Here is a 144179-nt window from a genome sequence, read left to right as displayed (position 1 = left end):
TATACAATATGAATAAATTGGTTACACATGTTTTCTTATACAATTATGGTACAAAAGATATTTTAAATACTTTCTAAAAATGTTATTTGTCTTCATAGAAATTTACATAGAAAACACAGAGGGTCATTGCTAAAAAGGCTGGCTGTTCATGGAGTTCAGGAAAGTTGACTGGAAGGGAAAAGTATGCGAGGAACAGGTGCAGAAGCAACAGGAATGACCTGGCCTTGAGAGGATTGTCAAGAAAATTCAATCCAAGAACTTGGGAGAGCTTTATAAGGAGTGGATCTGAGCCGGCGTCAGTGCATCAACAGCTGCCACATGCATGTGTCTTCAGGAAAGGGGCTACAACTGTCAACTTCCTAATAAGACCAGAGACAATGTCAGATAAGGAATAACATGGGATAAATAGAAAAAGAACTGGACTTTTGCTCAGTAGTCCAAAGTTTTCAGACAAAAGTAAATTTGGCATTTCATTTGGAAATCAAGGACCTAGAGCCTGGAGAAAGAGCAGAGAGGCACAGAATCCAAGATGTTTGAAGCCCAGTGTGAAGTTTCCAGTCTGTGATGATTTGGGGTGCCATGTCATGGTATTGTCAAGAGGAAGATGAGAAATACCCAACCCAAGAATGCAGATGAGCTGAAGGCCAATGTCAAAGCAACCTGGGCTTCAATAACACCTCAGCAGAGCCACAAGCTGATCGCCTCCATGCCACACCACACTGATGCAGTAATGCACTGTAACGGGTGTATAGAAACACACTTTTCAGAAGCTGGGCATTTTTATTGTAAATCTTTTTGTTTTTTGATTTATTTTAGGAAATATTCTAATAAATTGAGGAACTGGATTTCAAATTTTTATGAGTTATAAGCCAAAGTCATGAAAATTAAAACAAACAAACAAAAAAAGCCCAGAAATATTTTACTCTACATGCAATGAATACAGAATATATGAAAGAACTTTTTCATGATATTCTAATTTTTATTTTTTTTGAGATGCACTAGTATTGCTTAATTTTTAGTACTAAACTTGTGAGTCTTATACCATTTGCCAGGGTGAGCTGCATAACCCCAATCACCCCCCACTTTATACAGCTTTGCTCACTATGTAATGTTGTTTCTGGTCTGGAGAACATCACTCAAATATCAGCAGAGCAAACAGCTAGGGAGCTTGCGGAGAGTAGACACTGGTTCACTCCTGAGTAGTGCTAAAGCTTCACCAGGGAAAACCACAGAGTTTGTCAACAAGAGCAACAAGTATAGATTTGGAACATCTTCAGAAATCCTTGCATTTGGTGTTCCTGCTGATAAGATCAGCAGGAACACCAAATGCCAAGTCAAGAATTTTTATTTTTTTGCCTTGTGATTGACAACAGCAGCTACCTGTGGGTATCATGATTTATCGTCATGTACGCGAGCAGCTCATGGCAGAAAAACCTGAGCTGTTAAAGCCTACGTCCAACACAAAGCTTTAGTCACCGGGGAGCATTACAGAACTGCGGTGGCTGCGGTAGTCAGTGAGAGTGAAGAAATGAAAAACACTTAGGTGGAGTTATGGAAAGGTTGAAGGGGAAAAAATCAATTCACAGCCCATATCAATGCATTTTGTCACTGCAGTGGGATTCATTAACCTGGTCTAATAAGAACTAATAAAGTTGCTTTGCCATTGTTTGGTATTGATTTCTTTTCTCGTCCTCTAGATGACTGTAACACCAGCCTTTATAAAGGCGGGTAAGGCCCCATGTTTTTTCATGTCTGTCACAGCCTTAGCAGCCTTCATTGGTTTTTCATGGTGAGTTATTCAATGTGATGTGTAAGCCTTTTATTAAGGCACCTCTGAGCTTGTGGAGATCTCATCTCAATTGACCTGTGGTAAGCTGAAGTTATTAAAACAGCCGCTCGTCACCTTCTTCTCACCAGCCTTGTCCCTTCATTCCCCAGCCTCCCTCTGAGCTGCACACCTACTTGATCACTTTCTTTCTGCTTTGACAGCTCCCTCCCACTCACTCTCATTCTTCATTATTACTCTTCTCTAAGTCTATCTCTCAACCCTCTTTCTCTCCTTTTTCCCACAGCCCAGACTCTCCCCAGAGTGTTCTCTAACTCTGTAACCCGCTTTCAACTCATTCCCTAACCACGGTCTTGTCAATTTACCTGTCCTTTGTTGCCTGAACTTGTCATTGGCTTGTAACAAGGGATAGTTTCCCTGGGTCTCGTGACGGCAAAAGTGAACACTTGTCATATTACTTTTGTGACAGAGTGGCTCCTTCTGCCTCAGAAGTGTCTAGACACACTTGTCTTTGTTCTGTTTCCCATGGTGTCCCTGTCCAACTCCAAAGCCTGCACCTGAATCCACAAAAATACATGTGTGTGTACACAAAGAGAAGTGGCATGTTTCTGGTTCCAGGTGAGCATCAACATAGCATTAGGAAGTGTTTAATTAATTATATTGGAGCTGCATCATTACTGGATTTAGGGAATGGTGGTTTACTATGAAATGATAGGAATTAAACTTAGGTTGCTTTTGGTGAGACATGCCACAGGCCTTTTTGACTTGCTTTGCATAGATGAAAAAAAGAAAAAACTTTTCTTGGAGGTTTAACCATTCAGGAAAAAGAAAATCTAATAGATTCCATTGAGGAATAATACTGCAACCTATCATGGATTATAAAGGGTTACAAAGCACTAAAGCTAATAGGTACATTAAGTACGAGCAGTGCTATTAAATGGGTCCAAAAATAGAAGCAAGAAATTGCATTGCCAAAATTATAAATGCTTCTCCGTCTGTAAGCAGATATGTGAAGGAAACATGGTGTAGTACCGTTTTAGAGACTACAGACGACTACTCTCACCAACTGTATTGTTCTGCTTAAGAGTGAGCTCTAGTGGCAATATGCTGAAGCACAAAAAGGCAACAATGAAGTGCCATGTTGTACATTCCCAGTTATAGGCATGGAAAAGCTTTAGAGACCACTGCAACGAAGCCTTGACAAAATGAGTCATCAGTTTCCTGATTTAAGATTAAAACATTTTAAAAAAACAAAATACAAATCAAAGCTTTGGCATAGCTTGGTTATTTTCATAATGGAAAACCTGGTATGTCAAATACATGGATTAAATGTGGATACAAGGATTACACTGTATGCCTTTAATAAGTTATTAAGATAAGTTATTAAGATAGCTACTAGTGTTTCACCAGAGGAAAATTCACTGCCTTCCACAACACCAAAACAAATATTTAATTTCGCATATGACTACAACATAAAAACACCAAGCAACCACAAAACACTGGCTCAAAATGACTTGAAGAGGTATTCTGGTAAAGGAAGCGGAGCTTTAATAGCTCTCACAAAGTGCTTAGGAGATCACAATCTCAAGCAAAACAAAACAATCTTCAGTGCAGTAGCCTAGAGATTTCACTAATGAGGAGGGATAGGGAGATAAACTGTTGACTTATTTTAGAGTTGCAGCTAAAAGCCCTTTAAACTGCTCTTAGTTGGAAAAGATTATAGATTCAATCACTAAGTGTGACATAAATTCTGTGAATTATGCCCCATTGTCTTTTTCAGAGAGGCTCAAAAGCAATATTGTCCCAACAATGTAATTAGAAGTTTAGTTTTATTTGTTTTAGTTCTGAGTTTTAGTAAACATTTTTAATAATTATTCTGGGAGCCAAATGCTTATTTTGGCTCTCTGTTGCTCTTTGGCTGTGAAAGTACGCAGTTCTGTTTCAGGTAACTGACTGAAAGCAATTCAGCAATAAATCTCCTGCCGATACGATGCCGCGCGCACCTTGATTAAAAAGCAAAGCTATCACACTGCAGCTTGTTCACCTTCAGAGGATGGTCCTTGCCCACATACAAATCACTGTAGCTGCTCCACTTTCTCGCTCCCTCTGTGTCTCTGACAGCACTGCCTCTACAAAAAAAAAAAAAAAAAAAACACTGTTTATTATTCATGTTTATCATCACACCATGTCTACTGTTTGCTACCAGTTTCATAGATGGACTGGCAGCAATTTAGAGTTGCTACATGAAATACAGTTTTACCGTCAACACTGAAACAGATCCCACTTAGTACAACACACAGCCAACCACGCTGATGCGTGCTCGCAGAAAGGCACGTGTGTGTGTGTGTGTGTGTGTGTGTGTGTGTGTGTGTGTGTGTGTGTGTGTGTGTGTGTGTGTGTGTGTGTGTGTGTGAGTGTGCGCACTTTTTCCAAGTGCGACTGCAAACACCCCCACACCAAACATTCAGATACGAACATGCAGACATGCACACATCAGTTCTGGGAAATGCCAGTCTGTTCACCATTTGAGTTCATGTGTTTTCTCAACACCATGGCCTCTGGCTTCTCACACACAGCTATCACTCTGCATAGCAGAAGGAAGAGAAATGAGAGTAATACTGCAGTAATCTCCTGCAACGGTGGATAATTACCTTGCAATGACTTCCTTGCTTATTAAAAACCTATTTAAGGTCTAATCCTTTTTCCTGGGTGCTGATATTACACATGAAGACAGGTGAGTACGGTTATCCTCAGTCTTAGAATTCCCACCTTAACTCCGTGTTTATGAACATGTTTGTTGTCAGCTTCAGCAGCTTTTATATTACCTTCGTTTTTGACAGACATCTGATAAAAAGAATCACAAGCCTGGCAAACCCCAAAAAACTAACTTTTCAATCAGATCCAATTGCTTGAGTAACTCAAGATTCAGGCTAGAGTCCAAACATCACCGAAAAGAGCCCTAATACCCAAAAATAAATTCAGAACAGGATACATATTTCATTCTGACACTAATTAGGAGACACCAGCACACAACCACTACAGGATATGACAAGCGCATGAGATCATTAGATCTAATTTTTCCAAACACAAACAAAAAAGGGTCTAATGACTTTGATTAATGAAGGGAGGTAAAGCTTTTGTGAGGAATAGTGATTGGACTAAAGAAATTTAACTTTAAATAAATTACAAAACCAAACCAAACACAGAAATGTGATTTCCCTAAATTAGATTACATGATCACTGAAATTATACAGCAGCTGTTAGCTAAACACTTGACTGGGTAATTGACTCACTCCACAAATGGATATACAAGCAAGTGCAACTGAATGCAGAACACTACAAGGAGTTTCAGTTTGGAGCAAGAGGTGATTACCCAGAGATCCCAGTGCGACCTAAACCTCGGTTCACTGTGCTAGCACCGGACTGAATAGGACAACCTGAATCAAGATCCCAGTGGTAATCCACCTCCTGGGACAGGGCCAAGGCCTAAAGGTACGCAACCATTCATATCAATGGGTAATAAAAAGTCACTGATTAACTGAAGATGCATGTCTTTGACTACTAAATGAAGTTGGATTATCTCAAGAGAGCATGGGAGAGCACAATCTCCACAAGTCACCGGAGTCACCGGAAAATGTTGCTAAATCTAGCAACAAAGTTGCTAAGTTGGCAGCACCGAGCTCTTGGGAATTTATCTTTAATAGCATGAAGAGGACCGTCACAAGATCACACGTGCACATTGTGACAAAAACTGGCTGTCCCGTGGTAGATTCCAAATTGCGGTGAAATAATACTGTAGTGCAGCGATCTAGCGACAGAAAACAAATCAGCCTGGTATCAGTGACAGGGCAAGGTGTGCTCCCGCAGGGAAGAGTTCCAATGGTGAACTGGTGCACTCAATAAAGCAACAAAATAGATACAAGAAATAAAATGTCTCATTCTCTTGCCAAAATACTAATGTCTGAACCCAGCATTTGACAGGCTTACACTGATTGTGTTTGGACATTAGAGGGGCTGGAAGTCTGATATACCTCTGAACAGAGCAAAGCTAGTGCTAAACTAAGCTAAATGGCTACCTTATAATAGAAAGTATTATTGCTCATCTACTCATCTAACTCTCACCAATGAAGTCTATTTCTGTAAGTATTTCCCAAAATGTCAAACATTCACAGATAAGCATTGTGGGATTGTTACTCAAAAAAAATAATATATTACACATTACCCATTACTTTTTCAAAAAAATTGTGCATTCCATTACTTTATTAAAGTAGTTTGTTACCACTGAAGAAAGTACTTTCACATAATTCCATAACAGCCTGAAATGCAACACCACATAATTACCAGTTCACATAATAATGTAAACCTCAGGCTACAATTTTTACACAAACACTGTTTGCACACAAACACAACACAAAGTTGAAAACCAGCCCAAAGAGCAATTCAAAGCAATCACCGCTGAGATCCTACTGTAAAAACACAAACAGGTAGAAACAGAGGCTACAATGCTACAACCATGACTGCTCATCACTGCTTTTGTTACCTCTTGAAGAGCTGGGGTCGACATACTCTTAGCTTTAACATCAATCTGGGTTCTTTGTCAGATTTGTGTGAGCATGCTGTCTGTGCAGATGTTTAATAAGATCACCAGTATTCCAGTATAACGTGGTTGTTTCTGTCCTTTACTATTGCGCTCTAGTTCTTTCTTTCAGTGAAAATAAAAACCCAAAATGTTGGGACGTGTGTTAAAAAAAAAAAAAATAGACAAAAAAGAATAGACAAAAGTGCAGCTTGCACAATTTCAAAAGTTGGTGACTCGATGGCAAGCAATTTAATTTTTACTGAATTCTACACCGGGTCCAAGAGAATGCTTGTTTGTTCATCTAAGACAAATCCCTATCAAAATAAATAGGTTTCTCTCTTTTTGGTCAACATCACTGCCATCAACATCAGCACAGTAATCTCAGAGAACAAACAGGAGTGATAATGATGTTGTACTTTTCAAAACAAAATATTTCTGTCAAAAACATCTCTACTGCTACAGATGCGACCCACACTAGACCAATCCTGCCTCAGCATGTAATAATGATATTGTAAAAATAACCTCGGTAAACAGGGTGACCCTGTGTGCACCGTGGTTTAATAACAATGTCAGCTCTTGCCATCTACTTAGCATTGGAAACGAAATACGCAGCTTACAGTGATAAGGCAAATTTATTGAGTTCACACAGATGCAAATGCGGGGAAAGGTGTTAATAAAGGCAGTGGTAACTCTATGAAAGGCTGTGAATGCTTGCAGTCAAAGCACGGCCATAATAATCCACACAACCTTTTCCAAAACAGGTCAGCATCATTAGACTTTTCAAATTATCCTGTGATGGAGAGTGATTTTCATTTTTGATTGCATACATTTATTTCATGGTGCAATAGGAGTTCATGTTTCACCCGGCTTGTAGTGATATCACTAGACTCACAGCTCACAATTGTACCTGCAATTACCATTCACAGCACACCAGCCCACCCAGAATAAATTGAGAGCCTGTAAATCCTGACAAGCACTGTGTCTTACCAGCGGTCCTCTGATTCTCAGGACTTATCCACCCATCATTCCTTCATCTGTCAGTTTCTTTTCTTGTCTGACTGGTTATCAAAAGGTATTATAATTGTATCTCTAATGCCTGCTGCTGGATGCTTTCATTCTAAAGAGGAGTTTGAGCCAAATATTTTCTACCACTCCACTGACAGGAAATGAGATGGTTGCATGATCAGTGTGGTCAAAGTCTATTTTATACTGATGAGCTCAAGGATGACTTTTTCCCAGATGATGAGAATGATGACGTCTGAAAATTATGTCTGCAGCAGATAAAGTGTCACTTAATAACAAATAAAGCATTTATAGCACTGCATGCAGTCATCACTGTCAAGGTTGTGCTATTTCATCTTTTCATATTAGAAACTTAACATACTTTGAAGGGATTTTTATAAAGTGTACAGCAACACCTCACCAGACACCCACATGTATTCCCACCTACACATGCTCTCAAAAGCATATGCACATAAACTTCAGTACTACCATCTTCAGTTATCTTATTGTGTTCTTGCAAATTAAGATTTAGTTCTCTACAGTTTCCACCACCAAAAGTACAGGATGTACTCCTACACTCACTGGACACTTTATTAGGTACACCTTGCTAGTACTAGGCTGGATCCCCTTTTACTTTCAGAGTTACCTTAATTCTTCATGGCATCGATTCTGCAAGGTGCTTGAAACATTCCTCAGAGGTTTTGGTCCATATTGACATGATAGCATCACAGAGTTGCTGCAGATTTCCACCACATCCCAACGGTGCTCTATTTGATTGAGATCTGGTGACTGTGGAGGCAATTTGAGTACAGTGAATTCATTGTGATGTTCAGGAAACTAGTTTGAAATGATTTGATCATTGTGACTTGATAAGTTATCCTGCTGGAAGCAGGATAACTTTCGCTGCACGAAAGGTATAGACATGGTCAGCAATAATACTGAAGGAGGCTGTGCTCAGTTGGTACCAACATGCTCAAAGTGTGGCAAGAAAATATCCCCCACACATTACACCACCACTAGCAGCCTGAACTACTGATACAAGACAGGATGGATCCGTGCTTTCAAGTTGTTTAAACCAACTTCTGATCCTACTACATTTTCCAATCTTATGTTGTGCCATATTGGTGAGCCCTTGCAAATTTTAGCATCCATTTCCTGTTCTTAGCTGACACCAGGTCATCTTGACCATGTCTACATGCATAAATGCACTGAGCTGTTGCCATCTGATTGAAAGATTAGGTATTTGTGTTAATGAGCAGTTGAATAGGTGTACCCAACAAAGTGGCCATTGAGTGTATAAACCTGTAAACAACTGTGGACTAATGGCCGATGAGTAGACAGATGAATCAGCAGGAATTACAAATGTAGATCTCTCACTGACTTCCCATCAACAAACATTCCCAGATGGAAACTGGCCTCTCGGGGAAATAAAGAGGTAATTTCTGGTTATTTCATCAACCCACTTTAAACTGCCTATATTTACATTCAATTCCCATTTCCATTACAGTGCAGGAGGAGGGCGTAGAGAGACAGATTATCACATGCTCACACATCCGCTCCTACGACCAATTTAGAATCACCGGAGAAAACCCACGCAGGCATGAGAAGAAAATGCAAACTCCACATAGTCAACAGGGGGGGTTTGAACCACGAGATTTTTTGATGTGAGGCAACAGCGTTAACCACTGCACCACCATGCCAGCAAGCTCAGACAGCCATTAAATTAATACTTACTTTGACAAATTAGGATGTCACAAAAAGAACACGTCAGTCCCAAGTCTTTTTTTTTTTTATTAATCTGTGGATTTTATTACACAAGATCACTTCAATTATTTAATCACATATTTATTTGAACCATATCATGTCAGAAAATATAGAATACCCCTTATATTTTTTCATCACCCACTTTTCATATTGTTTGTTTTGTTAGACAGGCAACAACAAGGCCTCAAATACAATCAGACACCTAAACCTATTTTGAAATCTTTAGAAAATAAAGCATAGTCTGAAGACTTCTGTCTTCCTTCTTTCCTCTCTTTCTTTTTTGATGGATTTGTACTGGTCTGCACGTCCATGTTTTCTAAACCTAACTACACCTCAAGGGGCTTGTAAATTTTCTTTAGACATCTCAGACAGCCTGCCAACTCTGCTGTGAAGTGTAGGTAGTTAGGACCTGAGCCACAAGACCTCCTCTTCACCATGAAGATCTGGAAAAAGGAAAGACTGCAGAAACATGCAAGCATGGCATTCACAGATACAGGAGAAAAAACTAAACAGGCTGACTGAAGGACGGGAACATGGCAGAGACATGACAGAGAGAGACAGAGAGAAAGGCAAGAGGAGAAGCTCGATCACCTGGAGGACAATGATCGAGATCCAAAATATCTGTAATCAGGGGAAAGAGACGGAGGTCTCAAAATATCAAATGATCTAGCACAGAGGAAAAAGGACAGTTAGGAGAAAATTGTGAGAGAAAGGAGAATTCAGAGAGCCACAACTAGCATCTGAGAGAAGCTGAGAGTAGTTGATACCAAATTAATAGGAGCATGCCTGGAAGAAAAAAAAAGTCTAGAAAATTAGAACCCTTGCATGCCAGAAAGTTTGCCAAATTTCATGTAAATGGGTTGAAATTTCAGTGTTCACAACAACCTCTTTCCATCGCTTCAAATTGACCAACACAAATCGCCTGGGGAATGTTTAAGGTTCCATAAAAACGTGTGCCTTTCAAAGTGCAACTGTTAAAAAATGCATTTCACCTGTCCCTCAACTCTTGAAAACACACAAAGACACACAGCTACACACTCATGAAAAGGTGCGAATGATAAGATGAACAGTGTTTGTACTAGCTTCCCCAAAATAACACTGAGCATGTTTCAAAAACAGCAACGCTGTCTTTAAGAGAATTTATAATCAAAAAGAGTGCCTGCTGTGTTCTGAGATGTCTATATTTCCTCTGCAGCCATGAGGCTACATAACCTATGTATTCATACACACACACACACACACACCAGGACATTTTGGTTTTTGATTAGACAGTTACACATTTGCAGGAACAAAGACAGATGCTCCCGGACCTGCCTTCAGTAAATCATATGAATTTAAATTCTATTTAGTGAGTCAATATCTTTGAACTTGTTGCCCATAATGAATTTATAATGGACATACATGTGCAAACATATTAGTGTAAGCATCCTCTTTTCTTTTCCCTCTGAACAGCTTGAAGGGTCATGACATCAAAAATTCATTGACAAGATAAAAGTTTAAATAGCTGCCAGCCGCTGCACACGCTGCAGACCCATCCACCGTGACACAACAGTTTGACATTATTCTGAGCAAATCGGTTGCAATCACAGAGGTGGTACAACAGCATTTACTCAACCCATTATCCTTTAATCTTTTAGCGTAATGATACATACAAATCCTCGCCGAACACGGTGGCAGACTAGACAGGCTTTCAATGGCCTGACAAGGAGGGAAGGAGAAACTTTTTAAGCACGGATACTCTTAATGCCATTGTTCACTGGGGGAACAACTCTGCCATGTTCTTTGACACTAACCACTGGCTCAATTAACAAAAGAAGGAAGCCACTCTTTTCCTAATGTCAGCCTAAAAACCTTCCCCAGAAACCAATTACTGGTGAGTGAGTTTGCCTAATTTGCCATGACATGTCTGGCTGCACAAAAACACAAGAAAGCCCAGACAGAGTTGTGATGAGGGATCCGGGGTTCAGGCCACCGCAAGATGAATTGTCTTTTTTTTTATTTCCCCCCATTCCCACTTCAGTCATTGCATGATGACCTTAACCTATAAGCCAACAGGGGCTGGTGCCTGATGCCGGCAGTTTTAGTATTCTGCATCCAACCCCCTCATCCATCACATTTTTAAGGTCAGCTTCTATTTCCAGTCACTCTATCAAAAGATAGCCTGTCACATTTATAAAAGGCACACACACACACACACACACACACACACACACACACACACACACACACACACACACACACACACACACACACACACACACACACAAATATGGTGAGCTGGGAAAACAGCCATCAGGCTCTGGTTTAAATGCATGCAAAAGATGCCAAGTAAATGAAGAACTATTCCTATCACATATTGAATCTAGCATCTTCTCCTTGTAGATTTTTATGCATTACTGGAAGAACTAATGCATTACTGGAAGAAATTACTGGACTCATTACTGGAAGAAATTATTTGTAAAATTTTTCATTACTTTCGAGGAATGAAGACGATACGACAAAAAGAAGGGCCCAATTCCACAACATCCGAGGAATGCGACATGAAGCTGGGATTAAACATGGGATAATTCATCCAGCCACAAAACGGAAAGACCAAGTATTTTCAAGATCAAATGGGAGAGAACTATTTTATTAAGATTATCAAACCCATATGACTGACTTGTTAAGGTGTCACTGAAAAAGAGACTTGCCAAATATGGAGAAGATATAATGAAAAGGACTATAAATTACTAGGGATATTAAATAAGGGATATGAATAATAAGGTAATTTGTACATTTATTTTTTCATTTGAATGTTGAATTAACCTTTGCATCTATTTTGTGATGCTGTTAAATAATTTTTTATTTTGGCTTCTATTTTTGACATAATATGATATTAGGTATGTTGTGTGGCCATGCCAGTGATTATGATAATAGAAGAAGGTTGTTGATGAGTAATGTGGTTGTCTGTGTGTTGTTTTTTTGTTGTTGTTGTTGTTGTTCTTGTGTGTTTGAATAAATGTTCTCTTAGTGGTAGCTCTAATGCCGTTTGACTATCAGTAGGTAAGCAAAATTTTTTCTATAAGTTTAGTCCAAATTAAGTTCTTCTAAACTACCAAAAACAAAAGCATTAAAGAAAGCACACATAAATATACATAGTATTAGAAATAAATTACCTGAAATCATTGAATTATTACTCTCGGATAGCATTCGCATCTTAGCAACATCAGAGGTGCATCTTGATTCTACATTTGAGGATGCTGAATTAATGGTACATGGGTATGGGCTCTTTAGAAAAGACGGGAATGCTCATGGCTGTGGGATTGCATGGGGGACTTGCAGAGGAAGTGAGATTGGAATATTATGGCTGCAAGTATGTTTTCCGTACTTTAGGCCAGTATTGATGGTTTGTTGTTACGGACCACAAAGTGCAAATATTGTGGATACAGTGTATGACATTGTTTAAATTAATAAATTAATTAATTATGAGATGCATTTTATGGGTGACCTGAACATCAATTGGAATTTGCAAAGAAAATAAGCTCTTAACTGTAGCAAATGCATGTGGATTAGCTCAATTAATGTTCCAACAATAATATGGCAGAAAGAAGATGTCACAAAAATCTATACTTGTACTGATTTCATCTTTACCTGTGATGCAGGATTATGCTCTAAAGGAATATCTACGCTGATAGGGTGTCATGATCATAATTTAACTGTCATGGTGAGAGAAACAAAAAGATCCCAGAATGGCATCAAATGTTTTCCTTAAGAGATGTTATAGAGAGTTCGGTCCGCATAAAATTGTGGATGGATATTAAGTATGTTGGTCAGATGTTTTATCTGAAGCAAATCCTGAAAAAGCACCAGCAAAATTTCATGTTTTATTCATACCAGTGGAGGGAAAACGTGCACCACCAAGGAAGTTTACTGACAGAAATGTCAGAACACCATGGTTGGACAGAGAACTCAAAGAACCCAAAGGAAGGCAGTAAAAGAACTTGGAAGTATGGCAGAAAGAAGTAGTCACTGGTTGTGGGCCTCCAAGTGACCACAGAGGAGTCAACAATCCGGCACACCCGGGACTGATCAACCTGTGGTGGGCCCGCCTCGGCGGAGGGCGTATTGGGTTAAAAGGCCAAAACACCCGATGATGCTGTGGATCACAACTGATGATGTGGGTTGTTTGCTTCATCCTGTGGTGACAAGAATATCAATAGAGAGTGCTGAAGCTTCAGGGATTGAAACACCAAGTCCTATGTAAGAAATCTGGTAGAACACAATCAGGCAAAATTATTAGCCAGTAAACTCGGTTTTTCCAATACACTGTAAATTAAGGAAATTTATTACTAAGATAAAAAAGAAAGAAAAAGAAATTATTTTCTGAGAATAGGATAACAAGTAATAAATATAATATAATAGGATAATAATAATTTTTTTTAAAATCCCAAAAAGTTATGGAAAACATTAAATTATTTAATGGGCAAAAGTATAAAAGATGATCATTCATAGATACTGAAGGTAATTTCTTAACTAAACCAATTTGTATTGCAAATTATTTTAATAACTGTTTTACAAATAGATATCTAATAAACAATATGGCAAGGACAGATGAAGATATATGATTAAAAATCTGATTCTGAACGATAGAAATTGCACTTATATTTTTTTTTTAACTAGATCAAAATAAAGTAGAGAATATGGCAATAACTTCTACAAAATATACCTCCAGGTAGGAATGGAATGAAGTTCATTGCCAAAAGAGATAACACAAATCTAAATCCAGATCTGAAAACTTTAAAAACAATATCTATTTGCTGTGACATCTGACCACAAGTAGAAACTGTTAATATGAATTTGGGTTATTGTGTGTGCTCTATAAATGGATGTTTAATTTAATACTATGTTATATAAATATTATGCTATGTAGTCAGTCACCAGGGTTACCCTGATGTAGGGCATGGTTTATGCTGTAAGGAGCTGGTTTGTTTCTTTGTGTGTGTGTGTTGTTTTGTTTTTGTTATGATGTTGTATGACTGTGTGTAGGTTGTTATCGTGCACTGCTGTTACAGTGTAAAGATTTGTGACCCCAGGAAGAATAGGTTCTGTGATGCTGCAGCTAATGGGGATCTTAATAAATGAAACTAAATGTAACACTTAGATGTTTTTTTGTTTTTTTTTAAAGATGACTCATTCAAATCAAAATAAAACTATTCACTGGAGTATTGTTGTTTCAACACCATCTTAACTGCTAGCTTCACACCAATTCACAAGTCAAATGGGCAACGACTGTCGGGACCTACATGTGAACCTAACAGATCACATCTGACATCAACAGCTTTCATGTGGCATCACAATGCTTAAATGGCTGCAGACATGATCATTTATCAGTCAGCAGATCAACACATAGTGGACAGGCTGATTTTGAATTCATATTGCATTGACGATAGTACCATCAGTGTAATGCATCAACCTCTGGAAATAAGACTGATAATCTGAAACATTTAGGTGTGAAAATTATGCAAATACTTTTTCAACAATTACAATTACAGCTGTAATTTAAAAAATGAAAGACCATTCTGATTACTGTGATTGCATTTTCTTAAATGAACATAACCGCAAATTTTCTTATCATACAGGCATTATTATTTTACAGGTGCGCTCAACTTCTCACCCTTAAAATTTGCTAATATATAATAAAAGCTGTATTTTTAAAAAAAAAAGAAAAAAAGCAAATCACCGAAACACAGACATATCAAAACTTTCATTTGTTGACACTGTACAAGCCTGGCGTTAACATGCACTTTCAGTGATCCAATCAAAAGTGAACAGCTCAGCGTACATCAGTTTATACCTGGCATCAAAATGCATCTGTGCATGTGTCTCGAGGGATCCGCTGTAATCAGATTTCCTTCCCCTGTTCTATAGGAAAGTGAGCATTCACAACATTTCCACCAAATACACTGCTCACACTGTTTTTAACCTGCACATGGCAGAAATACATTCATGTGAAAAAGAAAATACATCCTATTGCAAAGAGAATGTCAGTTGAGTCCTGAAGGCACGCCTTCAGTGTGGCCCAAGACACATTTGTGTATGCACTTCTACAAGAATGTGACCATATGTTGCCCAAATGACTTTGAAGTATGGTCTGCGGGGGTCACATTCCTTAATGCATGGGTGCATTCACACCTGTACTAGGAGCTGTCCACCTGAGACAGGATCAAACATATTAATGCCAGGTGGTCAAATAAACCATCTCCTGACAACATGTCCAGGTTGGTCCCTGAGGCTCAAAGCTCTTTAGTTGTTTTCTGTCAGCCTCGTCTCAGACAAGTGATCTTTGCTATAAATGTTCAGGAAAAAGGAACAACGTAAAGGACTTAGAATTAAAGAATTGCTTCATTACTGTAATGAGTTTCTTTCACATACTTTACATCCACCCGAGTTTCTGTCTTGTCTCTCCAATTCTTCACATGTAGTCATTATCAAGAAAATGTCTCCAGTTAATAAATTTGGCTGAAATAAAGAAAAAAATTACACTTGGGTGAAACTAACGACTCCACCACCACTCTCACGAACACTGAGAGTAGTCTTTGTGCCTACTAACTACAACACCAAATGCTCTAGCTGTAAACAGTGAAACACCTCGCAGTGGATGAGTATTTCATGCTCTTGCTAATGTCTTCTATCCAGCATCAATACTCCAGTGAATGTCCAAAGATTTTGGATTCAAAATTGGTCAATTTGAGAGTGCGTGGTTGTCGGTCTCTCAATGAGGCCTGTCCAGAGTGTACCACACCTTTTGCCCTGTGTCAGCTAAGATGAGCTCCAGCCCCCTAATGCACTGAGTTGGATAAAGGGGTAACAATCATGAATTTGATAACAAATAATGATGAATGTATGTTAAATTACCCAATGTTTGTATTTGATTAGGAGAGGATTAACAGTGTCAGACAGAAATATAAGATCTGTCTGACAGCACTTTATTTTCCCACATTAAGAAATTTGAAAGTCCTGTATGTCAAGGTTCAGCTCCACTTTTCACAGAATTGTGCCATATGGAACATATTTTCATTCATCTGAAGTTTCATTCATCTGTTTTCACTTTAATTACTTTAACTTTTTCACTTCTGTACTTCTGTAATTAACACTACTAATTGATGGACTTTACAGCATTATTGCTCTAAGTAGCAACCAAACTCAGACATTTACCAGGGATAAAGATAGTGTCAGAGATGTGTAATCCATAGTTACTGTGAATGGCGTCACACTTTGAAAATTTCATAAGTATAACTGGACAAAACACACTGTTGAGATGTTTTCTTGTTTAAATCAAAGCACTTTCATGCATTTGCTACAAGCAGCAGGCTTTTCTCATTAGCAACAGGCCATCATGCTTGGAGGCAGTATAATCCAGATCAGTGGGAATATACAGAAGATAAAGTGTGGCACAGTGTTAGCATACTGTATTGTAAAGCATTGTCAACTTGGTTATGTCTGTGTAATATACCTAGTTATTAAAACTGTAAGCTAAATGTGTGTGTGTTTGTGTCCGTGTGACACAACAGGCAGTATGCACAACTGCCATCCATCACCCACACACTGTCAGCAGGGGAGTTAAAGACTACTCACATATGCACATACACACACATAAACACACGGCCCCAGTGTGCTCTCCAGCCTGGCACATATTAGACACAAATACACAAACACAGTTCCCATCATTTCTCAAGAAATGTTCCTCCTCACAGTCTCAAACCTGATATATTTGTGATATATTTATCCTAGACCCTGACATCCAGATTTAATAATCAATAACAAATTATTTTAGCAGCAACTGTCCCATTGGGTGTATTATAGTAGATAAAAAGTTACATTTTGCTCAGTGAAAACCACAGATAGCTTAACTCAGAACACAGGAAAAATAATTAATTTTGTTTGTCTGGTTGTTTTTTTTTTATCTTACTTTATAATAAATCTTAGGGTTGCCACTAATCAGTATTTTCCATTCAGCCATATCATGGTCATTTTCAAAACTTTAATTAGATACACCTTGTCACCTCTTACTTGCACTAGCTGCCACGGTACTGGAAATGATTCAGCATCTTTTTATTTTTGAGGTTTTGGTTACATTTAGATTTAGCAATGTGTACTCAGAAAATGAAAACAGCCAAATAAATAAATAAGTAAATAAGTTGGCTGGCTTCCTACATGTCTCTTGGTATCTCCAAGCAGCCATTGCTACCACTTTGTGCCTCTAATTAGACTCATGAGTTGATTCTTTGTGGTTGTTGTTTTCTAGGAAGCAGACAGGCATGAAAATGTTGCGAAGCTAAAAGTTTTCTTTCACACATTCACTCAGTGACAGGACATGCTGTGCTTGGACTCATCAAATGACTTGTTGCCAGTGCCAAGCAAATGGGTAAAAGAAATACTGCCTAATTATATTGACACTCCATGTCAGGAGGGGGAGGAAGTGAAATATGCTTAATTGCGCTGAAAAACACTGAAATGTCTGAATTAGTGTTGTCAGGCAATCAGCTGTGGCTAAACTATACGATATCAATATGTAGATGTTAGATACTGAGGAAGACTGTTAGCGCTGAACACAAACGGAGCACAGCTAGTGCAAAACGATGCCAGCAGTAGACTTTTCAGGGATTTTACATGATGTCATGTTTTCAAAACTGAGACTCTATGTTACACTTACATACATGTATTTGTGATGGAGCAGAAGCAGCACCATGCTGAAGGCTGCAAGGATCATCAACAGGCTCAGGGTTGGGACTATAACGATTTATCGACGACACTCAAGGTTACCCTGTAATGTATTTACAAACCTGTCCTAAACATTCTTTGCTCTTACTGGTAGTCTCTTCAGTCACTTGCCTTGAAGTTGAGAAAAGTTTAACTCAGGACCTGCCAAGATCATCAGTGTGAGCATCTGTCTTCGGCTGCTGGGATCCCTGCCATGACAGTGGGCAGCTCCGGTAAAGTTAAAGACACTTTTGATGACAGTTTTTGATCAGGATTATGTGGGTGTTGTTAGTCATTCCTGTATTATATACAGAATATACATCTATTATGAATTACTATGAAGGTAGCAGTTTGAGGTTAAATGATCACGGTGCAGGTCAACAGCCAAGGTGTGAACCCGGCAGGGTACAATGTGTATTACAACTGGGATCTTAAATCATTGACCAAAGAAATCAACACATGTACTATGTCTCTTAAATGTATCATATGTTTTGGTGATTATCACTGTCCATACCAACGTAACAGTAATCCATGTAAACATCAAACCCAAGGGTTACAGGTTAGCTTTGTTTGTCTTTAAAATTGAACAGGTTTATGCATTTTGCAAAGAAGATAAGCAGCCGGGCAGCAGTGACCAAGCCTTACATCACCAAGTGCAATGCAAAGCATTGGATGCAGTGGTGTCAAGCACACCACCACTGGACTCTAGAGCAGTGGGGACGTGTTCTAACTAGTCATGCTTCTCCGTTTGGCAATCTGATGGACGAGCCTGGGTTTGGCAGTTGCCAGGACAACAGTACTTGTCTGACTGGATTGTGCCAAGGGTAAAGTTTGATGATGGGGTTTATGGTTCCAACATGACTGTGCAGCAGTGCATGAAGCAGGTCCATAAAGACATGAACGAACAAGTTTGGTGTGGAAGAACTTGACTGGCCTGCACAGAGTCCCGACCTTAACCCAAAAGAACACCTCTGGGATGAATTAGACTGGGAGCCAGGCCTTCTCATTCTGGAATAATTGTCAAAAATTCCCATAAACACACTCCTAAAGCTTGTGGAAAGCCTTCCCAGAAGAGTTGAAGCTCTTTCAGCGGCAAAGGGTGGGTGAACATCATATTAAACCCTGTGGAAAATTCCAAGCATTTTGTAGAAATATTGCGCATAATTTAAGTGTAAATGATTTTTTTTACATAGTGTTAATGTCACCTCCATGAATTGCCATGTACTGTAAGACCAAGGCAGATCATCATAAGAATCCCCTGGGTAGCTCCTTATCAAATTCTACTATTCCATTATGAATCAATGATGAAAATAGTTAAAATCACAAATGGTCAATTACACCAATAGAAATAATGATGATAGCAATTTGTTATGACAGATGTTCTTCAAATGTATGTTGTGATTTTCAATGACTATTTTTTCATAAAAGAACTATAAATACATCATTTTCCTGCACTAAAACACATCACTCCGTGTCCCATATGGCACCTGAAGGCAAAAGGGAGTGCGGTACAGTGCCTTTGCTGAGGATACGATCGGGCACCTCGACACCTGTCAGAACTGGCTGTCTGACTTTTAGCCTTGCCGCAGCAACAGTCTTGTTTTAAATGAGCTCATTTGTGCATACCTATCTACACGGGGGTGGACTGTCAGAGGCCATGGCAAGGTGTCAAAATGCGGTAGCTTTCCTCAGCGAGCCTCAACCTTAACCACAATCACACTCTTATTTGCACTGTTCTTAGGATCATCAGTAATTAATTTAATTTAAAGCTGTTTTAAAGTTCTGGCTGACTGCCTTTGCCATGTTATTACTCAGGAGGAGGAATTCAGTAGACATTTCCTAAGAAGAAAATTTTAAAAAGTTCATTTGTAAGAATGTAAAAAAAAAAAAAAAAATTGTGAACTACATGGTTTTCGTGCAATAACAATCAATAGTCACAAATGTCAAGCTCACACTGATTCTAGCAGTACGTTCTAGTGGAGTGATGACTGATGACAGTCTTTCATGCTTCTCTCTATATCATTGTTGGATGTCTTGGCCCTGCCCCAGGCTTATCCCCAAGCTCTTGCCTCTAGCAATTCATCTCATCGACTGAGGTGCCAAAACTCCAGACCAGGCAAGCCTGAAATAGGAACCACCAGGTACAATACAAGTTATGGGTCACAGGGATGATTGTTTCCTGGTGTTTCTTTAAAATACCTTGAAAATGCTTTTAAACCAGCTGGGGGCTGGATCAGTGTATATGGAAGGCCCGGGGTCACTTGCATCCTCCTGACTGAGGGAATACTGAAGAAAGTTTTGAATTGGTGTCATTCGTCATAAAAAAAAGTGCACTTTACTCTTCCAAAGTCTTACTCTAGGAAAAAAGTAGAAAGCAAGTGCTTACTTATAGTCATCTATATTACTGCCACAGAAATAAAATTATAATGAATGTAATTTTTAGTTTACAAATTACATACAGGTAAAGATTTTGATGTGATTAAGATCCTGACAGCCTACACAAATATTAAAAATGACTACAGCTCCCCAGGTAATGTTAGTCCTGCCTGTTCTAATAAGACTGTACCAAGCTACTTCCTGCAAGTACTGAATTACAACAGCACAGCTCTGTAATACAGTTTGGTTTGATTTGGTTTGGTTTGGTTTGGTTTGGTTTGGGTAAAGAAGAGGCTTCTCTCTGGGTGCTCTGACTTCTTCCCACAGTCCAAACACATACATGTTAGGGTAAGTGGTGATCCTAAATTGCCCTTAGTATAAATGTATGCATGAATGGTTCTCTGTCTCTCTGTGTCAGCCCTGCAACAGACTGGCGGCCTGTCCAGGGTGTAAGGCCACCTGCAACTCTGAGTGGGATAAGTACTTAAGAAAATGGATAGATGGAAACACTTCATTGCTTCCAATATTTGATAAGCTGTCTTTGCATAATTTTCAATAAAAGGTTTTAAAACATCTGCAATTTTTTGCATTCTTTTCAAATTACATTTTACACAGCATCCCAACTTTTTTCAGGACAGTCCCATAATATGTGACACCTTATCTTTATAGTGCAGCAATATACCTTCACTAGTAGAGAGAGAGATAAAAATTAGTAGACTGATTACAGGTGGTTACTTATAAAATATGTTTCCCTTTACTTTCTTGTAGACAGACATGAGCGCAGACGGAGCTGTTTACAATGCGGTGAAAGAGTGGCGATTTGTTGAAGGTCAAGCTTTCTTGCTTTACAGGGAAGTCTTTGTCTGCAATTTCAGTAGCAAAGTATTGAGTTGACAACATGTGGTCTTCTATTCAGATGGAGACATGGATCATTTCTTTCCCAGCAGCTCTAAGTGGCCCTGGCCAAATGACAAGCAACAGCTTGGCTTATGAATAAACCCCAGTATGGTGCATGTGAAAATCTTTGATCACTTTATTTATATATATATATATATATATATTTTTTTTTTCCACACAGCACACATACTCTAGCTCACTTGCTTCTTTCATTTCTTGAACAATACCCCATACCTGCTTGTTTTTCCAGCATTTTGTTAATATAAATATGTCCAGCATCTATATTATACTGACTGCCACTAAACAAGGACATGGTTGACACTTGAAATCAAAGCTTGCCCCTTTCATCTTTTAGTTAATATAGGTTGTTACTCTAGAGAGCTCTGAAATGGCAACATACTTCAAAATGGCAAGAAAGCAGAGATGTCTTAGGTGAAAATGTTCTTATGAGGGAACTGATTTGATTACAGTGATTTCTCATAATGCCAAGACTGATATTTAATTATCCATTAGGGACTGGAAAATGTAGGGACACAGCCTCGTGGAATTTAATGAAAAATAAAACAGCAGCAATCCATTTTTGGTTGACACTCACAGTATTTGTAGGCCAGAGTCAACAAAAAAGGCACGGCTTTGTACAGAGAATCAAATAAAACCCAAGAAGGAAGAAATTACCTGTCATATTGTATTGTGGAAATAATTTTCAGTTAATACTTTAAAGTAAATGCAGCAGAAACAACTCGATCAACTAACTGTTTAGGTCAATTTATTAAAGGGGACCCAGTGTGCTCATTTTCAGCTCCCTATTTTTGTTATTGAACTCTAATAGAGTAACTATTCATGATTTACAGTTCAAAACAATCGTTTTATCTGTATATCTTCAGCCACTGTCTAAAACAAGGTAACTTTCCCTTTGATTGGATGGCCCTACCAAACAAAAGCCTTGAACAATAAGTGGGGGGGACTTCTGTTTTCACACAGTGCTGTGTGTCTGAGACGACCATGTCAGGGATAAGCTTACACAATGACACCATACAAAGCCAAGAGTAGAAACAACTGTCTGAAACTGAGTGTTTTGAGCAGCCTAAAGCCTGAGGTTTGGGCTCACAGGGATTACCTGTGCAGGCATTGGCCTCATTATTTGAAACTTTGGCCATGTTTCATATGAACATCCATCATGGACTGCTCAGGTTGAGCGGTTTGGAGACAAAGTTAGAGAAGCATGGCTGAGATGGTCATGGACATGTGCAGAGGAGCGATAATGGATCATATTGGACAAAGGATGTTGAATATGGAGCCGCCAGGCTGGAAGAAAAGAGCAAGACCACAGAGATGATTCATGGATGTAGTGAAGGAGGACATGCAGAGGGTTGTTGTGACTGAGGAGGATGTTAGGCACAATGAGATGGAGGCAGATGATCACCTGCGGCAACTCCTAAAAGGAGCAGCAGAAAGAAGAAAGAAGAAAGCCACCATTGTAATAGCATATATGACAGAAAAAAAAGAAACACATAATAGATGTCCTGTGAGTCAACATGCAGACTTTTTTTTTGGTTTGCTGCCCTGGAAAAGCATCAGAAGCCATCAGTATGGCCTCTGGAAACTTCAAAAAAGTAATAATAATTTAACACCTGTACAGTATTTATTGTGTCATGAAGGCCAAATTGTTGATGTCTACCAATTATTAAAAGCACATGAAAGAACCAAACTGTTGCACTGGCTCTCACGTATAGATTTATTACAGCATTTAACTGCAGTTTTGTAGTTCAGTCGACATGCATCACATCACCCTGCTGCTGTAAATGGTCTGCTGAAATGAAGAGCCGCAGGTGCGTTTACAGGACATAGTCAACAAGCAGTGGCGTCAGCAGCCATAATCTTGACCTTGAGATGACTGTAGAGCTGCATTTTCTCTTCAGACACACATTTGAAAGGCAATAATTAGTGTTAACATCACTATAGTCGACATTTCTGGAGTTCACCATGTTTCCAAAAATTGGATTTTGTGTTTTCTGTGTGTTTGAAAGCAAATCAGTAGCCTTTTGAACAGAAAGGCAACTTTATTCCAAGAAGTGAAGCTATTACTTGGAGTCCGCAAAAGTGCTGCTTAAATTATTATATGGAGCTTGAGCCTTATAGGCTGCCACCAGTGACATCTGCCATTCTACTGACAATGGCCATATCTACTTCCAGTGCTGTCAGCTGTTTATGACACTGAAAACATATTTCAGGAACGTAACGACTGGGTTCATGCTTACTAAGTTTAGTCCAGCCCAGCGCCACTGTGCCCAGTCTTGTTAGACATTAGAGTTCAACACTGAGACTTTTAAAAAATGAAACAATGTCACAAAGATCTTCATTTATTTGTTGGCCTTATACTTCTGTCAATTTAGCTGCCCAATGGTTTAAACAAAATAAACAAGCTGCAGGGCTTGTGCACAGCATTTCTCTGCTGTCAAAGCATTAGTCCTTTGCGGTTGTCCTTGTTCAGTGTCTGAGCTATCAGTATGCAGCGCAAAACTCTGCAGGTTGTCAATATGCTTGTACTCCAATGTCACCAAGACAAATCAGTCACTTATTCTCTATATTTAAAGTACATCAATAAAGTTTAAGAAGTAAGACACTATTTTCTAATGTGTGCTTGTACAGTATGTGTGAGTTTGACACCTCCACAGCAGATTTCTCTTTTTGGATGAGCACCCACATCTTTTTTGTGTTCTATCACTTTGTGTTTAGTGTGGGAACATGATAAGTGTGTAATTGTCCAAAGAGACACATTTGACACCTCTGACACATTCACAGCAAAGAACAATGATCATTGTTCTGATATGAAGTCAGAGCGGCATTTACTCTAGTCAATCTTTGTGTTTGTCTCAGCAATACAAAAATGAGTGTTGACCTCTGCCTCTCTTAACCCCACCAGAACGAGCGCTGAAATAAGAGAGCAGGGGAAAGTTTCACAGGAAGACTACAGAAAACTGAGAAATAAAACTGTTCTTTGTCCTCCTCGGTTTTTGTTTGGCTCCAGCAGAGAGAGTGGACTCACCTTTGTGTGCACGCACTATTAAACTAGCAGAGATATTGGTGTTTTGAACCCGGCTGTTCAATGAATCTCAGCATCAGCCAATGAGCATTAAAAACAAACAAGACCAAGCAGCAGCCTCTATCCCTTCTTGTCCTATTGACTCACACTGACCTCTCCTCAGAGTGCTGAGAGGCAGTCGACTAACTGAGCTAACTATAATGCTTTCAATCGGCTCCTCTCACTTAGCCTTTCTACTCATTTTCCTCTATTACCTCCCACTATCCTTTTCTCTAGCACTGTCTGTACCTTTACTTGGCTCCTTCTCTCCTGCCATCACTCCCACTTAAACCCAGTACGCAGGGGGCCTGACCGAGTGGATTGATTTCCAGTAAGGCGGTGTCTGGAACGCATTTTGGAGCTTTCCGGACGTGTTCATCCTTCTTTATTGCACTCTAATCTCAAGGGGTGACCGCGTCTGCTCCTTAGGCTTTGCTGTAGACGTGCAGACTCACAGATACACGCACAATATACATACAAACCTACAAACAGAAACACATACTCAGCCACGTGGAGCCCAGAGGACAACGATTTCCTAATTTGTCTCTACCCTCCAAAGACTTCTGCTTAATAGCTAAGCATTCTTATTGCCTTCCCTGTTTTAATGGCCCTTCACAGTCAATCTACTCTTATTGAATAGATAGGCATTTCATTTAATAAATACTACAATCAGTATCAGTTCTCCAGTACAACAGGCTTAAATGCAGGTTTCACAGATTGGGTAACCACAGAGTGAAAGAAGATATAGTCTACCTTGGCCAAAGCACTGCAACCATGAACTCTGACCTGTTAGTCTCCTAGTACTCTGCCCACGCTCCCCACCAGCTGCAGTGGGGAAGAGAATCCCTCACAGCAAAATCCCTCAAGCTCTTCCAGTGCAGGCACCCAACAAGTCATGCCCAATTAATGCTGGGGTCAAAGTTTTAACACACTAGCTGGCCATTATTATTCAGCCCGCCATGCCAAGATCAGGACCTGGAATAATGAGATTTCATTGCACCTGGTGATTACACTGAGCAGCCAGCTAGAAACAAAACACATCGGGGCAGCAGGATATGCCCACTGATGGGCCAATTGCTTAGATCGACCCTCACAGCGCTGGTCTATTGTTAGCAGTGTTGTGCCATTTCCGCAAGGGTCAGGGGTTTGGGGAGCATCATAGACGGCTTGAGGTCTTTTTTAGTACACAGTCTGCACAACACTGCAGAGAACACTAAAAAAGTAAGGCTTCAATAATTTCCAATTTTCATTACTGAATAACATGTTGATTACATTTTGGTAATTAAAAACGGCTAAAAAATCCCCAAAGCCCAAGCTAATATGTTCACACTGCTCGGGTTATTTTCTTCTCTATTAATCTTGTCATTATTTCTATTCTCAATTATTGAATTCATTGTTTGATATGTTAAGTGACAGACTTAAGATGCCTCGAATATTTTTATTGCAAAAAGTCACTTCAAATTTAAATTTAAAGTCACTTTAAATTTGAGGTAATATGTACCAATTTAACAAGCCCTCCTATCACTACCTACAGCAATTTTCAACATCAAAACCTATAAAAGAAAACTTTTATTTTTAGTCCAAACCTGAGAGAAACTTCTTCTTAGCATTCCAAACACATAGTGAAGAGCCTTTCATCTAATGTCGCTGTGTCTGATCCCGCGCACCATGGCTGAGTGAAAATGCTGGCAGTGTCACATGGGTTGATGGGGTGCCGGTTCTCAGCAGCTCAATAATGATGAGATAGATGTATGACAGCCAGTCACCGGAGAGTGTCAGCCTATTTGTCTTTCTGTCTCCACAGAAAGATGGATGACCCTTCAACCTCATGCCAGTGGAAATATTCACAGTGCTGCCTTGTCACGAGGGGCCCATCATCCTTCACACTCATGCCAGTCACCTCTCAAGACTTCAGGACTTGTTTAGACTGAATTAGTGCTTGAGTTTTGACATTTGCCATGGTTTTAAAGTTACTGACATTCAATGGAAAGTGATTTCAGGAAGATATTTTTGCTTTTTGGTAGCGACAAAGCTGACAGGAAATAAAAAGAGGGCAATGGAGAATGACATGTCACCAAGGTCCCCAGCTGGAGTCAGACTATGAATGCTGCTATTTATATGGCCTGTACTAACCCCCCTGGCCTCCAGGATGCACATTTGGCTCCATAGTCATTATACGATATTGATAAGTGCGACACCCTGACATTTGAAACTGCCATTGGTTGGCATATATCTTGCCTGTTAATCACAAACCAACAAAATAGTGCATACTTTAAATACACTGAAACAGCTACATTAACCTTACCCTCTTCAGGCTAAGATGGAGGCCACAAAAAATTGTGCAATCCAAACTAGCGGCAGGATCACACTAGATATGAAGCCAGCACATTCTCAGACAGCATGATCTCTATTGAGGAATTCTGCCTTCACTTCCATGTCACCTGCAAAATTTTGCGACTGCATCACGCAATGCTGTGATGCTGTAGTGCTGACAAAATCTGTCTACAGACAGACAGACGCAGAATACAAACACCTGCCTAAACACTCCAAACTGCCTTTGAAGAAGTTCCCCCAGGGGAGGTATCATCAGGACATTTAACCATGATGGCATACACAGACACACACACACACACACACACACACACACACACACACACACACACACACACACACACACACACACACACACACACACACACACACACACACACACACACTAACTAAAAAGATGACAACAATACCAGCCAGCTCTCGCATATGGCAACATATTTACCTTCACAAATATTACCCTCTGCCAAAAGCTTCATATTAATGAGGATATACTACTACACGAATATTTATGGTAACTAAATACCTAAAAAAGATTAACAGTAATCACTGAAAACTGGAAAAAATTTTACATTTTTCTTTCAGTAAATGTAGTAGGTAAAAAAATTTATTTTACAATTCTTTTTCTTAGCAAGACTAACATTTGTATTTTTAGCACAAGTACACGTGCATTGGAATATATAAATAATCTCTTTAACATGCGCACACTGATACAGTACATACATACAAACACAAATAGCAAACTGACAAACCTCTGGGGAGCAGAGCTTGGCCAGAGATGGGACGCAGAGGACAAGGGAAATGGAAAGACCGGAAGAATGGAGGAAATAATTATCTCCATACCTTTCAGTCCCTCATTTCCCTTGGGTAATGCAACATTATCATTCCCAGCCTTTATTCTACAGGTTCACATTACATGTACAGACGTTCAGCAGCAGACAGTCTTGTTAAAAATCCATCTTCTTCCCTGAAATTTACGATTTTAATGCAATTTCATTGTATTTATTTTGTATTAATGATTTTAATCCATTCTCATTGCACATCCTGTATAATGACAATAAAGGCATTCTATTCTATTCTGAAAGCTGCACATGAGGAAAGTTTCACTCAGTTCTGTGACTGACTTCAATAACTTGCACGCTGCCTGGTTTAGTCTCTTCTGATGGTATACTGTACTCTCTCATGGTTACCTTGGTAACAAGAGGTTGTGCTGGAGTTCAGAGAAAGTAAGAACTGAGTTTGTTGATGCAGTCATTGCAACATTTGTTAATGAGAAAATAAGCACACGTGGATGAGTTCCCTCGTCATATCTCTTCAGCCTTGGCTTGTCATTGTGTCATCCAGTACATCATATTCATGTATTTTATGTAATTTAATCAGTCATTTAAATTCATCAACTAGAATTTAACATACAAAGTGGTTACATTTAGTAGCATTAAGGGCTAATATTAATGCATCAAAGCCAAATAGAAAACATGGACGTAGCAACCATTAAGTCAACCATTAAGTTCTTCATTCTATATCACTTAATCCTTGATTATATTATCTGCATCCACAAGTCTGGCAGGGTCTGCTCTGGTCCAAGTAAAGTAAATTTCATCATCACACGGTGAGCGCAAGGGTCAGTTTCATGATCATTAATATGCACTTACGTGATGCTTGCTCATACACACGGACCAGCTTGAGGCAGTCCTTGCCAAAATGAGTTAAAATGCCATGAAACATGCTTAACTGTCCAGGTGAGGAAATCCCAGAAATCTGCCAAGAAATTGGTTAAGGTATGTGGATGAGACCTGGTTGGAAATCAAATCTCAGGATGTACCACAATTTACTGATCACATTTACTCTGTGAACAAACACATCAAGTTCACCTAGGAGAATATGAAAAATTACAGGTTATCTTACTTCCATCAGTAATGGGGACATATGAACATGCTGTAAACCAATGCATACAGATCAGTATTTAACATTTGACTCTCATCCTCCACTGAGCACAAATTGAGTCTCATCAGGATGCTACAACACCAAGTGAATACCATCCCCACAGACACAACAGTCAGGGAAGCAGAAGAACATCGTATCAAAAAGCTCCTGAGTAAATGTGATTATCCCAGCTGGGCATTTATCAAAGCTGGGAAGGCACCTAAAGAATGTGCCAGGTGATTCAGTAAAGAAGGACAACTGCTGCCTAAGTGAAAACCTTTGGTGATTACTTATGTGTCTGGAGTATCAGAACAGCTAAGATGCATTTTCTCAAAACACCATGTCTCTGTGGCTTTCAAACCCCAAAACAGGGTATACCAAAAACTGGTCCACCCCAAGGATTGGGTTCCCCGGCACAAACAGAGTGATATAGTATATGTGGTGAAGTGCCAGGAGGATCACTGTGAATTATACATCAGGGAAACCAAACAACCTCTGGCAAAGCGGATGGCACAGCACAGAAGAACTGCCTCATCAGGCCCGGATTCGGCAGTCTATTTATTCCTACATTCCAGTGGCCACTCTTTCAGTGATGAGGGTGTGCATATCCTGGACAGGGAGGAATACTGGTTTGGGCAGAGAGTCAGGGAGACCATTTACGTGAAAAGCAAATGACCACCTGAGGAAGTAGCCTAAGCGTATATCTTTCACCATATTACAGTGCTATGACTGCAGCCATTTCCCAACTCTCTGTGACTACTGTGACTAGATCCAGATGAACAGAATCAACTTTCTGGAATCAGTCATTAAGTATGACAGTATGACCGATGGATGACAAACTGAATTGGGAGTAGGTATGGGTAAGTTTCTCTGAAAAACAACTGAAAAATCAATTGGGGGGGGGGGCAGTTACCACTGCCCTTGGAATCTTTTCTTTCTTTCTTTCTCTCCCTCTCCTATTTCTGCTGTAAGCTATCTAAATTAAAACTCTGAATTCCCAGCAACAAGACTTAATATACAAATCAGTAGAGCAAGTGGTCAAATTGTTGCTTAAAAAAGCTAGAAAAAAAAAACCCTCACAGACCACCAACAGTGCTTGCTAGCATCTAATTAAAGAAACCACAGAGAACACATGCAGCGGTAATCATGTGTGTCTGAGTGTCCATCATTTTCTTGTCAGCTGTTCCATCCAGACTTGGCAGGTTTAATGTATTTTGGGCTTAAAGTGCAGAAGTGCAGCTTGTTTCTTATATTTAACTTGTTTTGGGGGTCTCCAGGAACCCCAGTCAGTAGTCTTTGTACATCCTGGTAGGATGACTGTTAAACATACACTCCCCTCCAAAACAGTGAGGCCAATCCCTTTATTTTTGTTGTAGACTGAAAACATTTGGGTTTGACATTAAAGGAATTAACTCAGAAGTCTAGAGAAATTTTTATATTTATTTTTATTTTGTCTGTCAGTTTAAAGAAAGATGCAACCAAACTGATTGTGAGATCTTTCATTATGCAGCAAGATAATGACCCAAAACACACTGCAAAAATTATAAAGGAGTTCATCAGGGGCAGGAAGTGGAAGGTTTTAGACTGGCCTTGTCAGGCTCCAGACTTAAACCCTATAGAGCATTTTACCTGCTACACAGGAGACTGAAGGGAGTGACCCCTCCAAAACAAACAAAGCTGAAAGAGGCTGCAGTGAAAGCCTGGAAAAGCATCACAAAAAAGAATGCAAAAGTTTAGTGATGTCAGTTTAGTGGTGTAGGATTTGCAACTAAATATTAAGTCTTATTCACTTTAATCTAGTTTAAGTTTATGTGTTCCAATACTTTTACTCACAAGAAATGGGTGGGTTCAGACAAAAGGTGCTATCAGATCCAAATGTAAATACCTGGAAATAAAAGCTGAGATGTTGATCTTTCGTCTCATATTCATTTTTCAATGTCAAACCCAAGTGTTTTCAGTCTACAGCAAAAAAAAAGGGACTGGCCTCAACATTCCAATACTTTTGGAGGGGAGTGTAGGTTGCATGTGGATTGATCTTTGCTTTTGCTTAAGCGGACCACAGCTGCTTTCAGTTAGCATTTTTAAAGAACTTTCTTCTTTTTTGTAAAATATTCAAAGGGGACTGTTACTGCCTCCACAGTGTGTCTTATATGGCTTAGAGCTCAGGAGGATACACTGCCCATTTGCGTCCCAAAAAAAGCCAACTTACAAACGTGACAAAAATTCACACGAATCCTTCCATCCCACTGACTCTGTTAAATGGAAACTCTTTCAGGCCTCAGTGTGAATCATTATAATTTGAAGCACTGCCATTGCTCAGTAAAATAAAGCAACCTTGTGAATAACGAATAAATTCTTTCACACATCTCACTGAATTAAAGGATTGTGGGCTACAATGCTGTTTTGAACTTGAGAAAAACTATAGTTGCAAGAAAGAGTTGGTGAACTCCATGCAATTACCAGGATTTCTGCCCCAATTATTTTGAACACTCTTATCTTTAAATGAGTCACAATTAAGGACAAATACAATTGTTAATCTACTTAAAGCACAATTTTTATACCTATACATGTGTGTTGTGAGCACACCAAACCTTTGTGCTTATGACTTCACTTGCAGCCAGGATTTTCAGCTGATGAGATGTGACTGGAAGTGTGTGTTGTGGACATGCCCCTTCCTATAAACAGAGACAAAGTCAGGGAATTGACATGGTCTTCTTTTCCCAAGAAAGATTCATATTAAATACATTTTGATCCCTACAATTTTAACAGCAACTTCGAAGAAGCAATATAATGATGCATTAATTTGGAAATGGACAATCAGACAAACTGTCTATGAATGATAGGAATTCAGGAGTGCTACCCCACCTGGGAGTGAGCTCACTGCAAAGATCTCACCAAGAGCACTGACAGAGGTCTAAAAGAACCCAAGATCGAGTTGCAAAAACTCCAGTGTCCAGACTGAGAGAAAGACTAAGTAAAAATGGTGTTCAACTTTATTACTTTTTTTTAATTATTACTTTTGAGGCAGTTGTTTTTGCAGCAGTGGGATTTTGCAAGGACTAGATAAATAAATAAAACAAAAACACAATAAAAAGCTTAGTTGAATAAATAGAAACCACTTAGCGCCATTAAAAGTAGCAACTCAAAATATAGAAATCAGATTAGTTACAAAACATAAAACATAACTTTTTCATCATTGAGTTTCAGAGAGAGATGCCATGAGGGTGTAAAGAAATGACTGAAGCTGTTGGTTTTTAATGGCATTCTTTAGAGGGAACCAGTTGTAAAGGATGGGAACAATCAGACTAGTTGGATATTGCTTTCTTATACAACTGTTTGTTGTAAAGATCCTGGATTCCTGTGCTGAGCCAATTATTGTGCTGCAGGCATCGACCGCTTTATTGAGCACATTTGTGTTTGACCTTGAGATACTGATACCAGCAGATAAAGGTGAACGTGAGAACAGACTCAATAAAAGATTGATAAAACACTGTCATGAGATTCTGATCAACCCAGAACTTGGAGAATTTTCTGAGACATGAGAGACACTGCTGGCTTTTTTCGTACACCATGTCAATATTACACTCAAATCTCTCAAAGCATTATTCCCACATACCATTATTTCTATACTTTGACCATCAATCACTGTCAGGATAGGTGTGAGAAAATCTAATATCAGTGCCTTAGTATTTGATATATGCCGTACTAAAAATTACTTTTGACACTAACTGAAAAAAAGGAAACACTCCTATAACAAAAAGCACTGCTGTCTGAAAGAGAAACACAACAGCACAACTCACATTAACAAAACAGTGACTGCATGCACATCTTGTCCAGTGTAGGGATGAAAATTTCAAAACAAAAATACTATTTGATATTCATTGGGAACTAAGATCACTCAGCCACGGCTTTGCATGCTTTTTGTTGTTTTTTTTCTATTTATACAGTAGCATAAAGATGAAGCAAATGCTGATTTCTAAAGGTGTGCAATAAAATTGTGAAGATTTTCAGATGGTTTGGATTGATGCTAACCTTATACTGTATTTATGGTACAGCATCTTTGGTTAAATTATAATGATGAGATGACAGTGAACATTATAGCTCTAATGCTTAAAAATAATATTTAAAAGCAGGTCACAACACATCCATCAGTTTGCAGCTGGCTTGCTTTTCCTAACCTTTTCCCTCCTTTTCAGTGTAAAAATTAATAGATAAACTGTCAACTGCGAGCTAAACAGTCAGTTCAATAACAGATTTTGCCCCAGCTGGAGTGTTGCCAGCTGGAATCTTTCCAGACTTTTATATTAAAATGCAAGTCAGAGGTATTGTTGTCATAGTTGCTCCAGTATTTTTCCACTCACATCTTTACCGCCTATACAGTTAAACAACGTCTGCTGGAAGATATGAAACTATTGTTGGCAGCACTGTCAGCGAGGCGAAAAGACTTCACTGATCACTAAGAGAACTCAGCAGAAAATTTATTCTACATTAACATTTACCAGGCTTATTGAATGGATCGTCACTCATCAGAAGGAAGGCAAACACAAAAGTAATTGGCTAGGTTGCTTTAATAAAGTTTCTAAAAGTACAGCTTGGATCTGCTTTCACACTCTGGGGAAATATTCTCTCATTACACTGGGTGTGGGGGAGGAGGGAGGTGGCAATAAGGTAAATTTCATTCGAAGCTCAGGAGAAGATGAAACCTTTCGATGACAGTAGAGCATGTAATGTTTTCATCTGGTTACACCCATGGAGGAAAATTAATTGAAAATTACCGTTGCATGTTTTTTTTTTATCCTTTTTTTTTTTTACTCACATTATACCTGATTGTTTCCTTCACAGTATTTAAAATGCAGCATGATTTCTGCTTAATATATATTTTTAATGGCAGTACCACCTGATATGCTTCGAACTAACGGCTGCCTTTGTGCAGGATATTTAAGAATATTCTAACGGCTCAATTCGATTATTACTGCCCACAATGCTGAATGAGTGGTTTGTGTAGATATCAATAATCCCTGATTTTTAGATTGACTATCAGCCATGTATTAAAGAAAATCTTTTTTTTTTTTTAAAAAAACAATGTTCAAGTGCCAGAATAGCTCATGGTGTGAGCTTATGAACATATGTCTCAGGCTGAAAGTCAGTGGCCTGGGTTCGAGTGGCCCTTTGCTGCATGTCTTCCTCTGCTACTTCTCCCTACTTTCCTGTCTACTCCCTACTGTCGCACTATCCAATAAAGGCCAAAATTAAAAACAAACATTGACAGTCAACTGCAGCTTTTCAACTGATTAATAGACCACTGTGCTTTGCAGGCCAGGATCTAAACTGTATCTTCATTACTGTTAATTGTCTTGATTCTTTTTAATTTCTCATTCATTTCATTTGTTTATAAAATGTCTCGCATTAAGCCTGCCAACACAAAAACCTGTCAAAGCTCAAATGCGAGGGGGGAAAAAAAAAATAAGGGAAAGAAGGAAAAATCTGAAGAATGTTTCTGCTTTGGAACAAAAAGCTGCAGCTTTGCCTTATGTTACAGGGTTATCTGATGATACCACACACATTAAATGTGAACTGATCAAGCTAGTACTACAGAGGTTTTGGCTGCTCTTTTCAAAAACGTCTTACTGGGGCAAAGAGCTTTGGGCAAAACATTTGAACTTCCAACAAGAAACACCCGACACATTTAGAGGAAAAGGCAGATTTAGATTTAAAAAGTCAAGATGATACATCAGCTGCTGGAACATTTGTGCAAAATCAGTTTATAACACATTTTAGCACAAATTACTTATGCTTTAAGTGTCAGGGATAAAACATGCACTACTTATTGATCAGGGTCTTTTATTCTAGTGCAGGTGATATACCTGCTGTTGTTTATTAGGAATCCTGCAGGTAAGTCCTGCTCAGCCAATGCTTATGCTCCAAGCCAAATAGTATCATATTAAATTCTATGCCACAATTGGATTCACATGATCATGCAGTCTTTCTTGGTGACTCACCAACATTAGCAGGCTCTCGAAACAGTTATTACTACATTTTTGGTCAACATTTTAGACATAATGAATTATATGCTGATCTGACAAATACAAATATTTCTAAAATGTAATTCTAGAAAACTGAATCCAGTTTTCTGTTAATAATTTATATACAATCACAAACTGTAGTGGTCAATAGAACTACTCCAGATCAGCACCCAAAGTGCTTTTCACTACAAGCCACATTTACCCATTCCCACATGCACAGATATATAATAACACACACACACACACACACACACACACACACACACACACACACACACACACACACACACACACACACACACACACACACACACACTGACTGCAATGGCTGCATGATGGGTAATTTAGGGTTCAGAGCCTTTAACAGGCTGTTTGTGTTCTGTTTTTTTATCATATATACTTTTAAATTAACTTTGCAATTTAGCAGCTTGTATATATGTATTTCCTTGATTTGTTGAATTCATATCTATTTTGTGGTGTATTCATAATTTGTGCAAATTTGCTTCAATTTCTATCTATCTATCTATCTATCTATCTATCTATCTATCTATCTATCTATCTATCTATCTATCTATCTATCTATCTATCTATCTATCTATCAAAGGGAAGATCAAAGGTCAAAAATACTAGAGAGCATGGAGTACGATCAACTACAACGACATCAGTTTACTAGAAGTAAAGTAGTCACAATTGAAATTATCCAATTTAATTCAAACCTTTCAAACTCTTTCTTTACCAAATTTGACAAGACAAAAGAAATAACATGTTTTTCTTATATTTATTGAGGTGAAAACTGGCACTTATATATTATTAAAAAATATATTCTCATCTCAATTGCAACAAAGTTGTAAAAAAAGCTCTTAAAATAGCCCCAACACTTCTTTACCACAAAACAGCTTTATGGAGCTGAAGCTGCACTGGAGTTATTTATGCACTATATATATATATATATATATATATATATATATATATATATATATATATATATATATTTTTTTTTTTTTTTTTTTGTTTTGTTTTGTTTTTTTTGTTTTGTTTTGTTTTTTTGTTTTTGTTTGTTTTTGTTTTTTGCTCAGAGCCGGCCCTGGTGCGAGAGACCCTCGGCAGCAAACGAGGGCTGGGCGGCGAGTTCGCTTGGCAGTCAGTAATGACCATCCGCAGGTTCACCGATGGAAATCTCGTTACGGCTTGTACTTCCTCTAGATAGTCAAGTCTGAACATTCTTTCTAAACACAAAACAATGCTAGACTCACCCACAGCTGTGTTTATAATCTGATTAACACTAATAAAAGTCAGCTCCTAAGTAGCTGCCATGTTGAAAATATTTGAAGTCACATGATCCAAGCTTGCGTTCTGATTGGTTCTAGGGATGTAGGCGATTTTGCTGGCAATGGGAAGTGATGTTTAGAGGCTTTTGACAAATAATATTTAGTCTGTTATGATGAAAAACTATTTCATTGGCATATAGTATGTGTGGAAAGGATTCTGGAAAAAATCACTATCTTATTTTTGATCTGAACTCTTCATTTGGACACATATACAATCCATTTTTGAAATGCACTTGGAGAAAAAACTCTCTCAGTCCATACCAATTATCATAATTTTATTCTGCTGCCATAATGCTGAACAAACCAATCTCGTGCATCATCACTGGCTTCTCGTGTATCTAACTCATCAAGTTGATAGGCTTTTTTGGACATATTTTGCATATCAATATAAGCGTCCTCAAATTGAAACCCCTTTCTATTTTAGGAGATTGCTTTCTGATGGATTCTCATTACAGGAATGTTGCCTATGGGTCAAATGAAAATGTCATCATGGGCTAAGCAGAGGCCCTTGAGGAGGAGTCCTCTCAGACACAAACGTCTCTTTGCACTTAAACCACCTTCCCCTGGGAGATGAATCATGGCAGGCAGCACAGAGGGCACACAGTAAAGGGAAGGTGAATGAGCATTTGACGAGTTGTCATTGAGCCTGTTTGTGACAACCTGACATGCTTCCTATGGTGTTATTCAAAAGCCATAATCACTTTAGGTTTAGGAGTGTTAAGTTTAGGCTGTGTCATGCTTGCTTCTTGACAAGTTGTTACTGATATTAAAAAAAAAAGGAAACCAGAAATACCAACATGCCAAATTTCTAACTTCAGAAATTCATCACATCACATCTAAAACATGCAATAGCCTAAAAATACTCAGCTGTGGGGGCAAGGGTTAAAGAAAGACTTGCCATGACTTCCAAAAGTTGAAAGATTCTCTTTAAAGAAAGAAAAAAGGAAAGGAAAGGAAAGGAAAGGAAAGGAAAGGAAAGGAAAGGAAAGGAAAGGAAAGGAAAAAGAAGTGTAATATTAAAAACTTATTTGACTGCAAAACACCCACAAAAATCCACATTTGTTCCATTAGCACAACTGTCATTAGAGTTGACTACTTTGTGTTTGGTAGCAGTTACTCTGTTTCTCTCTGTGTTAACATCAGCCCATATGCAAAATCAGACAACAGCAACAGAACAGTCTGCACTTAAAACAGTCATTCTGTTATAAATGAATTTTCCAAACATGTTTCCCATATATTTTTTTGTGTATTGATAAGACCATGCTCTAAAAAATGTTACAAGCAAGGTATCAAAACTTTGAATAACAGCGTGTGCATTTGAGTTCTGAATAGTATATCAGCTTGGATTTGTAACTTCTAACGTTTTCAATATAGCACAAACAAAAGAAATACACTACTGTCTTTTTCTCATGATAAGCTACCTAAATGCTGTGATACTGCCATAAATAAACAAGTAAATAACTAACAGTTCCTTCACTAATGCGCCTTCATATGGCTCACACCTGGACGTTTTCAAGCATAAAACTACAAAATAATGTGTGACCTTTAAAACAAAATCATGATCAACTTAAATGAACCATTATATTTCAGGTTCACAAGTACACACAGAAATGTTGCTGTTTCTTATCTGTCAACATTGTGAATAGAGTTATCTTGGTCCAATAAAAGAAAAAAAAAACATTCACACAGCTTTGAAGGCCAGCCTTGCTAGGATACAATAGCTGACAACAACTTGTGCACAACCAAATTGTTTTAGTTAAACTTTACAGATTTATATCATAAAATGTTGCAAAGCCTACATGGTGTAACAAATGGTGGAGGTTTCATATCAAACCAAATGTCATTTACCAACTAATTTGTGACAAATTGACATTCAGTACTATAACAGTCTTTGCTGTTGGTTCATTTTTAGTATTATTTATCATTTTTAGTGGATTTTATACAATTATAAAATCCACAGCACTATCCAAAATGTGGACATATGCAAAGTATTCAAATATGTCAAATTTGGTGCAAATGTTTAAAATGATGAAAAAGTCATGGACAGTGTTGCATTGTTAACAACTGAAACTGATTGAAATAGATGGCTCATTAATCTTCTGATGGACAGAAAATAAATGACAAACTATACTGAAGGGTTTAAGCAAAGGAAATCCATTCTCTGCACTAGGTTCTGAATGTTGGTTGAACAAACTGACTGGCTGAACACACTGGCTCTGATCAATATTGATGGACAGTTTTAGCCATTGACAGCCAGAATGCACAATCAATTAATTGGAAGGATTGTGAACAGACTAGCAGTTAATGAAAAACAATCATTTCCTGACAATTTTGCTTTAAATGGCTTAAATAATATTATAAAGAATGCATGCACCAATCAGGCATCTAGACGACTGTGTCAGAGTATCTCGGTGGTCAGTACCTATCAAAAGTGGTCCAAGAAAGGAACAGTGGTGAACCAGTGACAGGGTCATGGGCAGCCAAGGCTCACTGATGAAGTATTCCCTGATGCCTATGGCCTCTTTCAGCAGGATTTGCCACAAAACAAAAATGCTTCGGGAAAAGTATGAAGAGCTCAATGACGACTGTGAGGAGTTGGCTTGGCTTTAAAATTCCCCAGATCTCAATCTAATCGAGCATCTGTGTGATGTGCTAGACAACCTAGACCGATCCATGGAAGCCTCACCTTGCAACTTAAAGGATCTGTTGCTAACATCTTGGTGCCAATTACAACAGCACCTTCAGGAGTCTAGTGGAGTCCTTGTCTTGATGGGTCAGGGTTTCTCCTGGCAGCAAAGGAGACCGACACAGTATTAGGAAGGTGGTCTTAATGTCATGCTTGATCTGTGTATACGACACTCAAGTTTTGACTGACTTTTTTTCCCAACAATAACATTCCTTGAGATGATGAGGGTGAAAAACTATTAAAAGCATGTAAAAGATACACTATTTAGTTCAATTTAATGACATGCACAAACCACTGTGATTTCACCCATAGGTTTACTAAGCATTATGGCCATCGCCACCTTTCTTTTTTGGATCCAGGTGCTATTTGGACAAGCGAGTGAAGTGCCAATCATCAGTTAAGGCGAGATGCATCCACAGAGTGTATGGGTGCATCAGTCTAAATAACAAGTAAAATACCTGAACTTTACTTATCAAAACTGGTGCACAGATTTGTTGGTCTGCTAATGCCATTAGCCATGACATATGTTTTGACAAATACCCTAATAATGCACAGGCTAAAGCCTGTATGCAATTTGAACTGGTTGTAAAATTTCACTCCATGGGTAGCTGTAATTAAGGATGAAATTAGCTACAGGGACCAAAACTGTGTTTATTTCTGCTGTAAAGTTGGCCATTTTAACTTGAGGGTATATGTGGTCTGACTCACTTTTTGAGCCAGCCTCAAGCAATCCACTTAAAAGAAAATGGAAACTTATGCCAGTATTTAACACTAGAGCGAGAAAACAACAGCCAAGGGATGAAGATTTGCTCCTGATCTCAGTTTTCTCTCTCTGTAGTGTGACTGTCTTAAAGTTTTGGACTTTCAGTCAGGCAATAAAACTTTGGGCTTCAGGTAGCAGTGATGGCCATATCCCACTTAATGAAAAAAATGTTAGTTGCTGAATATTAAAGCAACTTATATGCAACAACATTTATGATAGTTTTATAGTGTACTGCCTCTCTCTTTGTTCTGTCAAACACAGCTCTCATAAACTCTCTCCCCTCTTAGTGGCATTGAGAGTTTGAATAGTGTGAGCTCACTGAATAAGAACATAAACGCTGTGTTTGACTTTCTCAATAGACCCCTGAACACAAAAATCATATTTTCACATCTTTTGAGCTTCACATTAACGTCATCTGAGTCAAGGTTAGGAGCCAAAACAGTTCAGTAACTTCACCTGAGTCTCCCTGGCAACGCTTTTGCTGTTAACTCAACATACATAGCTGCTTCCTCCAATCCTGCTCAATGCCAAGTCTGTATCCTCAACAATACATCACTCTACAGCCAAATGCTGCATTCAGGCATGCAAAATATAAGAAATAAAAAATGTATATCTACTTGAATATTCATTGCTCTGTCATATATCTGGCATGACAAGCAGTTATGGTGAAAGGGGGAGCTAACTGCCGATGGAGAGGTTCGAGCTGCAAAGAAAAAGTCAAGCAATAATGAGCTACCTGTCACATCATGCCGTATGAGTCTGGTTCTGGAGTGTCAATTCAGTAATGAGCTTTTATTGTGACAGAAGCTGTTTCAGGACATCGATCCCTTGTGCGTGGACGAATGTCTTTGGATCTATGAACTCTGTGTATTTGTGTTTGTGGCCTAATGATGAGCAGTGCTGGAAATGAGACAGAGAGGCGGAGGCGTAATGAAGAGGGAGAGAGGTGGGGGCAGAAGTATACTGCACACAGTTGTTCCAATCACTCATTAATTAGATCATTATTCTCTCATACTTCTATTGTTCATCTTTGAGATTGTGTGTGTGTGTGTGTGTGTGCGTGCGTGCGTGCGTGCGTGTGTGTGCGTGAGTGTGTGTGTGGATTCATCTAGTATTTCTGGAGCTGAGGTCAGATGGCTGATGTGGAGCTAGTGTGCTAATGCTGAGGAGACATTAACCCCAATCTCTCTGGATGAGAGACCGCTTGGCGAGCATCCGTCCCCAGAGACTGGTGGCATGCTTCTGTCTGTCTGCCAATCTTATTTCCCGGATAGCTTGCACACTTATTTCATTTTGGCCTGTTTCACAGCCCCATATTGATTTTTGAAACATCATGTCAGTGTGAGGAGGGAGGGCGATCTTTTAAACACGAGATTTCTAATAAGTTTGTTGTGTCTGGTTTTTCTCGGGTGTTTCTTACTCTGCTGTCAATAAGATATATTATTTAATAATATAAGGAAAATATTAATTCAAATATAGGCTTTTAAATTTCACTTTCAGTTTTATTTTGCTTCACTCCTAGAAGCAGCTTTCTCTGCACTTTAAAGCTGTTTTATATCTATTTGTCTAACCTTCCTCTTTCCCAGCTTTTATTTCCCCTGTTGCTTTTCGTACCTCGTGTGCTTGCTTTGCCTCTGTCGAAACCAGAAGATATGAGGCAGCGGGCTGGGTATCAGACACGTCACTGTCTGTTAGTCCCTGTGGTACATTAGCCATCCCTTACCATGTATTATTGATTCCCTCTCTCTAATCACTGTCTCCAGTGTTGAAGATTAGCCTTTGCTGCCAACAGCGCCTGCACTCTATAGAGTTTATGGCAGCCAAAGTCCTGGCTCAGGAACATCTCTGCAGAGTACCAACAACAACAGCAACAACAACAATAGGCAAGGGATTCTGAATTCATGACTTATCAGTGAAGCGAAATTCCAGCATTTTCTACCTGCTCTTACTCACAGCTCTGCCACTTTGATTTATGAGTTCATGCTCATTTTTCCTTCAGCACCTCTAATGTAGTGACAACATTGCACGTATTGCCAACTAGAGTGAGCTTCCTAGAGGTTTTAATACAATCCTGACTTTAACAAAACTCTTTTTAAAAGAAAACCATAAAAAGTAGGCTCATGAAGAAGCAATTCTAGCATCAGACAAGGAGATCCACTCTAAAGGTAACGTACATGCTGACCAGTACTTTTCTTTAAAAATAACGCTGTTTGTTTTTTATTGAAAGTGGAGTTAAATCTAGGTTATTGGAACTTCATACATTTCTGGAACTGCCTGTGGACAAACTTCTGTCTCTGTTTATCTGTATATCTTTGCATTTTATGCCTCTCAGTTTGTGAAGACAGCAGCCATGTTGATTTGGATTCTGTCGAACCATCGGAGTTCTAAAACAAAAACAGCCTACTGTGTCAGGATTGTGGTGCTGAACAATCTAACAGGCATACTTGGAAGGCTTGAAGACCTTTTCATGTTTTCCATATTTCAAGTTTCAGTATAACTATGCCAGCCACAGGGGTATCCAGAGCATTTTTTCAGTTCTTGGTTAAAAAAGCTTTGGAAGCAATGACAATCTCAAGTCTTCTTGGGAATGATCTTACAAGGGTGATTTGTTTTGGAAGTTTCTCCCCTTGTTCTTTGAGAATCACTTAAGGTCAACTAGGCTGGATGAGAAGTATCAGCGCTCTCTAGAGATGCTCTATGACTAACTATTTAAACTTTGGTAATCTTAGCTGGGACACAAAAATTTCCAGAGTTTCCCACTTTTCGTGAAGTCACTCCTGTTTTTCCGGGTCCTTGTCTTGTTGAAATGTAAACACTTAAATGTTAACACTGTTCCTGAGTGGTAGAGTACCGCTTGAGTCTTGGTGCCCTGGCACAAAGTACAATCCAATTATTTATTTATTCTTATTAACCATCTCTCTGTCACTAACTTTGGGTAATCCCTTGTGTCAACTGGTTGCAGGAGTACACCTGCATGCAAATGAAGCTCAAGAAGGAGGACTGATCTTGTTCTCTATCTCATCCAGCCTCCAATTTAGTTGCTTTTTTACCCAGTTGTTCAAGATGGCTGAGCTGCTTACAAGATGATGGTAGCTCTGAAAACCATCCATTTGAAGTCCAGACCTCTCAGACTCTCTCCAGCCACCTCTTCCACCTCATTCAGGAGTGCACTGAGGTGTTCCCAAGCCAGCAGAGAGATATACATAATCTCTCCAGCATGTCCAGGGTCTGCTCTGGGGCTTCCTTCTGGTAGGATGGGCCTTAAACACCTCGCTTAGGAGGCACCCAGGAGACATCCTGATCAGATGTACGTAAAACCTCAATTGGTTCCTTTCAATGTAGAGTAGTGGCTCTACTCTGAGCTGCTTTCTAAAGGAAAGCCCAGACACCCTCCAGAAGAACCGAATTTCCACTGCTTGTATTTGCAGTCTCATTCACTGAGTTATTGCCCAGAGCTCATGAAAATCGGCAACTTCACTTTCACACTCAGCTCTTTCTTCGCTACAACAGATGGGAACAATGTCCACATTGCTGGTGACACTGCTCAAATCTGTCAGTCTGTGTCCTACTATGGTGGAGGGGGTTTGCGTGTCCTACTGATACGAGTAGCTGTGTTGTCAGGAGCAATTTTCCCTCTGGTCTCCCAAGACTAACTGATCCTGGGTGAGGAGCCAGATGAAGAGCATTTAAAAAAAAACGTATGAAGAGAAGAACACAGAACTTGGTTACTTGCCTGGGATAGGGTTACCAGGGTACAACTCTGGAGTCAGCCTGAGTAAGGGGCTCGAGACAGAGCACCTGGTTGATGGGTCTTAGCTTCTGGTACCCAGTACAGCCTAAAGGAGCAATGGTTCTGCTGGGATCGAGTGGTGGTCAGGGTAGAGACTTGCCTTATTTCTGATGAGAGTTATGGAGTATTTTCTCTAGATTTATTATAAATAAATGTAATCCATTTGGAAATTTGTCTGAAAAATAAAATCTAGAAAACTTGAAAGGGTCTTAGGTTGTTCAAAATATACTGCAAACCTTCAGTGAACGCACTGGGAAAAACAACATATCCTGCAGGCTAACTTAGCCCCAGTACCATGTGAGTTTGTAATGCTGCTTAAGGATGGTTCAATTTCTGTGGCTGTTACTTAGGTAATATAGAAATGCACAGTAGGTGGGAGACGGGGGAAGTTGTTGTCAGTGTAAGATTTAGAGTGTGAGGCTGCCACAATTTCCTGGAAACAAGGAGAAACAGTACAAAGGCAGAAAGTCTCAGATTTATTTTTCCTATTCAGTATTTTTATTGTAGCAGTGTTTTCTGTTGTTCTGTGCGTGCTTTCCTGTTGAGGTCTATATTTTTATGAAGACCCATCTGTCGCTATAAAAACAGACCTTAAATAAGCATAATTTGAATACAGCTTTACCAAAGGGAGAGCTGTAATGAAGCCAAGATCTCTACCCAAAGGCCATGTGTGATATGCTTTGCTTGTGAGTTTGACAAGGATATGCAAACACAGCTTTGAGATAAAGCCCAGATTTTCTCTGCCCTTTCAACTATTCAGTCAGCATTTGTTCTGTGATTCTGATTCCACACAGCGGGAAATCAATTACATTCACACCAATATGGATCTGAGACCACTGGTGATCTGCATTTTCTTTCCTCCTCTTCTCTTCACTCTGGGTCTAGCTGAAAAGTAGTCATCTTTTTGAAAAAGATGACTACTTTTGTGTAAATCTCTGCTGGGTGCTTTGGCACAGAGTGAGACACTGCACACAACGGGGGATGTGCTGCAGGGGAGGAAGAGTGGGGACGCTGAGGGAATATGTACGGTAAAAGGAGTGGTGATATACAAAGTGGGTCACAGCATTACAGGACCATTCTGACATCATCATTTCCATCTCTCCTATTTACATCACAAACGTTTGCATCACTCTGAGTCATAGCGCAGCATAAGATCAATAGTCTACTTACTGTATGTCATTAGAGAGACTGACAGGCATGTATCTGTAAATCAAATTAAGCATTAGTTGTTAACGTACTCACTGAACCTTAAACTTCAGATTCAAACTGGATCATCTGCGCTAAAAAGAGTCACGCTGCTGAAGTTTGAGATGAAACCAAACTTGAGAAAGTGCGTCAGATTTTTTGGACACCTGTACACTTTTTTTTTCTTGTTCAAGAACTGCTGCAGCATTCAAGCCAAAGCTCAGGGTTATTTCTTTTCTCACAGTTATACAAAGCACAGATGGAGAAGTGTTCTTTTTTCCCTCAGAACAACAAAAGGACAAAATCTTAAATAGGGTTGCATCACTTAGATCTGATTCAGCCCAGTCCTTGAGTAATTGACATTAAGATGGAGCATGTGACTGGCTGACAAAAGAGTGAATAGAAAGATAAAGAATTTAAAATATGAAATGAAAAGAAAACATCTAAAAGGACAAAAGGTAGGAGGCCAACAAAGACTTCTCGGCTTGACTAAAACACCTTGAGAAGTTTGAGAGATGTCAAAAAGACAAGTCTGTGTATGTGAAAAGATTAACTTCATTGACTCTGATAAAGAAAACATAACGGCTTCACTTTTTTTTTTTTCCTTATGGGAAGTTCAACTCTATGGTAAAGTGTTTCCAATGAAAGCTGCCATACAACAGTAACCACCTGGGCATATGTGTAATATAGTTACTGAATCTGGTGCTTGGACATAGCATTCAGTGCTCTGGGTCTCTCACGGTAATCAGTAGCATCAAGTGCATTTGATTCTGATAATCACAAGTGGAAAACATTCACAACAGTTGCCAATCTTCCCAGGAGTGGATGTCCCACCAACTTCATCACAAGGTCAGACTATGCAATGCTCAGAGAAACTGCAAAAAGTCCAAGAGCTACATCTCAGACTACAGGCCTCAGTTGGCATGTCAAATGTTAAAACTCATGACAGTAAATTTAGAAAAAGACTCAAGCTTGGAAAAACCAAATACAGCATGTCAGCACAAGCACCTTGTACCAACTGTCAAGTACGGTGGTGGAGGTGTGATGGTTTGGGCCTGTTTTGCAGTCACAGAAATTGAGTTAACCAAAAACTCCTCTGCATTATCAAAATATTCTTGTCAAATGTGAGGCAAAAGTCTACACATCAACCAAAGTGAAATGGGTTAGGTCGTGGGACCTTAAGAGAGCTGTGGATAAACAAATTCTTGCAAACCTCAATGATCTGAAGCAATGTTGTAAAGAAGAGTGGGTCAAAATGATGTGAGAGACTGATAAAATTATACAGAAAAGCATTACTTCAACTTGTTGTTGTAGTGGTTAGCACTGCTGCCTCATCTCAAGATGGTCCTAGGTTCAAATCTACCTTGGCCAGGGTCTTTCTGTGTGGAGTTTGCATGTTTTCCTCCTTCAGTCCAAAGACATGCCATTAGTGGGGTTAGGTTAATTGGTGACTCTAAATTTCCCATAGCTGTGAGTGTGAATGGTTGTCTCTCTGTGTAAGCCCTGTGACAGGCTGGCAACCTGTACAGGGTGTACCCTGCCTCTTGCCCTATGACAGCTGGGATAGGCTCCAACAAAAAGGAAGAATAAAGTGATTTCATTTTTTTTGTTTGTTTTTTTTGTTTTGTTTTGTTTTTTTGGTAACTGTGTTTTGTATGAAGTTAACTGCAAGAAAACCACTTTAAACTGTTTAGCTAAAAGAGCTAGTTTAAAAGGCCAAAAATGACTAGTCACCAACCAAAAAACAGTGAAAACAGTGCTGATATTTCACCTCTAGGCTCTGAACTCATCTTTCCACCATGAACTAGCACCGTGAGATCAGCACAGATTCGGCAATAGAGATTGCAAACCCTACTCAAAGCCACATTATACTCAAAGCTTAATGCCAACCAATGTATGAAATTCACCCTGTTCTAGCTTAACACAAGCATGTGTGCATGTGTGTGTGCGTGTGTGTGTGTGTGTGTGTGTGTGTGTGTGTGTGGTGGTGGTGGGGGGGGGACTACTACATGTCTCAGATCACAGCTTGACTAGTATTTAATGAATACTTTCTGTGAGTGGGCAGAAGCCACTGTGTCAAACAGACTGTACAAAATAAACAACCAAAAAAACATTTACATTTGCTGGAACAAAAACCTAATTACAGCAGCAACAGCTTTCCTTTGTAGATAATACATGCCTCTCCCAGGACTGAACATCTGCTATGATTTTTTTTTGTTTGAAAGCACTGATATGCAGAACTTTGACATTATTTATTCTCCTCTGTGGTGATGTCCTGACAATGTCTGATGAAGGTTTGCGCTAACAGTGTTTTGTCAAAAATACATTTTACTAGGAGCTATGAGTATAGTCTTCCCGTCTTTTGTCTAGCTAATGCTTTCAGCAAGGATTGCATGGCGATTCTCCAAAAAAACACCTTCAGCTACTTGGGAGACAATAGAGTGAGCCAAGTTGGATAAATTGAAACCCAGATTTCAGCAGACAAAGACATGTTAGCTACAGCGGGAGATTTTCTCACAAATTCATGATTGGGAGCTGGTAGTCTCTTGGTATGCAGCTGTGATGAGCAGAAGCTGACCATAAGTACTACATAAAGGTCAGGTGAGTGAGGCTGAGTGAACAAGAGGCTTACTGTTTTAGATGTAACTGTGGCACAAAGCAGCAAGCAGCCACCATAATCCCATTTCTCTGAGTGAACAAATTCCTGCATTCTCAAGCTAAATGTCAAGTATATGGAAAAAAATGTGATTGTTAAAGATGGGGTGAGCAAAATGAGAAAAAGCAACAGCAAATATTTCGTAAAGGATATTCAAGAATGAGTATCTGCATTAAGTTGCCAGCTAGCTCTAACTAACATCTAATACAAGAATACAGCCAACTTTACATCTTAAAACTGCCTTAGAGAGGTCTTGTAGGGTATTACCTTGTGCAGCTTCTATTATTTTATCAGCCAGTTAAATGATGGTATGTGTAATAGCAGAAAGCACGCTAAAATAACCTGAAGCTGCTCCATCAAACTGCTCTTATTTTAACAAGGTGTACCTAATAAACTATCAACTATATTTCACCACAGAAATAAACTATGTCACTGGCAACTAAAGGAAAAACAACCTCAGACGATCTAAAATAGGTGTTTACAATATAATTCAAAGATAATAATTGGCAACTAGCTCACCTAAAAGTAAACTCATTGTCACATTTAGGAAACTAGTTTGAGATGATTTAAGCTTTGGTGTGTTATCCTGCTGGAATCAGCCATCAGAAGATGGGTTCACTGTGATAAAGGGATGGACACGGTCAGCAGCTATACTCAGGTAGGCTGTGGTGTTTAAATGATGCTCATTTAGTACTATGGGCCTCAAAGTGTGCCAAGAAAATATCATTTCACCACCAGCAGCAGCCTGAACCACTGATACAAGGCAGGACATTTTCTCTTTTTTGTACCATTCTCTGGAATCCTAGAGATTGTTTTGTGGAAAAATCTGAGTAGATCAGCAGCAACAACCATGCAACATTAAATCACCTTTCTTTCACATTCTGATGCTCAGTTTGAACTTCAGCAGGTCATCTCAACCTTGTCTATATATCTAAATGCATTGACTTGCTGCCACATAATTGGCTGGTTAGAGACTCACTTATGGAGCAGTTGAACAGGTATACCTAATAAAGTGGCTTTAGCCTACCTTGTGGCAAGGCAGGTGATTTTTTTTTTTTTTTTACAGCGTCTAATGTGCCTGCATCTCAGTCACAAAACTCAAGCAGGCTGCATATTGTGAGTATTCACAGTAAAACAGTGAAAGAAGTAAAATATTCACAAAAGGCAGCATGCACAGAATACTAGAACATGCTAGTTTTATCCTTGTGTGCAAAAGGATTCACACACAAATGAATTAAACATTTAATATTTAACTACTTTGCTTTCATTTTCTAAGAAGAAACATGAACATCTTTTTCTGCTAATCCTAAATGCAAAAACAAAAACAAGCACATTGTAAATATTAATAGGCTATACTGTAGGCCATACACATAGATATATTATGAGACTTGCCTCTGGGCACAGACTTAGAAGCACACCCCCAAACACAAACAGAAAGACTGAAAGAGACAGAAAATCATTCTGTATGTGTCTGTGTGTCTGTATAGCTGAACTCTATCTGTCTTTTTGAGCCTCTTTGATATTCCTTGTAGTTGTTTGGTTCGCCTCTGCAACAAAACAAGCTGACTGTCACTCTGCACTATACAGAGCCTCTGGCCAAGGGGGCCTCCAGTGACTTTTGTCCCCTGAGAGTCTGTCCATTGCAGGGCCAATTAGTAATCAATCCATGTGTATACAATTAGTGTTTATTTAATTCAGAGACAGGCTGAGTCTCATTTGCACTGGGACTCCAGTGGTGTCTAAACAAGCTTGCAAATTTAGTTCTGCTTGTTACAGCAGAGCAGAGCACAAGATCTGCCCAAGAACTGCATTTAACTGAGGCTTCTGAGGCCCCATACTCACCATTTTTATTACCCCACCTACCCCGGCCTTGTTGTTGTTCTTTTTCATTAAACTTTACAGTTGAAATCAAAGTTGCAGTCAGGATGGAGCCTGATTAAAGGATTGTTGAAGCCACAGGAATTGCCTTATAGCAACAGCATATGCAGCAGTAGCCTTCGGTCTGGACTATATCTATATATCTATATATCTATATATCTATATATATATATATATATATATATATATATATATATATATATATATATATATATATATATATATATATATATATATATATATATATATATATATATAGATAGATATATAGATAGATATATAATAGATCATATTTATCATTTCCTTTCACTATTGCAATATTTAATTCCCACATTACCATTGAATAATTTAATTACTCTGTAACCAAATGGGCACGACCCATCTCAGGTGCTGCCGGCATTTCCTAATATATAGTGTGTGTGTGTGTGTGTGTGTGTGTGTGTGTGTGTGTGTGTGTGTGTGTGTGTGTGTGTGTCTGGGGGGTGTCTCGTGGATGCGGCTCATCTGTTGTCTTTGCTCAGTAACTCACAGAGACCTCTTGGCCCTGACGCAATCTCACCTCATTAACATTTTAGGTGACGAGTATGTCAAGGCCTTAATTAACAATTCATGAGCACGGCTGATAGCTATATTAACATTTTACTACCAATAAATCAGCTTTTCTAATCTGCAGTGTGTGTCTGCACGCATGGACCCATGTCTGTGCATGTGTGGGAGAGACTCGGGGGGAGCTCTGTGTGTGTGCGTTTCTGGGGGTGGGGGTGGGGGTGGGGGGAGTGGGTGGGTGGGTGTGTTATTTGTGTACATCCACAACAGGCAGCTATGTCTCTCTCTCTTTGTCTCCAAGCCTGTCTCCCCATCTGTCTCAGCCCATGACATTTGTTTGAACTTTCTCTTAATCTTATGTTCTCATCGTGGCTCTGTAGTGAATCATTATGCTTTTCCTTAGCAAAACAAGGAAAATCCAACAACCTCCAACCTGATCCAGAAGAGGTCATTCGCAGTGTTATGCCAATTAATAACCTAAAAAGATCAATCGGGCTAAGCGCCCACAAATGTAAGTGTCACACATAATGGAAAGGTTGACTAATTAGGGTGCTATTTTCGTTTAGTGGACCATTACAAAGTGACAGTGATACAAGTTGGTTTCTGTCAAGTCCTTTTCTTTTTTCTAGGAGGTGAAATGTAAGAGAAGGAAAAGGAGAAATGAGGAGACTAGAGGGCTAATTCTGAAATAATGGTGCAGGACAATCAGTCAGAGCTGAATCTCCAAGGTTTCATAATTTCTGTTTTCCCTACAACAAATCCACATTCAAAAAGCCTTAGAGAGTGGGAGTAAGAGCCAGCAGTGACACAGAGAGTGATCGTCTGCTTCATTGTGCCATAAAATGTGTTTATGAGTGCTCGTGCGCATTCTAAAGAGACAAATACTGAAGCATCTCCACTTGAAGGGCCTCTGATTGAGACCATTTTTTAAAATTCACTTCAGCTCAAAGCTACCTAGGAATAAGAGAATTGAGTAAAAAGTGTGATCAAAACACTGCAGCTCTCTGTTTCACTGCGTGGAGCTTAAGGCAGAAAAGTAAAATTGAAGTAGCAATCCCACCACAGCACCTTCAGGCAGCCCCTTGACCCCACTTTCAAAAGCACCTGCGTAGGCAGTGTTTGCAGGCCTTGGCTTTCCCACTGAGTCACCCACTGGTGTAATGCGCGTGGTACATAGCTGCCGCTTGCCAAATGAAAGTGATCTCTGCACCGCTGCTCACTCTCCCTTGGTGACACAAAAAGCCAGTGTTTTTCATTTATTTATTAATTTCTTTCAAAGATACATTTAGTGTTAAAACAAAAAATCCACAGGGCACCTACGTGGACAGATAGCTCTGTCTGAATTTAATCTAACCCACGTGCTTTGAAGCGCTGTGTGTTTCAGGACATGAGTCTGCAGTAAAGCGCATTACTGATCCTTTCAGTGAAAAAGCTGCTTTGTGTTGCCTCTGCAGCAGGAACCCCACCCACAGGTGCACCATCACATTTAGTAAAGGAAAAGATCAAGGTCACATTTTTGTTGAATTTAAAGGATTCAAAAAGGGGTCATGGTGAGGGTTGGCCCTGGAAAATACATGCCTCTGTGACAAATGCATCGTGCACTGCAAATGATCCTCCCTGGATTCTGTGCCAGCTGTTCCATTTCCAATCATTCCTCCAACTTCGGCAAAGTCAAAAAATAAGAAATTGATCCTGGAGAGGTGCAATGAGGAAATATCCCAGGATTTATGGGTGAAACCCGGCTGTCTACTTCTTTTTCCAATAAAAAATATGGCTTGGTATTTTCCATCAGTCATGACCCTTCTTACTTTCTGTTCTGCATGAATGTCAGGGCATATATGAAGTTAATGACTATGAAGGTGTAAGCCTTGATAATGTCATCATGGAAAATGACAATGAGCAAGTACTCTAATCCGCATACAATTAAGACAGTGAAAACAAACTGGGTAATGCTCTGAACTTGTGAAATTGAAACCTGTTGGCAACACACGTAAATGTCAGTGGTTATAATTTATAAATAAACAGAAATAGAGTGAGTCGTATGATAGCCGTAAAATTGCCCCTAATGAATAGGGAATGTTTAATTTAGAGTCCATAACACAGATAACTGACATGAACGCAACACAGGAAGGTGATGAAGCTGGGCATTCGGCTCTCATACTGCCTCAGTAATGAAATGTCCTTTTCTCACTTTCAACACTTTTGAATAGGAATTGCCATGACTACAAGGAGTGCCTGCTGCTTTTTACTGCTGCTGTGCTGCCCTCTTCTGGAGGCTGCAGAAACAACAAAGTGTCAACAGTTTTGATTCTCATGAAGCCTCTTCACGACGTTTTTTTTTTTTTTTCTATCTGAAAAGTCTGAGTGTTGAAGTTTGCTGAATGTATAATGTAAGTTATTTTTTAATCAAGTGCAAAGATGTTAGCACAGGAAAAGGAAGAAACTCTCAGTAAGCTCATTTAAGGATCTTTCCCATGAGGGTATGGAGGGTGTTAATGCCAGGTTTATTTGACATTTGTTGTTGATTAAACCATTTGAAACTCAAAGCCCAAGAGCCTTCTTCCACTTATGTAACATATTCTAGCATATTTCGATTGGCCGACCTGGTGGAGCCTGTCTGATGAAACACTGCGGTCTCTTCTTCTGAAAAAGGCTATCTCTGGCCTGACAAAGGGTTAGCTCTGTATATGTGTCCACCCATTTGTATTGTTATTCATGTCCTGTTCCCATGATGCTTTAAAGAATCCCTCTGTGTCATTACAGGCTACCACATCTTGCTTTGTATTCTCACTCCGTCTTTATTTAAGTCTCAGTCTTCTCCTGGTCGCTGCCACCACCACCCCACTTCACTCTGCCCCCTCTGTTTTTTTCTTTTCCCCATAATCAGTGTTGTGTTAAATGACAGCATCTGTCTGATCAGGAAGAAGTTATACAGTATTCCCTGCCACAGCACCATGGGAGACAGGGTAACTACAGGCCATTTCACACAAAGAATCATTTTCACAGCAGCACCATGTTGCGCATGGAAACTCTCACACTTTCTCACAGTGCAAAAGCACTGACAATGAATTTCTACCTCGAGTGCTGTGAATTGAAGCTCTAGTGCAGGCCTATTTAATGTTGTACATTTTGTCTCTGTTCACAATAATAAATCAGAAAATTGCTCAGTTAGGCTTTAAAAATACAATTTGCCCAATGAGCTGATGCAGAAAGGAACAGAGAGCACACCAGAATATACATGCAGGCTTTATTCCTATTTTCCAACAGGGCAGACGGAATGTAAATTACTACTGTTATCCCTAGTCATGAATATCATCAACGCCACCACTTCACGCACCTCTTTCAACTCTGGGGGCTGCATTCAAATGGCATTATCCTATTATCAGTGAGGTGTGAATTATTGGCTGTTGACTGACTTTATGCCCGCATCCCCCGAGTCCCTTGCATTAATTAATCACCGCGTCTAAACCACTAAGACTTAAAAGAATAACTTAATTAAAGCTAAACTACAAACTTTTTTATTTATATATATATATATATATATATATATATATATATATATATATATATATATATATATATATATATATATATATATATATATATAAAAGACTGGAGGAAGTCTTTTCACCCCAGGTTTGGGACGGGGGTGCGGGGTGGGGAGGGCTTCAACGTCATTCCAAGGGAGTTGCAGTGATTGTGGACTTCCCCAAAGTTCAGTTACCGGAGTTAAATCAGTCACAAGGGCAATGAAACTTTGAAGCTTGGGAAAGTCGCGTTTGGTAACAACAGGGTAGTCCTCCTTTACTGTGCTAGAAATATTTATTTTAATGCGTTTGTTAAGTATGAAGTCCAGGCGTGGAGAGATGGACTGGCTGTGGACATTTTTCACACTGATTTTAAACTTTCAGCTCACTCACGGGACTCCCTTATCTTATGACTTATTCCAAGGGTCTGCATACACTGGAGCGGTGCATAGACACAGAAACAGGTAAGTAATGACTTTTACACAGTTAAAACGAACTAGTTAAACGTTGATGTCTTTGAGAAACTAACGGGGACTTCATAACGGGCGTTCCTCCTTAAAGTAACGCTGTGCGCTTTTGTTGCGCTGCTGCCAAAACAAATCCGATGAGTTCCAGACTTCTCAGTTACCTGAATGACCTAAGATCGGTGAGGATTTAGCCTCTTATGGTCATATGTAGTCTGATAACATTCCCTGTTGTTTTATCAACCTATGACTAAATTTGGCTCGAGTTTGCCAGTGTTCTTAAAGGCGATAAGATGCAGATAAATCCTGGAACGCCACTGCTTACCCCCCAATCTTTTACGTACTGCAGACCACTGCATTTCCACATGTTTTCTGATAGATCAAAATAGACTAACGGGGGGGGTCTGACAAAGCTCACTGAAACAACGCGGCCTTTAAGCTCATAAACCATATGGAGCTTGTTATGATACTTTTATAGTCCAGCTGCGTTCTTCGGTATTTGCACCATATATTGCTCTAAATTAATTGTCAGACTTATTAGTATATATGTTGAAGTACTTGTTTATCTCCCTCCTCAGGAACTGGTGCGCCTATGTGGTGCAAAAGAACGTGAGCTGCGCCGTGCAGGGGAGTGTGGAGAGCTTCCAGGAGCCCGTGGTGGCCCCCTGCCCAGCCTACCAGCCCGACTGCCAGAAACAAGTGACGTGAGCGTACGGGGAGAAGGGGTTGAGGGTGCATGTTTAGATGTATGAGGCAGACTAGATACAAAATGTTTCCTTGAGAGAGAGCTGGAGGCAGAAATGTTCACAGTGGCTGAGAAGCTCCATTGGCAGAACCAAAAAGTACAGCTTTTACAGCAAGTTAATAAGCCCACTGAAAAAGGCGAAGGGTTATAGAGGAAGCTGAGGCTAAGTCTAATGAAGAGGAGAACACTGCTCATAGTTTAAAACTTACTCATTTATGTCTGAAGCAAATACAAAAAAACCCAAACAGGATGCAACCATTATAAGGGTCAACCGCACTTCCAAGACAACATTTATGGCGACATAGACTATGTAGAAATATGGCATGCTGCCATTTTCATTAGCATGCAGAGAAGCCATGCAGATTTTGAGTTGAGAGTTTTTCTCTAGCATACATCTGTTTCATTTTGTGTGTCCTGTTCAGGGTCACAATAGTGCACACATGGGCAAAAACAGGGCTTGAGGGCTAAAACTGGATTGCAGAGTATCTAAATCCAGCCTGCAATGTCCAATAAGGAAAATAAAACAACCCCCACCCCCAACAAATAAATAAATAAACAGAAGAAGAAGGAGCAGTATGCTGAGGAATCTTAAGGCAAATCACTGCAATGAGTCTGTACTGCTGCTAATGCATGAGACATCTGACAAAATGCAGGTAAATTTAAATGTTGATATAGAATTTTGATCAATTTTTTTAATGTTACTAATATTTTCCTTGTAAGATGTAACTATGATATGATTCAGTTTGCAAATATTGGCCATTCTCCTGTCTTATCACACTCAGTATGGTCATTAAAAAAAGTTACAGTAGCTGGACCCTACCATCAGGCCTCGAGTGAGACTTAGCACACACCCTGATTAGTTTGCCAGTATAAGTCTTGAAACCAGGCCCAGAAGTCATCACAAGTACAGGTGTGTAAATGAGATTAACTGTAACTTGCCAACTGTCCAAGATAAAGAATAATACGATGAGAAGAAATGAAAAATAAAAGCTTATAACCATCATAATATTTAGATATATTTGAGTCAACTCACATTTGCTTTTTGATGTGCTGCCTTTCTCAGTTTCCTGCATATTAAGGTTTGACATCCAGAGTAGATTTTCTGCATATTTGTTCATCTAGTCCTATGCTCAAATGAGTTATGAGACTGATGGTTCACATTTGCTGATTTGTCAGTATTAGAAGGGATGTAGCCCTGATTATAACTCAAAGTGCTGTTGTAGCTTTCATAATTATTATGGAAAAAGTTGACTTTGAAAAGCAATTAATTCAGAATCTCATTAGGGTTGCATTATCATAGTTAAAAATGAATATAAAAAAAAGTGTATAACCCATATACTCATGCACGGTTGACAATACGAACATATGATAATAGTAATGATAAAACATTTCCCTAACCATTTAAAATTATACAGTTTAACTGCAGCCCATATCTGAACCCCAGCCTTCTACACTAAACAAATCATTAACTTATCATTGTGAATGGGAATGTTGGCACCAGTGATTGTGAGTAACAGTTTTAATTTTGTACTGGAAGATACTGTGTTGCAATTTAATTTAGTTTTCTTTGTGAATCATTGTTAGTCCCAAACACATGCTATCTGTGGTCTTGCTTTGTGATTCTCTTACCCAAACACATGCATAAGAGCCCCTGTGCTGTGGAAAAGATTCCTGGAAGCTGATCATTCTTAAGTCATCAGAGTTCCAAGCAGGAAGAGCTGGCTGTGAGAGCAGATTCCTCAACGTATGATAGAAAGCTCTGACTTCATGTTGTCTCATGTTAAGAGATTTAATTACATTTTGTAGATCACAGCCAGACTTCCAAGTATCCCGCAGGTTTTCGCTTAATTTTTTTTTTCCTGCTTATTGAGGCTGAACAGTTTTCCTAGTGACAGTTGGGAAATTTGCAAAGATGATTGTTTCAGATATCAACTTTCCAGATGTTCTACATGACATGACCCCTGCCTTCAGGGAAGTGATGTAATCAATTGTTTCTTTGGGAACTGCTTTCTTTGGCTGGAAAGTTGGAATTTTCACAAAGTGGAGATTGAAAGAGAAGCTCAAAAATGTCTGTCCAAAAAAAAAAAAGAAAAAAAAAAAACAGATGTTTTGGTGATTGCAAGAATCAACCAATATACAGTTTCTTCTTTTTGAAGTAATGGAGCAGTTTCAGCATGGAAAACAGCCTGGGTGTGATTTTGAAAAAAGTCCAATTTTCCCTCATTTATATTCATATTTGTCTGAGAATTTATTTAAACCACGTCCATATTTGCTTGAATTACAACGTATGCGTCTTGCTTTTTATTTACAGATACACAACTCGGTTTCGACCCACATACAAGCTTGCCTACAAGACGGTCACAGAGTTAGAGTGGAGATGCTGTCCTAGTTACCAAGGTCCAAACTGTAAAGATTTAAAACCAGCTTCTGACCGGCAAACAGTGCAGGGAACGCAGCCATACAGCTCACCAAATCCTGGACATGGGACCAGATACATACAGAGTGAGAAAGTCATATTCTGTTATGTCAGTTTATACCAACAATATTTTACTAAACAACAGTAGCTGCCACTAACAAATATATTTGTATTTGAATCTTAATATTGATAAGTTATTCCATATTTCCAGGGCCAGAACGAAGACAGACTCCACAGCATGAGACAAGGCCTGGTGGGACAGATAAGGTGCGTCTTCTGGAAGGTGAAGTTCAGCGTCTGTCTCAGACAGTCCTGGATCTCCAGTCTGCTTTGACGGGGTTAACTGCAAACCTCCGCAGTGACCTGCAAGAGGGCACAAAGCAGATGCTGGTAACACTTCTGAACAACATACGCCCACCAGACAGTGCCACAGATGCAGGCACAGAGGAGAACCCGGCTGTGTTGGATGGCCATCAGGCTACCAGAGGTGGGATGCCAGGACAGAAGGACATAGAAAAAATCGTAGCTCGTTTGGATGATATCAGCAATGCTCTGCAAAGCAAGGATGAAGCTTTGGAAGACTTAAGAGGAATCACAACCAGTCATGAGGGGCAGATACGTGTCCTGATGGATGCCTCTCAATCTCAGGCTTCAACCATAGCAGATTTTGATGTTATACAGACCTATATTGATGGAAAATTTGAAAAGCTCAAGAAAGAGATAGACCAGAATGTGGAGGAACAAATGGCCAAAGTTCAGAGCTCATGCAATGACAAGCTCCAGAAGTTGCAGAAGACCTGTGAAGATAGCCATGATGAAGTTTTGGACAGGTTTACCAAGTTGGTGAATTCCAAGGAGGCCGATCTGAGAAAGGAGATCCGATCACTGCTTCTAGACATGGCTGCCGCAGATGGACCTGTACGAACTCAAAGGCAGACAGATCCATCCAAAGAGGACAAAGAACACAGTGACCATAAAGACCTGTGGCGTGAGATTGACCGTATTACAGAGGCTTACCGCATCCTGAATGTCCGCATTGACAACGAGTTGGCACACCTGTCTTCTCCTCAGGAAGGTGTCAGCGACTTTTCTGTATTGATTCAGGAGCTGGAGGCCCGTATAAATATTACAGAACAAAACGCAGAGACTCACTGCTTCTATATCGAGGAGAAGCTAACCCGTACAATTGCAGAAGAAGTGGCAGCTCTTCGGCAGCTTCTGGACGGGCGTTTGAACAGTGTGGAGGACCAGTTTACGAACATTCTGGTGGAAATGAGCAAAAAAGATTTCCCAGGGACATTAAGCGACTCCATTGATGGCATCCAGGCAGAAGTTAATAACAACAAGCTCCTCCTCCAAGGTTTGGATGATAAGATTAATACTGTTGGAGAGTTGTGCTCTGCAGGATGTGCAGGATCAGAAAATATCGCAAGAGAAGTAACTGCTGCGCCTAAACCTTATGCTATAGAAAACATTTTAAAGGACCTGTATCGATATAGAAATGATCTGGACATCCTTCACACAGACGTGAGTTCCAACACAGCCAAGCTCAGGCAACTGGAAGATCTTGTTCAAAGGTATTCAGCAGCAGATGAGAGAAGTGTGCAGACGATGGATGACTTCAAGAAGGGACTGATTAATCTCCAAAATAATGTGCTTGGTCTGGCTGGTGCTGTTACTGGGTTGGGTGATTCCTTAGGCAAATACAACCAAGATATCCACAAAATAAACTCCACATGCTGCTATGCAGAGCGGAGTGGAGAAGGAAATACAGCACGGGACAATGGGGATACATCTGACGCCACTCAACGTAAGGTGGGGGAGCTGGAGGATAGGCTCGATAGGCTTACCAGGCAGGTGTCATCTGAACTGAATGAATGTAAACAGAACACACAGGGAGTTTCTGATGGCATCTCCGCTGTGGATGGGCGTGTAACCCGACTTGAAAAGGTGTGTGGAAAGTTAGATGGAGTTTCTGCTAATATCAAAGAGCTGAAAGATGGGCTGGAGAGACATGTTGGCGGCCTGCACGACTGCGTCTACAGGATGAACGTCACGTGTGGAAATCACGGAGCAGAAATCAACGCTCTGCAGAGTTCTTTGCAGAAGTTTCAGGCACAGCTGTCTGCCATAGCCAAACACGTTTCGAAAGATGGCGCTGCCAAAGAGCCAGGTGAGTTAATAGTGACTGTTTAATGATATCACTGGTTATCTGAGGAAGGAACAAAAACATGAAACATGAAAAACCTGTTGGGCATTCAATGCAACAATCCAGCGCAATCTTTATAGCAAAATCTAAATAAATAAAACTTGAATTTAATTGACAGCCGTGCTGTCCACACATGAACGTGGTCACACCCAAAAATTGAGATTAATACAGATTAATAATGCTTATGTGTACTAGAAACTAACCATTTTGCACATTGTAACATCCAAACACAGCAAAAGGCAAAAGTGTTCAAAGCTGTTCAAAGTGTAAACACGCAAAGGCATGCTGAAAAGCTTGGCCTCACAGAGTGTTAAATGTGAATCCAGATGCATACTTCTGGAAGTCTTTCCTGGAAGACATTCAGTGTTGCACTAATTTTTCCAAAAATGATGGAAGTAGCTGTGTAAAGAATGAAAAAAAAAATAGCTTGAACGAGAAGTTCAGACTCTATTGACTTTAATCTCTGCACATCGGTAGAGTGCTGCTAACATGGACTCAGCCTCAGAATATCAGTTTCAAAAGTTGCCTAAATCATCCCCCAGTTCTGACTTGGTAAAGAGGCAGGGAGGAGGGCTTTGAATGCCTGACACGCACTTTGACTTTGAGCATAGTGACACTTTCACAGCCTAAAGGTGAATTCATGCATGTAGTTGGTGCTTATGAAATGAACAACAGCTGCTGTGGCAGCAAATGGCTTTCGTGTGATCTGTATGGCAGCAAAGATGTGATACTGTCATCTTAATGAGGCACTATAATGAAAAGGTTGAGCAGGATGTACAGTATTAAGCAGCGAGAAAAGTATGCTATGTGCCTTTTGCAGCATTTAAAAGTTGACTGTCTCAACTAGCTAGCTGGCTTTGCTTCATTAGTGGGCAGCGTTATCACGATAGGGAATCATGACAGTAATTGGACTCAGATTATGGCACAGTTTAGCCACTTAAGGGTCCATTAGTTCAGGGGATTCCCACATTAGTGCAGTCAAGCACTGAAATTAGCTAGAAGAAGTCAAGTAAAAAAGGAGTGACTACATACACATAATCTTTTTATCAGCTTCCTCTCTAGCTTCCAACATCTGAGTTTATCAAGTGTGATTAACATCTGTGTAAACACAAACTTTTCCTGTGGATAATCTCCATATCATGCTGGCTTGGTATACATGGAGGCTTGAATAGCCACAGGGTATTTCTCAAAGTGGGAGGGCATAAGTTCACTGAGCCTTCCGTGCTTGCCTCGAGCGTGTCATTCAATATGTCCCAGCGCCGAGGAGACTTCCTGTGACTTAGATTTGTGTTGTTCCAGGAATCCCCCACTTTTTATACAGGCAATGAAATATACAGATGAAATCTTACATTTTTACGGCCTGTCTAGCTGGTATGATGTTATGATGATTTACTCACACTATTACGTGCCTTGTTGCTCCCTTACATAAATATCACTTAGACACTTGAGCAGACTGCTCCTTCTTCCCCAGTCCCTTCATGAACATACTGAATTGTGGGGTCTTCTTTCTTTCACCATAAATCTCCCTTCTTTACACACACCACAGAACTGTGGACCTCAACCTCAGCTCCCAGTCCCTTAATACACATACCTCCCTCCAACCCTCCCTCCTTTCTTTGTCTTTACACATGAACACATACCAGCCTCGAGAGATTCCCGTAGGGTGACCTAAGCCCAATGTGTGGAGTCTGGTCCTCATTAAGGGCCCTGACTCACTGCTGGAGTCAGTCTTGATGGAGAGGGGAGAAGAAGGGCTCCACACCCAGGACCAGATGCTTCAACTACCCTCAGCTGTGATGTCATGACTGGGGCCCCATTACCGGTGCCTCCCATACCATGGTCCAAAACAATAGAGTGACAGAGAGCTGGGGAGAAACGAAAAGCGTGAAGGCATTTTGTACCGATTTCAGCATTTGCCAAATATGGCCCGGTATTTCAATGCAGTGATATTCGATTTCATTATCTTACAAGGAACATTAAGCATGATTTATGATATGCTGTTTGTTCAGAACCCCCTGCCCACCTTTCCAACTTCAGATAGAGGGTGGCTGTGTCAGCTATTCTTTGCAACTTTCTGAGACAGACAAGCTGGCATTCACAATCACTTCATGCTGTGATTGGTCTCCTGAGGTGAGAGAGGAGCAGGGAATTTGAAGCTACCCAACGTTTTCATTAATAACTCAAGTTTGTCTGCTGTTTGTGGCACTTTTTATATGTCCATTTAAGTGCAGAGAGATTTAGCTGATGCCTTTTGTGCACTTATTTCAGTTTACGCTGCACCAACCTGGTAACTTAGCTCAAAGACTGGAATGAGGGGAAAACAGCTAGCTTGGTTCCAAGACAAATTATCTGCAACTTCCTGGAGTATCAACTTGTTGCCTGGTAACTGGTTTCCCCACCAGCACCACCCCCATAAAATGTGAAAGTGTCACCAAGTTGTCATTTTTATACCAATTTAACAAAGATACAGCTTGTTAAATAGAGAATTTGTGAGACGCTGGTCGGCAGATTTGGCCAGGCAGTCTGTGTCCAGTTTTTGTTCCAACCTACGTTAGCAAACAGCTTGAAGCAACTCACCTAAATCTCAGCATGAATAGAGTAAATAAGCTTACTGTATTTCTAAAAGTGTCAAAAAATTCTTCCCTGAAATAAGTAATGTGATTTTCTCTTGCCCAGTGCCTGTTTCCTAAATCCCACAAGAGAGGGAGTTGGACTTTGTGGCTTAAGATTTAATAGTTACTTCAAGTTTAGAAAGGAGAGAAATTGTCCAAATAGAGATAAAATATCCACAAAAAAATCCCAGCTCTGTGGGTGTGGTGATGGCTGAGAGCCTACTGAAATGTTTCCTCTCTGTGTTTGAGCTCATATTCTCCACACAGTCATATGAGGACCCAGAGGAGGCTGAAAACAGATGATGTGTTGTAATAACATAACTGAAAGATGGACTGGAATAGCTTTGCCCTTACACAGCATGACTGCTGAATTGGAATTGTGTGACTTAAGTCTCAAAATGTTGCCACTGCTTCGCCCTCAGCAGCTGCTCCTGCTGCAGAGGTCTGCCACTACTGCTTGTGTTTTTTGTATCTTGTCGCTTTCCCTCTGAGAGGGAGTTGTGGTTAAGGAGAAATTACTCTGTGGAAACATTCAAAAGTCTGTGAGCTACCAAAGATATTTGAAATTATCCAAGAGCTTTCAATCTCTGAAAGATTTGTGTTTCACACAGTCATGGTGAAAAAAGCAAGTACAGTTTCTGTCAATTCTAATGTTTTACATACATAAGACATAATGCAAAAAATTGTCTTGCCTTTACCAGGGCTTAAAATTACGTAAACACAACCGGAGACGAATGACAAGATATGGTATATTACAAGGTGTCACTATTTATTAAATAAAAATTAAGCCAAAATACAGAAGCAATGAGTGAAAAATGTAATACACCCCATGATAGCTTGGAATACTCAGACCAGCAACAATACTTGAAGTAATCATATTCTGTATGATCTTTATCAGTCTCTCACATCACTTTGGAGGACAGTGATGTGAGCTCTCTTAAGGTCCCTGCACAGCATTTCAGTCAGGTTGAGGTCTGAACTTTCAGCCATTGCAGCACATTGAGTCTTTTCTTTTTGAGCCATTCTGTTGTAGACTTTCTGCTGCGCTCTGGATCATTATCCTGTTCCATGACTCAGTTTTGGCCAAGCTTTAGCTGTCAGACAGATAGTCTTACATTTGACTCTTTGTTATACAGAGGAGTTCAAGGTCTTGTTTGGAAGGCATATTTGTTCAGTCTTTTTCTAATTGTACTGTCATGAACTTTAACATTTCATATGCTAACTGAGGCCTGCAGGGTTTGAGATGAAGCTCTTGTTTCTGTTTTTTTTTGTTTGTTTTGCAATTTCTCTGAGTTTTGTTGTTCATCTCGGGTTGTATTTGCCTAATTTTAAGGGCCAGATTATGTTTATTATGTCCTGATATATAAAACTTTAGAACTGAAAGAGAATTTTTTTTTTTACTGTGACTGAATGTGTTAGGAAATGTAGAAATATGAAAAATACTTCTGTTTCTCAATCAAGTAGTGACTAATCAGACTTCTGAATTTTATCATTCAATTCACAATATGTTTTTTTCCTACTCCTTTTATTGGCGATGATCCCAGCCTAGCTCAAATCACAACCCTGTTTTTTTCCTTCTCTCTTTCTGTTATTGCTCACTTTACTCCCTTGTTGCTCTCCTTCTTTCCAGCTTTTTCTTTCAATTTGTCCTTCCAAGAAAGCTAAAGGACTTTCCACCTGTTTCTCCACCCTGTCCTGTAACTGTGTATCAGTGGGCGAGGTCTTCAGAAAATTAAAAAAAAAAAAAGCAGGGATAAATTAAAGGCTTTGATTTTCATGGATCAATGCCTCACAATTGATCATTTAGGCTTTATACTGAAGAGACAGGCAGGAAGATTAACTGTCTACTGTGATGAAGAAATACACAAAAAAAGACAAAAGCCCTTTTGAAGTCTAAGGTTGTCTGATGGGAAAGAATGGAAAATTGTTTTTGGCACAAAGACACATACGCATGCGCACTCACACGTGCACACGCTCACTGTATAAATGTAGTCACCAGCAGAATTTTTTAGGCGGTGCAACAATTTCCCTGATTAGATATCTGAATATGTGAGGAGAGGTGTTTCCATCTCTGACCCAGGAGTCCATCTGGAAGTCTTCAGAGGAGATCCATACACACAAGCGGAATCCCAGAGGTCTGCCATGCCGTGCAGCACACAATTTGAGCCTCCAGTCATAAATATTACTGGAGGAACATGGGGTGGAGGATGAAATTGCGTCGATGTGCTTAGCAAGAAAGATTAGACTCTGAGTGGTGCATTATTGTAAGTGTGGAACAGCCACTCCCTGCTTTGTGGTCCTTGACACCATTGTACGATCAGTGTATCTGCTGCAGTATCCCATAATGCTTTCAGTTGTCACTCGTGAACACTCTCGAACTGTCACCCAATTGTGCAGGGGCACAAGTGACTAAAGCATTACCCTCCAGTGTCTCAGTCAGCTTCTAAGCAATAACATCTGGTTTTGGTGACGCTCTTGGTTGCACCAGCATGCATATGAATGTGTGCGCTTTTCTCTGTGTTTTTGGACTTTGTGGTTGCCTCCTTAGTGAGACACAGGCTGAGAGCTCATGGGAAATATGCACTCAGGCAACTGGCACCCTGGAGGAGGCATGGGGAGGAAATGAAGGAGAGATTTCTGATTATCTCAGTACAACATGATTGCTGGGTTTAATTTGTTTTTGATTATACAGTACATGTGGTTTCTGAGTAGCTTGTGGTGTCACTTGCAGTAAGAAGGACGAATTTTGTTGAAGGGTAGATGACCTTTTATTTGATAAGACCAGAATGGCTGATTACTTTCATAATCCAGAGTAACAGGCAGGCTATAATGTAATATACTGCAGTTGCTTTCAGGTAGTTTATGATTGACCACTGGGTGAATGTGCAGTTGTATTAACAGCTGACTTTTGATTTATTTCATTCAAGTCTTGAGGTGCAATCATAAATAGAAAGTCAATATTTTGAATATTTGTTTTTCTACCCAGGTGTGCTTTTACTGCATTGTTTATGCTCAAATGATTCATAGGTCAGTGTTAAGTGGTCCAATAAGCATTCCTCTGAAAATGATCTGGTACAAGGACTGGACTGAAAATGAGTGAAAAAGCTGCCAATGGTCATGGTGCTTCCATGGATGTTTGCCCTTTGCTGTACAGAAAGAGCAATGGTTGAAACTAGAAGCATGTGTTAGGGAGGCAGATGGTGGTTTCAATTCAGAACCAACAGATTATATATATTGAATATATTATAATCAGGTAAGTGAACTCCTTTTGGGGGATTATGATTTATAGCAGTTTTTAAAATATCTATATGTCTGAAATGTTTGGACTATGATGGTCACCATGGGTGTGTGTTAATATGTTGATGTTTTACTCAAATCATCACAGTGCAAAGGTTCACTCTAATAAAGCTGCCGGCATGGCGGCTACTCAGTTTTTTTTGTTGTTTGAGCAATGCTGGTCTAAGCAGAAGACTAAAGAAGCGCTACAGCAGATGTGACCACTAATCATCAGCTGACCTTTAGCCACATTCATACAGATCTTTAGAAAGCTGACTTTATGTCAAACACATCTCAATGTTACACAACTTATACTTCAAATCAACAATTTTGGCTGCTACAGGACATTTCACTATCGATTTCTTTTCTAAGATTGAACATTGTGATATCTCTAAATTTTGTATGTTTGTAATGTGTTTATTCTCCCTGCAGAGTCCTCTAGTTCTTTGTGCTTTTCATAGAGATCCCTAAAAGAATAAGTACTTTTTGGCCAATAGAGGGAATAAATAAAATTTATATCTTAGCTCATCAACTGAAACAACTTTAACACTGGTACATGTATTCCCTGTAGACCCAACTTCCCCACTGGTTTAAACCACATTACAGATACAGATACACAAAGCACCAGACAAGCCATTTAATGTACAAGGGCCTTCACTGAATCTTAAGTACAGCGTGTCTCAAATCTGTCTCACATCTGGTTGTGAGAAGGAGCTGACTCAAAGCAGGTAGTGTAATTATTTTTGTTTTTGTCCCCAGGACCCTATCTTAGCATCTGTGCTTTAACCTCAGAGGCCCAGGTGATAGCTGTGCCCTCTGGGGATCTGGCGACCAGCCAAGTGTTTTCTGTTCAGATGGTTCTCATTGCTTGAGCTCACACAGAGTGCCCATTTTGCTTTTATAAGGGATGATTTCATAAAAGCAAGTTCTTGTTTTTTTACTTTGTACATTTGCAGTATCATCTCTGTCTCTCTTTTTCTTTCACTTTCCAAGGAATGACCTTTAGACCAGAGATGCCTGCCTCTTTGCCAGACAGAACCAGAATCCAACAAATCCACATTCCTCTCATCATTCCTCCTGTGCCATCCAACCCCAGACAGCCATACAGTCCAGGACAACCAGTGCAGCCAAATACACACATAATAAATATCAGCCCACCAAGCCAGCCTTCAAGTCCCCAGCAACCAGGCATGCCGACTCTGCCCCGGATTTCCATGAGGCCTGTAGTGGAGACAGGAGAGGCAGGACCTCCAGGATACAACCGCAGGGTGACTGTGCGAAGAGGGTCTGAGGACTCTTCTAGCCACCGTGTCAAAGGGTTTGCAGGAGCACCAGGTGAGTAGTCTTAAGGTCCATGATGACCTCTGGTTTTGTCTTAAGCTTGCAGCTGGGAATGCAGATTGGAGGTGCAAATTTTATTATATGATATGCGTGACAAATCTGCAAGTCTTATTTAAGTTTCACCCAAGGCCTCTTGGATTTACAGTCACTCCCACAACAATGTGTCATTCCCACATTGTTGTGGGAGTGACTCGTTTACCAATGCAAAGGGTTACTGGGGTGAAGGGACTTATTCTAATCAAAAGCACAATACTTTCCTAACCATAACCAAGCTGCTTTTAATCAGACAGTCACATGGAAGCAACTCAATGCATTTAAGCATGTAGACATGGTCAAGACAACCTGCTGAAGTTCAAACTGAGCATCAGAATGAGGAAGAAAAGTGATGTGACACATCCCAAAGGTGCTTTATTGGAGTGAACTCTTGTGGCTGTGGCATGGTTGCTAGTGTCAGAGACGCTGGTCTGAGTATTCCAGAAACTGCTGATCTACTGGGATTTTCCTACGCAACCATCTCTAAGGTTTACAGAGAATGGTCCAAAAAAGACACTATCCAGTGAGCAGCAGTTCTCTGGGTGAAAGTGCTTTATTGATGTCAGAGGTCAGAAGAGAGTGGCCATGCAACTTCAAGCTGAAAGGAAGACAACAGTAACACAAATAACCACTTGCAACAAGCAAGGTATGCAGAAGAGCATCTGTGAACACACAACTTTGGACCTTGAAGCGGATGGGCTTCAGGAGCAGAAGATCACATTGGCTGCTGTCAGCTAAGAACAGGAAACTGAGGCTACAGTCTGCACGGAATAACCAAATAGAAGCTTAGAATAATGTTGTCTGGTCTGATGAGGTGACCATTGTAATTTGGTGCTGTATAAATAAAACTTTATTGAATTTCTACTGCAGCATTCAGATGACAGAGTCAGAATTTGGCATAAACAATATGAAAGCATGTCTACATCCTGCCTTGTATCAACTGTTCAGGCTGCTGGTGTAATATGTGGGGGATATTTTATTTACATACTTTGGGCCCCTTAATACCAAATGAGCATCATTTGAACACCACAGCCTACCTGAGCACTGTTGTCCTTCCTTAATGATCACAGAGTACCCCTCTCCTGATGGCTGCTTCCAGCAGGATAACACATCCTGTCACAAAGCTCAGATCATCTCAGACTGGTTTCTTGAACACAGCAGTAACTTCACTGCACTCAAATGACCTCCACAGTCACCAGATCTCAATCCAAGAGAGAACTTTTGGGATGTGGTGGAATGAGAGATTTGCATCATGGATGCAAAGCTAAAAATCTACAGCAACTATGTGACACCATCATGTCAGTGCAGAACAAAATTTCTGAGGACTGTTTCCAGCACCTTGTTAAATCTATGCCATGAAGAATTAAGGCAGCTCTGAGGGCAACAGGGAGTCCAGCCCAGTAATAATAAGGCGTAACTAATAAAGTGATCAGTGAATGTATGTATGTTTTTCTTTCACTGTCAGTACTTAGTTATATGAACAAGGGTTTAATTATGAATGAACATTAGTTGTTTTCATGTCATGTACTTTTATGATTTCTATAATCTATGTGAAAGTTTTTATTGGGTGCCAAACCAAAATGGAAGGAAGAGGCAACAGAACACAGATTTAGACAGTTTGGGATTTAATTATTTAGGCTGGACATAGAAAAATTAAATAAAATATCAAACAAAACAAAGGCTTTGTTCTAGCCTCCATGCTTTTTGGCAGCAAAGGAATAGAGAACAGCCTACGTTAGTCGTATTGTTAGTGTTTACTGGTAGTGTGGGAGAATGAACCAGAGAAATGCCAATTAGTCTAACCCCCCACCCCACCCCCCCCACCCCCCCCCCACTTCTAAAAGAGAAAACTTATAATTCATCCACAGCTTCAGGCTTTTGAATGGAATGTGTGATTTGTTTCAAGGCTTCACTTGTTCTTTGTTGTTGCATAAGTTTCCTTTTCTTTACACCTGAATGCTTGTGATAAGTTGGTTTTAGTTTGGTTTGTTTTTACTAAATACAGTTAAATTTAATTTCCAGCCTTAATGGAAACTACAGACACTTGAATCTAATTGTAGATCCCATTTTCTTGAAAAAGTTAAATAAAACAAAAGATTTTTTTTAAAAAAAATTATGAAGTCTAGATTTCAGAAAGTTTTGATTCATGCCTTCTCTTGGAAACTATCACACAGTGTGCCATAATGTCCAGATTAAAAAACAAGCAGCTGCCTCTAGCCCGTCTCTTCAGATGATGATGAAACTTAATGCATTTGTCATCTGTTTCTTTTGCAGGCTATCCTCCTCTGAAGCTTGCTTCATTCAAACCTCAACCAGCCAGACGCCAAGGTACTTTAGCAGCTCATTATCAAGTTACATCACGTGCCTCTGCAGACTTCTTCTACTGTATCAATGTAAAAATTGGAAAAACTGTGACAATTTGTATTCTGGTAGTGCAAGGCAGTGGGAGCTGGATGTGTGTCTGTAAGGGTGTGTGGGCAGATTGTGCAAGGATTTTTATATATATATATATATATATATATATATATACACACCTTGTGGCTATAATAATACATAATGAGTTAACATGCTTTGTACTGTTTGTGCTTTGTAGCTCCCATAGCAGCAAAGGTACCCTGGAACGTGGTTTATCAAACTCCAGCTGACTCACCAGGTAAAAGCTCTCTGGAAATCTCCTGTCTGTGTTTCTGCAAATATTGCAAGATTACAAAAGTGTAAATCAGAGTTTGGTCTTATGCTAGAATTTGCTACATATGGATTCTGATCAATTGAAATGAAGCAGACATTTATCTGTGAATCAAGATACCGACTGACATTCATTTTTTTTGCATTCAGTTTCAGCTGACAGTAGCGCTTTGGCAGACACCTTCTCCTTCTCTGCTGGCCTCACACAGCAGCCTTTCTCTGGAGATTTTGGCATCATTCGCTTTAACAGGGTCCTAGTGAACGACGGAGGACATTACAATCCCACCACAGGTACAGGCACACATATAAGACATAGATTTAAAATAAAAGGTCTGTAATATTTGTTGGTATCATTGTGATACATGATAATACACAGATATGTTATTATGCTGTTATTACAGGGCTGGGCAGTACATTATAATTTGCACAAACAAATAATACATTAGTTATGGATTATTTTCACTTGTGGATTAATACAAAGTGCATTCTCATGTGTACAGTATTTGAGGTAGGATGGTGAATGTAAGATGATTCAAAATAAACTACAGGACCCATGTTTGTAATTGAGCAATGACTCACCCAATGCAACAATGTGGCTAATTAATGTGTTTTTAATTTGGCAACAATGAAGTCCTGTGGCGCTGAGGAATTGGCTAATTCAGGGTTTGGCTACAGAGCCAAAACTCATTAGGATCAATTCATTGCTGGTCCATGAATAGGAAACAGATTTAGAAACCAACCGAGTACTAATCAGTAGCATTACTGATTGAACCCAGACTAAATCAGTCCTGTTCTCACCTTCAGGGATCTTTACTGTACCACTGGATGGCCGATACCTGATTTCAGGTGTGCTCACTGCAAAGAAGGGTGACCGCGTAGAAGCTGTCCTGTCTGTGTCTAACCGCAGTATACAGAGGCTGCAGAGCTCAGCGAGACCCCTGGCTGGCCCAGCTGGTGGTAATTGTGGTTCTGGAGGCACAGTATCTTTCAGTCTTATCCTACCCCTTAGAAAAGGAGACCAAGTGGCTCTGGTAAGAACCAGAGGCCAGCTGGCTACAACTGAAGCCAGGGAGATCCTCTCCACCTACAGCGGCATCTTTCTGTACTCACCACAAGCCAAAAGATAGCTGGAGCTCAGGTGGACAGTAACAATGAGGACTACTTTGTTCCCAGATATGTGGACTGGAGGAAATGTTTGGAGAAACCATATTTTTTAATGATGCAGCTGTTTTACCTGTGTGAACATCTTCAGTTAAAAATCCATTTAAAAATTTTCTATATTAAATTTGTAAGCCATTTGCCAAAGGTGCCTGACTACAAGAAGCAGGATTTGTATCTAATATATTTATCAAGTTGAATGTTTGTACCTATTGCAAATGTGTAGAAGTATAAATTAACACTAAAAATTCAGAAATGGTAAATTTTGTTTTAGCAACAGCATTTAGAGACCCGGCATGCAGTATGGTCGACAATCAGTGGAGCATAGTGTTGGTTAGGTAATAAACCATGATAAACCACCTTAAATATGATCTCACATCCTCCTAGAAGTGCACTGAGTGATTAAGAAATCTGGCTAACTCCTACGGAAAAACACAAGGTTAGTGAGCAAAACCCCCATTTGGGTGATTACATAAAGTGGGTGGGAATGAAATATAAATTTCCCCTTTCTCACTCCTGAGAGTGAGAAAAATTTTTTTCCAGCAGCAAACTAAGAACTTTGCTTTCAGTTCAGCCTTTAAGCCTCCTTTAACTGATATTTTAATTCAAATTTGAATAAACACTATTTGTATGAATCTTCCTATGTTTATATTTAATAAAACCCATCTGAGATCTCTAAAACAACCTGTGGGTCTTAACCTGCAGTACCCTCATTAATGTACTGTTACTTCAAAATATGCAACGGGGCAGAAGTTGCCTCTGGTTAGAGCTGAACTTTTTTTGTCTCAGACTGCAGATGAGGAAAATGTAGCACGCGCGCACACGCACACACTTATTCAGTTAGAAATTTTATTTAATATAAACATGACCATAAGCCACATTTTGTTAGCTTCATTAGGCCTGATTTTTTCCCCCCCTTTCAACCGATTTTGTTCTTCAAACCACATTACTATACAAATCAAACACAGCATACATTTAATGCATTTCTGCTGGTCAGACACAAATACCAAGCATTACATCCAAACAAAACAAAACTTAAGTTCACACAATAGCTCATACATGTTATAAGAAAAACAAAAAGGCATCAAAGAAGAATGCAATGATCAGCATATATCTATACCAGTTCGTTTATATACCACGCAATTCCAGGATCAGAGAGGATGAAGTGTGAATCTTTCACACAAGATGCTTTACTTTCATAGAAAGAATGGAATTTCTTGTTAATTATAAGATAGATCTATTTGACTTCACCACTTTGCAGAGAACAAGCAAAACAATCAAAGCGACACACATTGTATTCATCACAAAAACAGCAGAGCACGTAGCTGTCACCATAAATTGTGCTTATTTTTAATAAATGATCTTGGCTGCTCCTGCTCTTTTAGTCCACACTGGCATATAGAGTCAGTTACACTTGTGTTGGAGGTATGATCCATCTGACCAAAAACTCCTTTCCTAAAAAAAAGAAAAATCATACACAGATAATGCCAGGGAAGTGCCCTAAATGCTTCCTGTACAGTCAAGTATTTCCTGTTTATCTCCAGAAACAGTTTATCTTCCTCTAGTCACCAGAGGCACAGGATCAGGCTTTTCTGTCTCTCACATCGAGGCCAAGGGGTGGCTGTGATGCTACCTTGCTGTCTTTTACCCCAAATTACCATGATTTTCTTCTTCATCCCTTCTGCCTTAAAAGCAAACAAAACAAAAACTACCACCTTTCAAAGGTCACTCATATTGACATATTTTTCAGATTAACTGAATTGTCAGAGGTAAAACTAGAACTCTTCTTGCTGCAGTAATTGCATACTCTGGTCTACTGTCTACTTAGACCATCAGTGAAGTTAATGTGGGTGGGAGGTGTGCTGAGTTGTAAGTCTTGAGTCTCTGGGTGCAACTTTGACAAAGTGCGCTGGATAAAGCCACCGAGGGAACCTAAGCAAAGTGTGCAGGATGGTGCCACCCCAACAGCAGCAGCAGCACTCAGTGATTAGGTACACACACTTTCATCATCCCACAGTCATCCTACAGAGGACCTCACAAAGCAAAATCCTTCATTTTAAGCTCTTTTCAGATCTGCTTATATCCACTGTTCCATCTCAAAAGCATTCTCTCTCACATTTACACACATCTGCTAATAATAAAGCTGCAGATTCTGAGGTTTGCACAGGAATGTCTACGTGCCTCACATGTCGAAAAATTCACTGTTAATAAAAGAAATACAGGTTGTTGCTGGAGACAAAGAAAGCTTGTACAAGGCCTAGCAGTTACTGTTAAGTGCACGTTACTCTGTGACCCACCATACAAAATACTAATTTGAAATATTGCATTGTTATAAATTCATTTTTCAGACGAGCAAAGGCCTCACAACAGAAATCCATAACTTAAATACACTGATCATCATAAATAATGACTGCATTGTTAACAAAACACACTTAATTTGCCAGAGCTTGCATAACAGAACGAACATATTAAAACGACAGCAAGACAGTATACCATGAAGCTGCTTCATTTTTTTTTTTTTTTAAGTCACAACGAACTGTGCATCTTCACATACTTGGTAAAAGCATATCCCAAGTATGACCTTGGATATTAACAGTACCAAACATGGCTCACTGTGTAGCGGCCGTGTGAACTCTGTTGCACAGTCAGGCTGAAGAATAAGCAACATGAGGAAAACTGAACACTTACTGGAGCTTTCCTGGAGACTAAAAGCTGTGCATGGTTCATAGTTTGTGTTATCTGTTATTTGCCAACCTCTATGCCTACTTTTTTTTTTTTTTTTTTAGAACAGAATAAAGCCTCCAATTAAAGGCCGGGTACTTGCTTCTGGGCAAACACAGCACCTACAGTAAAATATGACTGGTGCATAACAACTGCCCAGTGTTAATTGCCTGTCCTGTTTTAATTAAATGTGTGCCTTTTTCATTTAAAACATTACGTTTCACTTCTTCAGGGCGTTTCTTGAATTACTTCTGCTCAGCTCAGAATCTAGCTCCTCATGTGGGGCTTCTGCCTGCTTCATTCATGGCTTATACAAACCATTTTTTTCTACAAGTTACAGATTTACAGAGAGACAAGATGGGTCTTCAATTGCTAACTCTGTACAGTGACAGGGACTAGAAAGTGGGGGTGTTCAGGATGTCTTCACAAGCAGGCATTAGTGGAGCATCTCCTAGGATGAACTCTAAAAGGTATTATTCATTTACTGTTCTGATAATAATCTCCACTCATCTCTAAAGTAAATACAGTTTACCAGCTTTTTTTGAGCTCACGGTCATAACCCTGTTGCTGTGTCAGTGTGTTGTGTGTGTGTGTCTAATAAGTAGAAACAATTTTGGTTTCAGTTCACATGTGTTTAGGAGATGCATTCAGGAGCACAGTTCATTTGAATGTAACTGTATAGCTGGGTATCCATATGTGCCGGCTCAGAGCAGTTCATCTGGATTGATTTCTGGTATCGGCTGTCTCCAGTAACAGAAAGAGCTGTACTCCGGCATTACAAAGGCCTCGTTCTGCTCTTTGCTCAGCAAAGGGAACACATGCTCCACCAGCTCACTAAGTCTGCCATAACTGTGAAGGGGAAAAAAAAAAAAATGAGACCAGAAAGGCAGAGTGAGCGAGAGACCAGATGGAATATTTAAATCTGAAATAAATGTATACTCTAGGTAGTTAGTGATGAAGAACAAAAAAAAAACCTAAATGAACAAACAACAGAAATATAAAAAAGGCTTTTAGATGTGTTGAACTGTATTGAGCCATCTAAATACAGAAAATAAACCTTAGGCCCCCTGTGGGCATTATTGCAGCCTAGGATCAATTTTAAAGTGTGTTTCTGGCCTGCTTTCCTTTTATTTCTGTTTTGTTCTCCACCAACTCCTGTGGGAAATATATGTCGCTTGAGCTGCTAAAAGCCCCACAATGTTCCCTAGCTTGTCTCTAAATTTGTATGTTTTGCTTGCTGCTGGGTAGAAAAGAGGAGTGAGTTACTATAAGCTTTCTCTTCTGAAATGGGAGTGTGAAAGAAACAGTAAAGGCGGGAAAAGCAAAACAGCAGCAGCAAAAATGCAGAAAAATGTTAAATGACAACAATGTCTTATCTTTTCTGCTGCGGATTTTTGCAGTGAGCCAGACCATTAATTTACTTACGAGGACTTGTTGCCCTTGGTCTGCTCCTGGATCAGCTCTCCCTTTGGGTTAACTGTGAAAATTCTACACACTGGCACACCAACTTCCTTATAGGCAAACACATCCTGTATGAAGACAAAGATTAAAGGCTCAATCTTCCTTCCAAAATAGGAACACTTGCAAATCTAATTTTTTAAAATGTTTCAGTTTATGAACAGAGCATAGGTTTTTATTTTGAGCTGGGATTAATTACAAACACACAAAACCCATTTTGCTTCCTCTAAGACAAAGCATGCAAATAAACCTGTCATTTACGGGGTGAAAAATTACTGACAGTGCTGTTAACAGCCATCTGAGAACACTCTTGATTATGTAATGTTCGGAAAGTAGCCTCTCATACATAATACACAGTGCTGCAAACTGAAATGACCGCGTTAATAACATTAACCACAGATTTCCTGTTTGTGTTCCACCTAATGCATGTAATGGCAATATTTCTGGAGTAAATGTTTTTGGTGAGCCACACCAAGATTGTGTGTGTGTGTGTGTGTGTGTGTGTGTGTGTGTGTGTCTTTTTTTGTTTTTGTTTTGGGGAGAGCCGAAGGCAGACTGAGTTTTGATAGCTGAGAAAGTGTTTCATCTGGGTGTTAGTGTTTATGCAGCTGAAGACGGGATGCTGTGCCCAACTTGAGCTCTCTTCCACAGATGAAGTCACTTGCGATCACACTCTGACAATGACCTCAGCTCAGGTTCAGCCCAGTACTTATTTCACACGTTTATGTCTGCTAACGCAAAGTGTCTGCCAAAGCGTCATGTTGATCTTGCAATGCATTATGACTGCATGAACCTCTGAAAAACACAGCTTAAAAAAAAAAAAAAAAAAAAAAAAAAGGCACTTTAACGTCTGGGAGTCTGACATCTTCAAACATGCATTAACTCACATTAGCTCTATTCCCAAAGGCGGCGTAGAATGGCTGCTTGTTATGCTGGAACAGGTTCTTGATGTCAGTAAGGCATTCAATCTTGAAGATCTCTGGTTTCTTCTCAATGACCTCTCTGAAGCAAACAGACAGTTTCATTAGAGGACAAACACGTCTTCACTGCTGTATCCAGCGTGAGTTAGAGGTAATCTGGGCAACCATGTTTAGTTTCTCTTGAACCCCGCTCTGAGTCTTTTTAGACACTATTTTTTTCCTCTTTATACATCCTGTAAAAACATGGCAAAAATCTAAATGCATTCCAGACGTTTCTGTTTAAAATGGTGAGTTTAAATACACAGATGGCAGCGGTGTTTCTAATTCAAGCAAATTAAAACAAGAGGGTCACATAAATAATGCAAATATCTACAACTTCGTGCATCACAGAATAATCAACATACTGCAGGTTGCTATGGTGAGACATTAACAATCCTGAATAGGGTTCAAGGTCACAAAAATCCCTGCTATAAAAGAGTAATTTCGACATGTTCAAGGAAACCAGGAAAGTTTTACTGTGCTGTGCAAGTGAGAAAAACCACTTGCCTTAACCATGTTAAAATTTAGCTAGAATAATCACAAGAGTACAAAATTAATTTCCAATGTTGCTGGGAAACATGTTCAACACTAGATCCACCAAAAGGGTCACTGTAAAAATCATGTGTTAAAATAAAGCCTCATTATCTTTAGTTTATAACTTCTCCTAAAACAGCTTTATTCATCATATAGTGAATTTTGGGGGTGTGTGGGATTAAAAGAAACTAAACAAAAATGACCATTTATGACCTCGAACTACTGAAAATCAATGTAAAACAACAATCGCAGCATGCTTTGTTGCCTAGCAGCACCTATTATTTGCACAAATTTTGATATGAAGGCTATATATAGGGGACTGTAGACGAATAGAATAAGTCGGGGATGGGATATTGAGGCTGGGGCTGAGTGGACGACAGATGTGTGGGGAACCGGGCGGGTTGCCAGCTGTGCGGAACAGCGGGGGGGACCTTAGCTGAGCAGAGCAGAGTCCAGACTGTGATAAATCCAAGCAAGATAACAATGAAATCCAGAGCACAGCAGCTGAGGTGGCTGATGTGATAAACTTTCATTTTTCTACTTTTGCAATAATTCATTTATTATTATTAAATGTTAGCAATGACCTGCTCAATCTATTACACAGTGAGCACCCTTTTTTTATTTCAGTGTAACACATCCAAAATTTGTTCTTTGCTTTTCCATAATGTTCTTCTACAATAATTATTTAAATGTGTAATTATGTAGTTTGATGTACCCTTTGTTTATCGGAGCAGTCTAAATATTCTTTACCTTTACAATCTCTAATTAAATAATTTAAACATTTTGTAAAATTAATTAAAAACCCCTAAAACTGAACTTTAATTATTTATTTTCTCAAATTTTATAATTAAAAAAAAAAATTAGAAAATTAAAAACAACAAGAAATGGCTTCTTTGGATTGCTGCTACTGTTGTAAGAGAGGCTCAAACTGACAGTTCCAGTTTTAATAGTTAAAAAATATTGAAAGATAATGGTCTTGTACTGTAACATCTCATTTAAAGATCAGTCACACAAGTCATCAACTGTCTCTAAAAAGGTGACTGACAGCTAGACAACAGGGAAATAAAGTGAAAACAATAACCCAAACAGATAAAATGTGATGGGAATAATACCAACACAGTTAATGCCTTTTTAGATAGGAATTCATGAACTTGAGTTTGGTGTAGTCTTAATAACCATGGCACATGAAAGGCTTATTGTAAAGAATGAGGCTCTGGAGAGTGGGAAGGATTTTGAAAGTGAGAATGGGGTATTTAATGTGAAATTAACTTTGCAGAGAAAAAGGATTTAGGAAAAAGATGGGGTGGTTTGAAAGCATCATTAAGATCTGGGGATAAGAAAGATTTAACGTATGTAATGAGGTTCATGATACTGAGACTGGTAGCCATATATATGGAGTATATATTATTGTACCTGTGAAAAGCAGAGAAGAGGCTGCTGGGAGAGAGCATGAGAGGTCCTCGGGGCAGGATGGTGCCTCCATCATTGACCCACTGCAAGTAACCTCTTGTCATGTCCGCCATGCCAATAGCCCGGGCCGAGCAGTACAAGAACTTGTAGCCATTTCTGCCAATAGGAAGAGCAGTGCTCAATAATTGTTCATTATCGTGACCTTAATAGCAGCTACTAAGATTAGCACTTTAATTGGATCAGTTATATTGATTACACTCATAATGAGCAGAAGTCACAATTCAATGAAAAAAATTGAAATTGTACAAAGGAAATATTATATTTACTACCAAAACAATACCCATACTCACTACAGCTTATTTCCTACATGCATTATGTTTTTGCTTTTTTTTTCCAGATTTAAATGTAAAACTAAAAAAAGAAAACGCAATGACCAGTTTAACAGCATTTTTACTTTCTGCAATAAATTTGTCTAAACTACAGTTAAACTTACTGAGTCATCGACCTCAGAGCTCCCCACGCAAACACTGGGAGGAAATATCAACTCCACAGAGAGCCGATTGGGAATCAACCCCAGACAGTCCTAACCACTGACCAACCATTCATGCATCCTCTATAATTAATCAGTGTTGCTGTGCACTTACTCAGCTACAGAGTGGTAGAGCTTGGCAATCCCCTGGTGAGTCCAATCCTTCCCCAACTGTGGAAGTATCTGTCCAAATACATCTGACCTAAAACATTTAAAAACATTTAAACACAAACAAAATAAATACAATTTTATATATCTATATATCTGACATTATGATAAAATAATCCAATCTGTCAGGAACATCAAGCAGAGAAAGAGAAAGCACATTGGTGGTACTGACTGTTCAAAAGAGGTCAAATAAAGCACCATAACATCTTTTCCATTTTATCACAAATATAGAACATTATGGGCTGTTCTCCACTAATGAGCATTACTGGCCCATAGGGGAGACACGGTCTCACCCTCAGCTGGCTCTGTGTGCTTACAGACTGAAATGTAAATGTCCTCATTATAGTGCCTATGCTCTTTACCCTGTTACTCAAAGAAAGCTGCATGTCGGGGGTTGGCCTAAAGGGTCACATAGATAATAAGCCGCAGTCAATTTGAGCCCGTTTGATGTCGACCACCAATGAACTTCAGAGTGGGCGTCAGAAAGGCAGCAGGCATCAGTTTTGTTTCAAAAGAGCTGTAACTAGCTTTAAGATAATTAACTTGACATAAATAGAACTGAATTACAACCTTCATTTCTGCTACTTGTGAAGGACTTGGATGTGTCCATGGTAATGAAGTTACTCAGATAACTCAGGTAAGTGAAATGAGCTGGAATCTTATCTTAATCCTTTTTAAATTAAACCCAATCAATATTACGCAACAACCTAAGCTTGTGTTCATTTCACTCTGTTCATTTTGCCCACCGAATAAGGAGCATTATTTCAAAGCTTGTGGGCAATTTATAAACATGAGGAACTTAAACACTGCACTACATATAGTTAATAGTACATTAACTGCTTTTGCACAAAATGGCTGTTTCCAAAAGCAGGTGTGCAACAGATGCTTAGGTATTTTGACTACGGATTTAAAATTAGATCCACTTTTTATTACAAAAGCTGAGACAGGCTGCTACAAAAGATGGCTCTAAATGTCGTTTCATTGATTACTTCCCACCTATGTGCTAAAATCAATATTTGTATGCATTATTTGTAACTGTTGTTAGAGGATGGACTAATAAGGGAGAGCACCCAAGGGACATCCCTTCTACTAACATTGTCTTACTACTGTATAAGTATAGGAATATGTAACTGGAAGCAACAACAGACTGATTTACTGTGCTGTCTAATACTGTCCACAAGCAACATAGCAGTTAGCTTACTGCTACAATTTTGCTCTGTAATATGATATGAAACTATTCTGAGTGACTGGAAGCCCATACTTTGTGATGGTGCCATCAATGTCAGAGATAATGACTTTGTCATTCCAGTTCCACAGGTAGATTGTGCCCTCGCAGCGGCACGTGCCCTGGTATTGGGTGGTGATGCTAAATGTCACATCATTTGGCCCCTCCTTCAGTTTCAGACTGGCCTGGGAACACACAAAAAAAAAATAAATGCATCTAGAGGGACAGTCCATTACATCCAGTGAGAGGTATTTCAACAGTACGGGTATTACTCTCCAGTATCATTGGTCTGCCACAGTACAATGATCATGTAAAGGGCTTTACAGCCCCCTACAGACTGCAAGTGGCACAAACACTAGTTCTAGTTCATAGTTAGCCAGCAGAGGGAGCTCATAACTACCAAATAAAAGATTTCAATCACAAATCTCATTAAGAACTCCAAAATTAATGCTATATGTTTGAAAGCCAGACATATTTAAATTTGAAATTAAAACTATATTTTTTTTAATTTAAAATAAATATCCCAAACCAGCAGAAAGCTTAGCAGAACTGAGAAAGGAAAACATTAAAAATGAACTCACAATCTGATCAGAGGAAAGTCGTAGTGACTTTCTGTAAGTGTGTGGGCTGGGGTGGTGCTGACCATCTACTGGCTGCAGCCTCTCTTGACAGGATGCTGCGCTCACCTCCTTGGACTCCTCATCACTGGATGAATCTCTTGCTTTAGGCCTACAGGGTAGCAACAACAGTTATGGTAGTCCATTATCACTGATGAGAAATACAAGTGGAAAAACTCTGGTTTCAGAAAGCTAACATGAAGTGCCTTTTATCTGTAAATTAATTTAGCGTTGTTTAAAATAATCAATTATTTATCTCCCTTGTTAAACCAACTCCACCCTATGTATAACAATATAGCTTCTGATTTTGCCAAATTACTAAATTACTTGACAAATAACACAACCCTTGGTATCACATACGTTAAGGCCAGCTTCTCCTGAGATGTGGAGGGCCCTTCCCCTTCCAAATGAGGCTCCTCCTTTGTTTCAAGCTTAGTCTCCGACTGGATAAAGTAGGGAAGGAAATCAAATTCACAGTTAGCACAGTTAATAAAAAAACCATAATACTGCAGTTGAAGAGATCTTAAAACTGAAGCTGCAGATATCCCCTCAAGTTTTGTTTTGGTTACTTCTACTAATAATGTGCACACCTGCTTGATTGTACTATCCGCCCTCTTTCGCCAGAACCACCAGCGGCCTGACTTCTTTGGCATTTTCTCCTTCACCCACGCCTCCTCTGTAGCCTGCCATACACGAGAAAAAGCAGAGACATTTCATGATGAGATCGCTTCCAGCTGACAGTGACTTGAATGAGCAGCACAAAGAACAAAATACAAACTTGTGTTACCTTTGGTAAATTCTTCTGAAATGCTTGAAGGCTTAGAATCAAGGGTGCAGCTAGTGTCCAGTTATAATATCTGAAGACAAAGACAATTACTTTGATGTAATACTGACCACACATTTAAAATGTTCCTCTAGAGCATTTCCAATGTGAAGTAAAAATTGTTACATACCTATTTCCTATCCTTACTACCAGGTTGGGGTTGTCTATAATTGCCGGATTTTCAGCAAATTCGTGATAGGTAATGATATGCTCCATAAACCTTTCTGCAAATGAAAAGGGGAGGAGGAGACCAATTAATGACAGCTGATGAAAAGGTCAGTGGTGATGAGCTATAACATCTTAGTCAGAAAGGTCAGGAAACTTTTTCTTCTGTTAGCCATGGAGCTTATAAAGCTCTATTCCCAAAGGACTAGTACAACACTGGAACCTCTAGCAGTTTGTAATGACTGCAGAGGTAGTCTGATCTTCATTTCTAATTTAACCAAATACAGAGGTCCTGTGATGATATTAGTCCCGAGGAAATGAGCATCTTGGTGTTTTCTTGTTCTTCTTTCCCCTTAGAGAATTATGCTCTATTATTAATTTTAAATACAACATATTTTATAACAGAAATACTTGACAGGATTTGTGGTTCAAATTCAAGGCTCAGATATCTTTAAGCAGCATGCATTAAAACGTTATTCTGCCTTTCAACAAGGTTGTGACATCGTATTCGGTAAAAATAAAATCTGTAAATTTTGTGTCACCAAAAACACCTCCAGAAGAGTCAAAGTACATGTTAATTTACTGAGAGAAATGCATGCTGGTTTAGAGATGAGACGGGTGATACCTTTGAGCAAGATACTTACATGTGTGAACAAACATCGTCATGGTTATAAAAACAAGCTTTCACTAACAGTAGCTGGACACCTTATGTGGCTAATATAGCAAATTTAGCTGAATGTCTGCTGGCTCAGGATAACTTTCGGACTTCGGCAAAAGTGCACTTTAGGATACATTTTTTATGAGTGTCATTCTTGTGTACCTTTGGATATTTCAGCATTTTCTGTCAGGCCTCCACACAGAGAAAGGGTAACATCAGGGAGGTCACTGGTTGAGTCAGAGAGACACTCTGTCCCGCTGTCAGCTGCTGCACTACCCACCGACTGTGGAGACTGTGAACCAGAGCGCATCTCTGAGTCAATCCAGTGCTTAGCAGCTGCCTCAGTCTCACTGAAGAAAAATAAAGGAAAAAAGAAAAAGGTCCAATGTGTCATGATACTGGTCTTTGAGGCTGTCAGTCATATTTCAGAGCAGAAATCGCTTTCCAACCACTGCTAGTTTTAAAATGGAGCACTTTCGCTTTGTAGTTTATAATTACAAAGGTCAAGTAATTAAGTGGCTCTTTAATCGTCATACCTCTTAGGAAAATATCGTGCAGCAACATCAGGTTCAAGTACATTCAGGTCATCTAAGTAGATATCCTCAGGACCCTGATGCTGGCTCCTCTTGGGAACACCTGCATACAATATAATTATAAATCACTTAATATACAATTATAAACTGCTAACCAAGACTTGCCTTAAAAAGCACCAATCAGGAGCCACCTAACATACCTTTCTTCTTTGAGGGTGAATCTGTCTGTGGGCTACTGCAAGTGGTGGAGGTTGATAGGAGGACATCAAAGGGTTCTGTAGGGGTTTCAGGGCTAACAGAAGATATGGTGCTGACGGATGATATCGGACTCACAGTTGTTACAGCGGTGACAGGTGTCCGTGGCTCGGGCTTGACAATGTTACACACTGAAGAGCGGGCAGCATCTTCTTTTTCAACCTCTGTTTCATTCTCCATGGCCTCAGAGCTGAGGATGACGCGGAAATGGGTGCTCTCAGATGGGGTGATGGTCACTGTTTTCAGTGGTTCTGATTTCTCTTTCTTGGTGACCTAAATATTGGATATGATGTTATTATGATGATGAAGCAACTGATGGCTGCTTTGAACTCCACTGGGAAGAAGTGCTTACTCTGGTGGTTTCTGGAAATTCTCCCCATGTCCACTGCATGTGAGACTCAGCTCTAAGCAAACTCTCTGAAGGCCTCATCACCAGTTCTGAGTCACTCTTTGGGGAAAAGGCCTGAGACAAGCCATGTCTAAAGGAACATAAAAAAACAAGTGCAAAGTATTAGTAAGAGAGGCTACTTACATGTCGTTGCTATCCTTGCTAATGGCTCTAGGTTCATGTCAGTACATACCCATCACCAGCTGGCCAGTCTCCATCAGACATTGGATAACCATCAAGGTTATGTCTGGCTGCAGGTAATTTGGGGTCAATGTCACGCACTGTAGTCACTGAAGGTGACCTAAATCCAGAGTGCAGAAGCAGCATAATAATTAACCCATCTCCTTACACAAATCTGGCAACAAGCATTGAACCTGATCCTACCTTGATACATGTACTGCAGCTTCCTCATCAGAGCTCAGGTCCATTTCAAAGATCTCCTCATTTTGCCCACTGCTGGGCATAGTAGCAGTTGTAGCAGCGAGTGTGTTAGCAGCAACAGCATTACCAGTAGTGACTGACGGTGGGGTCAGTTCTTCTCTACGGGGGTCTCCTTTGTGCTTCTTCCTCCGTCTTTTCTTCTTTTTTGTGGCCACAGTGCTCGGAGCAGGAGGATCTGGAGTGTCCTCCGGGTCAGCAGGGTCATCTTCCAGATCTTTTGGTGCCCTATGCTCCACCTCTGAGATCCAGAACAGGTGACTCTCGGTGGGGATTGGGGAGGTGGCCAGGTGGGCAGGGACAATCTGCTAAAGTAAACAAGCAGGACATGAGGCTTAAGATATGTTTAAACAAAGATTAATCATAGTTTGAGACAGCATACTGACTCAGGTCCAGCAGAACAAGATGGTTGTCACTGCTGAGATGTCACAATAGTAGCTTGAGCAAAGGTTAACTAAAGAAATTACACAATATGGTGCAGTAATCATTTCTTCCTACAAACACTCAACCCTACACTTCAAGAATGCTGTTAAGCAAAGGCATCCTTGCTGTTGTGTTGGTCATACCTTGTGTTGTCAACAAAAATGAATGTGAAAAATGAAATTGAAAATATGTCTGTAGGTTCATTGCTTTTTCCAAAATAAATTATTTCATGTGGCTGCTAAACTAAAACTCAAAACAAGATTGCAGAAGAAGCAGAAGTAACAAATGACAAAACTGGAAAAATGTTTTACTGATATATAACAGAAAATAACGACTGTCTTAATTAAACTTTGTGCCATTAACCTTTAACAGTACGTTACTTTCTTTTATTTAAAAAAGAAAAATGAAAAAAGATGCTTCCTGCTTACATTCTGCTGTTCAGCTTCCTGGACAAAAAAGGCCTCTCCATTGTCACCAAGCTTCATATGCAAGTCAACGGGCTCTCCATTCACTTCAATGTCGATCTGGAAGCATGAGAAGATCTATAATACATAATGCTTTCAAAACATGTACTCCTTACTTATTAGTCTGACATCTTCTGAACACTTTGTCACTTTTATCTAAACGAGCACCCTGATCACTTTTAAGTAAAAGTTGTGAGTAACAACTGTGTATTACTTTTAACACAGCAAAAACTTGAACTGCATCATCACTTTAACAGACTGAAGCCAGCAACATTGTGTATCTTATGTCTGAAAAGGGTTGCATTGATACTGTCCTGCAAACAGAGAACACTGACACTGAAAACAGTTATTCAATCACCCTGTCTATCAATCAATCAAGCAATAAAAATCCTATATTAACCCCTTTTAATTGATTTAAAAACAAACTGGATCTTGTTTTATTATACTTCCATCATTTTGCAAGATCACATACAAGGCCTGTATGCACTCAGAGTCCCATCGTTCTCCCGAGGCTTTAGAAAACCTAATGAGTGTATCGGTCTTCTGGGCTTCCTTTCTGTGGAGCCTGCCAACAGAACAAGGCCATTCATGTTTGCCAGATAAACCGCAGTGAACCAGGGGGCCATTCAGAAACTTGACACCGAAAACAAAAACAAAAACAAAAAGAAAAAAAGAAAAAAAAAAAAAAACAGGTCATGTCTGGCAGAGACTACAAAGAAGACAGACTGACTCAAGTGCTCTGCTACCTGAAACCAAATCATCAATATTAATCTGCAACCAATGGCTACAGGAATAATCTGTTTTTCTCCCTCTCATGCTGTCAGGTTGTATATTTCCTTCTGCTGGTGTCCTTTACTGTTGCTGTGGGTTCTTTACAGCCACAAGATTTAATTTCACCCCTTTAGGGGTGCTGGGGGAAATTTATGTGTGGCAGTGGCTGGTAATTTCAATGCCCAATTAATAACGAGCCAGAATAAATGAGGGTCCTCTTCAACTGTTCACAGCTTGTGACAGGTTACATGCACTTGAATAACTGAGATGTGGATTTGCCAACACTGAGCCATGGCCATTAACAGATGCTCAAATTAATACAGCGTATTCGTTTTTGGGGGGGCTTTGTTAAGCACAAGTCTATTTCACTCTTGAAGTTCATATTTCAGGTAAGAAGAACAGGAAAAGGATATGCATAAGTGTGTTTAATTAACATCCCTAATGTTTTTTTTTAGAAACCAAATAGTACTTTAAAAACTTTTCTGGTTGCCAACCAAAGTGACTGGTGTATGGGAACAGATACACTATCAGCAGCCAAAATTTAATTAGTATTTGGCTAGCAACTACAGCTGAAATCCCACTCTCTAAAATGCCTGCATATCAGTACCAAATACATCATTTATTGCATTTATAGCAAAGCACAAGGGTCTAATAATTGATCTCTGGGACACAGACATAACTGTTTGTTACACAACAGCCCCTGCTGAGGCCTCCTTCACGTTTCCTCCCTCTCCCACACATTGAAGTTGTAGAGCTGCTGTTGCCATAGAAACCACTCATTCATTCCTCCCCTTTAAGCCCATTGGGATTCTGGGTAAGTGGTGAGACAGTGTCAGTTCCCCCGCAAACCATTATCCACTCCGGTCCACCAGCAAGTAAATAAGCTCTCTCCAAGTCAGTGCCCAGCATAACCATTCTAAGAATAGATATCAGGACAAGTTCACCATTCATGCTGGTGTTGTTTGTGTGTGTGTGTGTGTGTGTGTGTGTGTGGGGGGGGGGGGGGGGGGGGGAATTACTAATACTAATTACTAATATCTAGCTAAACACAAAAAAATATTTTCTTCATATAAGCCAATAAACTTAACCTCAAGCACAAAATTCAATTTTATTTATATAGCGCCAAATCACAACAGTCCCCTCAAGGCACTTTATATTGTAAGGTAAAGACCCTACAATAATTACAGAGAAAACCCAACAGTCAAAACTACCCTCTATGTGCAAGTACTTGATGACAGTGGGAAGGAAAAACTCCTTAATATTTGTATCTACATCTTCCTACTACTGCCAAGAAACATTCAACGCACTCTTCCTACTGTAAGGCCAATGTAGGGAGGCTACAAAAAGTGAGAAGTGAGCTCTAGAAATAACATTACTGCTCCTCATCCATGATTAATTGGTTATGATCTCCCGGGCAAGAGGATATAGTAACAAATACCGTCAATGAGGGAGAAAAGCCCAGAGCAACCAGTCTATGTTGTGAAAACATAAAAGACTGTCTGATGTTTGTTAATTACCCACTTTGGGGCATCATATGCTTTTTCTGATCCAAGTGTGAGGGAGATTTGTTAAAGGGGAAGGTAGTATGACCATGCCTTGGGAGAGATGTCATTAAAGCCATTTTATACATGATGGAACTGTTATGGAAAGCAGTCCATCAATGTAAATAAGTGGGCATCTTTTCACATGCACATTAATGACCTCAAATATCATTACATGGGCACATTTTAAAAACCTGAGAACATAATCTTGGTAACATTGTACACAATATTGAAAAATTAATATTAAAAATCAGAATCGTAAACTGTTTTTTATGACACAGGAGTCTCCATTGCATAGCAATGGAGACTCCTGTGCAATGCAACTCAACCACTGACAGTTCAGTCAAGAGATTTGGGCATGTTATGGGGAAACAAAACACTTGGTATACAGAAATGTGCTTTCAGGAAATGTGTCATTTGGACCCAATGCCTTGGCATGTCTTTTTATGGATCTTTGGAGCTTGCTGCTTTACTACATCAGTAGAATTAAACAGAATTTTTTTTAAAAAACAACAAAAAAAAACCCTTAACTCACCACTTTCTCTTTGGAGCGCAGTACGCCCAGCTTGCCAAAGCGAACATGGAACGGCGAACACTGGTAGGTGCCATCTCTCTGGCGGACAACCACAACATCGATGCAGCCCGACAACGTGGCCTGGTTAATGCCCTTATACAGTTCTTTGACAGTCACCAGAACCTGACCTGCCAGCTGGCCCACGTAGTTCATGGTGTCCGCCTAGAAGGAGAATGAACGAGTATTTGCAAAGTTAATGGAAACTAAGTCTAAAGGAATACTGATTAGCAAGACTCCAGAGGAGAAGACAATTTGTGAAATCTACAAATTCTCCACTTGAAAGCCCCCTCCCTTCCTGCTTACCCTGTGGCGTCCGCCATCTCCTGACCTCCTTACTAGAGCTGCAACAATTTGTCGATTATAATCGAAATATGACGTGTTGACATTAAAATTCCACGTTGACTACAAAAATTAGTCAACGTGGAATTTTAATGTCAACATGTCATATTTTAAAACTACAAATGTGATTTTGTAATTGCAATACACTACAGGAAGATATGGGGGCAGTATTGCCTCCATTGCCTGCCAATAACAATAATAATAATAACGAAGAAGAAAGTAACATGAACAACATAATGATGGTGGAACGGAGAGGAGGGAGAAAGTGATAGAAAATCAAGACAGAATGTCAAAGCTGTGGGAGCATTTCACAGAAAACAAAAATAAAGTTGAATGCAGACTGTGCAAAGCAGAGCTTTCCTTCCACGGCAGCATCACTGCAATATGTGAGCATTTAAAACGCCAGCACCCTGGAGCTGTGACGTCAGCTCTGGATGGGTATGTTTTAGAGAGTTAGCGCGTCGTGTTGATATCCTTTTAATGTTTCTACAGTAATGTTTCTGTTAGTTTACCTGTCGGAAAACAATGATGTTTGCTCAGCGGCACCATTTCAGTTATGTTAGCTAACAAGTTAAGGACAGTAGGAGAAACTACGTTGTCTCCTATTTTTTTCCCCTTGCATTAATATTGGCATTCATTCTAAATAGTAAACCTCTTCATAAACTGAATCATCTGTAAACTTCAGTTGTTTTGGACGGGAAGAATCTTTTTGATTTAATTTGAAGCCTTATTTGAACTTCTGGACAGAGGTCATTTTTATTTACTTATTTGCACATTATTTTTTCATTTAAAAATAAAGTTTGCATTCACTTTAATATGCATTGTTTATTTTATATTTATTGTGATGATCACATTCATTTTAAAATACACAGGTCATTATTTTAATTGTGAGAAGAGACAAGGTGATGTTCACAGGTGGGCGGGCTCAAACAGGTCAGGTAAAATTGAAATAATTATTGAATAATCAAAAAAATAAAATAAAATAATTGACAGATTAATCAACTACCAAAATAATCTTTAGTTGCAGCCCTACTCCATACAGACTGCCAGAGTAATACTGTTGTCCAATAACTGGCCACTGTCCCGCATGTACAACATCAGATGGGGGGGGCTAAAAGTTAGTTTGCCTCATTGTCACACTGCCCTGCCGCCATGGTAGCAGCTAACATCCTGTTTATGTCCATAAAACTCTACTAACAACAAATGCATCACTAAAGCCACATCTCTCTGGCTTTAATATGAGTGAGATTAATGCTGCACATTTTGTCATAATACTTGCAATCATTTGGGATGAGCAGTTTGTGGGACTGTAAATTCCTTCATAAGCAAACTGTTCCTGCTACTCAATCAAAGAACAAGTACACAGGCCAAGGCTACCATTACCTAATTACAAAAACTTTCCTTGATGCACTGTGGCCTCTTTACTGAACTAGATAATTTGCCCTCATTTGTCCTCTGTGGCACAGAGTCTGTATAACGATTAACAAACATGACTTTGGTTTGTCTGGGTCAGGGTCTAGTTTGCTGGGGCCTGTAAACACATAACCTCGCTGGCTTCATTGGGTTTATATAACCTGACATGCTTGGTCTCAAACTAACCTTTTGTTCTGAAACTAGTCATGAGAGCAGTGATGGGGTGGGGTGGAGGGAGGTAAGGGGGGTAGAGAATGGGGACATTTGTGCAATGGGTGGCATCATGGAATATGACAAAGAAATGTGGTATTTTCACCATTCAGAATAAGCTAATGAGTAGGGAGCATATGTACAGAGAATGCACTTTAAACTACAATCAGACAGGCCAACAACATGATATTATAATAGCTATAACAGCAACCCCACAGTTCAAAGGGTTGTAGAAAGTTCAGGTCATCTGATATCAGAAGGAAGCCAAGAAACAGGAAGCTCTCAATTCTTTCCAAGAATTTCACCCCACATTTGTACACAAGAATGAGAAAAACAGGTCTGCTACTCGCCTGGGATACTGACATAAATATTCTGACAACCCAGGTTGTGACCATACGCTACCCCAGCTTTTGCCCACCCCATGTCTGTTTCAGTGCTGCTTGTATGACAGAAGCATGTGGTTAAGTATGTGTTTATATGAGGGACCAGTGAACCTAAATGTGGTATGAGGCTTAAAAAGACAATACACTTTGGCTGCGGCATAATTTTTTATGTCACAGGTTAAAGGTACATATGTGTTTTGTATCTCTAGAAAATAAAAACTTTCTAAATAACAAAACACACACACACACACACACACACACACACACACACACACACACACACACACACACACACACACACACACACACACACACACACACACACACACCAGAGCACTGTATGTATTTAGCTTTCACTTTGACACCAGAAAGTCACAGTACAAGTCCTCTGAAGTAACACAACAGATCAGAGATGTAGCAAAGAGCCAAACATCTATAAAAGTCAGGAGATAGTTTGGAATAATCTATATTGGGAAAAAAAAAAAAAAAACCCTTGCAAAGGAACTCTATAGCATGGTGGCAGTGTTTAGATACTTTACAGCAGTTACACACCATCTTCTCCTCCTTTCAAGGTCAGCTCAGAAGTAGGGCAATACAAAAGTAGATATATAGGAAATCTGGAAGTTAAACAGGACCGGCTTGGTATTTTAGATGAGATAATTAGAACATCAGACAGGTGACGCAACCCTCATGAGCCCCCCTGAAATATTCTCACACAGTCACCGCCCCGTTCTTTAAAAGTTCAAATTAGACCTAAAAAAAGGTCTTAAATCTAACCAATCAGGTGTTAAACTACTAGGCTTGGTTACAGCAACAAGCCAACAAGTTAATCTGCCTCTCAAACCCAAACAATAGAAAATGACTAACAGCCTATTTGGCCCTCTAGCTTCAGGACCAGGCTGTGCCCAACCAGGAAACCTGTCAGTACTGACTCACCAGGGACCAGGATGACCTCAGCGAGGACGACTCATCCTGCTCACTGTTGTCTGTGCTGTCCTCTGTGTTGCTTCCCTGGAGCTCCCTGTTCCCCCAGGATCGCTGTCTCTTCATCCCCATAGTAGAGCATCAACTCCTACATTACCCACCTCAGGATACTCCACTGGGACCAATGTTTTCCTCTCTCAGATTATGATGATAATGCCTCACTGCCATCCTGAATCAAATCTCAAATAAGGCCAACCTAATCACCTTGCAATGACCCTCCCAGGAGTAAATACAGATATGCTATCTGCAGCCAGTGTTGATTGTGTAAGAGTCATAAACATTGTTATTCTTCTTCTGGGCTATCCTCTGCAGGATGTGCACATATGCTCGTCCACTCAGCTGACAGAGTACAAAGTGTTTAGCCAATGGGATGGCATCTTTAGACTTGTGGTGCATGGCTGATAAGGGAAAACTAATTTCTGTGAACAGCTTTGCAATGTTTTCCACTGATAAGAGTACAAGCTCAGTGGCAAAAACCAAACAGTAATCCACAGCAAAATGTTCTTACACGGTCAGTCACATGTACCTTGCAATCCTTGCTACATGAGTTTATTGAGCATGGCTTATCAAATGTGGTAGAGTCAGTACACTGGACTTGTTGGTTTCTTGGTTGCTTTAGTACACATGTGATCAGAAACCAGGTGGAAATTCTGTAAACAGCACCAACAGCATAATCTTTGCATATTAAAAATTAATTAATTAATTAATTAATCCCATAACTACTCAACACCAGTGTAGAGATGTACAATGGTTAAAGCTGTAATGAATTCACACTTTTTTTATTATCAGGAGGATCACTCCAGTCTGACTTCCAACATTCCCCTGCCTTGTTTAGCTCCTAAAATGAACATAAACCATGAAGCTCCCCCAAAAAGGCCTCAGCCCCACTGTCCCCATCTTCTAAGTCTTTTGTAAACATGGCCAAAGAAAAACAGGCTCACTGAGTTGAGGGCTGTGGGAACTCCCTCCCCCCTTTTGCTAGGATCTGTTATGTGTTCATTTGACAACAGTCATACATAAATAACTGAGTACTTTCCTTTTAGAGATTAAAAATTGGGGGGGGGGGGGGGGGGGGGGGGGGATATGCCACATAAAAAATAAGAAACCTAATTACAAACTTGAGCAATTAAGAATTATAAGAACAGAAATGCTGTATTATGATCTTGCTTACTCTTACTACACAATTATTGCTGTCATCTGGAATGATCCAGCCAACATTTGCTTTGACTGTGTGACAAAAGAATCAGTCCTGATAGACCAAACAAGGTTCACGTTACACACTTTCACATATTAAGTTACACAAAACCACCCTGCTCATTATGCGTGCAACATAAACCAGGGCAACCACAAACCCTGACAGAGTTTGCCGAGTTGCATTTTTACACTAGAAAAATGAATGAAGTGTAATTCACTATTTTCCAATGAGTCGCAAAAACCATGGCTGTTGAGAATTTAGTATTACACAAAGCAGATGTGGTGAAGGCACTGACACTACTTCTACCAGGAAGACTTGATGCTTTTAAACTTTTTTCCCCCTCTTTTAGGAGAAGAAGATTATTAATGCACAAAGAACAATGTTCATTCAACATCATTGTGCATTTGTAGTCTATGGTGGCGTAACCCTGTAAAGTATTATACATTTAGGAATGGGAATTAAGAACTTGTTCCAAATTATCCATTCTACTGGAAATATATGCCTCAAAGCTTAATTTTTCCTTTTTCAATGCTGTAATGCTTTTGGGAGCTGCACATTGCAAAACAGTGAAGTCACACTCATGACAGTGGAGCAACTGCACACCTGAGTCACATGAAATACTTTCTTTTTGTTTCTACAGTGTCCCAACTTAGATAAACAGTTGTGCTGACTCTAAAAACCTGTGCAAACCTACTTTTCCACCATGCAGAAAACTGATCAGGAGTCAAAGGAGTTAATAAAGACTCAGAATAATACCCCAAAACAATCTGGGCAGCAGAAACAAACCTGCTTACTACTTACTACTACTGTTTAGAATAATTAGTCCATTTTAATAGCTAATTCCACCCCGCCCCCATCCCCCAAAGTAGCCGTTCAAATAGTTTCAACAGCAAGTGAACATTTATGAAAATAAGGTTAATTTGCAAGGCTGATGTGATGTCAGATTGTATCTGGATTTACTAAGGTTACCTGTAACTAATGACTAAATCACGGTATTGTGTGGGGTTCAGTAATACTACACATGTACGTTAAAATCTTATGGTGGGGGATTTTTCTCTAACTGAACTGACTAAAAAGCTACCGAGATTTTGGTCAACAGTGTTTTCAAATGCTACCCACAGGCAGATGTTTTGGTGAGGAGTCAGTGCTGGTTACAAGACAACACTAAACGACACAACGTGAATTTACACAATACACAAGCGCGCTCCAATTGTGCCATATAGTTTTAAAACCAGCCTTAGCTATTCTGGCTATAAATAAATAAATAAAATGCTAATTTAAGAGATTAAAGCTGGCATATGGCTTCACATACCCTCCCCCAGTACATTAGAGCTTTGAGATAAATGCGGAAATAAATGAAAAGCGAAACCTTAATTAAAATCATACTTATACATGTATGAGAGCGAAAATAGTACATTGTAGGAGAAAAATGAATGGAGACGGGGCTCCCTCGGCTAGCTGTTTGCCAGCTTGTTAACCGTCAGCTAGCCTCTGTGTTATCGTTGGGTTTACGTTACTGTTAACGGCAAACGGTGAAACACTAACAGGCTAGTCGCTCCGCAGGTTGCCCCTTTTAAATGAAAAGTCGATATTTTTCTGTATTATGTGACGAATACACTTCCATTCTGGTCTTTCTGGTTTTCAGTGAAATTAATCCACAACAGATAATAAGAAACTGTTAGCAAGATTAGGTGCTAGCTAACGTTAGCTGAAGGCTGATTCAGAAACGTAAGATATCACAGGCAGTTGCGGACCGCTTTGACAGGGCTTGAAATCATTCTATCACTAAGCACTTACCTTCTGGGTACTTCAACGGGATGCTGCCGATGAAGGACGTTACGGTGCCTTCAGTGAGTGCCCATATCTTTACCCGTGAAACTCCTCTGAAGCCCTCTGACGTGTCCGTGTCTGGACCACCGTGACCGACTGGTGGCTGGCAGCAGAGAGCTGAAGTTGAAGGGACAGAGAGCCGCACGGCGGCGACTCGCTCACACAGCTGGTGGGATACTTTCGGTTTGTCTTTGGTGTAACTCGTCGCGCGATTGCTATATTAATTCAGCGCACCTGCAGTATAAATTAGAGGTCCTTCAGTGTATTTAGAATTATGAGCTATGGGAAGCTATCGCAATACGGCTTATATCTGGGTAGAAGGTAATTTATCTCCCCCGACAACCAGAGTTACTATTTTGAGCTCCTGTTGAAGACTGCCAGCAAAAACATAAGGTTGAGTTTTTTATTTCTTTTTTAATAGACTATCATTAATCCTTCAAACTCGTTATTTGTTTTAGCTAATGTTATTTAACTCAAAATTATTGAAAATGGGAGATTATGGAGAACAAAGGAAAACCTCTCTAAAGCAGGTGCAGCTTTATTGCAGGAGTGCCTTGAAGAGAAACAAACACGTTTTTTAACTTGTTCATTAGATATTCAGCCTCGGGCTACATGCTACATGGTTTTCACCTGAAAAACAAGATTCCTCCAACCCCCCACTTTATACAGAATTTCCTGACAGTGTGGGGTGTTCAGAAATGTTTGCCATACTCCAAGTTTTCCAGTTCTACCTGTACTGCTTTTTCACAGAGCTTTATGTTGTTTGAGACACTACCAATGAACCAGTTCTTACTGCTGTGTAACTGCCTAAAGGTCGTCAGTGCTTTTCAGCTCCAGCTCTGCTACAAATGGATATGACTGACTTCTACTGTAGCTTGCAAGCTGTACAGACATAACATCCACACACAGTTTCAGACATAATATCATTTTATAAATTGATTGCAATAGCTCTGAATAGATAATCCTGTGACATATTTCCAGTAAAAATAACTGGTAAAAAGTTGATGATATAATCTTTTCTTTTTTGTTTACACTGGGGGGAAAAAAACCCAAGGTGATGTGGTTAGTCAAATGTAATATTGTCAAATGTAATGCTTTTGGAGATCTTCATGCAGTTTTCAAAATAAAATTGACAGATTAACCATTTCCCATTGACTTCTATTGATGGCCACATGTCACCACAACCACAATCGGTTATTTTTTTTCTGCTTCACATTCGTAACCCTAACCCTTGATAAGAAATGCCCAAAGCTCTTTAGCCCGTGATTATTATTATTTTTTTAATATTCATGATTTATTTAATTGCTGTGTTGCACCGGCACATGCCGGGGTAAAATACTTTGGAGACAGCCCAGTTGTTAATCTTCTTTGTGTCATTACACTGTGTCATCCTTTAGTCTTTCTTCTCCTCCTTGCTCTCCTCCTCCTCTGGGTTGTACACACTGACGGTGAACTCGCCGGCCTCTGTGCCATACTTATTCTTCACCACGAGGGCGTATTTGCCGGAGTCAGCCGTGGTGACGGCAGCGATTGTGATGCTGGCAAACTTGTTTTGTTCGAACTTGAGTTTGTAGTGGTCATCAGATACCAGCACCTTTTCGTTCTTCGTCCAGGATACCTCAGGTACAGGCTCGCCCCACACATTGCCAGTCAGGTTCAGGGACTAAACAGAAAATGGAAGTTGGCAGGGGATTGACGGGTGTCACGTGCACACCACAAGAGATTATATTTTAGGAATGATATAGGTGAGGCTAAAAGAGTCGCACAGTGTATGAGCAGAGTGAATAATAAGAGAGTCACACAGTGTATGAACAGACTGAATAATAATTTATTTACCTTGCCCTCTTGGATTGCAACCACATCTGGCAAGCCTCCAACAACACGAGCGCGGTCTAAACAAGAACAAGAAATACAGGAGTGAGCGTCAACCATGAAGCCAGTCAGCTTGTGAGCGTGATTTTCACCAATGCTGCATTTTTCAACGGTGAAGTATGTTTTAACTAGAAATTTCTTTTGTTTGCTTCCTTATTTCAGCTACAAATGAGATCTATCCTTTGACCACGCTGAATCCAAGTTAAAAATTTAAACTCATATCCAGAAAATGTTACATAATTTCATAAAGCTGTGTCCCTCGGGAGAAACCAGAGAGTAAATAGGCACTTACTTCTCTCAGCGATTGCTGCAGCTCTAAGGGAGGAAGGAAGGACACAGATATTGTCAGAAGCTTTTTAAATGGCATACCAATTGTTTCTGAGTTGTACACTACCAGCAAATGTATTTTGAGTGCATCTGAAAGGGCCCTCAAGTCTATTTTGAGTTTGTGATGGCTGCTACTATTTATTTCTGTAAACATCCTCTTCAGACAGAAAAAGCTGAATTACACAAATGAAGGATGGAGTCAGATGAGTTTGTTTACTTACTTGAGCCTTTGGAATTCTTCAAATGCCTCTTCCCATGCTGCAGCAGGACAAATCACCAATAATAATTTAGTTACATAAGCACAAAAAATAGCCAGAGTTTATAGGAGGCAATTCATTCTATCTCCTTTTGACTTTAAAACTTTTACTCACCCTGGCCACTCAGCTCAAAGACTCTCTTTACATTGTCCTTGCCATCAAAGATGTCCATGCTGTATTTGCCCTTGTCCTTCTCAGTGGGCTCATTGATCTTAAGCCAAAGCTGGTCTCCTGTGACTCCAGACTTAACTCTCTCTGATGCAGCAATTTTACCATCTCTGGTGAAGAAATCAAAAACAGAGACATCAAATAATGCCTGACTCCTCATTTACTGAAACTATAAACTAATACAATCCAGCACACCAAGGAGTATGACTCAAGTAAGGAGAAATACTTGCAGTGGACCCTTCAGTCTTGCATAATAATCCCTGTTTTTTGGGGGAAAAAATGTTACATGTGGTGAGATGTTATCCCCATCTATGAGTCCTGTCTCTCTCCCCTCTGCCCCTCCCGACCTCCTTCTGCCGGAGGTTTCTTCCTGTTAAAAGGGAGTTTTTCCTTCCCACTGCTGACAAGTGCTTGCTCATAGGTGTCGTTTTGATTGTTGGGTTTTCTCTGTAATTAATTGTAGGGTCTTTACCTTACAATATAAAGGGTCTTTAGGCAGCTGTTGTGATTTGGTGCTATATAAATAAAATTGAATTGAATTGAATTATGTTTGTTACAAAAATTCAAAAATGATACAGCTTTGTTCTTGTGCAGATAAAAAGTAAAAAATATTGACATATTATAGAGCATCAACTAACATCAAGTAGAACAGGTGAATCCACGTTACAGAGCAGTCATTCGATTCTCAGATTCTCAGTTTCATATACACCTTTCCGCAACAAATTCCAGATAAGGAAATACAGTACCTCTGCGCTATCAGCAAGTAGCTAGGCTGTCCTTGAGTTTTTAATAGAAGATAAACACCCAGAACCATCAGTAGACAGGTCAACATTGTCCAAAAAGCTCCACTGAGACTGTGGTTGGACTCAAATAGTCAAAATAATTACCCTCTTATGACTTTTCCGGGACCTTGACAAAAAACATCAGGACATGAAGGGAACATGCGAAGGAGCATTCATAAGGACGTTGGGAATCAGAACCAAGGTGCTCAGAGCATGAGCATGGCATGAAATGAAAAACACACTCTTAATTATCATTTACATCATCTTTGTCACTTATCAGTATCATAGTGCATCATTTTGAAATGTGGAATAGCATTATTTTTCTTTCATTTCAATAGAGGATGCTCCACTGTATTTCACACAAAAGAAATTAATGACGGAAGCACCTCTCCTAAGGATTTAGAGAATTCAGCCAGCTCTTGTTATGACTGCCTTGCAGCTACTTCTGCATCACTTCCCTCAGTGAGGAACATGGACAGCATAAAAGATGGATGTAGCTACTGGGTCTGAAAAGCAAAGACATGACGACAGGAGGCGCTTTCGTCATGCATTCTTTCAATAGTCAGCAGGGGGCGATCCCTGCAATTGCAAAAAAAAAAGGCTTCCAGTTATATTGTGGTCTACGGCAAAATGTCTCTTAGCTCTGTTGCTCTGTGGCCTCAGTTAAAAACTTTCCTGCTTACTTCATGGGCTCAATTTGCTAGTTTCAGTTCAAACTGAAGGGCGGCATGGTGGTTAGCTGGTGTCTCACAGCAAGAAGGTACTGGGTTCTAAATCCAGTCTGGGGCCTTTTTTTTGTGGAGTTTGCATGTTCTTCCTATGTTTGTATGGGTTCTCTCCAGGTACTCCGACTTCCTCCCACAGTCCAAAGACATTCATGGGGTTAGGTTTGAATGTGATCATGAATGGTTGTCTGTCTCTATGTGTTAGCCCTACAACAGATTGGTGACCTTTCCAGGGTCTTCCTCTCACCCCATCGCAGCTGGGATAGGCTCCAACTCACCCCAAACAGAGACCTCACCAAACATCTGTTGTCTGACTCAAGTTGTGTCCTTTTGTTTGTGCTTCGAGGTTGTTTTGCCTGATTTTCTTTTTTTTAGGACTTCTTATTTCTTTATATAACATCGACCAGCCAAAATACTGCACAATTAGCTTGACTGCCCATGCATTTATAATCTACTGAGAGGTTTATCTCATAAATACATGTATAGTGTGTAAATTGTAATCAACATTTTATAATGCTGCTCAAATTATTTTGCACAGTCAGTGTAGATAATAGCATCATATAATCTAATGGACATTACACAAAGTCAAGATTGAAGATTAACAGCTGCCTGAGATTACACATTTTGCAAATGTAGTTTCATAATAGTACTGTTTTGTGTATTTCACAAACGGATGAGTTTTGAAATAAAAAAAAAAAAGAAGAAAAAAAAACAGTGTTAAATATGATTGTAAACCAGGTCAATTTCACATACTTGTGGAGCCAACCAACACGTAGGTCTTCATGGTAATATGTGACCATGGAGTAGAGCACGATGCCATGTTCAGTACTGAGAACTTTGATTTCACTGGAAGAGTTAGCTGGAGGGAAAAAACAGCAAAGACAGGCACTTATTTGCATCTCTTGGAAGCAATATTGGATAATGGTATGCAATAAAACATGAAATATTTAGATGTTAATTGTTCGTTTTGAGGAAAAATACTCTGAATAGGCACATTCTGCTTCTTTCTGTGGGTCTCTTTAGTGCGTGGTCTGTGTGTTGTGCTTCATTACTGCCTGGTAAGTGTGAATTTTAATGACTCACCAATAACCCTGAACAGCTCATTCATTACAGCTTGGTATCCTGGGGAAAAGGATGACGACAGCAATTAATGTCACAATCGCTGATATTACTTTTGTTGTTGTTGTTGTTGCAGTGCTTATTTCCACATTTCTGCTTGATTTTCAGCTCCTAAAATTTATGAGGAAGACTACCTGCATCTGTCAGATTGAAGATGCTCTTATCTTTGCCTCTCTCATCCCTCAGGAAGACCTCGTAAACACCTGCATCTTGCTTGGAGATCTAAGATTCAAATTAAAAGCCACATAAGTATCCTTGAAGCAATTATGAAATCCCCTTAACCTCGAAGTGAAGGGTGTACAGTATTATTTTTGGGACAGATAAAAGACAGTAAAATAGCCAGACATGGACCAACTAAACCGAAAAGGCAAGCTTTTCTCCCGCCCGTGATGCTGCAGGCGTTAAAAAGAAAACATGGAAAGGACAGAGAAAAACATGGATACGGTAAGACAAGGAGGACACATGGAGAAATTAGGTGTCAACTTATGGCAGAAAGATTATGTCCAGACTTTAGGTCTTGGTGGCGGGGCAACGTCCTCTGCAGGTGGTTTTCTCTTTTTTTCTTTCTGTTTCTCTTGCTTAATAATCCACTGTGAATTAGACAGATAAGCCAGTTATTACAAATGCAGCTGAGAGGAGCTCATGCAATGACAGCGACCCTCTTCTAATGAGTAATGCTTACACAATTTCAATGAAACATCAATGTAACTTCCCTGGCACTGGGGTCTTACTGACAAACCAGATCAAACTTCCATCAATAGTTTTTTTATTTTCTAAGTACACAAGTAAGGTGGCCAGAGAAGTTATATTGAATAATGTTAGAATGAAATGAATGAGTTAAACACACATGACATGTACAATGATATTATGTGGGCATAAATATGATCTCCAAGTCTTCCATATCAAAGTATAAAAATTCAGAGTAAGAGTTAATTGTAGCAGTTTCAGTACCCACTAGATCTAATGTGCTGACTCCAGCACTCTACTACAGTAGAACCTGGGAAGGTGAATATTTTCCAAAATGTTTCATCATTTATGAAAGTATGTGTCAGAAGGGGCTGGCTGACAGCGCAGCAGCCACTAAAGCTGTACAATGGAAGCACAGCTGCATCAGCATCGCTTTTAGCTCTTTACTCATAAGTTCACAAGTCCAAGTACGGCCTCCGTCTAATGGCTTACCTTTCCGATATTAAAGGTCAGCTTGCCGTCCTTTTTCTCGATTTTCTTAGCTTCCTCATCCTCCTCTGCAATCTCAATGCAGTCCTTAGACCAAATGATCTCAGTCTCTGGTCTGACATTTCCGATCTATGAAACAAAGAGAGGGATGGGAATAAGCTGCTTCACCTATATGCTCTGTCTTTGAAGAAATATCAACAGAACTGTAATTATTACTATTTACATTTGTTTCTATTACCTTGCATTTCAGCAGTACATCACATTCAGGAGTAACAGCAAAGTCAAGGTACTCGACAAAGTGAGGACCTGAAAATAAATTGAGTGATTACACAAACATATTTGTTTAATTAGCATTGGGCTTGTGATCAGAGGAGTGAGATTTCTTACCTTGTTTCCTGACCCATTCTGCCCTCGCAAATTCTGACTTCTTTTGAAGCTCCCTGAATTCTGGACAAAGAGAAACACAAGTGTTGAATAACAGATTAAACCTGTATTTTTTCCCCCACCTATCACTCAAAAGTATATTAGAAAATGAGTGCCATAACAAACTGAGAAGGCACAACAGCAAGAAAAGATTGCCTTCTACTGCCCCTCAATGGATACATATTTAAACTGCAGCATTTGCAATACACCTGGCAGATTGGGATGCCTATATTTATACTGACATTTGCATAGTGTATTTTTACATCCTTCCTTTTCATACTGTTATTTTAACTCCATCTTAACTTCACAGTATTTTTTTATTTCATTTTGTCTTACTCTTTGGCTTCTGTGTCCTGCTTTTGCAAGTCTGTCAAAAACTTTGCAAAATTATCTTAAAGTTATATGCTTCACTTTGCTAGGTAGCCACTATATCAGCATGGAAGTCAAAAATGTATTAGCCATTAAAGTTGCTTACCATCTCCAATTAGCACCAGACTGGTTGTACCCTTAGCTTTGCCATCCACCAGGTTAAAGGTGAACGTCCCCTCATCTGTGACTTCCAGAGAGTCCATGAACATTTCAATAATACCAGTGGACTTGTCGAAATTCATTGTGTATTTCTGAAAGCAATGATGCAAAGAGAATACCCCTGATGCTTCAGCTGTAAGACTAAGTTCAATTTAGTACTGGGGGGGGGCAAACAAAACAAGTTCATTATTCTTACCTTCCCCTGAGCAATGATAACATCATTGAAGACATAGTCCACTTGGCAGTCAGAAGTGCATTTCTCCACCTGAGTCCAGAATCGCACACGACCCTTCTCAAGCAGCTCCATGGCCATTTCATTCTTAAAGGGAATAACTGGAGAGCACCACAGTTTTTAAAGCTCAAGTTATAGTTTTTGTATGTAGCTATACATGTAAGGCATGAAGTGGCTTGGCATCAACAATATCCTAGAACAAAATAGGCTTGTAGGCTGCACTTTTGGAGAAAAGAGATCCTTTCCAAACCATATTTAAAACATCTATATTTAATACTAAATAAAACTGAAATATTGGTGTTAGTAATATCTGTGCTTTGCCTCAATATTCACCAGGGAACTTGTGATCATGACTGATGTCCAGAAGACGCTTGAGACCTATCAATTAAGAAAACAACAACAAAATGGATGAATGTCACGGCCTCTGTACGCTGACAGAAGTAATCTGAGACATCCTTCAAAGGAAAAATACATACAGTATAACAGGTGCATTTGAAGCAGCTGTTGAAACAGAACAGCAGACAGGAGCAAACACAGGAAAAATAGTTGGCTGACTCACCCTCCTCAGTGAGTGTGTAGCTGGAGGAAATGCCATCAGTGTTGGTGACCATACAGGAGAAGGTGCCCAGATCCTCCAGAGAGGGACTGTTAAAGATAGCTCTGGATCTGAGAATGATGACACAGAAAGGGAGGAGAGTGGAATATTTCATTTGCTTACTTGAATACACTAAGGAAAATGTTGGTAGTGAACATTAGTGGTAAACACATACTTACTTGCCCCGCTCACTGACAATAGTCAAGCGAGAGGTGTCTGTGATTTCTTTGTAGTTCTTGGACCAAACAAACTCAGAGCCCTCCTTCATCTCAGAGCACTCAAAGACCATTGAAATCACTCCGTCATCATCAACATCCACAAAAATCTCCTTGGTGCCTAAGAGAGAGACAGTAAATGGTGACATTGTGGGAGGATCACTGGTATCATTGTTTTCAATTCTCAAACTCAGAATTTTTGTCATTAAATGGGCAAATACTCAAAATAAAAAGCATGTCTGTCAGCGCAGAGCTGCAAAAATATGTGAAGTCATGCGTCAGTACAAATTTTCCACACTCTTTAAGACTTTCCAGACCTGCGTAGGAACTCTGTGACTGATTGCATGAGTTACATAACAATCTTGCTCACCAGGGCGAGTCTGGGCCAGGATTGGACCTAAGACTGCAGAGGGCTTTCCAACTCCAGCAATATTTTGAGCTCGCACGCGGAAGACATAAGATGCACCACCCTTCAGTCCAGTCACCTGAATCAGCACATGAGGAGCCAGGGAAAAAGACAGTCCAACCACCAACTACAACACGTCCTTTATTATTTCACATACGTATTTCATAATAAGACATGAAGAGCCCGTGTTCTTCAAACTGCTATATATACATCTTCCTCACCTTCATGTATTTCATCTTGTTAACCTTTTCATGAACACCTTTCCAGCCTTCCTCACCAGCAGAGGCCTCCTTGACATCCAAGTAGTAGCCATTGACAGGAAAACGACCATCAAATAAAGGTGGTTCCCACAGGACCACCAAAGAGGTGTCGCGGACCTCCAGCACATGAAGACCAACAGGAGCACCTTGAAGGATAAAAGTGTTTGAATAATCAGTGGATGAGTTTGGATTGTTAAACAAACTGTAGCTACTGAAAATAAAAGTAAATAAACAGAGAGAACGTATGAAAAGGAATACAAAGTCAATATGATTATATTGTGTATTGTGATACTATATAATGTTTATTTACCTTTTAATTTTCTAAGGTCTAATTATAGACACAAAAACTTGGCCTACCACCAAATGATAATGCCAAGAACTGACACAGAGAGGCTGTCTTCAATAAAAAAGTGACTGACAGCCTCTGTTAACAACACTTTTATTGATCAATTAATTAGGCAAATTTTTTGAGTAATTTTAATATATAAAATGTAATAAAAAGCTTTTAAAAGATCTATAGGATTTTTCAATTTTTTTTCACTTATTTGTACTGTGGGAGCTACCTGTGTGATTATTTGTTACAATATGCACGGCATCATCGGTCAGGTCACTGATGAAAAATGCTTTCACTCTCAATGACCCCTTTACTTGGATAAATAACACAGCAGTAATTAAAGTCATTTTCCTTTCAGTGGATTGTCAATTAACTGTCTAATTCCTCCATTACTAACATTTACCAGCTCAATTTTCTGTGTATTTATTGTTTGAACATATTGTCCTTGATACCTGGAACAGTAATGGTCCACTCTTTGCACTCCAGAGGTGCACAGGGAAGAGAGGGTGTACTCACACCGGCCATGTTCATTGCTCGGATTTGAAACTGGTAAAAGACGCTCTCCTTCAGGTTCTCTGCCTAAAAGATACAAATGTAAATAGTCAGAGACTGAAAAGTACTTGTAAACAACAGTATAATGATGTTAAACTGCCTGCCAGCTTTTTAAAATGCAGTGATAACACAACGTATTGTGGGTGGTACTCATTCTTCTTCTATTCACAGCCTAATCACTTTCATTCTTAATGTGATCAATGCAAGCCGGAAGGAACTGGAACTTACTTTATAGGAAGTTGTAGTCAGTGCCTTGTGGTTCATTTCATGCCACTTTCCAACAACACCTCCCTTTACGGTTCTGTAGTCCACAAAGTAACCCCTGATGTCGGCTCCTCCATTGTTAGCAGGCGCGGTCCAGCCCAGGACCATGTAGTCCTTGAAGGCCTCCAGCAGGGTCACACCGGTGGGCTTACCAGGTATGGCTGTGATGAGAGTAGACAGGCTGGTCAGCTTTAATTGTGAAAGAAAATATGAAAAAGTGGTTCAAAAAAGACAGCACTCTGCATCATTTATGCTGCTGCTTTACACACACTAGGAACACTCATTTTTAAATTAGTGTCACTGTAATGAAAAAAAAAAAAAACTTAGATCTGTGAAACGTTCACACAAAGAAAATCTTCAAAGCCAGGACTCACCAGGATCATGCTTTTTAAGAACACAATATTTTAGCCTTCATCTGGGACAGGCAGTAAGAGGCATCCCTAAAGAGTTATCAAACAGCATAACAGAACTCAAGCAAAGTCAGTCTTATAAACAGAAATCAAAACTTTCACACAAAGTAAAAGCATCGTAAAACATGACCTTTTTTTTCACAAAAAAAAGTGAAAGTGACCAAATATAGTGGGAGCGATTAGTGTGCTATGCAGGCACATGCGACTTATCAACCAGCAGTTTTCTAAATATACTGAAATCAAGAATCCCAGAAAGTTGATTCTGTTCTTCTGGATGAAACATCTTCAGTGGGAAAAATATTTCATCACTCAACCAACTGACTTCTTCAGTCTCAGCTGACTGCAGGTTTCCCCCAGCTGTACAAACCGTACTGTTTATAATGGGGCCCAAGAGTAAATCTTTAACCATCTTGCAGTGCTGTGATTACAGCTATTCCCCAACTCTCTGTGACTAATACCCATGACCACTGATCAATGTTCGCGACAATTTGCATACTAACGATCGTGAAACTGATGATCATGGTTGAGTGTTTGTCAATGGTGCTACTTTTGGTCATTATGCAACTGTACTGTTTGTACGGTTGGAGAAACCTGCAGTCAGCTGAGACTGAAGAATTCACTTGGACATTTTTCCCACTGAAAACGCTCCGTCCAGATGAACAGAGTCAACTTTCTGGGATATTCTTACCTGGATTATTGAGCATGCATCAAGACATAATTCAAGAATACACAGGAATTAGCAGGCAAAAAAGGAAATATCTGTTAAATTAACTGTTTGAGAACAAAATCTCAGCAAGTAAATAAAAAAGACAGAAAAAAGGAAGACTTTGGGTTAGGAATGGAAAAATGAGTGGTGAAAGATTATAAATGGATATGGATCATAAAAAGGGGAAATAAAATTTTTACATTCCTACTGTCATTCTGCTAAGAGGGCGGTGTTGAATGCTATGGGCAAAGTAAACAACTGGAATGAATTATGATACTTACAGATGGCAGCCTGCACAACTACAGCATCAGAGTTGGGGGAGCTCTGGCTGTATCCAGCAGCATTTACTGCCTTCACCCTAAACACGTAGTTCACGCCAGTGGTCAGACCATGACACACAAACCTAAACAGAATAAAGAGATTATCAGCATTTCACTCAGTCTGATTCTATTAACAATAGAAGACAGTATTAATACCAGTCAGCAGATGGGACCTTTGATAATAACACAAAAGTATTATGCTGGACGCACCATACCTTTAATCCTTCAAGTTCAACTGCTTTTCAAAAGCTTTCCAAACTGACATTTAGTTTTAGTGAAATATAGAATAAAAAAAAAATATTTTCTGGTCAGACCATTTGCATATTCTAGTTAATGTTTGTTAATTTTAGCAAATCAGTGTCACTCTAACTCTACCTATGTTAACCAGCTAAACACCAGATTAATAATAGATGACAATAAAATAAAGTTAATTATATGAACATAATAATTATGTAAAAAGTTTTCACAGGACTGTGAAAACCTAAGTACACAGTAGCTTGTAGAACCACCTTTAGCAGCAATAAATTGAAGTAATTGTTTTCTGTATGACTTTTATTCTCTCACATTGTTGATCTTTACAACATGCATTTATGCACAGCTCTCTTAAGATCCTGCCACAGCATTTCAATCATGTTGAGTTCTGGACTTGAACATCTTGATTCTGTTTCAGTTATTCCATTGTAGATTTGCTGCTGTGCTCGGGTTCACTGTCCTGTTGCAAGACCCAATTTGGGACAAGCTTAAGCTGTCAGACAGATGGCCTGCATTTGACTCTAGAATAGTTTGGCATCCGGAGGAGTTCATTGTCGACTCAGTGACTGCAAGGTGCCCAGGTCCAGCAAAACAAGTTCAAATCATCACCCCTCCACCACCGTGTTAATATTTGGTAGGAGGTGTTTGCGCTGATATGCTGTGTTTGGTTTTCTCCAAATGTGGAGCAGTTTATTTATGGACAAACATCTCCACTTTGGCTCATCAGTCCAAATGACATCATTCCAGAAGTCTTGTGATTTGTTCAGATGCACACTGGCACACCTAAACTGTTGCCATGTTCTTTTTAGAGAGAAGAGGGTTTTTCCTTGCAACCTTTGCAAACAAGACATACTTGTTTGGTCTTCCTCTAATTGTACTGTCATGAACTTTAACATTTAACATGCTAACTGAGGCCTGCAGAGTTTGAGACCTAGCTCTTGAGTTTTTTGCAGTTTCTCTGAGCATTGCGTGGTCTGAACTTGGAGTGAATTGTTGGAACGATTGTGGCATTGTGTTAACACACACCTGAATACTCCAGACCAGCAAATTGCCAAAATATCTGCTTTCATAGGGATGTTCACACTTGCTGATATTGAAGTATATTTGATTAGCAGCACCTGGCTGCTACTTACCCTTTCTTTTTCATGTGACTGTATAAAAGCACGCTAACAAATAAGACATATTTATATGGCAAAGTCAATGTCCTCCCCTTGTTAGAGAATGAATTAAGTGCATCTTTAAACCTGCCCACCTGGTCTGCTTGACAGGCTTATTGTTGCAAGGCATCCAGACATCAGTGCCCACCACACTACATTCAATATAGTAGCCCACCAAGTGTTTTACATCCTTGGAGGCCCCCCAGAAAACCACCACAGATGTGTCAGTGTTCCTGGTGGCCACAGGGTTGCCTGGAGCTGATGGCAGATCTGTTAGAGGAAGAAAAGGAAAAACACAGAACATCCTATAATGCAGAAAGGTGCAGCAGAAGGCTGGCCAATAAATCACCGATATTATGATTTTAGCTACTATTATTGAGCCCTGAGCAGGACTTCTTGTATGCAGCTCTAGTTCTGACACATTTGGTTCACCAGCTCACCCAGTTTATCTCCAACAGTGGTTTCTCCTGTGGACTCAGAGGGTTCACCCACACCGGCAGAGTTGCAGCAGCGCACACGGAAGCTGTAGGATTTACCCTCTGCCAGGTCAAACAGGGCAAAGCGAGGAGACTTGACTGGCATGCCAGTGTTCACTCTCTGCCAGATGTCAGTCCCAGAAATACGCTGCAGTCGGCAAAGAGCCAGAGAAATGTTAGAGACTGAAACAGAGATGAAGAAAATGTGACTATATAAAACAGATAAGGTATGAATAAGAGTTGTCTCCATATGCTCACCTTCACATATCACTAATCTAATAGTGACTACTGTATTTAGGCTTTTTCATTGTTGTGTTTAGAGGAAAATTATAGGGAATTCTGCTAAAAAATAAAAATAATTTTGGCTTGTTTTCTTTTGCCTTATTGTTTTAGTAGATAATGCATTGAGTGACCAAAATAAATCAGTTAGAAATGAATATTTTGACTCTGGTACATTTACTGTGGTGCTTTCAGTTTGCACTGTCCCTGTAAAATATGTGGGCAAATCTTCACATTTACATTTGATATTGTTGTATTTATCAGCAGTAAATCATTTAAGGGCTTCAAAACAGAACAGTTAGAAGTGACTAGTGATCAGAAACTTTGCTATATTTGCTATAACTATGTTGACTATAACAAAAGATAAAATCTGATTCTTATCAAAAGTGCAGTAATTTGACTCATATTACTAAAACTTTCCATCGTGCATTTCTGTGGGACAGTTGTCCATTTTTTCTCACCTTCTCAATATAATACATGACTCCTTCATGGCCCCGCTGGTCTGGAGGCTTCCAGGCGAGCACCACATAACTCTTGGTTGCCTCAGTAACCACAACATCTGTTGGTTCTCCAGGGACTACGCCGACTGAAGAGGCAAGAAGATACTCATCGTTAAGAGGTGACAACTTCAGTCAGGTAAGTACTGAAGTGACTGTACTGACACTAAATTAGAGTGCTGATAACAAAACTACATAATCTGTGCAGACGGTTTTCTCAATACAAACAGTATCTGATGCGGATCTTTGACTGCATTGTTCAGGAGTCACATTTGGATTTGTGAGGTGGTTAAGTCCTACAGTAATGAAGCTGAAGTTTGTGGAAATGAAGCAACCCTTTAAAGGAATTTGAAGAAAATAACTGGGAAGTCTCAAAAGACAATAATAAACCAATAAATACCATATCCTTGCCTACAATAGCACATTACAACATTTAGATAAAAATGGCTTACAGTTCCTCTTGATTAATGAGAGGTGGATAACAGGAGGAGTTCAAGTCTGATTCATTTTGACCTGATTTATCAGACCTGACACAGTTTGGTCAGACATTTAGTTTCTTATAAATATTTACAACTGTAAAGTGTGTGCCATAAAATTAGAATTATTAAGACAGCAAAAGGTTGCCATACCTGTAGGGTCCTCCTCTGTGAACTTGATCATCCCAGTCCAAGGAGCTGAGGGTCCAGCTGTTGGGAAAAATAAATGAAATACATAAAAATATTTAGTTCATTTTTTTACGTTTTTTTGTTGAAGTATGTCAGCAGGTCTCTGCTGTGCAAGTACATCTCACCTCTGAGGCGTGCTCTGTCAGAGGGATCCATGGCAACCACGGCCTCAGAGACGCGGGACGGACGGCTGACTCCGGCCTTGTTCACAGCGCGCACCCTGAACACGTAAGACCGCCCCTCCACCAGTGCTGTGACAGGGAAGCGGGCATACTTGACTGGGACATCATTACACTGAGCCCAGTGATGGGTGCCCACCTCACACCTGGAAACAAACAAACAAAAAAAGATTAATATACATTTTGATTTGTGAACACCATAAACAAGGTGTTAATTTGGATTTTCAACACAGAAACAAAGAATCAACACAGACATTACACCCTAAGCAACATGAATGATAATTTTATTTGCAATTTTGTATAAAACAGTGGCAAAATATTGTAAACCATGAGAGAGGAAGATGACCTGTCAATGTAGTATCCCAGAATGGAGCTGCTGCCCTCCACCGCTGGCTGCTTCCAGGTTACCACCACATAGTCCTTGTTGGCATCATGACAGCGCACATCCAGGGGTGCCACGGGAACCCCCTCCACCTCCACGTCAGCATCTGACATAGTGATTTATAGTATGAGCGGCAGGATTGCAACTACAATAAACTCCTTTATCCATCCATTCATCCATCCATCCATCCATGACAGATGAGGATTTTAGGCACTTTACCTCTGACAAATACATAGGCAGAGTAGGTGTCAAAGCCAGATTTGGTGTTCACACGCAGGGTGTACATGCCCTCATCTTCTTTGTTAAGGTGGACAAGAGTGAGTACGGCACGTTCCCCAGTCCAGTGAGCGTGCACCCACTTAGAGGGCTTCAAGGGGACAGCTGATGAGACAATAGCAAAAGAGGTGGGACTCAATATCTTAATACTCAGAGAGACAATAATGCACAATTTCCATTTCATTTTTTTACTTACAGTTTCTGTACCACAAGACTTCAGGCTGGTATTTTTTCACAGTGGGATAAATGATAACAGTACAGCCCAGGCTCAATGTCTCCCCTTCACGGCCAAAAGCCACTTCAAATTTGTCAATGATGGTGGTTTCAAAGGTAACACCATGCTCAGGGCTAAAACCATCTAGACATTGAAAAAAAAATCTCAATATTAAAGCTTCACACCAAGCGGACAATTTTATTCAATAGTTCAATGTTCAGTCTCCTTGTAGCTTTCTTTTTGAACTCTTGCTTGAAAATATGTCCACTAACTTTGGCTGTTAGTAGTAACTATATCTAACTGCCATTTGGCATCACACAGATAGTGTACATCAGTCTTTGTTTGTTTTTGTTTAAAAACAGCTGTCTTCTAACTGGGAATGGGATTCATGACAGTGGTGACTTATCCAAAAAATAAAAAAATTACCAGCGCTAATAAAAAAATATTCTAAAAGAAGCTGAAATGCAAAACAAAGTCAAATTTGTAATTAGGGCTGCTTTCCTTTTTACTATTATTTTTTTTTTATATTGTATTTATTTATAATATATAAAACATCCTCACGTGGTTTAGGATCAAGAGGACCTGGTTCAACACCCTCTTGGAACCCTGTGGTGAAATATTATAAAATATAAGTTATTACAACCTGTAAGCACACAAATTATTAAAGAGATATTTCATCCCAAATCAAATGCACTTTTTTTTAACCTTTGTCCTATATATATATATATATATATATATATATAGATAGATAGATATATAGATAGATATATATATATAGATATAGATATAGATATAGATAGATAGATAGATAGATAGATAGATAGATAGATAGATAGATAGATAGATAGATAGATAGATAGATAGATAGATAGATAGATAGATAGATAGATAGATAGATAGATAGATAGATAGATAGAGGGGTGAAGTGCCCTTTCAACACTTGTGAACGAGCTTTAAGACTCTTCCTGCAGTCCTGTCCTCTAAAGGGATTTATCTCCTGACACATACTCAAGACCCAACTGTAGGACCCTGCAGTTTCAAACCTCTGCTCTGAACTTTGAGCCCTAACTAAAATCAGCTGGAGCTGCTGCAAAGAGGGAAATGTGGAAAAGAATATAAAATGAGTTACCTACTTTTCACAACAACAGAGGCCACAGCAGAAGCTTCGCCTTTCACATTGAGGGCAGAAATATGATACTTAGCGGTGTCGAAGAAATCACAGCTGAAAACAAAATGTTGGCATACAATTAACTATCACCATCTCAACTAGATCCAACACTGCAAAAAATAAAGCATTAATACTGTCTATCTTGGGTACTTGCTGTTAAATCTGAGGCCAAGTGCATGATTACCTACTTCTTGATCTCCAGGGAGTGCATATTGTAATTGCTTTCAGCTGTGTACTTCTCAGGGTGGGCTTTGGCATCAATGAGGACGTTGTTTTTGTACCTTAAAAACAGCAGAAAGACAGCTTGTTTATTTTTACTCTTGTCTTCAGAGTTTCTAATTGCCGTGGAGCATGTAGGTGTTTATGTTGCAACTGTGGAAAATAAACTCGGTTGATGACGAGCACTTTGGAGAGAAATTTCTCTATGACACACGCATAACTGACTGTCTCATCAGCCTCTTTTGTTATGACTCAGAGAAGATGGGAACTTATAAACTTGGAACATACCAGGCAATCCTGGGTTTGGGCCATCCAGCCACGGTGCAGTGCAGCTTGACATCTTTGCCCTCCCAAACAGTCTGTCCACGGGGCTTGACAATGAACTCTGGATGGTGCGTCAGGCTATCTGGGTTCATTTTCTTACGGAACTCTGACCATTCCTCCATCTATATTGTGAGGTTGTGATGTGAAGCAAATCAGCACAAGTATGGCTCATGTGAAAATGGTCAAGCCCTTGCATCTACAAATCTATGGCAGGGATTTACCGTCCTGTTGACTTTCAGGCGTTCAGCCGATTCCCTGACATGCTTTGACCTTGTTTTCTTCTCCACTTTCACCTCTACAGCCTCCCTGGCCTCCCTGACAAACAGGTTCCTCATGGCCACATAGTTGATGCCCTCCTCTGTGACCTCCTCCTCCCGGGCCTCCATTAGGCTCCGAACCACATCATGACTAGAACAATGCAAACCACCAAGACGTGAGAACAGAGCTAAATCCTCAAAACACACAATAAATGTCAGTAATTGTATTGATTACTTGCTTAGAAGTATCCACAAACTCATACTGCTTACTCACTTGGCTCTAAACACAGGAATAACATAGCCGATAACTTCTTTGTCCGTGTCCATCGCCAGGTAGGTGCGTTTGGCTCTCTTGGGTAGCGGGCTCAGTTTAACCACCTCCTGCCCCTTCTCTGTCTTCACAAAAGTCTTCTTGCTAAGAGTTAAAAGAATTATTGAGCTTACACGTGCGTAACCAGGCGATGGTTCAATTTACAGACTGTGGTATAAAAACATGAGTTAAAAGGAGAAGGCTGTTTTTCAGAGAAAAACAACAATGAAATTATCCTACTAATCACAGAAACTTTAAAAACACCATCTGTGGGCTGCACTGTAGGTTATTTTGAGGCAATCCTGTTGATTGAGACTGTAGTAAAACCTTACTGAAGCAATAAGTGACTTGTCAAAGAGTAGCTCCAAAATAAATCTATTCACGTTTCAAGAACATTTGCTAAATAATTCAGCGCTGAGTGTTTTTGGAACATTCCTTGGCCTTTTTTTTTTTTTTTTTTCAAGAAAAATAAACTATGCATTTTTTATTTTCATCCTTAGAAGAAACAAAGTGCCAGGTAGCTGAGTGCCAGAGACAGAAACAACTCGAGCCAGAAACAGACTTCTGCATTGGCTTGGTTTCATGGAACAAACTACAGTAGTAAATGTGGTTCTCAAACTTCTTTTTTTTGATAACATACCCCCTTTTAATTATTTTTCAACCAAGTACAAGGCGACCAACGCAAAAATATCCATGGTAGAAAATAAAATGTCCATATTAAGATGGTGCTGTATTGTACTAAGAATCATCATTTATTAAATAACAAGCTTGTAGTGGAAAAACACTTAAATCACGCATTTTAAACATTTAAAATCTATTACTAAATTCATGACAATCCATTATTTTTCATCATGCAAAGATAGAATGGTGACACTGTGGTTGTTTTGAACAGGCCTGATCAATTTCACTCAAAACGTGGTGAATGATCGCTGTGACCAAACCCACTGGCAGGCATTGTCTTTATCATTGTTTTACTCAGTCATCACAGAAAGAGAGGTCTGCCACAAATACATGGGCCACCTCTTTGTGCATGCTTTTGGCTGCATTGCTGCTACTTTGAAAACACAAATCTATGTTCTTTATTTTTATCTGTCAGCAAATTTCACAGGAAGTGCATTTTTTTATCTCATCTGTGAAGTTCCATGTCAGTTGACAGGTTAAAACGGGGCTATTCAATATAAAATGGGGTTTAGCTAACTTAAATAAACTGATTATAATTTTTACTCTTTAGGAATTATGCTTGGCGGATAATAAAATCCCTTCTAGTATCTCTTACAATACTCCAAAGTACCCCCAGTGGTATAAATTAAACTTCCTGGTCATTTAGCTGGATGCAGATTATTTGCTGTGATGTAAGCTTTGCTTTATAAACTGATGACTGAATATATGATAATTTGATTGTAAAGGGGGGAAAAGATTTACAGGCATCACAGAGAAATCTAAAAATACCACGAAGAGCATGAAGCGTTCTGCTCACTGGATGTCTAAACCTTTAAATAAATATGGTAGTTACATAAAGACATATTCAGCTGATGCTATAGTCCAGTTACTCAGAGAGGAAGATGTATTTCGGTCCACTCTCTAGGATCCTGACCCATTTACAGTCTATTTCGTTAGCCTCTCAGTCCGCACTATTGTCAGCAGGCTTTTTATAAATGGAACTGGAACTGGTCTATATGAAGTTAGTTTTAAAGCCTCTCTTTCTTTCATGATCTCTGCCAAGTCGACCCTAGTCTAGCCATTTGGCATGAAAGAGAAGCAGGATAGCGTGGCTTTCATAAAGTCTGTTACATACTGATAAGGCAGGATAAAGTCTGTGGAAGGAGCTCAATGTGCAACAGAGACAGACAGATGGAGGGAGTCTCACAAAAGACGCTGTAATGTCAAGAAGTTATTTTTATTGCTGACTCACCAGGTGTATTGAAAGGAAGTCTGGTTCAGTGTGAAACAAAGTCAAAGGTAAAAAAGTTTGATAGCTGGAAAACAGCATTTCATTTCAGGCTGATAACTTATAACATCTCAGTCTTAAAATCTGAATTATGACAGTACAAATTGGAAACTTTTTTTCAGTAAATAAATAAGACGCGAAGCATAGCTGCACAAAATATTACAGAAACGACCCACATTAATCAACTCGACAGCTATTTTGTGGAAGGCAGTTGAAGAGTTAATTCCTATCACCCATCCGTGAAAGCCAGCGTGCAACCAGCTACAATATCATGGCTTCTTTACAGTGTCTTTACAGTTGGCTTAATGGTAACATCTCATGTCGCGTCTTCAAAAATAGCTCGGCTGTCCATGAATGTATCTGGCAGTCCTTCACTACAGCTGAAATTCTTTCCTTGACCCCATTTAGAAAGCTGTGCCGGCTCCAGTGTGAACACTGAGCTGCACAGCTTGAAGGACAAAGGAATGCTAATGATACTGCATGTTTGTAGGGGAAGCACGTATGCAAGTTTCACTTGAGGTTTTTCATTTGTTTTGGTAGTTAGTCTCCCTTTCACGCTATCCCATTTTAAGCTTTGATCAAGCCTCAACTCTAACATCAAATTTCAGAGATTAAAGTTACACAAAATCAAACCCATGTAAAATCACTTGTTTAAAGCTAGACCTCGACCGACATACGACTTTTTAGGACCAACACCAATATTTGGTGATTTAAAAATCTGATATGCCAATATACTGTATCAGCTGATGAAACTTAAACAGATTTCTACACTTTCATTGTAGAAACATGAAGAGTGTTTTAGCAATTTTTGCTGTCTTTGTATTGTTGTATTCACTGGTCACACTTTCTGTGTGCTACTGGACAAAGGTTGTAGTTATGTTAAGACTCTAACATGGTGCAAATTATTTTGTTTAAACATCACACTGAACCAACATTTCAAACATTCCCACAATGTCTAACTTGCAAAAGTACATTTATCTGCTGGCAAAACACCTCCTAAAAGTCTAGAGCCAAAGCGTCGCAAATAAATAGATTTGTCCAAGTTAGACAGTGTGTGGGAGTCTGTGTCAAACATTGGATCAGTTTGTCCCTCTCCTATACACCTGCCTCCTTAGATGTTCTTATAGCAACAAAACTTATGTATAAACATAAACACATGAGAAAAGGCCTTTGGCTAAGAAGTTAGACACATTACACAGATGCAGACTTTGTATCTCAGTGTAATGTGTGGACTACACTCAGGAAGACTGGACAGATCAGGAGGTTGGATGCTGACGTGTCTGCTTTGACAAACCTCAGTAAATATGTAATTTAAAACCAAAAACAGTTAACAAATTTGAGCTATGAAAACTGTGGAAGAGTAGCTGTTGTTTTACAGCCATCCCTGTGTTAACCTGGCAGCCATGTGTTATGTCATCCACTCTATCACTGCAGGACTCCAGGCTTTGAACCCAGTTGCTTTCTTGCACTTTTAAACCTACAGTACATCCAGAAAAATCCAGAAGGAAAATATGCTGTTCATCCTCACAATTTACTATTTAACAGTCACAGTTGATGTAAACTTTAAATGCCCTGCTGCAATAGTATGTAAAAAAATAAATAAATAATAAAGTTAAAAAAATCATTTTTTCTTTTTGAAAAAAGAAGAATGTCATCATAAAAAATGAAAATCAATGAATAAATTATAGTACAATGAAACACCTGCTCTCTATGAAAACACTCTTTGACATGCACGCGCTCTCTTTCCTGCTGCTACTTCAGACCACAGGCACAGTGCTGAATATTTGAAAGGGAACATTCATCATTTCTGAAGTACTAGGAGTGCCATGTTACATAGAGAGGACCTTGGACCTCACAGCTCCTTCACTCTCATCCTCTTACCGCTCACTGGTGGTCTTGAAAGTCGAGAATGACTGCTTGCTAACAGATGACTTGCTGCTCAGGAAATAGCTGCTCTCATAGTGATGCTGCTGCTTCTCCTGATGTTGATGTTGATGCTGCAGCTTCTGCGTCACTTGTAATGATGCTGACATCCTGACGGCCACTCCGCCAACTTATAATGACTGTTCTTTACTTTACCCACTCTGTAAATCAATCTGACTGTTATTATTAAAGACTGGTTTCTCTACTGGAGGTTAGTTTAGAGCAGAGGCTGGTAATAAGGTATTAGAAGAGGGGATTAAGGGATAAGAGAATTGGTTACTTGTTAAAAATATGTTTTTAAACTTATTATTATTTGTTGTTGTTGTTGGTTTTGTAGCTGAAGCAGCTGAAGTGTTAGCTCTGGTTAAGATCTACTTCTGTGTTAAATAAAGCAGCAGGTGATAAACTGTGGCAGGACTGATTTCTCATCATTTTCAGTCTTGAAAGATAATATGTAAATTTTAATTGTGATCACTTCCTGCAGTGGACTTATGAAGTGTTTTGGATTGAACTGGACATTAATACGTAGCGAGATGGAAGGAATGAGCTAAAATATACTAAATAATTTGCAGATGTTGTGTAATTAGGCTGCATGTCAAAGTTCATTACTGGCCTAACTGATGGTTATTTACATATTAATTTATTTGAGTTATAAAATGTCAGGATATTGTGATAATGGGAAATTCCTATTGCCCAGACTGGTTGTTTCTTCAAAATAAAAGCCAAAATTCAAAGTTTTATTGTAACAGAAAACGAAGCAGATCAAAGTGAATGAAATCTCCACATTTGGGGAAAAAATAAAACTAAAATTTAATTAAAGTATCATCCACTTGACCTACCCCCACCCACCTACCCATGAATCACTGAAGCCATAACCACAGTTATGGCTCAGGTTGAAAAGAAGACTAGCTCCAGTTAGGTACAGGCAGCAATAACTATATAATCTGCAATTTAATACAAAAGTATTGTCTCCTGTTTATGTGATTGAGCAGCACCTACTGTAAGCAGTAGGTGCTTGTGTATAGCCATCAAGAACTATACACTAAACTGGACTGTAAGCCATGAGGGCACAGAGTGCATAAAGACAGAGAGGTCTGCATCATAAAAAGTTATACTTTTGTAAGGTAAGGCTGGTGTTAATTAAAAGATTAGGATGAAAATGAACTGCAGTGACACATGCAGGCTAATATACCACAGCAAAATTTCTTAAAATGAAGGAAACCTTGTTAGTAGACCATATGAGGAAACTGATTAATGAAAAACATTATTAAACAAACAAACCAAATAAAAAATACATACAGTAGAAGTAGGCCTCGGGCCTTATGGATTTATGACTTTAACTGATGACCAAAATGCACAAACTAAATTATAAGTTCTTATTTATGAAAATATGCACCACTCACCACAAATAAAAATCCACAATCGCTGAAAATAAGAGAAAGGGTGTGTTAATCCACAAGTAGCTAAAGCAAGTTGAGATCCAGGCAAAGCAGCAGGGTGAGGGGCAGTGGACAGGACGGCAGTCCCCAGAACAAAAATAATGCTGCCACTCGGCAGAAAGCACAAGACACCGTCAGGACCTTTTAAGGCTGGGGCAGCTTTAAATTTAGACCATGAGAGCATGAGAAGGGCCAGCTGAGCTGAGGAGTTTCTCCTTGGCCCGGCCTGTACTGTACTTCAGGGAAGAAATGCTGGACTTCAGTGATTTCAAACAGTTCACTATAATAATAGACATATAAACTGCACCATGAGCGAAAAGGGACCCCCTCCCCCCAAAAAAGAAACAACCCAAAACCTGCCACTGATAATGGAAAGGAAAAGAAACAATAGAGGTGCTGTTAAAACTGCTAACCTACTACAATTTATCACATTCACCGACTTTACTTAGAGTTCAGTTTCCCAGCTTACTCGTTTGAAATCAAACCGTTGTAGTAGTGGGTAAACTTCCTAATTTAATCTGTGTGAAAATAAACATTCATTAACCGTTTCGGCTACTTCAAACAAACTTCTTGGACATGCGAGTAATTGCTGCCACCTAGTGGTGACATTTGTTAACTACACTATTAGTCGTCTGAACAAATATAACAATATGATTAAATTAAAGGCTGTACTTGTAATTATATCAGCGTCTAAATCATAGATTTATTATTAGCATCCTCGCTACATGACTTATCTCATCCAAAACAAGAAGAGGAAGTGGAGAGGTAAACAAACTCAAGGCTTGGAATATTCCAGACCGTTGGTTCTTTCCAGCTCCGCTCTGATTGGTCCGTTTGGGCAAGAGGAAATAAAACATTGATGTTTCTCATCTTCAGCCTGTGGATGCTGTGATACCTGTGTGTGCAGCTTTTTTTTGGCCTATAAATTGTACACTTTTTTCTAAGGTATGCGATTTATTTTGCATATATCTAGTGCACCATGAAGCTACATAATTTGAGGACAAAGGACGTGTGTTTTTCTGGTGAATAAATCTCGGCTAGCTGGCTAAAGCTAGCCTGGTCAGCCAGTTATTTAGGTCAGCAGGGGGCTAGCTGGCAAAGCTGGCAAATAATTAAGAGATTTTATTCGTATTATGTGGGCTTCGTGGCGTACATTATGTATTGTGTGTGTGCTACAGCTCAAATAAAGGTGATATAGGTCACCTATCAGTAACTATATTTGCGTTATTGTCATATTGCGTGGCAGGCGAGCATAATTTGATGTGATACTACTTTAATAACTGAAATCGCCGGCAAGCAAATGACTGCTTCAGTGCTTTACTACCATAAAACAAGTACTGGGTGTAGAGGATCCATTTAATGCAAGTGGTCACAAGCTGAACTACACTCATCAGACATTTATCAGGTACACCTTGCTAGTACTTGGTTGGATCCCCATTTGCCTTCAGAACTGCCTTAATTCTTCGTGCCACAGATTCAACAAGGTGCTGGAAACATTCCTCAGAGGTTTTGGTCCATATTACATGATAGCATCACACAGTTGCCTCAGCTGGACATCCCAAAATCATAAGAAGATGAGTACACTGTGGTCATAAAGAGATGGGCATGGTCGGCAACAAGTAGACTGTGGTGTTTAAATGATGTTCGGTTGGTACTACGTCAGCCTGATATAAGGCAGGATGAATCCATGCTTTCATGTTGTTTATGACAAATTCTGACCCTACCACCTAAAGCTCACAGCAGAAATCAATACTTGTTAAAAAGGAAAGGTTTTTCCAGTCTTCTCCAATGTTGGTGAGCACGTGTGAATTATAGCCTCAGTTTCCTGTTCTTTGCTAACAGGAGTGTCACAGCAGAAGTGTGGTCTTCTGCTGCTGTAGCCCATCTGCTTCAAGGTTCAATGTGTTGTACATTCAGAAAGGAGTTTGGCCATTCTCCTCTGACTTCTGGCTTTAACATGGCATTTTCAGCCAGAGAACTGCTGGTCACTGAATGTTTTCTCTTTTTTTGGACCACTCTGTAAACCCTAGAAATGGTTGTGTGGGAAAATTCCAGTAGATCATCCCATCTGGCACCAACAACCACAAAGTCAGTTAAATCACCTTTCTTCCCCATTCTGATGCTCAGTTTTAACTTCATCAGATGATCTCAACTATGTCTGCTTACCTAAATGTACTGAGTTACTGCCATGTGATTCGCTGAATAGAGAAACAGCAGCTGAGACATGATGCCATATAGTTTCATGTGTTTCAGTACCTCTGATGGGCAGAAATAAATGTGGACTGATGTTGTTTCATTTCCAGGAACATTGCAAATATGAAGCTTTTGTCTTGTAGTTTACTACTGTAGAACAGATTACTGCACAGAATAGTAATAATACAGGAATTAACCTGTTTTTCATCTTTTTTTTAAAATTTCTCATGTAACAGATTAGGTTTTCTTTTAAAATGATAACCTACTGTAAATTCTTTCTGACATATTATCATTACTCATCCATTCTTCATTAATATTAAATGCGACAATATGACAGTAGTATAAACCAAATTAGCTGAAAATTAATCGACTTCCCAACATCTCGTGACATCTTACTAAGTTATTTTCCTCTCTGTTTTCAATAAATTGGCTGGACCCCTTGTCAATAACATCCAGTTCATAGCTTGCACTGTAAATAATTCAAACACACTTAACAGCCAGCGTAACAAGGGAACATTCTTCAAATAGCGACTGTAAGTAATACAGTCAAGATAAGAAAAACAATTAATCTTTCATTAGGACATGTTGTTTAATCCAAGTTGACACCTTTCATGTGACTGTTTTACAGGAGGGGGACTTACAACCTGCCAACATGTCAAGCAAAAGAGCCAAGGGGAAGAACACCAAAAAGCGTCCTCAGCGTGCCACCTCCAATGTGTTTGCCATGTTTGATCAGTCTCAAATCCAGGAGTTCAAAGAGGCTTTCAACATGATCGACCAAAACAGGGATGGCTTCATTGACAAAGAGGACCTTCATGACATGCTGGCCTCATTAGGTAAACTTGATTTATTTACACATATTTACTAAGTGATTACAAGGAGATGTCTACAGTTAAAACTGTATAAATGAGGCTTATTTGAGGCTCATATCCAGAAGTTAAGAGATTACAACTTTTTGTAAACTCCAGTGTTCACTGAATAAAATGGGTTAGAGCCACTCTGACCTTAAGCTTTTTCCCAGGTAAGAACCCGACAGATGAGTACCTGGAGGCCATGATGAATGAAGCACCAGGCCCAATCAACTTCACCATGTTCCTGACAATGTTTGGAGAGAAGCTGAACGGCACCGATCCTGAGGATGTGATCCGCAATGCTTTCGCCTGCTTCGACGAGGAGGGCACAGGTGAGCTAATGTGTTAAACTGACGCAGATATAAAGTTTTCCATATATTTATGTCACCTGCAAGAATGAAACAGTTTCTCCCCATAGGTGTTATCCAAGAGGAGTACCTGCGGGAGCTGCTCACCACAATGGGCGACAGGTTTACAGACGAAGAGGTGGACGAGCTTTTCCGCGAGGCACCCATTGATAAAAAAGGCAACTTCAACTATGTAGCATTCACACGTATTCTGAAACATGGTGCAAAGGACAAAGATGACTAGTGACAGAAGCAACGCTGTATTTGGTTCATTCTTTACTCCATGTGTATCTTTAATGGGTTTCCATTCAAGTTAGGAAAGCTTCACTGTGGTATACTTTACTGAAGCCCCTTTGTTTAAGCTGCTTGTTGACCCTCAGGGTCCCTCCAACCAACCCTACTTTAAAGCTTGTTTGCACATCTGTGATAATATCACTAAGCGGTCTGTATAAGCTATTGGAGATATATGAAAAAAACCCATAGATAAAGCTGGAAATAAACTGATGCCAGATGTCTGTTATTGTGACTGAATCAGCTGTATTTTATAGAATAAGTTTGGCGATTAAAATGTGTTCTGAGATGAATCACCAGTACTCTTCATTTTTCTAAAAGTTTTATTTTAAAACAGAGGAAAATTGATATGACGCATCTGTCTTGACACAAGTTTCAGAGATACATGAACACATGGTATCAGCCACTGGATTTAATTAAAGGTGCTTGCTTGTTTAGTAATCTTAATATTGAATACACTACATACAATATATGGACAGCGCTGCAGTATCAGCAGGGTTTTTTTGTTTTTTTACGTGCATGGGCTAGGACTACAACAGGTCGTAAAATATACTGATATGAGATTTGCTTATCACCTTGATTATTCTGGGTCAGTAAGTTTAAAACCCAAATTTAGGATATCGTCACATTATGATCATGAAAATTTGTTGGTTTCACAAATGCCAAACTCATCAGAATCCAATTCAAGGCCATGGGGTGGGGAGTGGGGGAGATGCCTATCCCAGCTGTCATAAGGTGACAGGCAGGGTACACCGTGCATGGGCTGCCAGTCTATCACTTGTTCTCAAAAAGACACAATGGCAGGTAAAAGCCAGGAAACAGAGACATCATCCACACCTGACCTCAACCCAGTAGGACAGTAAATATTATCACACAATGTACTAAGCCTCCTGTGGCCTAATTGGAGCACAATGCTGCATGGATACTACTTTTTGAAACGTCACCAATTAAATGTGTGTCCATATATTTCTGGCCATGTTACTCACTGCAGTTAGTACACAATGAGGAAAAAAACTCATGTTACTGTGAGACACTGAGTAACAAACAGGTGACATTTTTAGAGATCTGGCATTGACAGCTCTGCATCAGCATCTACATGATTAAAAGCACCTGTGATCCATTTACTGAAAGTCTGTAGTTACAGTTTCTCAGACAGCACTACGTATCTGTCTTGAACCAGGAGGATCTGCCCTTGTTATGTACCCAATAACCAGCATCTTTCTTTTCACAGAATCGTTCACAGTGACTCGTACACATCACACCAACAATAAATAAACCAGGATCAGCTTCACATTTGAAGCTTTTTGCACACTTTGTTATTGCTCACAGAGCAATGTATAGAATAAGTGACATAAGAGACTTCACTACTCTGCCAAAGCAAGGTTTTTTGACTGGATCTTTGATAGGTGGTCTGATATACAAGCCTCAATCTTGTCACACTGGGCGAGGAAATCCTGTGGACATACGATAAAGATCAGACTTAATTTTACTCTCAACAGTTTTCAATGAAAGCATGACAGAGGAAAATAAAAATAAAACGAGGAAAAATAAAACCAAGCATGCTAACCTGCACTGTTTTTACAAGTCCTTTTTTCTTCATTCTGCAGTCGTTGAAATTTTCTGGGACACTCTGTTAAAAGAGGAGCAGCTGATGGTTTGCTATACATGACACACAATTAAAGCAGGCACTCAAAAATAGATGCTTACAACTAAAATAGATTACCATAGCATCTATCTGCTCCAGGATCTTCATGAACTGCTCAGCGGCTATTTTTACTCTCTGGTCTAGTTTACCCAATGCCTCTGCCTGGAGGTCTTTGGCCAGGAAGCCCTGTGATAGGATGAGGGTGACAACAATATATTAGAGGATGGGACAAGAAAAGAGACATATTATCAAAAACGACATCTGACTGCTTACATTTTTCAGGCCAGTCAACTCCCCATCTACCTTCTCCAGCTTCTTAGCTGTCTGCTCCACAGATTTTTCAATATCTTTAAGCTTCCTCAGTTCAGCTTCTTCCTCTGGACTGTTCTGTTTATAGATTGTCATTAGTGTTTTTTAAATGCATGCATACAGACACGCACCAGAGACGTGGCACATGTATTGATATGCTTTACCCGCTTTCCAATCATCATGAGTTTGCAGCCTTCTTTTATTCCATAGCTGGATAGACTCTCTTCCATGTCCTTCAGTGACTTCCCTGAAATGAAAAAAAAGCAACTTCAAAACCAGATATATGAGATTCAATCTCAATTGGGGTGTGAAAAAAAAAGAAAGACTTGAACACTCTACCTTTACAGATGAGTTTCTGTGAGGCAGATGGGACTCCGGTGGCCTGAGTGAGAGCATCTGACAGGTCTTTAACAGTGGGTCCCTTTCCACCCTCATGGCCTGTTAGTGTGATGCTGTGCTTAGATGATCCTGAAATAGGAGACAAAAAAGTAAATAAATCTCTCAAAATATCATTATAAGCACTTACATGTGTGACTATTAGTCTATAAACACTGGGACGTATAGCCTATTACTCATATAAAGCATATAGTCTTTTCTATCAGTCCTATTTAGAAGTAAACATCACCTATCAGATTTAAAATAAAAACTGCTCAAAAATATTAAAGGAACACTTTGAAAACACATCAATGGAATGGGGAAAAAAACATGCTGAATATCTATACTGATATGGACTGGGTAATGTGTTGAAAGAAAGGATGCCACATTGTTTGATGGAAATGAAAATTATCAACCTATAGAGGGCTGAATTCACCCTGAAAATCAAAGTGAAAAATGATGTGGCAGGCTAGTCCAGTTTGCTTGCATGTGTCACTGACATGTCAGGGCATGCTCCTAATGAGATGATGGATGGTGTCCTGGGGGGACACCACCCTCCCAGATCTGGATGAGGGAATCACTGAGATCCTGGACAATCTGAGGTGCAATGTGGTGACATCGGATAGACCAGGTTTGGGCAGCTCTCCGGCACCTGGGGCCTCGCTCTCAGCTTATGCTGGGATGGCTGGCCTCTGAGGAGGTTGTTAACTCTGCTTCTCTGGGGCTCTTGCCCTTTGGCAGTGGGAACTCCAGCTGGGACCTCCCTCCTCCTTCTTTGAGATTGGACACGCGGTTATTATCGAGATGTGTGGTCTCAGGTTTTCACTGCCCTTTGAGGGGCTGCGGATGACCTGGGGTTCCTGAGTCTTTCTCTGTCTGCCTCTGGCTCCAGGAGTCATTGTTGTGGCTTCTCACTCTCATTATCAAGTACATTTCATGACTAACGCGCGCGCGCGCACACACACACACGCAACAGAACAAGAGTGTGTTTGTTCTTGTGTTCTTCTCTTTCAAGTGCTGTTTGTTGTTTTTTCTTTTTATGTGTTTGTTTCGTTACAGATGCAGCAGTTGGTGACTACCCCCCCCCGCCCCGAAATTGCTCTATCATTTCTTCTGCCTCCAGGCAGTGAGTGCAGGACATCAGGCCCTCAGGCCCTCATGCCACCCTCATGAAGTCGGTTTCTGATTGTCTGGTCAGCTGGTCAGAGACATTCACACCAGTGGCCTGCTGGAGGTCACTTTGTGGAGCCCTGGCAGTAGTCATCCTGTTCCTCCGTGCACAAACGAGCAGATACTGGTCCTGCTAATGGGTTAAGGACCTTCAACTGCCCTGTCCAGTTCTCCTAGAGTAACAGCCTGTCTCCTGGTATCTCCTCCATGCTCTTGAGACTGTGCCGGGAGACACAGCAAACCTTCTGGCAATGGCACGTATTGATGTGCCATCCTGGAGGAGCTGAACTACCTGTGCAACCTCTGTAGGGTTCAGGTATTGCCTCATGCTACCAGTAAAGACACTGAGCCTTGCTAAATGCAAAACTAGTGAAAAAACAGTAATTAAAAATGACAGTGGCCTCCACCTGTAAAACCATTCCTGTTTGGGGTTGTCTCATTGTTGCCCCTCTAGCACACTTGTTGTTAATTTTACCTGAAACTGATTAACAACCCCCTCTGCTCCTTAACTGACCAGATCAATATCCCATAAAAGTGTTCCTTAAATGTTTTTGAGCAGTATATGTTGAAGAACCAATTGCATATTTAGTTCCGTTTTTAACGACAGTTTGTTAAAATTTGTTTCATAAACCACTGCTGTGTGAGGAAAAATAATTGCAAAACATTTAAGAAGCGATTTGGCAGCATTGAAACATTACAATTTCTGAGCAGCTCTCCTGTGTGTTCCAAATGTGCAGTAGCATGCTTCTTTGAACAAAACCAGTTACATCTACACACTTCTTGATAAACGTGACACTGTAAATGCTGACATTTACTGTAGTTCATGTATTTTTTTTTTACTTATTGAAGAACAACATATAAGCAGCGGGAACTAAGTTAAACTAAAGCTTAGCCAAGTGAACCACACAGTCGGTGGAGAAGAGCTACAGTAGCTGAGTCGTTTCAAGCAACTAGTCGCTACGACCTCCATTTTAACTTCTATCCTGTGGTAATTATCGTGTAGTATAAAGCCGGAATGTTATTACCGTATGCGACTGTCACAGTTATCGTTTGCTCCGACATTTTGCTTTTCAGCGTCCTTTAATCACAACATGAATCGTAAAGCTAACTGTTGCTTATTGCTAACTACTTCCGGTGTTACAGTTTAACTGGTGATCCTATTAACTGGTGTTATTCCAGATGTTGCTTCCGCACATTCGTATGCGTGATGTTTGACTGGATTAAAGACGTGGCTAACCTAAGCTAAGGTAAAACAAAATATAAAAACAGAATAAAATATAATAAACTACAATAAAACGCAATAAAAATGCCATCACCAGTTCAGGCAGATGCACATCACTGTTAATGTTATCCTCAGATAAGGTTTCTAAATACATCTTTAATGATGTGCCTGGAGTCATTTTTGGATCTTTCAACATTATATCACCTCACCCAGGTGACTGAAAAGTTATTTCCGGTATTTTATCTGTTGTAAATGACTTGCTGGCCTATAATCTGTCAAACATATCTCAAACATATGTCTCATGACATTAAAAACATTAAAAAATTTATTTTCAAAGAGAGATCTGGACATAGGGCAGCAGAAATTGCAACAAATATAACATAAGAGTTCTATAAAGATATTTTAAGTGGCCAAAAAGGACCGGATTGATTATAATGTGGAACACATATCACGTACAGTGATGCTGATTCATGAGGATATCTGAAAACTTTATTTATTTTATATTATAATATATATGTAATATATAAAATATAATACATATTTTATCTTTTATTTTACGTTTTGTCAAATGAAACGTCAATTCTTGCTACCAGAAATACCATTGGTGTGATGAATCCGTGAATAGAAACATATGGAGTCGCACGCGCCTCTGTGGTTCCTCACCGCTCGACATGATCACCATTTAAGCTGGAACACCGGAAGCACTTTTTCTTTTCTTATCGCTCACTCTTTTTTTTTTTTTTTCTTGCAGCTCCCCACACAAGTCAGACATACTCAAAATGAAGCTTACTGCGCAGCCTTGTTTTTTTTTAAATACTTATTCTTAACTGTGGTCCCACGTGCTAGTAAAGATAACCTGATGTGCATGAACAAACAAAACTTTAACGTTAACATCTCGACGTATGACGTATGAGGGCACGTTACGTACCGAACCAGTCGGTAGCTGGCTCTGTGGCGCAATGGATAGCGCATTGGACTTCTAGTCAAGCACTTGAGAGGTGATTCAAAGGTTGTGGGTTCGAGTCCCACCAGAGTCGGATTTTTAAGATGAATTCTCATAATCTCCAGCTGTTCTTAAACTCTTTTAAAATGGTAATAGTTATTTGTAAACTGTAAGTAAAAGGCTGCTCTAACAGTTCTAAGTATTTGTCATTGAAAGAATTTATTTGTTGCAAGGACACAGATGTTCTATATTTTCCCATCAGATTTTTATTTGTATCAGGGTATGAATCATCTTGAAGACACCTTTTGGGGATTCGGGTGAAGTGCAAATGGCCACTTCATTAGGTACATTAGGTTACTCTTTATGAATGCAAATATGTAATCAGCCAATCACATGGCAGCAAGTCAGTACATTTACGCATGTCTACATGGTCTAGACAACCTGCTCAAATTAAAGCCAAACATCAGAATGGGGAAGAAAGGTGATTTAAGTGACTTTGAATGCATGACTATTGCTGCCAGATAGGCTGGTCTGAGATTGTCAGAAACTGCTTATCTACTGGACTTTTCCCACACAAACATCTCTAGGGTTTACAGAGTATGGTTCAAAACAAAACCAAAAAAAAAAAGAGAAAATATCCAGTCAAAGGTTCAGGCTGCTGCTGGTGGTGTAATGGTGAAGGGATGTTTTTTGGCATACTTTAGTATTGTTTGAGTTTGTATCACCTGAGTATTATTGCTGACCCTGTTCATCCCTTTATGATCACAGTGTACCCAACATCTGATGGCTGCTACCAGCAGGATAACTCACCATGTCACAGAGCTCAACTAGTATCCTGAACATGACAAATGAGTTCACTGTACTCAAACAGCCTCCACAGTCACAGCCTCAATCCAACAGAGCACCTTTGGGATGCGGCAACTGTGTGGTGCAATCATGTCAGTATGGACCAAAATGTCTGAATCTGTGCTATGAAAAATTAAGAGTTCTGAAGTCAAAAGGGGGTTCAATCCAGTACTAGCAAAGTGTACGTAATAATGTGTAAAGGCCAAAACCACGGGAGGAGACAAAGAAAGAAAACAAACAAACAAACAAAAAAAACCATCACAAATCAATAAGTCACAGTTGCTTTAAAACAAACATTTTTATTTTGCGTGTTTCAAATAACCCTGCAGATATTTTAAACAGACCAAGTGTGAATAACCTCCACTTTTGAGAACTCAGACACAACCTTAGTGACTAAACATCACACAAAACTAATAACAAATAGAAATAAATTAACACTAAGTAACACTGATGAATGACAAACTGTTGATGATGACAGGGGGAGAAGATAAAGGGAATTATGTTTAAAAAAGGTTTAGTATGTTACAAGGCCACATGCCAGCACGGTAGAAGTAACAATACACAACCAATCCAAATCATAGTGTTCTCACGTCAAATGGTTTTGCATGTATAAATGTTACTCTACATATAAAAGTGTTTTCAGTTCGAGTGCAGCTGTTTTTATTTGTTCCGTGTTTATGTGGCTGGAATTTGAGGGAGGCCAAACTCATCCACGAGAACACCATCCTGAACACAAAAGGAGAAAAACCATCAGTCACAAGCAAAACATTTACACTCCACTCCAAAAGTATTGGAACAGTGAGGCCAATCCTTTTATTTTTGCTGCAGACTGAAAACATTTGGGTTTGACATTAAAAAAATAGAGAAAAGTACACCAGTGATGACTTTCTTCTTCAGGACCTTCCAAATGGTTGTACTGGCTATGGTCAATGGCTCTGATTGATTTTCCATCTTTTCTCAGCTTCACAATTGCTTGTTTTTCACCCATAGACAGCTCTCTGGTTTTCATGTTGGTTACTCCTCTAACTGTAAATGCACAGTCTGCACAGGCAAAACCCAAATCAAAGACATTCAATGCTATTTATTTTTTGAATAATCAATATAACAGTCCACACCTGGGCAACAAAACACACCTGTCAGTCACATGTTCCAATACTTTTGCTCACAAGAAAAATGGGTGGCTTCAGACAAAAGGTGCTATCTTCTGAACCATGTTTCCAATCCAGACATAAATACCTGGAAATAAAAGCTGAGATGCTGATCGTTTGTATTTATGGCAGGTTTAATAGTTTGCTTACATGTGTAGTCACACCCCAAAGGCCCATTTTAAAACCAAGAAAAATCCTTGATGATTACTTTTTATTTTACTTTCATGAGTTTCCTGCAACCCTGCCCTCCCCGTTGAGAAAACTAAGCCCTGTATACCCGTCACCTTATTTGTCTTGCTGTCACTGGGGATTCCCTCAGGGATGGACGGGGCAGCTGAAGCTTCATCCAGGTAGGAGGTGTCATCATCTAGCAGCAGCTCATCACCCAGTGCATCCAGCTCTGAAATCGCAGTGATACTATCAGGTCACGGCTCAAATTACACACTAGCAAAGAGGGCTTAGCTCCAATAAATCAGACCCGAGCAATCATGGAAACTCCAGACTGTGGATGCTAAAATATAGAGAAAGAGCCCCAAGAGGCAAAGAAGGTAGAGAAGGAAAGTGATAGAAAACAAAATTCAAGCAACAGCAGGTGTCTCTTAAAAAAGAGATGCGTAATCTCAGTGAGACTTTTACCTGCATAGATAAAGAATTATAAAACCTTGGCAAGCAATCAGCTAAAACTCAAATTAGAGCAATAGTTTTAACAGAGGGACCCCACCAGAAACAAGTGGCAGAGGACAGGGTTACACATCTGGTTCTGTGGTGCAATGGATAGCACATTGGACTTCTAAACAAGGACTTAAGGGGTGATTTAAAGGTTGTGGGTTTGAGTCCCACAAGAGTTGAACCTTCTTCTCCATAATGTAAAAGTTACATACTAACCTCTTTACAAGGTATTTTAGGCCTCAAATAAGAAGTCTGCATAGACAAGGCATGTTCTCTGCATGGGTGCTCCTGTTACCCTCGTTTCTTCCTACATGCATGTTAGGTTAATTGGTCTGAGTGTAAATAGTTGTCTGTCTCTCTGTGATAAACTGCCAACATATCTAGGGTGCAGCCCGTCTCTTGCGCTATGACAGCAGGGATAGGTTCTAGCCCAGCTACAACCCTGAATTGGTTAAGCTGAAGGAGACGGGTGGTTATGGGATGGTTTAGATGTGAGTCAAAAGTAGTGGGTTAAAGTCAGACTTTAGAATGGATGTATAATGCATATTTTTATTGCTGCCTTTCACAAGGCTAGTGTTCGATGACATGCAGCTCAGATATTTATCATATACTGGACCTTTGTGCAGCCCCCCCCCCCCCCCCCCCCCCCCCCCCCCCCAGGTGTATTCTACATCTGAAACGCATCATTTTAACTCCCATTCTCATCCAATTAAGCCAAAATTCTTCTGACCACCCACCTGGTGATCCAGTCACCAGGTGGGTGGAGCTTCTTTGCTGTGTGTGTCTGAGATGACTATATTAAATATATCTATTGTAACTGGCATCAAACAGAAGCACACAAAAACAAGTCTGAGCAATCTAAAGCCCGAGTGTTTGGTTTATGTGTGCACACACTGTATACTGACCTCATTATTTGAAATTTTGGTCATAAGAGCACCCACCATTTTAACAGAATTTATTTAACTGCATCACTACAGCTGTGTGTGCATTTTGGAGCTGCAAAATCAGAATAGAAATGTAAAAAAAAAGGATAGCTGACAGAGTGCCTTTCTACCATGTTTTGACCAATATGAAAAATTTAACACGCATAAAGGCAGACAGTGGTGTAGTTAATAAAGATCAATTAGTGATTGCTACAAGTGCAAAGCTAGCACTTTCAGTAGACTTTTACTTTATATTAGACACTATTTCATTAGTGTATTCGAAGCATGGTAGCATGAAAACAAACCAAATTGCAGGGCAGGGAGATACATATCTCATGTACTTTACACTATGACTGAATGAAAACTTGGCTCAGCCTTAAGAAGGTCCTGGGTTTGAATCCATTAGCCAGACCAGGGGGTTTCTGTGAGGAGCTCTTCCAGTGTCTGCATGGATGCTCCCACAGTCCAAAGACATACATGGGGTTAGGTTAACTGGTGATTTGAAAGTGACTTTAGGTATGAATGGTTGTCTGTCTCTGTGTGCTGTCCAGTGTGTATTCTGCATCCCTCACCCTATCACAGCTGGGATAGGTTGCAGATACTTAGTTTTTCCACATAGTTCTGTATATGAAGACGCACTAATGCAGAAGTGTCACTAATGAGGCTCTGCCCACAAAACATGTCACTGGAGCATCTTATAAATACTTTGGCATTCAGTCATTTTGACTGTTTACTTTAATGTGCCCTGAATAAGCAGTCAACCTACAAAATGTACATTTACCTGCTTCAAGATCATCCTCATCGATTTCTGGAGTGCCGTAGCTGCGGCTCAGGGCTTCTTGCACCTCGTTGGCTTCTTCCATCATATCCTCCAGCTGGTCCTGTAAATCCTGCAAATCCAAATACTCATGTTAACTTTTAATGCCTCAACTGTCAGTTATTCCACTTTCAACCAGCACGTAAAATAAAAATTTACCAGTTAATGTTAATTTCATTGGACGTTTTTACCAACTGCTACACAAATAGGAAGAGATTATCACATAACAGCGGGGGGGGGGGGGGGGGGGGGGGGGCTGAAAATGAGCCCTGTTAAGTGAGCTCATTTAAACAAAACTATTAGCCCTTTTTTTAAACTGTGGGGGGCCAAAATCAGAGCTGAAATTATTTAATTATAGAGTAAAATCTGATCATTTACTGAATCATGCTGCTGCAAATGTGTTGCAGAAATATCAACTCAAACACCTGAAATAAAATAGATTCCAGTGGTGATACTTCCTTCAGCTGATGCTCTGCATATGTACGCAAGCAGGTGGAGTACGCAAATAGAGACGGAATTGCTTTCCTAATGTGAAATATCTACACATTACTGTTCAACAAATATATTCACAATTTAAACAAACATACATCAATCTGATCAAGTCTGACATCCTTGTAAGCCTTCTTCATTTCCTTCGCGCCAATCTTCATGGCCTCCACCTGGGAACAGAAAATAAGTGCAGACTTAGTCACTGATAACATTTTCTCTTCAGGATCAAAACACATCCTCCGCCATAACCAAGGATTATTTTATGAGATTTTTATATAATGCTCAAAAGCTTAGCGAGACAATACGATCTGTCATGAATCTACGTGTTTGGTATGAGAAAAGCTGTGGTTTTGAAAAAAGTGCTCAACAGTAGCTAAAAACTGCTTGGAGTCTTTATCATGTTGTGTGGCTCTTACGGTTGTTTTGGTGTCCTTTAATGTCTGGATCGTGTAGTTTGCCTGCTCCATGTTAAAGGACTGCTGAGCCAGCTGCTCCCTTTGACCCTCATACCTGTGTAAAAACAATACAGATGCTTTAATACATTTAAAGCATCTAATGCCTTAACAGTACATTAATACTGCCTTACATGATAATAAACCTTTCACATCCCAGCTGCCTAACACTTGGCTGCAAACCATTCCAATGTGAGCGGGAGGTTGTTGCTTGATGAAGCCAACAGAAACCATGCTTACAGTCCTACAAAAAGGCTACCACACACACAGCCAACTCAAAAAACAGCCTCACTCACAAGCCTGAATTTGACAGCTATTGGCATACTGACAGTACGGGACACTGAATAAAACCAAATACATCCTGACAATATAAAAGCAAAGTTATCAATTTGTCATTTTGTTCTTTCACATATGTCTACAGATCTTAACTAGCATTAAATAAAGAAAAGATATCTTACAGTCAATCACAGCTGCTCTACACAGCTTTCTGCACTCAAACTGGCTGCACATGAAAATGCAAACTTACCTTTCCATTTCCATCTCTGAGATTCACAGAACATTAGAGTGCTCAGTTTTGAAACTTTCTGAAACATGAGTTCTCTGTCTGTGACTCGACATCTTTGCTGGTGTGTGGCCTCTAAACTCAGAAAACAAGCAGCTCACTCAGTCTTCACCCAAGCTAAAATTGTCTGTTTTCATCACCAACTTTCCTGTTTGTTGCATTCTGTATTAGCAAGCTTGTTAACATACAGATGCTGTGGAGGTGAGCCTGATTGTTTAATACAACACATGTGCTGTCGTGAATCGCTGCAGTGACCACAGCCATGATTAGACAGGCCAGAGTTAAGTAAGAAACTAAAGAGACTAATTTATAAAGGGCTGGATTTGGCCCCCAGGCATTACGTTTGACACATGTGATGTAACTACTCATCGGTTACAGCCCTAAACAAAGTTGTTTATATTATTATTATTATAGGATAGATATGTGACACAGTAATTCCTGTGTGAGACATTACATAGTTATTAGAATACAATCTCTGATTGAAAGCTTACATAACAGTGATATTTCAAATTTCATTAAAATTTCATTAATTTAGTGAGGATACATATTTTTTGTACTTTTTTCTCCCATTTTTTAATCTTTCCCTGTTAGTGATTGGCTTCCTTTGTCACCCCTCATTTCCCTGATTTTGTTCACTTGCTCACTCCTTATGTAACGACTCACCACGCTATGGGGTGGAAGATCAGGTAGGAGGAGAATCGTGTTTTGTTTTCTTTCAGATTCAGCACTGTGTGTGTCTTTTCCTTGCACATACTTCTTCTTTCAGCTGCTCCCTTTAGGAGTTGCCACAGTGGATCATCTGCTGCCATCTCACCCGTTCCCTAGTATCCTCCTCTCTGTCACACCAACCCGCTTCACTACATCCATGAACCCCCTCAGTGGTCTTCCTCGTTTCCTCATGTCAGCATCCTTTGTCCAATATATCTACTATCCCTCCTCTGCCTTGCCTCGCTAGCTTTGTCTCCAAACCACTTAACCTGAGCTGTCCCTCTGATGCACTCATTTCTAATCCTGTCCCTTCTGACCACTTCCAACAAAAAATCCTAACATCTTCATCTCTGCCACCTCCAGCTTGGCCTTGCTACCATCTTGCAAATCTTGCCTTTCTCTCTTGATGCTATCCTTCTGTCACACTACATGAGATATGCAATTCACTTACCTTTGACGATTAAATAAAAATGTATTCAAATAGTTTATAGTAAATAGTTTAAAGGCTTTATTTTTACCCTGTTTGTTGTTGGCCAACCACGTCATCTGAATCTCCTAAATATTAACATATCCAGCTTTTCTGCTTATTTGCCAACATCCACACTATTGGTCCGTAATAAAAGGGTACAAGTATATGCAATGCAGCGATGTCTGTAAAGTGAAGGACTCACATTCTCTTCTGCTTCAGGACTCTCATTGCCTTCTGTTTCACCATGTTCTGCAATTGAAAAGAATGAGAAATAAACAGCATACAGGACAATTATATATATATATATATATATATATATATATATATATATATATATATATATATATATATAGATATATAGATATTTGTCCTGTAACCTTCAAAACAGTCATGATTAATACCGTGTGCCCTACCTTCGAGGGCCCATCTCTCATCTTTTTCAGCTGATCCTTGTACTTCAAGAGTTCTGCATCTAGCCTGCCAATTTTCTTTTCAATGGACTCAGCCCTTGCATCCACCTGGAGCGAGGAAGAGATCAATTAGATGTAATTTTGGCAGACAAAATACTGTGCTAAAACGCTCTGCCTGTATGTGGGTGCATTAGAAGAAAATAGAGAGGTGAAAGCCTGCAACACAATTGAGAGCTGTGGCTAACGAACACATCCCTACTTCACAGTCCAAGCGAGGCTGAGTGTGAAAGGAGAGGCCCCGTTTGTCTTTTATTCCAGCGGAAAGTGCTGATTAACTGCAGCCTCTGAGCGAGCTGGCACGAATTGCTGTTTTGACAAGCCTTTTGTAACCATGCTAGCTAAGCACCGCTACCGTTAGGTCACATAATATGAACATAAACAACAAAACCTCGCAGCCTGACAGTACTCACAGTGCCGATACAGTCCGACAGGTTTGGAGGAGGCGTTTTGGGTTTTCCTCGTCCAAATATTCTGTTCATTTTCTAAACTTCAGCCTTTAGCTTTCCTTAGAAATCACAAAAAGCATCAAATGCAAAAGGATTTCTTCATTGAAGACACCCGGAAGCAACTGTTCAGACGCAAAAAGATCCCATTGGTTGGTGTAAACGCTTCTGACCAATGACAGTTTAGATGCACCGTTGCCACTTAGTGGTGAGCAGAGGCACCGCAGCTTGCAGAGGAACTCTTTTGTCCCCACAGACAGCATCCATCATCAGTCTTTGTTACCCCCCTTTTGCAGATAAAATGTAGGTTTTTATGTAGATTTTTTAATAATCTGGCTGTTTCAGGAATATATTTATATTTACTGATTTTAATGTATAATCCCCATTAACTTAAATACTGCCCTACAGAGTCAAATTACGTTGAAATGTGTACAAAACTTAGTGCTGCTTTATAGTATGGCACATTTTATTGGGTGTTTAGAAGTTATAAAATCCCTTACTAATGCTTACAGATCTGTTCTCAGTGGTACAAGTACTAAGAGCCTGCATTCAAATCCAAGTAGAGGAAGGATGGAAGTCTTGCAGATAAATGGTTCCTGTATTATTTTTTTAGATTGTTAAGAATTGATTGATTATCTGATGTAATGGACTGTATGTAATGCTTTACACTTTTTATATAGTGGTGACTCCAAAGAGGGTGGGATGCTGGTGTATCCATTAGTAGTGCTGCCTCGCAGCAGCAAGGTGTAGCTGGAGCCTTTGCATGTTTCCTTGTTCTGTATGTGCTTGTGTGGGTATTCCTAGAGTGTTCGTACAGCACACAGACATACATGCTAGGTTAACTGGTGAGTGTAAACTAGCTGTATAGCTGTGTTGGCCCTGTGGTGTTCCCGGTGTCAGCTGGGACAGATTAGGGCTTAAGAAGATGAATGGATGAATGGCAATTCCAACAAACAAACAAGACAAATCTGAGGGATTTTGAGATGTCTAATGGGATACTGGACTTTTCTTTTCTTTTGGTCAATTTGATTATTAACCTATTTGAAGAGGCATTCAAATGAAACTAGAGCTGGAAACACAGCCAGTTACTTAGAGCATTTACTCTATTAACTATTAGCTATAGTTTTCTCCATGAGTGTCATGTTCAAATGTTTGTTGGTGTTTGCTGTTTCTGACAACTGAGTATGCTTTAATGTTTGATAAGTATCAAAAAAGTAAATGTTTCTCACTAATAGTATTTGATTATGAAATTAATGGACAAGTAGTTGACTGATTGACAACTCATGGCAGCTGTCAGAAAACCATCAGAAATTATTTTTCTAAAGGAGCTGCTGAAGACACAGCAAGTGACAGAGAAGGAAAGTAATGTGGAGTTGAAAATAGGGACTTTAAATGTAGGGACTATGACTGCTAATGCTGATTATGGAGCTGCCAGGAGGAAAATAGGATGCTCACAGAGAAGATTAATGGATGTAGTGAAGGAGGACATGCAGAGGGCTGGTGCGACAGAGGAGGATGCTAGGGATAGGGTGAAATGGAGGAAGATGACCTGCTGTGGTGACCCCTAAAGGTAGCATCTGAATGAAGAAAACAAAGAAGACACTTTTTGTAGTTTGGGTGGGGTGATGCTCAGGGGATATAATCTGTATTTGTTCTGAAGCTCTTGTTTTGGGTTATATTGTATCAGGCATCAGCATGCAGGACACTTGCTTTGACATTTTAGCTCCCTACATCTTCAAAAACTCCTGTCCAGCACAATATTTACCTTTCACAACCTTCCAAAACCTAATAATAAACCCTTTATACTGGGTGCTATTTTGAGCAGCTGTCAATGATGTGTTAATATGGCATAATTACATATAGTACTAATACACATAATTTAATATTCACATCCTGTTTTTCCCCACCACTTTTATCTTTAGCATATGCCTTCTGAGGCAAGCAATGAGTGGACACCTGTTCAATCGTTATTAGAAGGCAATGCTTATTACTGAACCTGGCAAAATGTAATGACTTGCTAATGCACTTGCACCTTGGGATACAGAGAGTAGAAAAATGCAGTAATCTTTGTGATTATAGCTGTCAGCTTCAACAATCCAGGCAAGGACTGATTGATTTAATTTGCCTCTAAAATCCCCCAGAATCCATGTTATCTATGCACCATTATGCTGCCTCATCCAGAAGCCTTTCACAAATGCCAACCAGAAATAATGAAAAAAATATTCTTTTGTAATGAAAAGTAAATACAAACCTGCACAGCTGATGATAGTGTTTGAGAAATAAAGTGTCTCATTCTTGGCCGTGCAGTGGTTGCAGTCAGGAAGCTGCCTTTGTCACTTCCAGCTCACTCTCAGTATATTATTTTTTTCTTTTTCAGCTACATGACCATTTTCTCATCTCATGCTCTCATCAGCAGAATTAAATTTTTTGTTTGTGCCTCTCCTATGTTACAAATATTCTTTAATTTTTTTCTCATCTGTTGCCATTATTGGGTATGATTTGCTTAATAAAAAAATCCCAGCTCACCCCCTCTATGGGCGGTCTTTTTGTCCTCCAAGCTCAGGTCCTCTACCAGAGGCCTCGGAGCTTCAGGGTTCTGCGCAGTATCTTAGCTGTTCCCAGGACTGCACTCTTCTGGACAGAGATCTCGGATGTTGTTCCTGGAATCTGCTAGAGCCACTCTCCCAGTTTGGGGGTCACTGCCCCAAGTGATCCAATTACCACGGACACCACTGTTACCTTCACCTTCCACATCCTTTATAGCTCTTTTCTGAGCCCTTGGTATTTATCAAGCTTCTAGTGTTCCTTCTTCTTGATGTTGCCATCACTTGGTATTGCAACATCTCTCACTACAACTTTCTTTCTCTGTTTGTCGACCACTATGATGTCCGGTTGGTTAGCCCTCACAACTTTGTCTGTCTGTATCTGGAAGTCCCACAGGATCTTAGCTCGGTCATTCTGAACTACCCTTGGGGGTATATCCCATTTTGACCTTGGAACTTCCAGGTCATACTTGGCACAGATGTTCCTGTATACTATGCCCACCACTTAGTTATCCATAACTATGTGGTGGGTTGTCTCAGGGGCATCTCTGGACAGCCTGCACCTGGGGTCTTGCCTTGTGCGGTAGACCCCAGCCTCTATCGATCTTGTGCTCAGAGCTTGTTCCTGTGCTGCCATGATTATTGTCTCTGTGCTGTCTCTTACAGCAGTGCTGACATATCATTAAACTCCTCACCCAGGGGCTGAATTTACAGTCAGAGCAAATTCCTCTGTGATGCTGACAACACAAAATGCCATACAATTAACACAACAAGCCTTGGACCTCTGCCTCTCCCTTAGTGTGCTCACCATAGAAACATGAACTTTGTATCTGAGTTGAATTAACTTAATAATACATTGAAAAACAGAAGCACTGTGGAGGTGGGCTACAGTCAAATGACTGAGCTTTGATGTCTGTTCATATTTCACGTCCTTGTGCCCACACTGATGCAATTAAAGACTGAACTGAAGCTCTTCTTTGTGTCCATCACAAATCTCACATTTTACAGCTTTATTGTGACTTAGTTGTGCATGTATGAAACATGTTTTTGACATCAAAAACTAAAATATACATCAAAATATCCAACAAACACAACAGCAGCATCAAACATACATGAGGCTCTGAACTGGTCTGACTTCAACTGATATTGTGCTGCATCAAATAAATTAATAGCATTAGAGGAATAATTAAAAGAAACATATAACCACATATATGCTCGGTACGATGTTAATTGTGTTACATAATGCTACAGTATCTTTAAGCGTTAAGCTCACATGGGACAAGCTGCACTTTAATAGCCTTAAAATGTAACTGCTAAAAGCTAACTGCAGATTTATTTATTTTTTAGAATAAGCACAGTGGCTGAACTATGATGCTGAAGATAAGGCACACAAACAAGGCACAAATCACAACTTCTGCTGTAACTACTCTATCTTTATCAGAAACAGGTAAATATATTACATTACATATAGGAATTTATTTGATTAAATCTGTTTGACCTGATGTCTACTATAACAGCTACAATAATAAGTTCTGGAAACAAAGACAAGTCAGTAAATTTGAACAAGATGAACAAAAGACTTCCTACACACCATTACAAAGTACTTTGAACCATCTGAAATGGAAGGAATTTAATACATCATAAAACAAACCAACTTCAGTATTTGTGTACAGTCAAACACTGATGATCATTATTCATTGCAGAATCACTGCAGCCAGTTAAAAATGTATGTAAAGCTGTGTTGCTGTTTAAATCAAATGCTTAGTGTCACATTTCAGCCTATTAGCTATTTATCAGCACTTACACTCACAAATGAACACTTACCAAGCCCAGAGAATGACAACAGGTTGAGCAGAAATTTACAGTACAGACATCAAATTGCACTAAATTCTGAAAGCACTGTTGCGTAGATACAATGCATTGTTGTCCTGATGGTGGTTGCCATAAAGCCCTCTGCCCAGTTTTCACATGTAGTTCTGGCTTCAGAGTGGATGAGAACAGGCTGACACTGTGTCCTCTTTTCTCAAAGAGACAGCAGCATCACAGCTGTAAATGTTCAAAGGTACAGTTGATACAGTTCAGCTTAAAAGAACAATAGCGACTGATGTTTTGACAATGAAGCCGTCGTCAAAGTCAACCAGCGGGTCAAGGAGAAAACACTTTGATTCACTCTCTTCAACCTTTAAGTCATGAATATGAGAAGATTTATCCCTGAGTGGCTGTTCATTATTCTACATTAGTTAACTGTCAATCTGAAACAACTATTCACAGACACCAAAGCATCAAACTGCAATGCACACATATAAAACAATGATATACAGTAATGCACATTGTTCCCAAAATAATCAGGGACAGTCTCTTGTTTCTTATCCTGCTTCTGAAGATCTTTTGATCTTATTCATGGTAATATGAGAGTCGGGGACAATGTACTGGTCAGGGGAACAAAAATGTGAATGCTGCCACACAAGAACTTTTGGTTTATTGTATCTGAACATTTGTCATCATCTTTGCATTTCTGCCATTGACAGTGACAAATGAAGAAGTGCCAAAAGCTGCAGCTCCACTTGAGGCTGGCTCCAAACCAAGTCATTCTCCATAGACTGCAGTGTGAAAACACCCAACTTTACCGCAAAAATCAAACATGTTTGCAGCCTGCGAAAAAAATAAAATAAAATAAAAAAAATTCTATGGCTATTTTCTGTATTCACAAAAACTACACGGGGGTGAATTTTTGTTTTAGTGATTAATATTCTTGTAAATAACTCACTTTCTTAAATTGGATTAAGGCTTAAAGAGACGCATTGTTAGCTGAATGGCTGCGTTGAGTGATGGGGTTGGTGAGGACTAGGTTGCTAGCTGTCTGTGAGGTGTCATCTCTGCAAATTCCTTTCATAGACCTGGACCTCTTGACTACGTATATTAACTAATAACTTAGCACAACACTCTATTGTCTAAATATGGTCTCTTCTGGCACCAAAAAATAACAATAAGAAAAGCAACATCATGGTGACAACAACAATATAAAACTTGTTACTTTAACCATCACAGTGACTATGTCCATCTTTTGTAATTAAATACCAAAACCACTGACAGGTTCATCTTTCTATCAATAATTTTTTTACTTAACTTAAAGTGAAACCCATTCATGTCTATGCTTCTTTTAAAAAATAAGTCCCCTCTGTGCACGATTATATACAGTTCATTCTTTTAAGGCTTAATCATCTGTGTTCTGTGGTCTCAAATGGGACTGGAGTATTCCTTGGGGACTATTTTCAGTGGCTTCAGTGACTATTCATTGGAGCAGAATATTGTACATAAAATTAGTAGGCTCAAATCTTTGTTGGTTTTGGTCTTTGTGTTTTGGTGGGATTTGTGTGATATGAGAAAAATACAGATTAGCGCCAGGCTAATCCTTTAAGTGAACATGTTTTTGGCTTATTTGACCAATGTGCTGGATGCAGACTAAAATCAATCTCTACCTCTGGCTTTTATTTCAGATAGCAGTGGTGATTTGAGTTAAGCCCAGCTCACTGGAGTCCTCCCAGCTCTGATAGGGCATAGAGGACATGTCCATGGCTAGTCATACGGGCCTGGCCTGCTTCACACCCCGACGAGCTTCTGTGGGGCATGAGTGATCACGCAGGGTGCTTCTCACGCGGCTCACTCCCTGACAGTCACTTTGTCCTTGTGCTCCAGGACAGCAAAAGTCTCTGAAGCACCTCTTGAAGTTCTCATCCAGGAAAGCATAGAGGATGGGGTTAAGGCTGCTGTTGGTGTAGCCCAGCGCCACACAGAAGAAGTAGGCAGCCATGACAGCGGTCGTCTCGGGCACATTGGTTGACAGCGCCTTGACCAGGATGAAGATGTGGATGGGCGTCCAGCACACCACAAAGACGGCAACCACCACCAGCACCAGACGAGTGATCCGGCGCAGGTTGCGGTCCTTTTCACGTGAGCCTGACAGCAGCCGGACGCTCTTGAGCCGCATGACCATTAGGGTGTAGCAGACAGTTATGATGATGACAGGTGCCACAAAAGCAAAGATGAAGACACAGATCTTCATCAATGTGTCCCAGTAGGAGTAGGGCTCAGGGAACTGTAAAGCACATTCTGTAGTTCCTGTTAGTCACAGAAGAATACAGTTAAAGGAACAAACGGCAAGAAGTGCTCAAAGTGATGTCAAAAAGACACACTCAAAATTACACTGCAATGTTTTTCTTGTGTTTATTAGCATGAAGCTGATGGCACTATAAAATGTGATTTAAAGTTCCCCATTTAGCATGTTTAAATGGTAAATATCAAAGACGTGTTTATAATACATTAAAATGCATTTATTAACAACATTAAAAACAATTTAGATGTTTGTTAATGTAAAGTATTTATCAGACATTATACACTCACCAGCCACTTTTTTAGGTACAGCTGTTCAACCACTCGTTAATGTAAATATCAAATCAGCCAATCACATGGCAGCAGCTCATTGCATTGCAGACATGGCTCAAACTGAGCATCAGAATGGGGAAGAAAGGAGATTTAAATGATTTTGATTGTGGCATGGTTATTGGTGTCAGATGGGCTGGTTTGAGTATTTTAGAAACTGTTGATCTAATGGGATTTTCCCTCTCTAGGGTTTACAGAACGATCCAAAGAAGAGAAATTATCCAGTGAGCAGCAGTTCTCTGGTGCAAATGGCTTGTTGATGCCAGAGGTCAGAGGAGAATGGCCAGACTGCTTTGATCTGATAGGAAGGCAACAGCAACTCAAATCAAGGTATGCAGGAGAGCATCTCTGAATGCACAACATGTTGAACCCTCTGTACCATCTTCTGATGGCTGCTTCAGCAGAACACGCCATGTCACAAAGCTAAATAATCTCAAACTGATTTTTCTTTAAATGACAATGTGTTCTCTGTACTCAAAGTGCCTACAGCAACTGCCTGATGCTATCATGTCAATATGGAGCAAAATCTCTGAGGAATGTTTCCAGCATATTTTATTAATGTATGCTGCTAAGAATTAAGGCAATTCCAAAGGGAAAAGGGGTCCAGCCCAGTAGGTGTACCTAATAAAGTATATTTTGTTCTCTATCATCTGTTATCATTTACTGTGTGTTCTTGTTTGTTTTATTTTACACAAGGATCCAGTCATTTCCCAAAAAAGGAGTTACACACTAAATGTGGGACTTAAGGTCAAGTGTTGACAAAACATTGGAAGGATCAGTAATAATCATCTTCAGGAAAATATGATACTAAATTTCACAACAACAACAACAACAAAAATCAAAAGTAATCTGCTTATGGAAGAAAAGACAGAAGATTATTAGAGTCACTATGAATTATCCTTTTTGCTCCTTCAAGGTCTTCACAAGTGGGTGATGGACCATTATGTGAACTCTGCATTCAGCATGGCTTAAAAATTACAAAAAATACAATGTGAGAGAGAGCCTGTGATGCATTAAAGCTGCCAGTTGAGAAAGCTAAAGTCCAGAATTAGATTAATGAGCAAGTCTTTGGGTAAAGTGCCCCTATTGAATAGAGGTTCATTTTAAAGATGAACTTCAGACATCCACTGAAAGAAAATATAATCTTGACTAATCTTTCTGCAGAAATACCCATTTTGTCTGTCATAGCTTCATCAAATCAAGTAGCTAATAGGCTCTCATCAAACCAACAGAACATCCTGTTCATTGAATGTGAAGGAGCCAACTGAGATAATTCTGAGCTGGAAATTATATAGAGCTTTAGTGGAAAATCGCCTATAAGAGTCCCCTTACAGCTGGAAGAAGGTAATTTGTCTCAATAGCAGAAAGCCTTTAAATAAACTAGAGAAATATAACATGAAAAACAAGAACAAAATCAATTTAAAGATCAAAAGTGGAGTCATAGCATTGCATGAAATGGTGAATGTTTGCAAGGTCATACCGTTATTAGTATTGGTGCTGCCCAGTATCATGGCAGGGATCCCAGCAGCCGAAGACAGCACCCAGATGATCACATTGATGATCTTGGCCTTGACGGGCGTCCGGAAATCCAAGGCCTTAACAGGGTGACACACGGCAACATAGCGGTCCACGCTCATCATGGTCAAGGTGAAGATGCTAGTGAACATGTTATAGTAATCGATGGAGATGAAAACTTTGCACGCGACCTCGCCAAACGGCCAGGAGCTGAGCAGGTAGTCGGTACTCTGGAAGGGCATGGTGGTGGTGACCAGGGCGTCGGCCACGGCCAGGTTAAAGATGTAGATGTTGGTGGCTGTTTTCATTTTTGTGTATCTGAGGGGGAAGGAGAGGTAATCACGATTTTCTTTGATTTTCTTTGCTCTGAAGGAAGCGCCAGTAATTAAATCACGTGTTCAAAGAAGGGTTGGGGTGGTGGTGGTGGTGGTGGGGTAGTACTTAACTAAACAGTACTTAAAATAAAGACATACCTGCATGAAGCTCTGACTTAAAAAAAAAAAAAAAAAAAAAAAAAAAATATATATATATATATATATATATATATATATATATATATATATATATATATAGGGACATACCCATTTTTTTCTGAAACAAGAAAACACTATATGCACACACCGTACAGTGGCACAAACGACGAAAAGCCAACATTTGCGCAAAAAAAGTTTAAAGACAATTAATTTTAAGCCTCTGTTCTACTTGATACGGTTGATATATGGCCCAGCGTGGTCCTGAATACAGCTGATAGTAAACTTCATGCATTTTTGAAAACACATGAACAAACACACTGCTATTGACTTGTTCAATGCGAAACACATTTCCATATTGTGAGCTATTACTGCCGATACGCACTCCGTTTCACACTGACAGGTATAATTTTTGACACAACACGTAACACGCTTTCAAAGCTGACAGCTCACCTTATAATGACATACATCACCAAACAATTGCCCACCAAGCCCACCACGAACACTACCGAGTAGACGGCGACTATGATTGGGATGATGGGCGACATTGGTTCGGGTTCAGCATCCCAGGTGCCGTTGGCAGTGTAGTTAATGATGTCCGAAGGTTGCCAGGTGAAGTTTGGGATGCACTCCCCCGGCTGGCCCGAGGGACACCGGTCCTCTTTGAAGATGTGCACTACACTGCTCTCCATGGTGCTGAAAGCTGCCGCCGCCGCCGCTGCTGTTGCTGCTGCTGCTGGGCGTAAACTGACCGCTCAACTTAAACCGGTGCAGTCCAAGACAGCAGAATATCTGGCGACTGTTTAAAAAAAAAAAAGGTGGGGGTGGGGGTCAGTTTTCTCCATTAGCACAGACTGTGAGATCTGTAAGAGAGAACAAGAGCCAACATCACGCGCTCAAGGACATCATTACACAAGTGTGATACCACCTTACCTGCTTTCCACCTTCCAAAAAGTTTATTTAAATAATCCCAGGCGGATCAGACGAAGTGCAAACACATCCGGATGCGGGGAAAAACGTCAGAAACAAAAGGTTTCTGAATAGTTGGCGAACGCGCAGCACAATCCGCTGGCTGTGCCACCGCTGCGTCCCCGAAGGTGCGCACTGGCAGCCCGCACTGCTCAATCAGTGACATCAGAGGCAGCGCCAACAGATATGACAGAGTATCCAGCCAACATAAGGACTCTTGTAATATGAATCACAGCCAGATGGAAACAGACTCTTTAGTACTCTTTTATGTAGATTTGGTCCATTTTTGCAGTATATCTGGTACATAGATTACTTAGTGACTAACGCACTTTGACCATTAAACCACCTTGAAGCTTTAAAAATAATTAAATATTCTTTTAAATATATATTTTTCTCTGTGTTGTATTATCATGTTAGAATTCATATTAGTGCTGCCAACTCACGTGAGAGCTACCACTG

General features: G+C 39.7%; 7 protein-coding genes and 1 non-coding gene across 12 annotated transcripts; 3 read left to right on the top strand and 5 right to left on the bottom strand.

Annotated features, from left to right (window-relative positions):
• Positions 1 to 53030: 53030 nt before the first annotated feature.
• Positions 53031 to 71074, top strand: emilin2a (elastin microfibril interfacer 2a). The gene is made up of 9 exons (XM_030752777.1): positions 53031 to 53322; positions 53901 to 54026; positions 56379 to 56569; positions 56695 to 58656; positions 65574 to 65915; positions 68229 to 68282; positions 68548 to 68607; positions 68790 to 68930; positions 69444 to 71074. Exons 1-9 carry the CDS (start codon positions 53162 to 53164, stop codon positions 69764 to 69766), a joined length of 3360 nt encoding a protein of 1119 aa, XP_030608637.1. The 5' UTR covers positions 53031 to 53161; the 3' UTR covers positions 69767 to 71074.
• lpin2 (lipin 2) lies at positions 70629 to 93046 on the bottom strand. 3 transcript variants are annotated; one of them, XM_030752780.1, is made up of 20 exons: positions 92773 to 93046; positions 86413 to 86613; positions 83530 to 83625; positions 82625 to 82986; positions 82434 to 82541; positions 82205 to 82331; positions 81798 to 82125; positions 81601 to 81700; positions 81227 to 81414; positions 80372 to 80465; positions 80206 to 80275; positions 80009 to 80101; positions 79779 to 79861; positions 79383 to 79530; positions 78838 to 78986; positions 77524 to 77610; positions 76883 to 77035; positions 74864 to 74978; positions 73944 to 74047; positions 70629 to 73367 (listed from the first exon to the last, which is right to left on the bottom strand). In XM_030752780.1, the coding sequence occupies exons 2-20, from the start codon at positions 86602 to 86604 to the stop codon at positions 73223 to 73225; spliced, it is 2742 nt and encodes a 913-aa protein (XP_030608640.1). In that variant the 5' UTR covers positions 86605 to 86613; positions 92773 to 93046; the 3' UTR covers positions 70629 to 73222. The 3 variants fall into 3 exon arrangements, with proteins under 3 accessions (XP_030608640.1, XP_030608638.1, XP_030608639.1); XM_030752778.1 differs by lacking the exon at positions 92773 to 93046 and adding an exon at positions 89733 to 90057; XM_030752779.1 differs by lacking the exon at positions 92773 to 93046 and adding an exon at positions 89733 to 90057 and having other exon boundaries at positions 82625 to 82983.
• Positions 93047 to 93714: 668 nt separating this feature from the next.
• Positions 93715 to 117163, bottom strand: myom1a (myomesin 1a (skelemin)). Of its 2 annotated transcripts, XM_030751227.1 has the most exons (38): positions 116406 to 117162; positions 114961 to 115163; positions 111096 to 111236; positions 110786 to 110972; positions 110529 to 110686; positions 110210 to 110302; positions 109987 to 110075; positions 109415 to 109459; positions 108836 to 108997; positions 108583 to 108744; positions 108328 to 108469; positions 107928 to 108127; positions 107767 to 107823; positions 107102 to 107226; positions 106326 to 106509; positions 105981 to 106155; positions 104438 to 104559; positions 103005 to 103201; positions 102677 to 102803; positions 101852 to 102036; positions 101595 to 101709; positions 101189 to 101345; positions 100974 to 101080; positions 100748 to 100792; positions 100379 to 100515; positions 100130 to 100274; positions 99619 to 99678; positions 99470 to 99537; positions 99235 to 99360; positions 98565 to 98645; positions 98190 to 98277; positions 98020 to 98058; positions 97690 to 97795; positions 95376 to 95539; positions 95226 to 95262; positions 94970 to 94992; positions 94642 to 94697; positions 93715 to 94468 (listed from the first exon to the last, which is right to left on the bottom strand). In XM_030751227.1, the coding sequence occupies exons 2-38, from the start codon at positions 115110 to 115112 to the stop codon at positions 94199 to 94201; spliced, it is 4527 nt and encodes a 1508-aa protein (XP_030607087.1). In that variant the 5' UTR covers positions 115113 to 115163; positions 116406 to 117162; the 3' UTR covers positions 93715 to 94198. The 2 variants fall into 2 exon arrangements, with proteins under 2 accessions (XP_030607087.1, XP_030607088.1); XM_030751228.1 differs by lacking the exon at positions 98565 to 98645 and having other exon boundaries at positions 116406 to 117163.
• Positions 117164 to 117257: 94 nt separating this feature from the next.
• myl12.2 (myosin, light chain 12, genome duplicate 2) lies at positions 117258 to 120416 on the top strand. 2 transcript variants are annotated; one of them, XM_030751229.1, is made up of 4 exons: positions 117258 to 117386; positions 119263 to 119470; positions 119656 to 119817; positions 119904 to 120076. In XM_030751229.1, the coding sequence occupies exons 2-4, from the start codon at positions 119287 to 119289 to the stop codon at positions 120074 to 120076; spliced, it is 519 nt and encodes a 172-aa protein (XP_030607089.1). In that variant the 5' UTR covers positions 117258 to 117386; positions 119263 to 119286. The 2 variants fall into 2 exon arrangements, with proteins under 2 accessions (XP_030607089.1, XP_030607090.1); XM_030751230.1 differs by lacking the exon at positions 117258 to 117386 and having other exon boundaries at positions 119287 to 119470; positions 119904 to 120416.
• Positions 120417 to 120637: 221 nt separating this feature from the next.
• bag1 (BCL2 associated athanogene 1) lies at positions 120638 to 124779 on the bottom strand. The gene is made up of 7 exons (XM_030752181.1): positions 124648 to 124779; positions 122417 to 122545; positions 122242 to 122324; positions 122042 to 122155; positions 121847 to 121954; positions 121691 to 121753; positions 120638 to 121577 (listed from the first exon to the last, which is right to left on the bottom strand). Exons 1-7 carry the CDS (start codon positions 124682 to 124684, stop codon positions 121488 to 121490), a joined length of 624 nt encoding a protein of 207 aa, XP_030608041.1. The 5' UTR covers positions 124685 to 124779; the 3' UTR covers positions 120638 to 121487.
• A 1010-nt stretch (positions 124780 to 125789) lies between these two features.
• Positions 125790 to 125881, top strand: trnar-ucu (transfer RNA arginine (anticodon UCU)). Its single transcript is given in 2 exon segments — positions 125790 to 125826; positions 125846 to 125881. It is a non-coding gene; the product is annotated as a tRNA-Arg (tRNA).
• Positions 125882 to 126906: 1025 nt separating this feature from the next.
• chmp5a (charged multivesicular body protein 5a) lies at positions 126907 to 133923 on the bottom strand. The gene is made up of 8 exons (XM_030751868.1): positions 133751 to 133923; positions 133284 to 133388; positions 133073 to 133119; positions 131096 to 131189; positions 130778 to 130849; positions 130155 to 130263; positions 128066 to 128181; positions 126907 to 127359 (listed from the first exon to the last, which is right to left on the bottom strand). The coding sequence occupies exons 1-8, from the start codon at positions 133817 to 133819 to the stop codon at positions 127309 to 127311; spliced, it is 663 nt and encodes a 220-aa protein (XP_030607728.1). The 5' UTR covers positions 133820 to 133923; the 3' UTR covers positions 126907 to 127308.
• Positions 133924 to 139780: 5857 nt separating this feature from the next.
• oprk1 (opioid receptor, kappa 1) lies at positions 139781 to 143443 on the bottom strand. Its single transcript, XM_030751218.1, has 3 exons — positions 143205 to 143443; positions 142247 to 142599; positions 139781 to 140445 (listed from the first exon to the last, which is right to left on the bottom strand). The coding sequence occupies exons 1-3, from the start codon at positions 143441 to 143443 to the stop codon at positions 139907 to 139909; spliced, it is 1131 nt and encodes a 376-aa protein (XP_030607078.1). The 3' UTR covers positions 139781 to 139906.
• Between the last annotated feature and the right edge of the window lie 736 nt (positions 143444 to 144179).

Source organism: Archocentrus centrarchus, chromosome 17 (assembly GCF_007364275.1).
Source record: "Archocentrus centrarchus isolate MPI-CPG fArcCen1 chromosome 17, fArcCen1, whole genome shotgun sequence".
Classification (NCBI taxonomy): domain Eukaryota; kingdom Metazoa; phylum Chordata; class Actinopteri; order Cichliformes; family Cichlidae; genus Archocentrus; species Archocentrus centrarchus.
This window is presented reverse-complemented; position numbering and strand designations above follow the sequence as displayed.

Bases quoted from the DNA above. Each gene is read 5' to 3' on its own strand.
- lpin2 (XM_030752778.1), bottom strand. From the start codon at position 89,852: ATGGGGATGAAGAGACAGCGATCCTGGGGGAACAGGGAGCTCCAGGGA. The intron at 81,701-81,797 runs GTATGTTAGGTG...TATTGTATGCAG, and splicing joins TTCACCCTCAAAGAAGAAAG to GTGTTCCCAAGAGGAGCCAG. The intron at 74,979-76,882 runs GTACAATAATAT...TGTTTGCTTCAG, and splicing joins CTCTTCTCTGCTTTTCACAG to AGAGGTCATTGAGAAGAAAC.
- myl12.2 (XM_030751230.1), top strand. From the start codon at position 119,287: ATGTCAAGCAAAAGAGCCAAGGGGAAGAACACCAAAAAGCGTCCTCAG. The intron at 119,471-119,655 runs GTAAACTTGATT...GCTTTTTCCCAG, and splicing joins TGACATGCTGGCCTCATTAG to GTAAGAACCCGACAGATGAG. The intron at 119,818-119,903 runs GTGAGCTAATGT...TTCTCCCCATAG, and splicing joins CTTCGACGAGGAGGGCACAG to GTGTTATCCAAGAGGAGTAC.
- bag1 (XM_030752181.1), bottom strand. From the start codon at position 124,684: ATGTCGGAGCAAACGATAACTGTGACAGTCGCATACG. The intron at 122,325-122,416 runs GTAGAGTGTTCA...TTTTCATTTCAG, and splicing joins ACAGAAACTCATCTGTAAAG to GGAAGTCACTGAAGGACATG. The intron at 121,754-121,846 runs GTAATCTATTTT...CTCTTTTAACAG, and splicing joins TGGAGCAGATAGATGCTATG to AGTGTCCCAGAAAATTTCAA.
- emilin2a (XM_030752777.1), top strand. From the start codon at position 53,162: ATGCGTTTGTTAAGTATGAAGTCCAGGCGTGGAGAGATGGACTGGCTG. The intron at 54,027-56,378 runs GTGAGCGTACGG...TTTTATTTACAG, and splicing joins GACTGCCAGAAACAAGTGAC to ATACACAACTCGGTTTCGAC. The intron at 68,283-68,547 runs GTACTTTAGCAG...TGTGCTTTGTAG, and splicing joins TCAACCAGCCAGACGCCAAG to CTCCCATAGCAGCAAAGGTA.
- chmp5a (XM_030751868.1), bottom strand. From the start codon at position 133,819: ATGAACAGAATATTTGGACGAGGAAAACCCAAAACGCCTCCTCCAAAC. The intron at 133,120-133,283 runs GTAGGGCACACG...TTTCAATTGCAG, and splicing joins TGAGAGATGGGCCCTCGAAG to AACATGGTGAAACAGAAGGC. The intron at 130,264-130,777 runs GTATGTTTGTTT...TTGGATTTGCAG, and splicing joins TCAGACTTGATCAGATTGAT to GATTTACAGGACCAGCTGGA.
- myom1a (XM_030751227.1), bottom strand. From the start codon at position 115,112: ATGTCAGCATCATTACAAGTGACGCAGAAGCTGCAGCATCAACATCAA. The intron at 102,804-103,004 runs GTAAGTTCCAGT...TGTATCTTTTAG, and splicing joins TGACTACAACTTCCTATAAA to GCAGAGAACCTGAAGGAGAG. The intron at 100,793-100,973 runs GTGAGTCAGCCA...CTTAATTGATAG, and splicing joins CTACACACTCACTGAGGAGG to GTCTCAAGCGTCTTCTGGAC.
- oprk1 (XM_030751218.1), bottom strand. From the start codon at position 143,443: ATGGAGAGCAGTGTAGTGCACATCTTCAAAGAGGACCGGTGTCCCTCG. The intron at 142,600-143,204 runs GTGAGCTGTCAG...CTTCCCCCTCAG, and splicing joins GTGATGTATGTCATTATAAG to ATACACAAAAATGAAAACAG. The intron at 140,446-142,246 runs GTATGACCTTGC...TGTGACTAACAG, and splicing joins CAGCACCAATACTAATAACG to GAACTACAGAATGTGCTTTA.